The sequence below is a fragment of the Metopolophium dirhodum genome, chromosome 2, assembly GCF_019925205.1.
Source record: "Metopolophium dirhodum isolate CAU chromosome 2, ASM1992520v1, whole genome shotgun sequence".
Taxonomy (NCBI): Eukaryota; Metazoa; Arthropoda; class Insecta; order Hemiptera; family Aphididae; genus Metopolophium; species Metopolophium dirhodum.
In genome coordinates this window covers 28,393,093-28,506,834 of record NC_083561.1, presented here as the reverse complement: position 1 = coordinate 28,506,834, position 113,742 = coordinate 28,393,093, and the positions used below count along the sequence as shown (strand labels likewise).

Here is a 113,742-nt window from a genome sequence, read left to right as displayed (position 1 = left end):
AGCGATAGATATTTTTATTTCGTACCTACCTCATACCTATCTATAGGTTAATTTCGAGTAATATAGGCACACCACACTCGATAATTTACTCGGTTGGTTTTCAGTTCACATAGGTAGATGCGCAGACTGTATAAAAAAATATTTGGTTCACATATTATTATATAAAAGTATTAGAATATTATGTTCCTTTTTAATATTTGTCAGTTTTAGAATGGTTGGAAATTAACGTGGGTCAATCATATTATTTCATTCAAATAGAACTACTTGTTCGCATAACTTACTTATAATGTGCCTGGTTTTTAATAGAAGTATTTGTTTTGTCACGAATATAAACTACTTTTCGAGTTAAAATAAAGTATTTTTGAACGAATAAAAATATACAAAAAGAATTATTCAGAATACGTGTTCGAATAATGTTTTGAAAAAAGTATTTAAAACAGTATTCGAATAAAAAATACTTTTATTTGAATACATTTATTCGAATAAATTACAAGACTGCACATTATATAATAAGTAGAAGCAATATGATTCAACGATATGATTCCAATTATAACATTTTTAAACATTAAAAATAATAATCGTTTACAGTAGGAAGGTACATCATTTTATGACTGACATTATATATTATATTATAGTAAATGTCTTATTTTATAATATTAATTGTTGTATAGATTATTAAGAGTTGTAGTCCGGAATCATACTCGTAAATATTTGAGACGTATATAATATATAGATTATAGAGTACCTATATACATTTAGGACTATACCGTACGTACTGCCGTAGTTCAATCATTCTTGAACTGTATTATAATCATAGAACAATATTTTTCTATGCTAAAGTATATTATGTAATATTAAATTCGAACGTAAATTAAGACTCTTCGTGAGTATAATATATTATAGATATGAGTACGTCCCAGAGTAGTATTTCGAATAGTAAATAATTGGTAATAATTAAGAACCGAAACATTTTTCTGATGTTTGCATGTATTATCGTTGTCCATAGTCCATCGCCCAGCTATCATCAATCATATATTAACAAACAAAAAGAACCGTTGATCACCATTAGTTCTAATTAAAATTAAAAAAAATTAATACAACATGTTACACAAATATTATAGGAATGATTCGTTTCTCATATGTACTAAATATTATATACACGTATAAAATATCAACATTTAATTCTGATTTTCTATACCAATATTACTAAATTACCTATTTTATTTCAGTATTCAGATGTCCAACAATCAAATTTATTGGATACATTTTTCACTCCAGTTTCGTGAAACCCGATACATATTATGTCTTATTCGTCTACCCTAGCTTATTATAATATCAAAATCAAAATAAATAAATCAAACAACACAATATATCAAATCAAATTTATAACTTTTAAATATACATACCATGGATTTTATGTAGGTACCTATATTATAATAGCCTATAGGTAAGGTATCTATATAGTATATGGGCTAGTTACCTACCTATCTTGACTTTCATATTTTATATCAAATTTTAATTTATAAGATTCCATGTATAACCAACGAAGATACTAATGCATGCACATAGTAAATAATACGAACTCTACATAGGAAGTATTTTATTTATATAAGCACGTGTGCGATAGTATTTATTTTTAAGCGAATGACCATCACGAAAATTAATAAATATAATAATATTATTATTATGCCCCGATGTGCTGTGCTATATACACTATATACTATACAGTATATATTATTATTATGACATTGTTGTTATCTTTCACATTTATCTTTGGAATGTGTTAATTGTTAATTAAAATTCATAGTAAGATTTCATCACGTGTGTGTAGGTATTAATGAACTGCGTTGTTTTCATATTATTTATTGTTATACGACAATACCGTAATGCCGTTAATGTTGAGGTATTAATAATTACCTATATTATTTATTAGTACAATAATTTTTAATTAAATCAATGAACGTTTAACGAAAATTGCACAAGTGCAATAATTTATCATGATTAATTTACACTTTAATGACACGTGACACTAAATAAAAACACGTCATACCTACATCTACAAAATTTGACCAAATTTATTCGCATAAATATTTTAAATACATACCTACCCGGCATAAAAAGTAGGTAATAACAACAAAAATAATTTCATAAAACGCATTACACATATTATACAGTTTGATTCACCAAGCATCATGCATGAATTGCTCACCCCATTTTTTGCCTATTTGTGTGAATTTACTCAAATTCTGATTTTTAGAACTTTAAAAGTGAGTACACCTATGCTATATATATATATAAGCTAAGGCCTTGCATTCGAATTAACCAGAACCCGGAATAAAACATTCTGGTTAACATTCGGGCTCATTTTGTATCTTTATGTGGTTGGTTCGATTATGTAGTTTATTATTTGTTTAATAATAACAATATTTGGACATTTTGCGAAACAATTAAAAATTTAAAGCAAATATATCTAATAAAATATAAATATAAAATTATGATTTTTCTGAACTACTCATTAAACACCCGTATCAACCAATATTAACCCGAATAATAACGGTTATTAACACCCAAATGTTTGTTTAAATTTTTATTCTAGTGTCTGAACACCCGAATACATGCAGCACCCAAGACCCGAGACACAAATAAATTATTCTGGTGCATTAAGCGTTATTATTTTTTAGCAACTATGGCCATTAGCTGTTTTTTTGTTTGTAGGTTGAGGAACGGTTGGTTGAAACACGTGTGTATGGCAAGGATTTGTTGCTAAAAATCTCCGGTGGTCACCCATCCGGGAGCTAGCATAACACCGGACGATATGTACACTCGGAGTATTTCCGCAGTTGAGTGTACGGACTAAAGCCACACCAAGCCTCTAAGCGTTATTTGATACCCATTATAACAGTATATGTATCCAGTATTATATTATTATATAGCTCAAAATATTTATAAACTTTAGGCATCTTAACATTTTGAGTTCAAACCCTGGTTTTTGTCTGTGATCCATTTGACCTGTTTTGTGCTGCAATTCCCTCCGTTTATACTCAACCTCTCTTCCAAAGTATACTTACTACCTATAGGTACAAATAACAATTATCGAATCCGGGACTTTTTACAATTTTAAAATACTCGCTTTAAAATTCAAATATAATAAAAATCCCATGAGGTTGCCAAGATAATAATCTTACCTTTAGATTTTAATAAATTTTATAAACGGTCAATTCACTCTAATTTTTAAACTACCTGGAACTACACGTGTTTTGCTGAGCGTACAATTTGCTATGTTACGCACTCGTAAGACGGAGACAATAAATATCCATGTGGCGTCCTCTTAAGGGGATTCGATACCGTGATTTTATGTTTTTGTCTAATACACGTGTGACATAGTATTTTAGACGTGTTTTATAATTATTGATATTATAACCCAAATGCCTAAAATTTTCATAAAAAAAGAGTATTTAAAAATTGTCGTATTTCAACTTTTGGAGAAGTTAAAATCAAAAAATCAAAAATGTGGGAAAGTCGATTTCAAGTAGTCTTGATGACAAATTGAAATATATTTTTAGAATTCTTACCGCTTCGTATTGATCAATAAATTGGTATGTTTGGCAAAGAACCCGTCTAAAATCCTATATAGAGCGTATGTTAGACAAAAACGGAAAATCACGGTATCGAATCCCCTTAATATTATACACTTGAACAGTTGTACCTGTACGCATAATATTGGTATACTAACCCGATGTAGGTAACGCGGGCATAGTGGCGAACATGGGCTCGGGCGCACGCTCTCAAACCAAGTTTGTTTTGTAACGACCATCGGACCGTGGTGTATAAATTTCCGTATAAATAATAATAAAATTACTATATTAAAATAAAATAATAATAAAAAAAATGTAATCACGGCAAAGGTAATGCATTATGCAGGGCAGGGGCGGCTCCAGAGACCTGGTTAGGACTTAAGGGGGGGGGGGGAAGTTATAATTTCCAGAAATGTCAATAATTTTTTTTATGTAATTTTGTTTTTAACAGTATAAAATTGTTTAGAAGTATAGCCCCTAGTAATGGCCCCTCCCCGATCAGACGCACTACCCGACGACCCAACATCTCAGGCCAGGCTTCTCGCTCAGTCAGCGATTAATCGAAACGAGCTCATCGCCATGATCGAGACAATAATGACGACCAAAGGATTGGACGAGAGGGAAGACCAGGCGAACGGCTAACCAGGCACCCGGCCTCCCGGAACGCAAGACGAAGAACGTGACGGCCTCACTGTCCATTCGATTTGCGAAATGCGAAACGTCGGAGGTGTCACCGACCACGTTCTTCATCCCCCACCCATGACACCAAGGGAGGAACGGCGATCACGGCATCGCAGGACTTCCAGGACACAGTACCACAACTAGGTTTTGTGGGGCCCTGATGCGAAATATTTTATGGGCCCCCCCTCGCCACTATAGCCTATAGTCTATACTTTTACTCCAATATAATGAAAAAAAGGTGGATAAGTGGATAAATTTGAATTCAATGATATAATATAATTATTTATTTGTAAGTATCTACAGTCATTCGTTTTTTAATTACAATGAAATTATAAAATTGTTACATGAGACATCGAGTGAATATCAAATGTTGTAAAAATATAAATTTCAGACGCTCATAAAAATTGAATTTAAGTTTCTTGTAGACATTTTTTTTTTTGATAAAGGTAGACAAACTTATGAGTAATCTTATATTACATTTTCAAATCTTAGATTTAAAAAGAAAAATTTTTATGAATTCTCAACTCAAAATAGGTCCATTTCAATGGCCCCCCGACTTTCGAAATTTGAACTTCTGACCACGCCAAATGTTTGTGCAAAAATGTGCAACAAGTCCAATCGTCTGTGCACAAAAACTGAAAGCTCTATCCCTAAAACAAAATGGGGGGGGGGCATTGAAACGGTAGCCCCCCACATTGAATATTTTGATTTTTGAATGTGCCAAACGTTTGTGCATCGTTTGTGCAGAAATGTGCACCAGGTCCCGACGTTTGTGCACAAAAACTCCCAGCGCTATCCAAAAAACAAAGTGGGGGGGGGGCATTGAAACGAGACACCCTCTTTTTGGAAAATTGACATTTTTAAAGTGCCAAACGTTGTGCAGAAATGTGCACCAGATCCCGACGTTTTTGCACAAAAACTCCCAGCACTATCCAAAAAACAAAGTGAGGGGTATTAACACGATGGTCCCCCTTTTTTGAAATTTTAAATATTTGTCATATTAATAAATGTTGTTTACGTACCTAATAGGTTTAATAGAATTTTATTATTACCATGTAAACGTCTAGAAATAGTAGGGCAGTAGGTTCATAATATATTATATTTAAATATTGTATTATAATAATATGAATAATATAATAATATTATGTTTTAAATATTCCTAGGTTATTTAAAAATTAAATACCAGTGTTTCTAAAATACAAATACAAAAATCTTAATTTAAAATATCTAAAAACATAACTACCGCTTATAAATTATAACCACAGGTTAGCAATACTAACTTAAAAATAAAAAGTTATAAATTAATATAATAATTGCTTAAGTCGTATACAACCGAACGCAACTTAACCTAATAACTATTAGTTGTTACATCTTATAATACGTATTTTGGGTATAACATTTAATTTTACACTTTTAATTTAATTCTGAATTGAAGATGTATCCCTCGTACAGTTTTTTACTGTTACTAAAATAAACATTATTATTTATATGTAATATTATACCCACTCAGCACTCAATATTTTGATAATTGGCAAAAAAACATACATTTGCACCAATAAACATATTATCTTTCTTGAATTACTGTTAGAAGCAATCATAATAAAATATACAGCAAGTTTATAATTTAGGTTAATTTTTTTAAAAAATATTAAAAATATTATCGATTTCTTGTGTTAAATTAACAAAATTGTTTTAATACTATATTAATTAAACAAACAAATCTGAATTCTTTCAGTACACACTATACCAGTGGTCGGCAACCAGCGGCCCGCTTTAAATTCTACGACAACGACATTTAATCGAATATTATATCAAAAAAATCATATTGTATAAAATATATAATTGAACGTTTCTATCAGTCATATTTTATAATGGTAGATATACCTTGACAGTTACTGATAAGATACCTAGAGTAGATACGACGAGTGTATTTGGATTATAATATTAATTTTCTATTAGTAATTCTATTTAATTCTATTCGGTAAAGTAAAACGTTGCACTTTTCAACTACTCGCCAATCCATTTATTATTGATTATGAAGATGTTGATGTTGAGCTTCAAATGGAAATAATATATTGGAAATAACAAGATATCTTAAAAGACTCATTCAAAGCATCTGCTTTACTTTTTTTCGTTGAACTTCAGGCATCATTTTCAAAAATTAAAAATATAGCTGCAAAATACTTCAGTATGTTTGGATCCACTTACGTGTGTGAACAGGCCTTTTCTCATATGAAAAAAATTAAAAATCCATACCGTTCACGTTTAATTAATGATATCGACTTGAAGTCTTTAAGATACAACGCAGTCAAGCCTTTTAAATTGTTTGATATGTTTTAAAATTAGTATTATATCGAAAACGTAAATCATTCAATATTTGTCGTATCGACTTAAAGTCTTCAAGATTCAACGCAGCCAAGCCTTGAAATAAAATTTATATTCTCAAAAAAGTATCAACATTAAGATTGACAAAAGAAAATTTCCCGCAAAATTAATTTTTTAATTATTAAATTTTTAACTACTTTTTGAATTTATCATGTATTAAAAAACTAAAAAACCCAACCAACTGTACCAAAATACCCTACTAATTATACGAATGGCGATACCAGTATAAAAATTAATTTATGTAGGTATTCTATGAAAAATATCTATTTCCATATTCAAATATTATTGAATAATTCAAAAAAACTTCAAAACAATATTTAATATTCAATATTTATAAAGGCAACTGCCTTTAAGGAAACCAAAAAAAAATTTAGAATACATTTAACTGTATGATTATACATTACAAAGTACAAACTAAAATGCCCAGATCCTTAAACAGAAAAAACTATTCATAATATTTAGTTCATTTAAGATATAGATTATTTAAGGGTACTCGATAGTCAATGTTTAAAATATTTGGCTAGAAGATAAATCATAAAAAAAAAATTGAAGGAGGGTGTTAGCGCCCGCAGGCAAATGCATTTTAGAAAACAAAAAAAAAATTTTGAAAAAAATTAACTGTAGGAATACACATTACAAAATACAAAATAAAATGCCCAGAATCTTAAACAAAAAAAACTATTTAAAATATTTAGTTCATTTAAGATAAGGATTATTCAAGGGTACTCGATAGTCAATGTTTAAAATATTTAGCTAGAGGTTAAATCATAAAAAAAAAATTGAAGGAGGGTGTTGGCGCCCGCAAGCAAATGCATTTTAGAAAACAAAAAAAAAAATTTGGAAAATTTTTTTAGAAGAAAAATATATTTCAAAGTTCAAACTAAAATGCCCAGATTTTTAAACAAAAAAAACTATTTAAAATATTTAGTTCATTTAAGATAAGGATTATTCAAGGGTACTCGATAGTCAATGTTTAAAATATTTAGCTAGAGGTTAAATCATAAAAAAAAAATTGAAGGAGGGTGTTGGCGCCCGCAGACAACTGCCTTTTAGAAAACAAAAAAAAATTTGGAAAAAATTTAACTGTATGATTACACATTACAAAGTACACACTAAAATGCCCAGAATCTTAAACAGAAAAAACTATTCAAAATATTTAGTTCATTAAAGAATGATTATTCAGGGGTTATCGATAGTCAATGTTTAAAATATTTAGCTAGAGGTTAAATCATAAAAAAAAATTGAAGGAGGGTGTTGGCGCCCGCAAGCAAATGCATTTTAGAAAAAAAAAAAAAATTTGGAAAAATTTTTACCGAAGAAAAATACATTTCAAAGTTCAAACTAAAATGCCCAGATTCTTGCACAAAAAAAACTATTTAAAATATTTAGTTCATTTAAGATAAGGATTATTTAAGGGTACTCGATAGTCAATGTTTAAAATATTTGGCTAGAAGTTAAATCATAAAAAAAAAATTGAAGGAGGGTGTTGGCACCCGCAGGCAAATGCATTTTAGAAAACAAAAAAAATATTTTGAATACATTTAACTGTATGATTATACATTACAAAGTACAAACTAAAATGCCCAGAATCTTAAACAGAAAAACTATTCAAAATATTTAGTTAATTAAAGAATGATTATTCAAGGGTTATCGATAGTCAATGTTTAAAAAATTTGGCTAGAGGTTAAATCATAAAAAAAAAATTGAAGGAGGGTGTTGGCGCCCGCAGGCAAATAGATTTAAGAAAAAAAAAAAAAATTTGGAAAAAAATTTACAGTAGAAACACACATTACGAAGTACAAACTAAAATGGCTAGAATCTTAAACAGAAAGAACTATTCAAAATATTTAGTTCATTAAAGAATGATTATTCATTGGACACCAGATTGTCAATGTTTAAAATATTTGGCTAGAGGTTAAATCATAAAAAAAAAATTGAAGGAGGGTGTTGGCGCCCGCAGGCAAATGCATTTAAGAAAACAAAAAAAAAAATTTGGAAAAATTTTTACGGAAGAAAAAGACATTTCAACGTTCAAACTAAAATGCCCAGATTCTTAAACAAAAAAAACTATTTAAAATATTTAGTTCATTTAAGATAAAGATTAAATAAGGGTACTCGATAGTCAATGTTTAAAATATTTGGCTAGAAGTTAAATCATAAAAAAAAAATTGAAGGAGGGTGTTGGCACCCGCAGGCAAATGCATTTTAGAAAACAAAAAAAAATTTTGAAAAAAATTAACTGTAGGAATACACATTACAAAGTACAAAATAAAATGCCCAGAATCTTAAACAGAAAAAACTATTCAAAATATTTAGTTCATTTAAGATAAGGATTATTCAAGGATACTCGATAGTCAATGTTTAAAAAATTTGAATAGAGTTTAAATCATAAAAAAAAATTGAGGGGAGGTGTTGGCGCCCGCAGGCAAATGCATTTTAGAAAACAAAAAAAAAAATTTGAATACATTTAACTGTATGATTATACATTACAAAGTACAAACTAAAATGCCCAGAATCTTAAACAGAAAAACTATTCAAAATATTTAGTTCATTAAAGAATGATTATTCAGGGGTTATCGATAGTCAATGTTTAAAAAATTTGGCTAGAGTTAAATCATAAAAAAAAAATTGAAGGAGGGTGTTGGCGCCCGCAGGCAAATAGATTTAAGAAAACAAAAAAAAAATTTGGAAAAAAATTTACAGTAGAAACACACATTACGAAGTACAAACTAAAATGGCTAGAATCTTAAACAGAAAAAACTATTTAAAATATTTAGTTCATTAAAGAATGATTATTCATTGGACACCAGATTGTCAATGTTTAAAATATTTGGCTAGAGGTTAAATCATAAAAAAAAAATTGAAGGAGAGTGTTGGCGCCCGCAGGCAAATGCATTTTAGAAAACAAAAAAAAAATTTGGAAAAAATGTACAGAAGAAAAATACATTTCAAAGTTCAAACTAAAATGCCCAGATTCTTAAACAGAAAAAACTATTCAAAATATTTAGTTCATTAAAGAATGATTATTCGGGGGTTATCGATAGTCAATGTTTAAAATATTTGGCTAGAGGTTAAATCATAAAAAAAAAATTGAAGGAGGGTGTTGGCGCCCGCAGGCAAATGCATTTTAGAAAACAAAAAAAAAAATTTGGAAAATTTTTTTAGAAGAAAAATACATTTCAAAGTTCAAACTAAAATGGCTAGAATCTTAAACAGAAAAAACTATTTAAAATATTTAGTTCATTTAAGATAAGGATTATTCAAGGGTACTCGATAGTCAATGTTTAAAATATTTGGCTAGAGGTTAAATCATAAAAAAAGAATTGAAGGAGGGTGTTGGCGCCCGCAGGCAAATGCATTTTAGAAAACAAAAAAAAAAATTTGGAAAATTTTTTTAGAAGAAAAATACATTTCAAAGTTCAAACTAAAATGCCCAGATTCTTGCACAAAAAAAAACTATTTAAAATATTTAGTTCATTTAAGATAAGGATTATTTAAGGGTACTCGATAGTCAATGTTTAAAATATTTGGCTAGAAGTTAAATCATAAAAAAAAAATTGAAGGAGGGTGTTGGCACCCGCAGGCAAATGCATTTTAGAAAACAAAAAAAATATTTTGAATACATTTAACTGTAGGAATACACATTACAAAATACAAAATAAAATGCCCAGAATCTTAAACAAAAAAAACTATTTAAAATATTTAGTTCATTTAAGATAAGGATTATTCAAGGGTACTCGATAGTCAATGTTTAAAATATTTAGCTAGAGGTTAAATCATAAAAAAAAAATTGAAGGAGGGTGTTGGCGCCCGCAAGCAAATGCATTTTAGAAAACAAAAAAAAAAATTTGGAAAATTTTTTTAGAAGAAAAATATATTTCAAAGTTCAAACTAAAATGCCCAGATTTTTAAACAAAAAAAACTATTTAAAATATTTAGTTCATTTAAGATAAGGATTATTCAAGGGTACTCGATAGTCAATGTTTAAAATATTTAGCTAGAGGTTAAATCATAAAAAAAAAATTGAAGGAGGGTGTTGGCGCCCGCAGACAACTGCCTTTTAGAAAACAAAAAAAAATTTGGAAAAAATTTAACTGTATGATTACACATTACAAAGTACACACTAAAATGCCCAGAATCTTAAACAGAAAAAACTATTCAAAATATTTAGTTCATTAAAGAATGATTATTCAGGGGTTATCGATAGTCAATGTTTAAAATATTTAGCTAGAGGTTAAATCATAAAAAAAAATTGAAGGAGGGTGTTGGCGCCCGCAAGCAAATGCATTTTAGAAAACAAAAAAAAAAATTTGGAAAAATTTTTACCGAAGAAAAATACATTTCAAAGTTCAAACTAAAATGCCCAGATTCTTGCACAAAAAAAACTATTTAAAATATTTAGTTCATTTAAGATAAGGATTATTTAAGGGTACTCGATAGTCAATGTTTAAAATATTTGGCTAGAAGTTAAATCATAAAAAAAAAATTGAAGGAGGGTGTTGGCACCCGCAGGCAAATGCATTTTAGAAAACAAAAAAAATATTTTGAATACATTTAACTGTATGATTATACATTACAAAGTACAAACTAAAATGCCCAGAATCTTAAACAGAAAAACTATTCAAAATATTTAGTTAATTAAAGAATGATTATTCAAGGGTTATCGATAGTCAATGTTTAAAAAATTTGGCTAGAGGTTAAATCATAAAAAAAAAATTGAAGGAGGGTGTTGGCGCCCGCAGGCAAATAGATTTAAGAAAACAAAAAAAAAATTTGGAAAAAAATTTACAGTAGAAACACACATTACGAAGTACAAACTAAAATGGCTAGAATCTTAAACAGAAAGAACTATTCAAAATATTTAGTTCATTAAAGAATGATTATTCATTGGACACCAGATTGTCAATGTTTAAAATATTTGGCTAGAGGTTAAATCATAAAAAAAAAATTGAAGGAGGGTGTTGGCGCCCGCAGGCAAATGCATTTAAGAAAACAAAAAAAAAAATTTGGAAAAATTTTTACGGAAGAAAAAGACATTTCAACGTTCAAACTAAAATGCCCAGATTCTTAAACAAAAAAAACTATTTAAAATATTTAGTTCATTTAAGATAAAGATTAAATAAGGGTACTCGATAGTCAATGTTTAAAATATTTGGCTAGAAGTTAAATCATAAAAAAAAAATTGAAGGAGGGTGTTGGCACCCGCAGGCAAATGCATTTTAGAAAACAAAAAAAAATTTTGAAAAAAATTAACTGTAGGAATACACATTACAAAGTACAAAATAAAATGCCCAGAATCTTAAACAGAAAAAACTATTCAAAATATTTAGTTCATTTAAGATAAGGATTATTCAAGGATACTCGATAGTCAATGTTTAAAAAATTTGAATAGAGTTTAAATCATAAAAAAAAATTGAGGGGAGGTGTTGGCGCCCGCAGGCAAATGCATTTTAGAAAACAAAAAAAAAAATTTGAATACATTTAACTGTATGATTATACATTACAAAGTACAAACTAAAATGCCCAGAATCTTAAACAGAAAAACTATTCAAAATATTTAGTTAATTAAAGAATGATTATTCAAGGGTTATCGATAGTCAATGTTTAAAAAATTTGGCTAGAGGTTAAATCATAAAAAAAAAATTGAAGGAGGGTGTTGGCGCCCGCAGGCAAATAGATTTAAGAAAACAAAAAAAAAATTTGGAAAAAAATTTACAGTAGAAACACACATTACGAAGTACAAACTAAAATGGCTAGAATCTTAAACAGAAAGAACTATTCAAAATATTTAGTTCATTAAAGAATGATTATTCATTGGACACCAGATTGTCAATGTTTAAAATATTTGGCTAGAGGTTAAATCATAAAAAAAAATTGAAGGAGGGTGTTGGCGCCCGCAGGCAAATGCATTTAAGAAAACAAAAAAAAAAATTTGGAAAAATTTTTACGGAAGAAAAAGACATTTCAACGTTCAAACTAAAATGCCCAGATTCTTAAACAAAAAAAACTATTTAAAATATTTAGTTCATTTAAGATAAAGATTAAATAAGGGTACTCGATAGTCAATGTTTAAAATATTTGGCTAGAAGTTAAATCATAAAAAAAAAATTGAAGGAGGGTGTTGGCACCCGCAGGCAAATGCATTTTAGAAAACAAAAAAAAATTTTGAAAAAAATTAACTGTAGGAATACACATTACAAAGTACAAAATAAAATGCCCAGAATCTTAAACAGAAAAAACTATTCAAAATATTTAGTTCATTTAAGATAAGGATTATTCAAGGATACTCGATAGTCAATGTTTAAAAAATTTGAATAGAGTTTAAATCATAAAAAAAAATTGAGGGGAGGTGTTGGCGCCCGCAGGCAAATGCATTTTAGAAAACAAAAAAAAAAATTTGAATACATTTAACTGTATGATTATACATTACAAAGTACAAACTAAAATGCCCAGAATCTTAAACAGAAAAACTATTCAAAATATTTAGTTCATTAAAGAATGATTATTCAGGGGTTATCGATAGTCAATGTTTAAAAAATTTGGCTAGAGTTAAATCATAAAAAAAAAATTGAAGGAGGGTGTTGGCGCCCGCAGGCAAATAGATTTAAGAAAACAAAAAAAAAATTTGGAAAAAAATTTACAGTAGAAACACACATTACGAAGTACAAACTAAAATGGCTAGAATCTTAAACAGAAAAAACTATTTAAAATATTTAGTTCATTAAAGAATGATTATTCATTGGACACCAGATTGTCAATGTTTAAAATATTTGGCTAGAGGTTAAATCATAAAAAAAAAATTGAAGGAGAGTGTTGGCGCCCGCAGGCAAATGCATTTTAGAAAACAAAAAAAAAAATTTGGAAAATTTTTTTAGAAGAAAAATACATTTCAAAGTTCAAACTAAAATGCCCAGATTCTTAAACAAAAAAAACTATTTAAAATATTTAGTTCATTTAAGATAAGGATTATTCAAGGGTACTCGATAGTCAATGTTTAAAATATTTAGCTAGAGGTTAAATCATAAAAAAAAAATTGAAGGAGGGTGTTGGCGCCCGCAGGCAAATGCATTTTAGAAAACAAAAAAAAAAATTTGGAAAATTTTTTTAGAAGAAAAATACATTTCAAAGTTCAAACTAAAATGCCCAGATTCTTAAACAAAAAAAACTATTTAAAATATTTAGTTCATTTAAGATAAGGATTATTCAAGGGTACTCGATAGTCAATGTTTAAAATATTTAGCTAGAGGTTAAATCATAAAAAAAAAATTGAAGGAGGGTGTTGGCGCCCGCAGGCAAATGCATTTTAGAAAACAAAAAAAAAAATTTGGAAAAATTTTTACGGAAGAAAAAGACATTTCAACGTTCAAACTAAAATGCCCAGATTCTTAAACAAAAAAAACTATTTAAAATATTTAGTTCATTTAAGATAAAGATTAAATAAGGGTACTCGATAGTCAATGTTTAAAATATTTGGCTAGAAGTTAAATCATAAAAAAAAAATTGAAGGAGGGTGTTGGCACCCGCAGGCAAATGCATTTTAGAAAACAAAAAAAAAATTTTGAAAAAAATTAACTGTAGGAATACACATTACAAAGTACAAAATAAAATGCCCAGAATCTTAAACAGAAAAAACTATTCAAAATATTTAGTTCATTTAAGATAAGGATTATTCAAGGATACTCGATAGTCAATGTTTAAAAAATTTGAATAGAGTTTAAATCATAAAAAAAAATTGAGGGGAGGTGTTGGCGCCCGCAGGCAAATAGATTTGAGAAAACAAAAAAAAAATTTGGAAAAAAATTTACAGTAGAAACACACATTACGAAGTACAAACTAAAATGGCTAGAATCTCAAACAGAAAAAACTATTCAAAATATTTAGTTCATTAAAGAATGATTATTCAGGGGTTATCGATAGTCAATGTTTAAAATATTTGGCTAGAGGTTAAATCATAAAAAAAAAATTGAAGGAGGGTGTTGGCGCCCGCAGGCAAATGCATTTTAGAAAACAAAAAAAAAAATTTGGAAAAATTTTTACGGAAGAAAAAGACATTTCAACGTTCAAACTAAAATGCCCAGATTCTTAAACAAAAAAAACTATTTAAAATATTTAGTTCATTTAAGATAAAGATTAAATAAGGGTACTCGATAGTCAATGTTTAAAATATTTGACTAGAAGTTAAATCATAAAAAAAAAATTGAAGGAGGGTGTTGGCACCCGCAGGCAAATGCATTTTAGAAAACAAAAAAAAATTTTGAAAAAAATTAACTGTAGGAATACACATTACAAAGTACAAAATAAAATGCCCAGAATCTTAAACAGAAAAAACTATTCAAAATATTTAGTTCATTTAAGATAAGGATTATTCAAGGATACTCGATAGTCAATGTTTAAAAAATTTGAATAGAGTTTAAATCATAAAAAAAAATTGAGGGGAGGTGTTGGCGCCCGCAGGCAAATGCATTTTAGAAAACAAAAAAAAAAATTTGAATACATTTAACTGTATGATTATACATTACAAAGTACAAACTAAAATGCCCAGAATCTTAAACAGAAAAACTATTCAAAATATTTAGTTCATTAAAGAATGATTATTCAGGGGTTATCGATAGTCAATGTTTAAAAAATTTGGCTAGAGTTAAATCATAAAAAAAAAATTGAAGGAGAGTGTTGGCGCCCGCAGGCAAATGCATTTTAGAAAACAAAAAAAAAATTTGGAAAAAATGTACAGAAGAAAAATACATTTCAAAGTTCAAACTAAAATGCCCAGATTCTTAAACAGAAAAAACTATTCAAAATATTTAGTTCATTAAAGAATGATTATTCGGGGGTTATCGATAGTCAATGTTTAAAATATTTGGCTAGAGGTTAAATCATAAAAAAAAAATTGAAGGAGGGTGTTGGCGCCCGCAGGCAAATGCATTTTAGAAAACAAAAAAAAAAATTTGGAAAATTTTTTTAGAAGAAAAATACATTTCAAAGTTCAAACTAAAATGGCTAGAATCTTAAACAGAAAAAACTATTTAAAATATTTAGTTCATTTAAGATAAGGATTATTCAAGGGTACTCGATAGTCAATGTTTAAAATATTTGGCTAGAGGTTAAATCATAAAAAAAGAATTGAAGGAGGGTGTTGGCGCCCGCAGGCAAATGCATTTTAGAAAACAAAAAAAAAAATTTGGAAAATTTTTTTAGAAGAAAAATACATTTCAAAGTTCAAACTAAAATGCCCAGATTCTTAAACAAAAAAAACTATTTAAAATATTTAGTTCATTTAAGATAAGGATTATTCAAGGGTACTCGATAGTCAATGTTTAAAATATTTAGCTAGAGGTTAAATCATAAAAAAAAAATTGAAGGAGGGTGTTGGCGCCCGCAGGCAAATGCATTTTAGAAAACAAAAAAAAAATTTGGAAAAATTTTTACGGAAGAAAAAGACATTTCAACGTTCAAACTAAAATGCCCATATTCTTAAACAAAAAAAACTATTTAAAATATTTAGTTCATTTAAGATAAAGATTAAATAAGGGTACTCGATAGTCAATGTTTAAAATATTTGGCTAGAAGTTAAATCATAAAAAAAAAATTGAAGGAGGGTGTTGGCATACGCAGGCAAATGCATTTTAGAAAACAAAAAAAAAATTTTGAAAAAAATTAACTGTAGGAATACACATTACAAAGTACAAAATAAAATGCCCAGAATCTTAAACAGAAAAAACTATTCAAAATATTTAGTTCATTTAAGATAAGGATTATTCAAGGATACTCGATAGTCAATGTTTAAAAAATTTGAATAGAGTTTAAATCATAAAAAAAAATTGAGGGGAGGTGTTGGCGCCCGCAGGCAAATAGATTTGAGAAAACAAAAAAAAAATTTGGAAAAAAATTTACAGTAGAAACACACATTACGAAGTACAAACTAAAATGGCTAGAATCTTAAACAGAAAAAACTATTCAAAATATTTAGTTCATTAAAGAATGATTATTCAGGGGTTATCGATAGTCAATGTTTAAAATATTTGGCTAGAGGTTAAATCATAAAAAAAAAATTGAAGGAGGGTGTTGGCGCCCGCAGGCAAATGCATTTTAGAAAACAAAAAAAAAAATTTGGAAAAATTTTTACGGAAGAAAAAGACATTTCAACGTTCAAACTAAAATGCCCAGATTCTTAAACAAAAAAAACTATTTAAAATATTTAGTTCATTTAAGATAAAGATTAAATAAGGGTACTCGATAGTCAATGTTTAAAATATTTGGCTAGAAGTTAAATCATAAAAAAAAAATTGAAGGAGGGTGTTGGCACCCGCAGGCAAATGCATTTTAGAAAACAAAAAAAAATTTTGAAAAAAATTAACTGTAGGAATACACATTACAAAGTACAAAATAAAATGCCCAGAATCTTAAACAGAAAAAACTATTCAAAATATTTAGTTCATTTAAGATAAGGATTATTCAAGGATACTCGATAGTCAATGTTTAAAAAATTTGAATAGAGTTTAAATCATAAAAAAAAATTGAGGGGAGGTGTTGGCGCCCGCAGGCAAATGCATTTTAGAAAACAAAAAAAAAAATTTGAATACATTTAACTGTATGATTATACATTACAAAGTACAAACTAAAATGCCCAGAATCTTAAACAGAAAAACTATTCAAAATATTTAGTTCATTAAAGAATGATTATTCAGGGGTTATCGATAGTCAATGTTTAAAAAATTTGGCTAGAGTTAAATCATAAAAAAAAAATTGAAGGAGGGTGTTGGCGCCCGCAGGCAAATAGATTTAAGAAAACAAAAAAAAAATTTGGAAAAAAATTTACAGTAGAAACACACATTACGAAGTACAAACTAAAATGGCTAGAATCTTAAACAGAAAAAACTATTTAAAATATTTAGTTCATTAAAGAATGATTATTCATTGGACACCAGATTGTCAATGTTTAAAATATTTGGCTAGAGGTTAAATCATAAAAAAAAAATTGAAGGAGAGTGTTGGCGCCCGCAGGCAAATGCATTTTAGAAAACAAAAAAAAAATTTGGAAAAAATGTACAGAAGAAAAATACATTTCAAAGTTCAAACTAAAATGCCCAGATTCTTAAACAGAAAAAACTATTCAAAATATTTAGTTCATTAAAGAATGATTATTCGGGGGTTATCGATAGTCAATGTTTAAAATATTTGGCTAGAGGTTAAATCATAAAAAAAAAATTGAAGGAGGGTGTTGGCGCCCGCAGGCAAATGCATTTTAGAAAACAAAAAAAAAAATTTGGAAAATTTTTTTAGAAGAAAAATACATTTCAAAGTTCAAACTAAAATGGCTAGAATCTTAAACAGAAAAAACTATTTAAAATATTTAGTTCATTTAAGATAAGGATTATTCAAGGGTACTCGATAGTCAATGTTTAAAATATTTGGCTAGAGGTTAAATCATAAAAAAAGAATTGAAGGAGGGTGTTGGCACCCGCAGGCAAATGCATTTTAGAAAACAAAAAAAAATTTTGAAAAAAATTAACTGTAGGAATACACATTACAAAGTACAAAATAAAATGCCCAGAATCTTAAACAGAAAAAACTATTCAAAATATTTAGTTCATTTAAGATAAGGATTATTCAAGGATACTCGATAGTCAATGTTTAAAAAATTTGAATAGAGTTTAAATCATAAAAAAAAATTGAGGGGAGGTGTTGGCGCCCGCAGGCAAATGCATTTTAGAAAACAAAAAAAAAAATTTGAATACATTTAACTGTATGATTATACATTACAAAGTACAAACTAAAATGCCCAGAATCTTAAACAGAAAAACTATTCAAAATATTTAGTTCATTAAAGAATGATTATTCAGGGGTTATCGATAGTCAATGTTTAAAAAATTTGGCTAGAGTTAAATCATAAAAAAAAAATTGAAGGAGGGTGTTGGCGCCCGCAGGCAAATAGATTTAAGAAAACAAAAAAAAAATTTGGAAAAAAATTTACAGTAGAAACACACATTACGAAGTACAAACTAAAATGGCTAGAATCTTAAACAGAAAAAACTATTTAAAATATTTAGTTCATTAAAGAATGATTATTCATTGGACACCAGATTGTCAATGTTTAAAATATTTGGCTAGAGGTTAAATCATAAAAAAAAAATTGAAGGAGAGTGTTGGCGCCCGCAGGCAAATGCATTTTAGAAAACAAAAAAAAAATTTGGAAAAAATGTACAGAAGAAAAATACATTTCAAAGTTCAAACTAAAATGCCCAGATTCTTAAACAGAAAAAACTATTCAAAATATTTAGTTCATTAAAGAATGATTATTCGGGGGTTATCGATAGTCAATGTTTAAAATATTTGGCTAGAGGTTAAATCATAAAAAAAAAATTGAAGGAGGGTGTTGGCGCCCGCAGGCAAATGCATTTTAGAAAACAAAAAAAAAAATTTGGAAAATTTTTTTAGAAGAAAAATACATTTCAAAGTTCAAACTAAAATGGCTAGAATCTTAAACAGAAAAAACTATTTAAAATATTTAGTTCATTTAAGATAAGGATTATTCAAGGGTACTCGATAGTCAATGTTTAAAATATTTGGCTAGAGGTTAAATCATAAAAAAAGAATTGAAGGAGGGTGTTGGCGCCCGCAGGCAAATGCATTTTAGAAAACAAAAAAAAAATTTGGAAAAATTTTTACGGAAGAAAAAGACATTTCAACGTTCAAACTAAAATGCCCATATTCTTAAACAAAAAAAACTATTTAAAATATTTAGTTCATTTAAGATAAAGATTAAATAAGGGTACTCGATAGTCAATGTTTAAAATATTTGGCTAGAAGTTAAATCATAAAAAAAAAATTGAAGGAGGGTGTTGGCATACGCAGGCAAATGCATTTTAGAAAACAAAAAAAAAATTTTGAAAAAAATTAACTGTAGGAATACACATTACAAAGTACAAAATAAAATGCCCAGAATCTTAAACAGAAAAAACTATTCAAAATATTTAGTTCATTTAAGATAAGGATTATTCAAGGATACTCGATAGTCAATGTTTAAAAAATTTGAATAGAGTTTAAATCATAAAAAAAAATTGAGGGGAGGTGTTGGCGCCCGCAGGCAAATAGATTTGAGAAAACAAAAAAAAAATTTGGAAAAAAATTTACAGTAGAAACACACATTACGAAGTACAAACTAAAATGGCTAGAATCTTAAACAGAAAAAACTATTCAAAATATTTAGTTCATTAAAGAATGATTATTCAGGGGTTATCGATAGTCAATGTTTAAAATATTTGGCTAGAGGTTAAATCATAAAAAAAAAATTGAAGGAGGGTGTTGGCGCCCGCAGGCAAATGCATTTTAGAAAACAAAAAAAAAAATTTGGAAAAATTTTTACGGAAGAAAAAGACATTTCAACGTTCAAACTAAAATGCCCAGATTCTTAAACAAAAAAAACTATTTAAAATATTTAGTTCATTTAAGATAAAGATTAAATAAGGGTACTCGATAGTCAATGTTTAAAATATTTGGCTAGAAGTTAAATCATAAAAAAAAAATTGAAGGAGGGTGTTGGCACCCGCAGGCAAATGCATTTTAGAAAACAAAAAAAAATTTTGAAAAAAATTAACTGTAGGAATACACATTACAAAGTACAAAATAAAATGCCCAGAATCTTAAACAGAAAAAACTATTCAAAATATTTAGTTCATTTAAGATAAGGATTATTCAAGGATACTCGATAGTCAATGTTTAAAAAATTTGAATAGAGTTTAAATCATAAAAAAAAATTGAGGGGAGGTGTTGGCGCCCGCAGGCAAATGCATTTTAGAAAACAAAAAAAAAAATTTGAATACATTTAACTGTATGATTATACATTACAAAGTACAAACTAAAATGCCCAGAATCTTAAACAGAAAAACTATTCAAAATATTTAGTTCATTAAAGAATGATTATTCAGGGGTTATCGATAGTCAATGTTTAAAAAATTTGGCTAGAGTTAAATCATAAAAAAAAAATTGAAGGAGGGTGTTGGCGCCCGCAGGCAAATAGATTTAAGAAAACAAAAAAAAAATTTGGAAAAAAATTTACAGTAGAAACACACATTACGAAGTACAAACTAAAATGGCTAGAATCTTAAACAGAAAAAACTATTTAAAATATTTAGTTCATTAAAGAATGATTATTCATTGGACACCAGATTGTCAATGTTTAAAATATTTGGCTAGAGGTTAAATCATAAAAAAAAAATTGAAGGAGAGTGTTGGCGCCCGCAGGCAAATGCATTTTAGAAAACAAAAAAAAAATTTGGAAAAAATGTACAGAAGAAAAATACATTTCAAAGTTCAAACTAAAATGCCCAGATTCTTAAACAGAAAAAACTATTCAAAATATTTAGTTCATTAAAGAATGATTATTCGGGGGTTATCGATAGTCAATGTTTAAAATATTTGGCTAGAGGTTAAATCATAAAAAAAAAATTGAAGGAGGGTGTTGGCGCCCGCAGGCAAATGCATTTTAGAAAACAAAAAAAAAAATTTGGAAAATTTTTTTAGAAGAAAAATACATTTCAAAGTTCAAACTAAAATGGCTAGAATCTTAAACAGAAAAAACTATTTAAAATATTTAGTTCATTTAAGATAAGGATTATTCAAGGGTACTCGATAGTCAATGTTTAAAATATTTGGCTAGAGGTTAAATCATAAAAAAAGAATTGAAGGAGGGTGTTGGCGCCCGCAGGCAAATGCATTTTAGAAAACAAAAAAAAAATTTGGAAAAATTTTTACGGAAGAAAAAGACATTTCAACGTTCAAACTAAAATGCCCATATTCTTAAACAAAAAAAACTATTTAAAATATTTAGTTCATTTAAGATAAAGATTAAATAAGGGTACTCGATAGTCAATGTTTAAAATATTTGGCTAGAAGTTAAATCATAAAAAAAAAATTGAAGGAGGGTGTTGGCATACGCAGGCAAATGCATTTTAGAAAACAAAAAAAAAATTTTGAAAAAAATTAACTGTAGGAATACACATTACAAAGTACAAAATAAAATGCCCAGAATCTTAAACAGAAAAAACTATTCAAAATATTTAGTTCATTTAAGATAAGGATTATTCAAGGATACTCGATAGTCAATGTTTAAAAAATTTGAATAGAGTTTAAATCATAAAAAAAAATTGAGGGGAGGTGTTGGCGCCCGCAGGCAAATAGATTTGAGAAAACAAAAAAAAAATTTGGAAAAAAATTTACAGTAGAAACACACATTACGAAGTACAAACTAAAATGGCTAGAATCTTAAACAGAAAAAACTATTCAAAATATTTAGTTCATTAAAGAATGATTATTCAGGGGTTATCGATAGTCAATGTTTAAAATATTTGGCTAGAGGTTAAATCATAAAAAAAAAATTGAAGGAGGGTGTTGGCGCCCGCAGGCAAATGCATTTTAGAAAACAAAAAAAAAAATTTGGAAAAATTTTTACGGAAGAAAAAGACATTTCAACGTTCAAACTAAAATGCCCAGATTCTTAAACAAAAAAAACTATTTAAAATATTTAGTTCATTTAAGATAAAGATTAAATAAGGGTACTCGATAGTCAATGTTTAAAATATTTGGCTAGAAGTTAAATCATAAAAAAAAAATTGAAGGAGGGTGTTGGCACCCGCAGGCAAATGCATTTTAGAAAACAAAAAAAAATTTTGAAAAAAATTAACTGTAGGAATACACATTACAAAGTACAAAATAAAATGCCCAGAATCTTAAACAGAAAAAACTATTCAAAATATTTAGTTCATTTAAGATAAGGATTATTCAAGGATACTCGATAGTCAATGTTTAAAAAATTTGAATAGAGTTTAAATCATAAAAAAAAATTGAGGGGAGGTGTTGGCGCCCGCAGGCAAATGCATTTTAGAAAACAAAAAAAAAAATTTGAATACATTTAACTGTATGATTATACATTACAAAGTACAAACTAAAATGCCCAGAATCTTAAACAGAAAAACTATTCAAAATATTTAGTTCATTAAAGAATGATTATTCAGGGGTTATCGATAGTCAATGTTTAAAAAATTTGGCTAGAGTTAAATCATAAAAAAAAAATTGAAGGAGGGTGTTGGCGCCCGCAGGCAAATAGATTTAAGAAAACAAAAAAAAAATTTGGAAAAAAATTTACAGTAGAAACACACATTACGAAGTACAAACTAAAATGGCTAGAATCTTAAACAGAAAAAACTATTTAAAATATTTAGTTCATTAAAGAATGATTATTCATTGGACACCAGATTGTCAATGTTTAAAATATTTGGCTAGAGGTTAAATCATAAAAAAAAAATTGAAGGAGAGTGTTGGCGCCCGCAGGCAAATGCATTTTAGAAAACAAAAAAAAAATTTGGAAAAAATGTACAGAAGAAAAATACATTTCAAAGTTCAAACTAAAATGCCCAGATTCTTAAACAGAAAAAACTATTCAAAATATTTAGTTCATTAAAGAATGATTATTCGGGGGTTATCGATAGTCAATGTTTAAAATATTTGGCTAGAGGTTAAATCATAAAAAAAAAATTGAAGGAGGGTGTTGGCGCCCGCAGGCAAATGCATTTTAGAAAACAAAAAAAAAAATTTGGAAAATTTTTTTAGAAGAAAAATACATTTCAAAGTTCAAACTAAAATGGCTAGAATCTTAAACAGAAAAAACTATTTAAAATATTTAGTTCATTTAAGATAAGGATTATTCAAGGGTACTCGATAGTCAATGTTTAAAATATTTGGCTAGAGGTTAAATCATAAAAAAAGAATTGAAGGAGGGTGTTGGCGCCCGCAGGCAAATGCATTTTAGAAAACAAAAAAAAAATTTGGAAAAATTTTTACGGAAGAAAAAGACATTTCAACGTTCAAACTAAAATGCCCATATTCTTAAACAAAAAAAACTATTTAAAATATTTAGTTCATTTAAGATAAAGATTAAATAAGGGTACTCGATAGTCAATGTTTAAAATATTTGGCTAGAAGTTAAATCATAAAAAAAAAATTGAAGGAGGGTGTTGGCATACGCAGGCAAATGCATTTTAGAAAACAAAAAAAAAATTTTGAAAAAAATTAACTGTAGGAATACACATTACAAAGTACAAAATAAAATGCCCAGAATCTTAAACAGAAAAAACTATTCAAAATATTTAGTTCATTTAAGATAAGGATTATTCAAGGATACTCGATAGTCAATGTTTAAAAAATTTGAATAGAGTTTAAATCATAAAAAAAAATTGAGGGGAGGTGTTGGCGCCCGCAGGCAAATAGATTTGAGAAAACAAAAAAAAAATTTGGAAAAAAATTTACAGTAGAAACACACATTACGAAGTACAAACTAAAATGGCTAGAATCTTAAACAGAAAAAACTATTCAAAATATTTAGTTCATTAAAGAATGATTATTCAGGGGTTATCGATAGTCAATGTTTAAAATATTTGGCTAGAGGTTAAATCATAAAAAAAAAATTGAAGGAGGGTGTTGGCGCCCGCAGGCAAATGCATTTTAGAAAACAAAAAAAAAAATTTGGAAAAATTTTTACGGAAGAAAAAGACATTTCAACGTTCAAACTAAAATGCCCAGATTCTTAAACAAAAAAAACTATTTAAAATATTTAGTTCATTTAAGATAAAGATTAAATAAGGGTACTCGATAGTCAATGTTTAAAATATTTGGCTAGAAGTTAAATCATAAAAAAAAAATTGAAGGAGGGTGTTGGCACCCGCAGGCAAATGCATTTTAGAAAACAAAAAAAAATTTTGAAAAAAATTAACTGTAGGAATACACATTACAAAGTACAAAATAAAATGCCCAGAATCTTAAACAGAAAAAACTATTCAAAATATTTAGTTCATTTAAGATAAGGATTATTCAAGGATACTCGATAGTCAATGTTTAAAAAATTTGAATAGAGTTTAAATCATAAAAAAAAATTGAGGGGAGGTGTTGGCGCCCGCAGGCAAATGCATTTTAGAAAACAAAAAAAAAAATTTGAATACATTTAACTGTATGATTATACATTACAAAGTACAAACTAAAATGCCCAGAATCTTAAACAGAAAAACTATTCAAAATATTTAGTTCATTAAAGAATGATTATTCAGGGGTTATCGATAGTCAATGTTTAAAAAATTTGGCTAGAGTTAAATCATAAAAAAAAAATTGAAGGAGGGTGTTGGCGCCCGCAGGCAAATAGATTTAAGAAAACAAAAAAAAAATTTGGAAAAAAATTTACAGTAGAAACACACATTACGAAGTACAAACTAAAATGGCTAGAATCTTAAACAGAAAAAACTATTTAAAATATTTAGTTCATTAAAGAATGATTATTCATTGGACACCAGATTGTCAATGTTTAAAATATTTGGCTAGAGGTTAAATCATAAAAAAAAAATTGAAGGAGAGTGTTGGCGCCCGCAGGCAAATGCATTTTAGAAAACAAAAAAAAAATTTGGAAAAAATGTACAGAAGAAAAATACATTTCAAAGTTCAAACTAAAATGCCCAGATTCTTAAACAGAAAAAACTATTCAAAATATTTAGTTCATTAAAGAATGATTATTCGGGGGTTATCGATAGTCAATGTTTAAAATATTTGGCTAGAGGTTAAATCATAAAAAAAAAATTGAAGGAGGGTGTTGGCGCCCGCAGGCAAATGCATTTTAGAAAACAAAAAAAAAAATTTGGAAAATTTTTTTAGAAGAAAAATACATTTCAAAGTTCAAACTAAAATGGCTAGAATCTTAAACAGAAAAAACTATTTAAAATATTTAGTTCATTTAAGATAAGGATTATTCAAGGGTACTCGATAGTCAATGTTTAAAATATTTGGCTAGAGGTTAAATCATAAAAAAAGAATTGAAGGAGGGTGTTGGCGCCCGCAGGCAAATGCATTTTAGAAAACAAAAAAAAAATTTGGAAAAATTTTTACGGAAGAAAAAGACATTTCAACGTTCAAACTAAAATGCCCATATTCTTAAACAAAAAAAACTATTTAAAATATTTAGTTCATTTAAGATAAAGATTAAATAAGGGTACTCGATAGTCAATGTTTAAAATATTTGGCTAGAAGTTAAATCATAAAAAAAAAATTGAAGGAGGGTGTTGGCATACGCAGGCAAATGCATTTTAGAAAACAAAAAAAAAATTTTGAAAAAAATTAACTGTAGGAATACACATTACAAAGTACAAAATAAAATGCCCAGAATCTTAAACAGAAAAAACTATTCAAAATATTTAGTTCATTTAAGATAAGGATTATTCAAGGATACTCGATAGTCAATGTTTAAAAAATTTGAATAGAGTTTAAATCATAAAAAAAAATTGAGGGGAGGTGTTGGCGCCCGCAGGCAAATAGATTTGAGAAAACAAAAAAAAAATTTGGAAAAAAATTTACAGTAGAAACACACATTACGAAGTACAAACTAAAATGGCTAGAATCTTAAACAGAAAAAACTATTCAAAATATTTAGTTCATTAAAGAATGATTATTCAGGGGTTATCGATAGTCAATGTTTAAAATATTTGGCTAGAGGTTAAATCATAAAAAAAAAATTGAAGGAGGGTGTTGGCGCCCGCAGGCAAATGCATTTTAGAAAACAAAAAAAAAAATTTGGAAAAATTTTTACGGAAGAAAAAGACATTTCAACGTTCAAACTAAAATGCCCAGATTCTTAAACAAAAAAAACTATTTAAAATATTTAGTTCATTTAAGATAAAGATTAAATAAGGGTACTCGATAGTCAATGTTTAAAATATTTGGCTAGAAGTTAAATCATAAAAAAAAAATTGAAGGAGGGTGTTGGCACCCGCAGGCAAATGCATTTTAGAAAACAAAAAAAAATTTTGAAAAAAATTAACTGTAGGAATACACATTACAAAGTACAAAATAAAATGCCCAGAATCTTAAACAGAAAAAACTATTCAAAATATTTAGTTCATTTAAGATAAGGATTATTCAAGGATACTCGATAGTCAATGTTTAAAAAATTTGAATAGAGTTTAAATCATAAAAAAAAATTGAGGGGAGGTGTTGGCGCCCGCAGGCAAATGCATTTTAGAAAACAAAAAAAAAAATTTGAATACATTTAACTGTATGATTATACATTACAAAGTACAAACTAAAATGCCCAGAATCTTAAACAGAAAAACTATTCAAAATATTTAGTTCATTAAAGAATGATTATTCAGGGGTTATCGATAGTCAATGTTTAAAAAATTTGGCTAGAGTTAAATCATAAAAAAAAAATTGAAGGAGGGTGTTGGCGCCCGCAGGCAAATAGATTTAAGAAAACAAAAAAAAAATTTGGAAAAAAATTTACAGTAGAAACACACATTACGAAGTACAAACTAAAATGGCTAGAATCTTAAACAGAAAAAACTATTTAAAATATTTAGTTCATTAAAGAATGATTATTCATTGGACACCAGATTGTCAATGTTTAAAATATTTGGCTAGAGGTTAAATCATAAAAAAAAAATTGAAGGAGAGTGTTGGCGCCCGCAGGCAAATGCATTTTAGAAAACAAAAAAAAAATTTGGAAAAAATGTACAGAAGAAAAATACATTTCAAAGTTCAAACTAAAATGCCCAGATTCTTAAACAGAAAAAACTATTCAAAATATTTAGTTCATTAAAGAATGATTATTCGGGGGTTATCGATAGTCAATGTTTAAAATATTTGGCTAGAGGTTAAATCATAAAAAAAAAATTGAAGGAGGGTGTTGGCGCCCGCAGGCAAATGCATTTTAGAAAACAAAAAAAAAAATTTGGAAAATTTTTTTAGAAGAAAAATACATTTCAAAGTTCAAACTAAAATGGCTAGAATCTTAAACAGAAAAAACTATTTAAAATATTTAGTTCATTTAAGATAAGGATTATTCAAGGGTACTCGATAGTCAATGTTTAAAATATTTGGCTAGAGGTTAAATCATAAAAAAAGAATTGAAGGAGGGTGTTGGCACCCGCAGGCAAATGCATTTTAGAAAACAAAAAAAAATTTTGAAAAAAATTAACTGTAGGAATACACATTACAAAGTACAAAATAAAATGCCCAGAATCTTAAACAGAAAAAACTATTCAAAATATTTAGTTCATTTAAGATAAGGATTATTCAAGGATACTCGATAGTCAATGTTTAAAAAATTTGAATAGAGTTTAAATCATAAAAAAAAATTGAGGGGAGGTGTTGGCGCCCGCAGGCAAATGCATTTTAGAAAACAAAAAAAAAAATTTGAATACATTTAACTGTATGATTATACATTACAAAGTACAAACTAAAATGCCCAGAATCTTAAACAGAAAAACTATTCAAAATATTTAGTTCATTAAAGAATGATTATTCAGGGGTTATCGATAGTCAATGTTTAAAAAATTTGGCTAGAGTTAAATCATAAAAAAAAAATTGAAGGAGGGTGTTGGCGCCCGCAGGCAAATAGATTTAAGAAAACAAAAAAAAAATTTGGAAAAAAATTTACAGTAGAAACACACATTACGAAGTACAAACTAAAATGGCTAGAATCTTAAACAGAAAAAACTATTTAAAATATTTAGTTCATTAAAGAATGATTATTCATTGGACACCAGATTGTCAATGTTTAAAATATTTGGCTAGAGGTTAATTCATAAAAAAAAAATTGAAGGAGAGTGTTGGCGCCCGCAGGCAAATGCATTTTAGAAAACAAAAAAAAAATTTGGAAAAAATGTACAGAAGAAAAATACATTTCAAAGTTCAAACTAAAATGCCCAGATTCTTAAACAGAAAAAACTATTCAAAATATTTAGTTCATTAAAGAATGATTATTCGGGGGTTATCGATAGTCAATGTTTAAAATATTTGGCTAGAGGTTAAATCATAAAAAAAAAATTGAAGGAGGGTGTTGGCGCCCGCAGGCAAATGCATTTTAGAAAACAAAAAAAAAAATTTGGAAAATTTTTTTAGAAGAAAAATACATTTCAAAGTTCAAACTAAAATGGCTAGAATCTTAAACAGAAAAAACTATTTAAAATATTTAGTTCATTTAAGATAAGGATTATTCAAGGGTACTCGATAGTCAATGTTTAAAAAATTTGGCTAGAGGTTAAATCATAAAAAAAGAATTGAAGGAGGGTGTTGGCGCCCGCAGGCAAATGCATTTTAGAAAACAAAAAAAAAAATTTGGAAAATTTTTTTAGAAGAAAAATACATTTCAAAGTTCAAACTAAAATGCCCAGATTCTTAAACAAAAAAAACTATTTAAAATATTTAGTTCATTTAAGATAAGGATTATTCAAGGGTACTCGATAGTCAATGTTTAAAATATTTAGCTAGAGGTTAAATCATAAAAAAAAAATTGAAGGAGGGTGTTGGCATACGCAGGCAAATGCATTTTAGAAAACAAAAAAAAAATTTTGAAAAAAATTAACTGTAGGAATACACATTACAAAGTACAAAATAAAATGCCCAGAATCTTAAACAGAAAAAACTATTCAAAATATTTAGTTCATTTAAGATAAGGATTATTCAAGGATACTCGATAGTCAATGTTTAAAAAATTTGAATAGAGTTTAAATCATAAAAAAAAATTGAGGGGAGGTGTTGGCGCCCGCAGGCAAATACATTTTAGAAAACAAAAAAAAAAATTTGGAAAATTTTTTTAGAAGAAAAATACATTTCAAAGTTCAAACTAAAATGCCCAGATTCTTAAACAAAAAAAACTATTTAAAATATTTAGTTCATTTAAGATAAGGATTATTCAAGGATACTCGATAGTCAATGTTTAAAAAATTTGAATAGAGTTTAAATCATAAAAAAAAATTGAGGGGAGGTGTTGGCGCCCGCAGGCAAATAGATTTGAGAAAACAAAAAAAAAATTTGGAAAAAAATTTACAGTAGAAACACACATTACGAAGTACAAACTAAAATGGCTAGAATCTTAAACAGAAAAAACTATTCAAAATATTTAGTTCATTAAAGAATGATTATTCAGGGGTTATCGATAGTCAATGTTTAAAATATTTGGCTAGAGGTTAAATCATAAAAAAAAAATTGAAGGAGGGTGTTGGCGCCCGCAGGCAAATGCATTTTAGAAAACAAAAAAAAAAATTTGGAAAAATTTTTACGGAAGAAAAAGACATTTCAACGTTCAAACTAAAATGCCCAGATTCTTAAACAAAAAAAACTATTTAAAATATTTAGTTCATTTAAGATAAAGATTAAATAAGGGTACTCGATAGTCAATGTTTAAAATATTTGGCTAGAAGTTAAATCATAAAAAAAAAATTGAAGGAGGGTGTTGGCACCCGCAGGCAAATGCATTTTAGAAAACAAAAAAAAATTTTGAAAAAAATTAACTGTAGGAATACACATTACAAAGTACAAAATAAAATGCCCAGAATCTTAAACAGAAAAAACTATTCAAAATATTTAGTTCATTTAAGATAAGGATTATTCAAGGATACTCGATAGTCAATGTTTAAAAAATTTGAATAGAGTTTAAATCATAAAAAAAAATTGAGGGGAGGTGTTGGCGCCCGCAGGCAAATGCATTTTAGAAAACAAAAAAAAAAATTTGAATACATTTAACTGTATGATTATACATTACAAAGTACAAACTAAAATGCCCAGAATCTTAAACAGAAAAACTATTCAAAATATTTAGTTCATTAAAGAATGATTATTCAGGGGTTATCGATAGTCAATGTTTAAAAAATTTGGCTAGAGTTAAATCATAAAAAAAAAATTGAAAGAGGGTGTTGGCGCCCGCAGGCAAATAGATTTAAGAAAACAAAAAAAAAATTTGGAAAAAAATTTACAGTAGAAACACACATTACGAAGTACAAACTAAAATGGCTAGAATCTTAAACAGAAAAAACTATTTAAAATATTTAGTTCATTAAAGAATGATTATTCATTGGACACCAGATTGTCAATGTTTAAAATATTTGGCTAGAGGTTAAATCATAAAAAACAAAATGAAGGAGAGTGTTGGCGCCCGCAGGCAAATGCATTTTAGAAAACAAAAAAAAAATTTGGAAAAAATGTACAGAAGAAAAATACATTTCAAAGTTCAAACTAAAATGCCCAGATTCTTAAACAGAAAAAACTATTCAAAATATTTAGTTCATTAAAGAATGATTATTCGGGGGTTATCGATAGTCAATGTTTAAAATATTTGGCTAGAGGTTAAATCATAAAAAAAAAATTGAAGGAGGGTGTTGGCGCCCGCAGGCAAATGCATTTTAGAAAACAAAAAAAAAAATTTGGAAAATTTTTTTAGAAGAAAAATACATTTCAAAGTTCAAACTAAAATGGCTAGAATCTTAAACAGAAAAAACTATTTAAAATATTTAGTTCATTTAAGATAAGGATTATTCAAGGGTACTCGATAGTCAATGTTTAAAATATTTGGCTAGAGGTTAAATCATAAAAAAAGAATTGAAGGAGGGTGTTGGCGCCCGCAGGCAAATGCATTTTAGAAAACAAAAAAAAAAATTTGGAAAATTTTTTTAGAAGAAAAATACATTTCAAAGTTCAAACTAAAATGCCCAGATTCTTAAACAAAAAAAAACTATTTAAAATATTTAGTTCATTTAAGATAAGGATTATTCAAGGGTACTCGATAGTCAATGTTTAAAATATTTAGCTAGAGGTTAAATCATAAAAAAAAAATTGAAGGAGGGTGTTGGCGCCCGCAGGCAAATGCATTTTAGAAAACAAAAAAAAAATTTGGAAAAATTTTTACTGAAGAAAAAGACATTTCAACGTTCAAACTAAAATGCCCATATTCTTAAACAAAAAAAACTATTTAAAATATTTAGTTCATTTAAGATAAAGATTAAATAAGGGTACTCGATAGTCAATGTTTAAAATATTTGGCTAGAAGTTAAATCATAAAAAAAAAATTGAAGGAGGGTGTTGGCATACGCAGGCAAATGCATTTTAGAAAACAAAAAAAAAATTTTGAAAAAAATTAACTGTAGGAATACACATTACAAAGTACAAAATAAAATGCCCAGAATCTTAAACAGAAAAAACTATTCAAAATATTTAGTTCATTTAAGATAAGGATTATTCATGGATACTCGATAGTCAATGTTTAAAAAATTTGAATAGAGTTTAAATCATAAAAAAAAATTGAGGGGAGGTGTTGGCGCCCGCAGGCAAATAGATTTGAGAAAACAAAAAAAAAATTTGGAAAAAAATTTACAGTAGAAACACACATTACGAAGTACAAACTAAAATGGCTAGAATCTTAAACAGAAAAAACTATTTAAAATATTTAGTTCATTAAAGAATGATTATTCATTGGACACCAGATTGTCAATGTTTAAAATATTTGGCTAGAAGTTAAATCATAAAAAAAAAATTGAAGGAGGATGTTGGCACCCGCAGGCAAATGCATTTTAGAAAACAAAAAAAATATTTTGAATACATTTAACTGTATGATTATACATTACAAAGTACACATTAAAATGCCCAGAATCTTAAACAGAAAAAACTATTCAAAATATTTAGTTCATTAAAGAATGATTATTCAGGGGTTATCGATAGTCAATGTTTAAAATATTTGGCTAGAGGTTAAATCATAAAAAAAAAATTGAAGGAGGGTGTTGGCGACCGCAGGCAAATGCATTTTAGAAAACAAAAAAAAAAATTTGAATACATTTAACTGTATGATTATACATTACAAAGTACAAACTAAAATGCCCAGAATCTTAAACAGAAAAACTATTCAAAATATTTAGTTCATTAAAGAATGATTATTCAGGGGTTATCGATAGTCAATGTTTAAAAAATTTGGCTAGAGGTTAAATCATAAAAAAAAAATTGAAGGAGGGTGTTGGCGCCCGCAGGCAAATGCATTTTAGAAAACAAAAAAAAAATTTTGAAAAAAATTAACTGTAGGAATACACATTACAAAGTACAAAATGAAATGCCCAGAATCTTAAACAGAAAAAACTATTCAAAATATTTAGTTCATTAAAGAATGATTATTCGGGGGTTATCGATAGTCAATGTTTAAAATATTTGGCTAGAGGTTAAATCATAAAAAAAAAATTGAAGGAGGGTGTTGGCGCCCGCAGGCAAATGCATTTTAGAAAACAAAAAAAAAAATTTGGAAAATTTTTTTAGAAGAAAAATACATTTCAAAGTTCAAACTAAAATGGCTAGAATCTTAAACAGAAAAAACTATTTAAAATATTTAGTTCATTTAAGATAAGGATTATTCAAGGGTACTCGATAGTCAATGTTTAAAATATTTGGCTAGAGGTTAAATCATAAAAAAAAAATTGAAGGAGGGTGTTGGTGCCCGCAGGCAAATGCATTTTAGAAAACAAAAAAAAAAATTTGGAAAAAATGTACAGAAGAAAAATACATTTCAAAGTTCAAACTAAAATGCCCAGATTCTTAAACAGAAAAAACTATTCAAAATATTTAGTTCATTAAAGAATGATTATTCAGGGGTTATCGATAGTCAATGTTTAAAATATTTGGCTAGAGGTTAAATCATAAAAAAAAAATTGAAGGAGGGTGTTGGCGCCCGCAGGCAAATGCATTTTAGAAAACAAAAAAAAAAATTTGGAAAATTTTTTTAGAAGAAAAATACATTTCAAAGTTCAAACTAAAATGGCTAGAATCTTAAACAGAAAAAACTATTTAAAATATTTAGTTCATTTAAGATAAGGATTATTCAAGGGTACTCGATAGTCAATGTTTAAAATATTTGGCTAGAGGTTAAATCATAAAAAAAAAATTGAAGGACGGTGTTGGTGCCCGCAGGCAAATGCATTTTAGAAAACAAAAAAAAAAATTTGGAAAAAATGTACAGAAGAAAAATACATTTCAAAGTTCAAACTAAAATGCCCAGATTCTTAAACAGAAAAAACTATTCAAAATATTTAGTTCATTAAAGAATGATTATTCAGGGGTTATCGATAGTCAATGTTTAAAATATTTGGCTAGAGGTTAAATCATAAAAAAAAAATTGAAGGAGGGTGTTGGCGCCCGCAGGCAAATGCATTTTAGAAAACAAAAAAAAAAATTTGGAAAATTTTTTTAGAAGAAAAATACATTTCAAAGTTCAAACTAAAATGCCCAGATTCTTAAACAAAAAAAACTATTTAAAATATTTAGTTCATTTAAGATAAGGATTATTCAAGGGTACTCGATAGTCAATGTTTAAAATATTTAGCTAGAGGTTAAATCATAAAAAAAAAGTTGAAGGAGGGTGTTGGCGCCCGCAGGCAACTGCCTTTTAGAAAACAAAAAAAAAATTTGGAAAAAATGTACAGAAGAAAAATACATTTCAAAGTTCAAACTAAAATGCCCAGATTCTTAAACAGAAAAAACTATTCAAAATATTTAGTTCATTAAAGAATGATTATTCAGGGGTTATCGATAGTCAATGTTTAAAATATTAGGCTAGAGCTTAAATCATAAAAAAAAAATTGAAGGAGGGTGTTGGCGCCCGCAGGCAAATTGATTTAAGAAAACAAAAAAAAAATTTGGAAAAAAATTTACAGTAGAAACACACATTACGAAGTACAAACTAAAATGGCTAGAATCTTAAACAGAAAAAACTATTCAAAATATTTAGTTCATTAAAGAATGATTATTCAATGGACACCAGATTGTCAATGTTTAAAATATTTGGCTAGAGGTTAAATCATAAAAAAAAAATTGAAGGAGGGTGTTGGCGCCCGCAGGCAAATGCATTTTAGAAAACAAAAAAAAAATTTTGAAAAAAATTAACTGTAGGAATACACATTACAAAGTACAAAATGAAATGCCCAGAATCTTAAACAGAAAAAACTATTCAAAATATTTAGTTCATTAAAGAAGGATAATTTGTATGGCACAAGGTTATCAATGTTTAAAATATTTGGCTAGAGGTTAAATCATAAAAAAAGAATTGAAGGAGGGTGTTGGCGCCCGCAGGCAAATGCATTTTAGAAAACAAAAAAAAAATTTGGAAAATTTTTTTAGAAGAAAAATACATTTCAAAGTTCAAACTAAAATGCCCAGATTCTTAAACAAAAAAAACTATTTAAAATATTTAGTTCATTTAAGATAAGGATTATTCAAGGGTACTCGATAGTCAATGTTTAAAATATTTAGCTAGAGGTTAAATCATAAAAAAAAAGTTGAAGGAGGTTGTTGGCGTCCGCAGGCAACTGCCTTTTAGAAAACAAAAAAAAAAATTTGGAAAAAATGTACAGAAGAAAAATACATTTCAAAGTTCAAACTAAAATGCCCAGATTCTTAAACAGAAAAAACTATTCAAAATATTTAGTTAATTAAAGAATGATTATTCAGGGGTTATCGATAGTCAATGTTTAAAATATTAGGCTAGAGCTTAAATCATAAAAAAAAAATTGAAGGAGGGTGTTCGCGCCCGCAGGCAAATGCATTTTAGAAAACAAAAAAAAAAATTTGGAAAATTTTTTTAGAAGAAAAATACATTACAAAGTACACACTAAAATGCCCAGAATCTTAAACAGAAAAAACTATTCAAAATATTTAGTTCATTAAAGAATGATTATTCAGGGGTTATCGATAGTCAATGTTTAAAATATTTGGCTAGAGGTTAAATCATAAAAAAAAAATTGAAGGAGGGTGTTGGCGCCCGCAGGCAAATTGATTTAAGAAAACAAAAAAAAAATTTGGAAAAAAATTTACAGTAGAAACACACATTACGAAGTACAAACTAAAATGGCTAGAATCTTAAACAGAAAAAACTATTTAAAATATTTAGTTCATTGAAGAATGATTATTCATTGGACACCAGATTGTCAATGTTTAAAATATTTGGCTAGAGGTTAAATCATAAAAAAAAAATTGAAGGAGGGTGTTCGCGCCCGCAGGCAAATGCATTTTAGAAAACAAAAAAAAAATTTGGAAAAAATGTACAGAAGAAAAATACATTTCAAAGTTCAAACTAAAATGCCCAGATTCTTAAACAGAAAAAACTATTCAAAATATTTAGTTCATTAAAGAATGATTATTCGGGGGTTATCGATAGTCAATGTTTAAAATATTTGGCTAGAGGTTAAATCATAAAAAAAAAATTGAAGGAGGGTGTTGGCGCCCGCAGGCAAATGCATTTTAGAAAACAAAAAAAAAAATTTGGAAAATTTTTTTTGAAGAAAAATACATTTCAAAGTTCAAACTAAAATGGCTAGAATCTTAAACAGAAAAAACTATTTAAAATATTTAGTTCATTTAAGATAAGGATTATTCAAGGGTACTCGATAGTCAATGTTTAAAATATTTGGCTAGAGGTTAAATCATAAAAAAAAAATTGAAGGAGGGTGTTGGTGCCCGCAGGCAAATGCATTTTAGAAAACAAAAAAAAAAATTTGGAAAAAATGTACAGAAGAAAAATACATTTCAAAGTTCAAACTAAAATGCCCAGATTCTTAAACAGAAAAAACTATTCAAAATATTTAGTTCATTAAAGAATGATTATTCAGGGGTTATGGATAGTCAATGTTTAAAATATTTGGCTAGAGGTTAAATCATAAAAAAAGAATTGAAGGAGGGTGTTGGCGCCCGCAGGCAAATGCATTTTAGAAAACAAAAAAAAAATTTGGAAAATTTTTTTAGAAGAAAAATACATTTCAAAGTTCAAACTAAAATGCCCAGATTCTTAAACAAAAAAAACTATTTAAAATATTTAGTTCATTTAAGATAAGGATTATTCAAGGGTACTCGATAGTCAATGTTTAAAATATTTAGCTAGAGGTTAAATCATAAAAAAAAAGTTGAAGGAGGTTGTTGGCGTCCGCAGGCAACTGCCTTTTAGAAAACAAAAAAAAAAATTTGGAAAAAATGTACAGAAGAAAAATACATTTCAAAGTTCAAACTAAAATGCCCAGATTCTTAAACAGAAAAAACTATTCAAAATATTTAGTTAATTAAAGAATGATTATTCAGGGGTTATCGATAGTCAATGTTTAAAATATTAGGCTAGAGCTTAAATCATAAAAAAAAAATTGAAGGAGGGTGTTGGCGCCCGCAGGCAAATGCATTTTAGAAAACAAAAAAAAAAATTTGGAAAATTTTTTTAGAAGAAAAATACATTACAAAGTACACACTAAAATGCCCAGAATCTTAAACAGAAAAAACTATTCAAAATATTTAGTTCATTAAAGAATGATTATTCAGGGGTTATCGATAGTCAATGTTTAAAATATTTGGCTAGAGGTTAAATCATAAAAAAAAAATTGAAGGAGGGTGTTGGCGCCCGCAGGCAAATTGATTTAAGAAAACAAAAAAAAAATTTGGAAAAAAATTTACAGTAGAAACACACATTACGAAGTACAAACTAAAATGGCTAGAATCTTAAACAGAAAAAACTATTTAAAATATTTAGTTCATTGAAGAATGATTATTCATTGGACACCAGATTGTCAATGTTTAAAATATTTGGCTAGAGGTTAAATCATAAAAAAAAAATTGAAGGAGGGTGTTCGCGCCCGCAGGCAAATGCATTTTAGAAAACAAAAAAAAAATTTGGAAAAAATGTACAGAAGAAAAATACATTTCAAAGTTCAAACTAAAATGCCCAGATTCTTAAACAGAAAAAACTATTCAAAATATTTAGTTCATTAAAGAATGATTATTCGGGGGTTATCGATAGTCAATGTTTAAAATATTTGGCTAGAGGTTAAATCATAAAAAAAAAATTGAAGGAGGGTGTTGGCGCCCGCAGGCAAATGCATTTTAGAAAACAAAAAAAAAAATTTGGAAAATTTTTTTTGAAGAAAAATACATTTCAAAGTTCAAACTAAAATGGCTAGAATCTTAAACAGAAAAAACTATTTAAAATATTTAGTTCATTTAAGATAAGGATTATTCAAGGGTACTCGATAGTCAATGTTTAAAATATTTGGCTAGAGGTTAAATCATAAAAAAAAAATTGAAGGAGGGTGTTGGTGCCCGCAGGCAAATGCATTTTAGAAAACAAAAAAAAAAATTTGGAAAAAATGTACAGAAGAAAAATACATTTCAAAGTTCAAACTAAAATGCCCAGATTCTTAAACAGAAAAAACTATTCAAAATATTTAGTTCATTAAAGAATGATTATTCAGGGGTTATGGATAGTCAATGTTTAAAATATTTGGCTAGAGGTTAAATCATAAAAAAAGAATTGAAGGAGGGTGTTGGCGCCCGCAGGCAAATGCATTTTAGAAAACAAAAAAAAAATTTGGAAAATTTTTTTAGAAGAAAAATACATTTCAAAGTTCAAACTAAAATGCCCAGATTCTTAAACAAAAAAAACTATTTAAAATATTTAGTTCATTTAAGATAAGGATTATTCAAGGGTACTCGATAGTCAATGTTTAAAATATTTAGCTAGAGGTTAAATCATAAAAAAAAAGTTGAAGGAGGTTGTTGGCGTCCGCAGGCAACTGCCTTTTAGAAAACAAAAAAAAAAATTTGGAAAAAATGTACAGAAGAAAAATACATTTCAAAGTTCAAACTAAAATGCCCAGATTCTTAAACAGAAAAAACTATTCAAAATATTTAGTTAATTAAAGAATGATTATTCAGGGGTTATCGATAGTCAATGTTTAAAATATTAGGCTAGAGCTTAAATCATAAAAAAAAAATTGAAGGAGGGTGTTGGCGCCCGCAGGCAAATGCATTTTAGAAAACAAAAAAAAAAATTTGGAAAATTTTTTTAGAAGAAAAATACATTACAAAGTACACACTAAAATGCCCAGAATCTTAAACAGAAAAAACTATTCAAAATATTTAGTTCATTAAAGAATGATTATTCAGGGGTTATCGATAGTCAATGTTTAAAATATTTGGCTAGAGGTTAAATCATAAAAAAAAAATTGAAGGAGGGTGTTGGCGCCCGCAGGCAAATTGATTTAAGAAAACAAAAAAAAAATTTGGAAAAAAATTTACAGTAGAAACACACATTACGAAGTACAAACTAAAATGGCTAGAATCTTAAACAGAAAAAACTATTTAAAATATTTAGTTCATTGAAGAATGATTATTCATTGGACACCAGATTGTCAATGTTTAAAATATTTGGCTAGAGGTTAAATCATAAAAAAAAAATTGAAGGAGGGTGTTCGCGCCCGCAGGCAAATGCATTTTAGAAAACAAAAAAAAAATTTGGAAAAAATGTACAGAAGAAAAATACATTTCAAAGTTCAAACTAAAATGCCCAGATTCTTAAACAGAAAAAACTATTCAAAATATTTAGTTCATTAAAGAATGATTATTCGGGGGTTATCGATAGTCAATGTTTAAAATATTTGGCTAGAGGTTAAATCATAAAAAAAAAATTGAAGGAGGGTGTTGGCGCCCGCAGGCAAATGCATTTTAGAAAACAAAAAAAAAAATTTGGAAAATTTTTTTTGAAGAAAAATACATTTCAAAGTTCAAACTAAAATGGCTAGAATCTTAAACAGAAAAAACTATTTAAAATATTTAGTTCATTTAAGATAAGGATTATTCAAGGGTACTCGATAGTCAATGTTTAAAATATTTGGCTAGAGGTTAAATCATAAAAAAAAAATTGAAGGAGGGTGTTGGTGCCCGCAGGCAAATGCATTTTAGAAAACAAAAAAAAAATTTGGAAAAAATGTACAGAAGAAAAATACATTTCAAAGTTCAAACTAAAATGCCCAGATTCTTAAACAGAAAAAACTATTCAAAATATTTAGTTCATTTAAGATAAGGATTATTTAAGGGTACTCGATAGTCAATGTTTAAAATATTTGGCTAGAAGTTAAATCATAAAAAAAAAATTGAAGGAGGGTGTTAGCACCCGCAGGCAAATGCATTTTAGAAAACAAAAAAAAAATTTTGAAAAAAATTAACTTTAGGAATACACATTACAAAGTACAAAATAAAATGCCCAGAATCTTAAACAGAAAAAACTATTCAAAATATTTAGTTCATTAAAGAAGGATAATTTGTATGGCACAAGGTTATCAATGTTTAAAATATTTAGCTAGAGGTTAAATCATAGGGGAATTCAAATTGAAAGGGGAACGTGGGCTACCGCAGGCAAACGCATATTAAGAAGTAGATAAAAAATTTAAAAAAAATCATTTAGCACCAAGTTGTTAATGTTTTAAAAAAAATAAATATTAAAGAATCAAAAAAAGTTAAATATATAAAAAATAAATTGAATGGGGAACGTGAGAGAACCTAGCCAGTCTCTTTTAAAATTATATATTATGTACACAGGTACTCAGCGTACTCCCAGGTATAGTCGGTTAATCTTAAAAAAATTTTTTACAAAAAAATCTACTAGAGTTCAATTGATTGAAAAAAAAATTGTTTGAGAAATCTGGGTGAAATAACACTAAACAAAAGAATACGCTGGAAGCTAAATACTGCAATACATATTAACTACAATCCAAAAACTAGGTGTTGTTTACATTATAATAATGCGAACAGTTATTATGATCAGAGGTGTATCACGGTAATATATGTATTAGAAAATGTATAAAAATGAATGTAAATTATAAGGGATGCAAAGAAATTAAATGATAAAAGGTCCTGCACGGACTCTACTATGTGATTATAATTTATAAAGGACATAAAATGTTTAATTTAAAATAATATTGTATTTGGCTGGGTCCACAGTCAATATTAAATTACAAACTATAAAGTCTAAATGCAAATAAAAACATAGTCAGATATCTGTTTTAGTCTTTGTAAATATGTGCGGAAAAAAGTTAGATTTAGTACAATGTAAAAAAATGTGGAAAGGAAACCCTGAGAATTCTTTGACAATAGGATATTAAAACACAAAACCATATATTAAATTAAAACTATTGATTTTATACATTTTCTATTTACAAAAACTCATAAGTCCTGAAAACCTTATAAAACCCTAATAAAATATTATTTTGTTATATTTTAAAATACATTTTATAATTTGTTGTGGTAAAAAAATCATTATTTAATGTTGGCTGTATTTAAGTTTTTAATAACGATACTGGTACAACTCTTGCTGACAGTCTTTAAGACCGTGTTAAAAACTATGATAATTAGTTAACATCTAATTTCCTGCCCTATCCTAACCCAACCTAACCTAACCAAATTAATAATATTTAAATATTTTCTTTCATTGTTATGTTTACAATATCGAATACCTTGATAGTTAGTAGGAAAAGATCATCGCAAAGCTCACGACCGGTGATGGTAGTCGTCTATCATTACCATAGCTTCAACTAACCATAGGTTTACCTAACTAATCTTCTTATGACTTATTAGGACACTTTGAATAAAAAGATCCTGATTTGCAGGTTGCTGAACTAAGTGTTTGATTATCAGGTTGATCCTTAGATTGTTGACACCTTAATCCATGGTATGGATGAAGCCCATAGATGATAAAGATATGGATAGTCCACGCCTATGTTGAATACATTTGAGGCCGCGTTCCCGGATTGAGGCTCATTTATATTGATAGTCGATACTCGATATAGGTATACTTTATTTGGCATCAATTGTTCCCCTCGAAGACCGCTGATAAGACCATTATGTTATATCATTATTATCTATGATGGAGCCATACCCAGCTCACTTGTGTAAACAATTTGAAGTACATAACCTTGAGGCATTTCCTTTTAGAAAATTAATTAAATCCTCAAACATGACTCTTAATTCAAGAGCTTGTAACTAATACAATCATAATATAATATGAGTATAGTACATTCGTAATATTTTTTTATAATATTTACTGTTAGTGAAATATTAAGTTTGTATTTCTAACATAATATATGTTATGATATTTATGGACGACACTTACACCATCCAAATCGGAAAATTGTGACTTACGCCGACACTCACGAAGGGCGTAGTACTGTGACTGTACTGGAAGCCAACAGTTTGCTGGCACTTACGGGTACAGTACTGGCCATAATTTTATCCAGTACTGGTGTAGTACTGGAAAACCAGCACTGGTAGTTTAGTGCTGATCTAGTACTGGCATTTTACGGGCTCTGTTTCAATGGCGAGCAAGGGCCATCCAGTATTTGTCGTAGTTATGCCTACATTGGCAGAATACGGGCATATTACGGGCTCCAATCGATATGCTAGTAAAGGCTAGCCACTGTTCCTCGTAGTTGAGCCTAGGTTGGCGGAGTACTGGCATTTTACGGGCTTTGTTTCAATGGCGAGCAAGGGCCAGTCAGTGTTTGTCGTAGTTGTGTCTATAACTATTATTGTATATAGTTGACCCATCCTAGTCCGTAACTCGTTCTTCGGTTTTGGCGGCGACGCTGTCACGGTCGGTGTCGGTCAATGGTGTCGACGGTGAAAATATAGCTTCTCGTCCCACAGCCAGTTGTTTTTTTTTTTTTTTTTAACTTATAATACTTAATTTATATTTTTTATGAATAAAATGCTTTTTGGCACTTTTTCTGATTTCGTAGGTATTTAATATTACAGGACAAATATCCAGGACACTAATAAAACCAACCATCCACAATGATAAACTATTTTCAAGCTGTTTAAATTTTCTAAATTGAAATCATACATCTTATCAGTATACCTATTCCCATGCCAATGTTCGGCATAGCGCCTAGGGGTAGATATAATATAGCTGTGCAAATAATATAAATATACCGGCGTATTCAGTCATCCTAAATACATAGGTATCATGTACAGCTGTTTTTTACTTACTGTGTTATAAAGGGTAATCGACTGAGTAGTCAGAATATCTAATTGTGTGTATTACGAATTACGATATAATATTGGTAGGTAGATATTTTTGTAAAGGTTTGTTCTATTTCTACTCTATAATGGTAGCTATTTTATAATTTTATATATGACCTACCTCTGGTGGGGTACCTTCTGATTTTAATTTTATTGTTTTTAAAACAGTATTTTGCCTAGTCTTTGTGTCAGTGTATCAAAGGTATGTCGTATACTCGTATTTGACTATAATGATTTACAATTAACTTGGTTAATACTTAAAAGCGATTTGAACCACATTTGTTTTATTTAAATGTATGTGTAACAAAATACTATTACCTAAGTATTATATTTGTATTAGCCACGATTCACGAAGTCGTACAAATTATAATATTAGTATATTCCAATACAAATATTCAAATTTCAGTTACACAGTTTCATGAAGATGACAGTTTAATAAACAAATATATTATAATATAGTATTGTATTATTAATTATTATATTATATTATTATATTGTTTAGTATAATGATTTCTGTTATAAATATAGAAATCTGTTGTTGTTAATCAGCCTATTTTCAGAGAAAACCATAATATAACGGCTGTATGCCCCCGCCGTACGCCACACTGCCAATGTATTATCGTTCGATCATTTCGCGGCGTTCACACACTCACACGATATATACGAATACGATACACACATACGTACTACAGCGTTCACTGAACAGTGACTATTTTTTTTTTATAGTTACTATTCTCTATTTTATTATACCGTCTACGTCTGTGTAAGTGTTATAGCGCAATACGTCTTGTTAATGTTTATGAATATTGTTAAATTATGTAAACTATATTGTGTCGTCGGTTTTTAAATTTTTTTACTAACCACCCTGGTACGACGCACGTGTTGACGTAACGTACCACGTACATCAAAAAAGTTTAGTTGTGCAGGTGCATTTTCACCTACCTATCTACTTTTTTAATTATTATCGTTCTCATTATTGTTATTAATATTATAAATTGTAACTTCGTACTAAAACTCACTGTTTACATGAACCAGAATTAATATAAAAATAATAGGTTACCTATGCTATAATATAAAAAAATAGGTATTCAATTTTGTATATGCATATTGATTATTTTCATTCAATGTAATAGCCAATAGGTTTGTATAATTGTAATTAATGTTTAATTCATAGGCGTGCGCAGTCCTTGGCAGGAGGGGCAGTCATATGGTACCTAGTTAAATCATTTTTTAAAATTAACATTTGTAACTCTTTATAATTTGACTTTATTAGAGCAAAAATTGGATTCGTAGGAGGGGCAGCTGCACACGCCTATGTTTATACCAAAATAAAAAATATTTATAAGAGTAAAGCATAATAGTTTTTAAATTTCATCAACAATTAATGTGCAGTAGGTAATTGAAGACTAAAAAAAGTTGAGACCCCCCAACCCCCTTTAATGGGTTTTAACTTTTGGTATACATGGGCATACATTGGTATGTATTTTTATATTATGTCGTCCAGTCACATATGTTAGCATACTACTTCTAATTATATTTTAATCAATAAGATTAAGTATCATTGCATGTATGCTCATTATTATTTCACTTTAGTATCTCTTCACATTTTTACAATACCAAGCACATTATAATATATTACTTTATAAGTATACTTTTTAGTGATTATCTACAAAAAAAAAAAAATATTTGTTATGCCACTTACCAATTTCACCTAATGTATTTTTTTAAAATTATGTTTCAAAAGCAAATTTAGAATCGGTCAAAAGAAGCTTAGAATATAAAATCACAGAAGAGGCCAAACAAACAAGGCACTTATTTGCATCCCACAATAGTATAGGAGATATTAACAAAATCATGCAAGAAGAAAACTTAGATGACATGCCCAAATTAAACTTAGAAGATTTCCAACAGTTTGATAATGAATTAAAACATAACTTGGAGTTAATAAAAAAGCTGATAGAATTACTACTGAAACTGCACACTTTTATTTGATTTGTAAATCTATTTTTTATTTTTTAGAAATGTTTTATGTTGATCACCATTAAAAGTGGAGATACATTATCTGAAAGTTTAAAAGCAGTTATTCCGAGAATAATTTCGAAGGAAGTACAATTATTATTATAATTATAGTGCTTTTGGAAGGGAAACGAATGGAAGCAAGAAACTAAACTTTTCTGGGACACAATCATACTTATTAGGTATATAATATTGTTCATATTTTGTATTTTATTTTTTTAAGTGTTATTTATTTTTGATTTCAGAAACCATTACTACCAAAGACTCTAATTTAAAACTAAAGGATATTTCAAGCCAACTAAGCCGTTGGTTTTCGGGTGCTAAGGATCGTGAAGGTGGGAAGAAAGAAAGGATTTTTAAGAAAATGAAACACAGCCTTAGTAGAGAAGATAAAAGTGATTAAAATGTATTAATTGTATTTTAAAAAGGTGTTGCTTAATAAAGATTTTGAAGAACTAAATTGAATTATACTTTATAAATTATTTATATCTTAGAAACACTAAAGATTGATCACTATAAGAACATTTTATTTTTTGAACTAGGCATAAACATGCTAAGTTATATATTAATTTGGAAATTGTATTCAACTTTTTTATAGTTACCTACTATATTCTACTCATTTTATAACATATTTTTTTATATTTATACATACATAGGAATAGATATTAATATATTTATCATTGTTACATTGCATGTTGGCACAATACATAAACTGACAATTATAGATCATTAAAAATATATTATAAAATATTTATATAAGTTTTATTAGTAACGGCATGCCAGCACAGAACCAGCAATGGTAGACCAGTCACCAGTACAGAATATTATTGCGCCAGTAATATTACTTAGTACTGCACCAATAATGTTATTCAGTACTGGTCTAAATCTGCCTGCCAGTAAATATGCCAGCATTAGCCTGTACTGGCGGAATGCTGCGCCTGTTGTGGATTTCCGATTGGAATGGTCCCTTGATATAGTAATGTGGCGACCCGGCACATCTCTTTTAGATAAATGATTAATCAAGTCTTCCAATTATCTCCCTATTATTACAACACCGTTACCAATATGCATTTTTTTTTTTTGGTTAGTTAATATAATTGCATGTTTTCATGATTTCTTCGTATTTATGCTTATTTTCTTAAAATGTTTTTATATTTTCGGTTCATCCGTTACCTACTTACATACCTACCTACCAAATGTGTAAATAAAGAATTTTTTTTGTAGACCAATTTGAATTATAATTTATTAATTTAAAAAATTTTTAATAAAACGTTTTCATTCAGTATTTTTTTTGAATTTCAAGTGCATATTTTTGAATATTTCAGTGCATATATTTGACTGTTTTTAGTGCATACGTGCAGGCAAATATTTAACGCTTTTTCATTGCATTAAATTCACAGCCCTGCTAATTACTTTTACTTCCAATCATAATACCTACCACAGTTAATGTTAAATGTCAAATTGTCAACAATCAACTGCTTCTTCAACTTGATAACACTAAGAGGATGTCAGATTTTTAGCGCACCATTTATTTCTCTCTCTGACCCAATCATTTTAGTGTTTTCTTAATCGTACATTTGGTATGCTACGCGTGGGTCAAAGATAGAAAACAAATAGTGCGCTGACATCCCAACCGGCAACAAGTTTACACGAGTGAGCTGGGTATGGCTCCATCATAGATAATAAAGATATAGGATAATAATAGGACGGTTGCACCCAAAAACCGCACACTTTTGATTTTAGCCCTAAAAAGGTCGATAGCCAAAAACCGCACAGCTTAACGGTCATTGTATAACAAATTACCGTACATTTATAGTGGGTTAAAACCGCACACTATTTTTAGTAAAAATAGTGAAAAGATAAGATTATATGATATGTACTATTGTTTCAATTTTGGGAAGAATTTTTACGTGACGGAGATCGTATAAAGTTTTTAAAAAACGTCGGCAGTCGGTTTCAGCCAATCAAACTTTGAAAGTTTTAATTTTTTTTAAAATTAATATAAAAAAATTTTTAATATACCTATACATTTTTTGTTTTACATTTTTTTTAAATTTATATTTTAAATTATTGAATTTATACATTTCTAAGTTGACATTTTTTTAAAATTTTTAAATAAAATTTTAAAAAAAATAGAACAAATTATTAATTGTACATATACACGTGCGTTTTTTGTTTATCGAGTTAATCGGTTTTTGGATACAACAATTTCTAAAATTGTGCGGTTTTGACCTATTAAATGTGTACGGTTTTGACCTGTATTTTATCAAAAGTGTGCGGTTTTTGCAGTCAACGGATAGAATATATAATGGTCTTATCAGCGGTCTTCGAGGGGAACAATAAATTGAGGCCAAATAAAGTATACTTATATATCGAGTATCGACTATCGACTATCAATATAAAGGAGCCTCAATTGCCTTCCCCTCCGGGAACGCGGCCTCAAAATGTATTTAACATAGACGTGGACTATGCATATCTTTATTATCTATGGGCTTCATCCATAGCATGGATTAAGGTGTCAACAATCAAAGGATCAACTTGATAATCAAACACTTAAGTTCGGCAACCTGCAACTCAGGATCTTTTTATTCAAAGTGTCCTAATGAGTCATAAGAAGGTTAGTTAGGTAAACCTATGGTTAGTTGAAGCCAAAGAGTCAATAGGGCCTTTGCAATTCAAGATCTTTTCCTACGTAGTCGGCATTGTTAACATAACTATTCTACCTTTAAACTTTTTCGTCCCCCGTCTATCACAGCTATATACAGGTTCAGCCACTCTCATTCCACACCTCCATATGATCGGTATTCTGTCTATCAATCTCTTCTTCAGTCTTCTCGCCCCTCATTTCTCCCCTAAATTAACTTCTATAGCCACTCTCACTATCTCTTATCATACAGTGGCCGAACCACCTAAACCTATTCTCTCTTGTTTTCACTACAATATGTACACTAACCTACACTACCCTTAATTAATTAATTTCTTATTCTATCCTCTTTTGTACCTTAATACCTTACTTATTATTCTCATATCTGTTACTCTCTCTCCACTTACCTACCCTAACCTTACATTTCTTTTTCATCTTTCCCTTTCATACACCAAACATTCTGAAATCCTGTTGACCCATTTCCTTATCTTCGCCATATCACACACTTCCTAATTCCTATTCACTCAGTCTCTAGTTACCTACAAGTCATCGTACTTGATTATCGGTGAAAATATTTAAATATCATTGAGCGAATTCCCTACTCGAAAGAATTGCTTAAAAAAATATCATACCTCACCAATTTTCTAATTTTGAACACGACTTTATTGATAGCCCGAATAGTGTTATACCAGTATAGTTACAATACAAATATTGAAAATTTTCGGGCAATACATCCCCTGATCAATTAACTATAATAAAAAAAAAACCTACTGAGAAATAAGAAAATACATACCCCGTGACGGAATCGAAATCTGCTACGAAACTTAGTCTTCGAAACACTGAAACGTTCACACATTTCAATCTGCTTATGATATATTATTCCCAGTTTGAAAATGTTCACTGACGAATACCATTTCTGAAATAACACGCATCTTATGCAGTAAAATGTTCTACAATATTCTAATGACCTAGTTACAGTCTACAGATATTATATAAACCTACCAATAAATACCTAATATTAATTTGTATTACACAGAGTTTGTATTTTTAAATGTTGTATTCAAGGATTTATTAGTTTTATTTTTATACCTAACAAAAATTACATTTATTCACAAGTCAGTTATCAACTAGAACTCGACTACGAGTAAGACAGTGTTTGGATTGTTCGGACTGGCGTATAATTTATTATTATTATACATTGCGCCTTTGGTAGGCAGTAGTAAACGTATATGCTTCTACGTTACTTAGTTAACAGATTTTCCGCGACAATAAATATTTAATTCAAGTCTAAAAAGTAAATGTAAGACCAAAATAATATAAAAACAAACTTATGCATAAACATCGACTCTTCCAGTGAAACTTAGCTGTACTGCAGCACACACTGTCGTCGAAGAAACAGCTATCTTCATTCGTCTACATCTCGCTCCATCTCCATCTCTCTCTACATCTCGCTAATTGAAACCTATCTAGTATACAATAATAGTATCTTTATGATCTGTAATATATTCTGGTGTTCGATGAAAAAGATTGAAATAAGATAAAAATACATATTTTTTTGGTTTTGAATATGAAAGTTGTGAGATGATCGATATGAATTTTGTGAGAAATCTAGAGGTACTAGAAAACTGAGACGAGTGTGTTGAATTAAATAAATTTAAAAATTGATTAACACAACAATCGCTTAAAAATTAATTTAATTCAAATAATGAGATGAACCTTATTGGATCATTTAAATTTTCCAGAACAAGCCCCCAGTTGTTGGTCGCATGCCAATTTTAACCATATACTAGACCACAAGTTTATGGACATTCTATACTTAATGCATTCTGCTGCCGGTGGCCCTGGGCCTAGACACTGTTGGGGAAATTATATTTCTTTAGTAATTAAATTACGATACGAATTATTAGTTACGTAGGTACTTGTCCAATACTCGACTACCAGAATTTAAATTAAAAAATGTGATATAACCTATAGGTAACATATCGATCGATTCTAAAACAGAAACTTAACCTAGGTACAAATAATATCACAATATCAAATAGTGAAATGTGAAAATTTGAAGAAAATTTCCTATAGGTATATCCCGTAAAACCCCCAAAATAAAACGTACGTTTGAGGTGTTCTCTTAAAACCCAAATATTTAATGCCCGTATCCCGTATGCATAGAAAATGTATGTTTCACATTTAACGAAAACTAAAATTATCGCGACGGAACTGGATTTCGAAGAACGTATAAAACAAAAAAATCGTCACCGAGTGATAGGTATAATCTGCTATGTACTTACAAATCATATTAAATAACATTAATCATTATGTATTTTCTTATTTTGTTAGGTAGGTATAAAAACCTACCTTCCTACTTATAAAAGCATTACCTAATCATTGATTTAAAGTTTTAAAAATTATTCTACTATAACAATAAATTAACAGTTGTAGGCAAAGTATTATAATTTAAGGTATTTTTCATAATATCCTAATTTTTGTACACCTATAACAACTGGATTTTAAAAACTACTCTACGGCTAGCGGGTATATAAGTTTGTCTGACAATAAAATATATTTACATTAAGTCTACCGCGTCAACAGAGTAGAAGGACAAAACTTACGTAATTATTTATTCTTCCGGCGAAACGCGGTCCCTTTGAGTGTATAATATTGTCTAGTGTCAGAGCTGTGCGTCTCCGCCAAGGAAAATGCAGCGCGCGTCTTCATATCTCCGATCCAAAAGTTCAGTCTGGAAGTATTGAGATTAATGACATTTATAAAAATAGGTACCTAGTTCAATAACCAGAATGAAACGAAATATGTGAGTACGTATTGGAATTGCTGTTCGTCTCAAACGATTGTCATTTGCCATAGATTATTTATAATTATAACCTAACCGTCCTAATCATAGAAAATATATATATGGTCCTAACCGATGGATGATGGATATTTTTACATTATCTTCAAAAAAACATTTATTTGTTTCTACTAGACGCAAATGCGGTAAATTGAATTCAAATTTATAATATAGATAACGGTTTTTTTTACTTGGTAACCATTTATTTATTACTTGGTTTATAAACAAATTCTAATTGATATAAAATAGTAATTATATAAAAATAGTTTTATTGATCCCAATATTTAAAAATAATGTTTCAAATAAAATAATAAAAAAAAATTAAGAAATACCTATTAATTAATATGTATTACCTATATAACAAAATAACTAAATAAATTCGTGTTTCTTTTTAAACATTTTCACGCCTCCTCTCTTACGAAATTGTGTCACTCCTCCTTAGAGTGGTGCGCCCCTTAGGTTAAGAGCCCTTGAAATAGTTCATGTTAAAAAATCAGCCATATCCTCCCCCCACCTCTTGACAAAATCATTTGACTCATTTAGCTACTTTATGAATTAAGAACGATACATTGAACGTACAAAACTGTACCTATCTACATAATAGTTATCAACCTATTAACCCATCAATAATATTATATTTTTTATTGTGTACACTAATCGATTGGTATATACAAAATAACGTTAAGTTTTATAACTTATATATAGGACGTGGAATTAAATGTATTAAAAATAAGAAAAATGCCTTAAAAATACGATTTAATGCACTTATATTACAAAGCTTAATAAAATGGCCAGAAAAATTAAAAGTCCAATTTAAACGAATATAAAATAGACGTTATATTTTGAGTTTCATTATAGCACATCAGTCGATCAGATGCTATTTAATATTTTAAAATAAAAAAATTCGACAGTAATTCCATATTGGCAAGTGTTGTTTTCTATAACTGAAGACTGAAGTTATAGTATCGAACATAATGGGTACGTAAAAAAATAGAAATATAAGAAATTTTTTTTTTTTTAAAGGTCTATAAATCTACCCAACCTAATCGTTACACTTATTAGTTATTACACTTTATTAAGTTATTGTGTTGAATTTTGATAATCAGTATATAGGATTAAATAAATATCTTTTTTTCTATCTCTTTGTTTATCACCATAGAAACGAATAGAAAATAATAATATTATTATAATATTAATTCAACTTACAGGATATAATAATTTAATAACAATATAAAATATGTAGACTGACAAACCGTCTCCGCTCAGAATCGTTTTTCTTATACAATGATATTCTATCATTGAATTCAAGTTTAATACAATCCATTATACATTGACCCACTTGTAACCTGCTTTTTAAATATATTTTATTCTGAATTTTTTACTTTTTTGAATGACAACATAGTTTTAATTTCATATATCATAAGTTCCATAAACGTGAGTTCAAAAAAATCAGGAATACATAGGCATGATTTTTTTGTATATGCAATTGAAGTTAAAATGTTGACAAAATTCAACAAAATATCGAACAATTTTTAGTTAGAAATTCATAAATAATTTACTTTTCAAAGCTAACATTACAAATGTTGAGAGAAAACTCCTCCTAAATTTACCTACCCTAATCAAAAAAAAAAAAAAAATTTACTGAAAAGCAACATTAATTTTTTATGAATGTTTGAATTTAAATTTTTAAGATATTGGATTTTCATAGGTAAATTAAATGAATTTTCATGAATTAATTTTTGATAATTTGTTGTAACTTAAAAACAAATGAACCTAGATACTTAAAATTTTTACTAAATGTTAAAACGACCATTATTCATACATGGTGATATTTTCAAAATAGTTTGAAACTTTTCCCGCTATTAATAGCTATGAGAAATTTTTTAAATCTTGTAAATTATTATTTAGTTAAAAATGCATAAAATTAAAAGCTTTATCTTTTCATAACTAAAATTAAAAATTTTGCATAAGTTTTCCTACCTATAACAAACAAAAAAAAGTGTACTTAAAAGGAACTTTATTTTTTATGAGCTTTTGAACTTATAATTTTTACTACATTTGATATTCTGCAGTTAATTTTTTATATTTTGTAAACGAATAACCGTACTCATTAAATGTTTACCATATATTTATATCAGCATTTTCCATACACGGTGAAATTTTCAAACTATTTTGACGCTTTTTGAGCTATTTAAAGTCATAATTTTTTTCAAATTTTGTAAACTATTTTTCAGTTAAAAATTTATAAAAGTTTTCCTTTTCATAGCTAAAATAAGAAACTTTAATATAAGATTCGCAACAAAATTTTCTACTTATAACAAAACAATTAGATTTAGCGTTAAGTAACAATATTTTTTTATGAGCCTTTGAATATATAATTATTACGATATTGTATATTTAGTAGTAATTTATCGAATTCAACAAGACCTTAAAGCACTAAGCAGTCACTCATCTACCCACCCACCACCTACAAAAGTTGTCATCAAAGGAATCAATGTTCAATGATTTTTTGAACGATATGACAGCAACCTTTTTTTGAGTAATATAATAATACATTTTTCGGAAATCAACTTTTTTTAAATAATGCATTTTTTTTCCTAATAATTAATAATTAAAAAGCGCACTGAATAATTTGAATAAAGTATTTATAAGTAGTTTTTGGTGGATCACATATGACACCAATATGCTATACGTCATGCAATGATTATAAACACTGTCTTAAAGTAGAATACATCGGTTACCTATGCCATTATGTCGGAGGCGTGCACTGTCAGATGGAAACAGGTGATCGCCCGGTGTATTTTACTTTGTGACGGATTATTGTTTATAATAAATGGTCATATAGATTGCGAAAAATGATGGTTATGACACCAGCGACCTATGTGTAGGTCACTTACGATACCGCTACCCAATTAATATATTTCCTGTTCAGTATAAATTGTTTGGTCACAATAACAGGAAAGTACCTTTATCAATTATGATTTCAAGTTCTTGTTTATTTAAAATATATTATATTAAATTATTCGTGTCTACAGAAAAATTAATAAAGGTATAAATAAATAACTAACTTAACTTTTTTAGTTGTAACTGTAAGCATTGAGCTTAGGTTTCAATGTTAATATTTAATGAATTACATATATTTAATTTCTATTTTATAAGTATTGTCATCAGAAAATACTTCCAACTACAATTTACACAAATCATCTTCATAAAAAAATTATCCAGTATTATAAGTAATATAAAACTTTATACAAAAATTCATAATAGAATTAAAAAAAAATAAATTAAAATTATACTTCATGATATATTATTATAAAATAACATCACATAACCTGATCATTAGACATTCTTTTATAAACATATAAGTAACCTAAGTCAGTTGGAGGATTTTGAGAAACTGCTACTTTTTCATCATTGTATATTACCCAACGTCCTTCCTTTTTTATATGGCAAACATAATGTCCAACTGTGGAAGAACTGCCCATGTGAGATATAAATGCAAACAACTTATATACTGAAATTAAAAATATTGCGATCAGTATTTAAAAATGTAATACAAAAATAAAAAATCATATTTCTTAAAGACATTAAATTGTTTTTGTCTTCACTTACTTCCTTTTCCATCTCTGGGTTTATAAATTTTACTTTTTGCTGTTTCTTCCGTTGAGAGTATCTCTTCTGGTCCATGACTCATTACCCAGTCAAGAGCACGATCTAGATTGTTTTCAGTGGCTTTCAAAGCAGCAATTACATGGTTTCGTTCAAAACCCATTGACATTATCATAGCAGCTGCTTCTTCATTAGGCAAAAATTCTAAAGTAGAAAAATTAAAATTATTTAATTCAATTAAAACTGAAACGTAAGAAAACAATTAAAGATAAAAGAAACTTTCTGACCTGTATTAATTTTTGTTCCTGGTATTTCAAAGGGTTCTGAGAAATCATTATCTGATATATGTTCCATAAGCCAATTTGTAGCATCGTTGAGACTTTTATTTCTTGTGAAATACATTGCACGCTTGCATGCATCTGGAGGAAATCCCATATTTGTTAATTCAGACATAATATTTTCATCGTACACAAACACTGGTGGAGGTTCTAAAAAACATAATAATGTTTATGATAACAACAAAACATATCACATGCTAACTATGTCTAGATAATTAATTTCACACCTATAGTATCTACCATGAGGTTTTCCCCCTTTTGTGCACCATGTCCTCTTAGATATTCTATGTCCATATCCTCAGGCATTTCAACAGATACATCCAACTTGATAGGAGTCCAATCTTGACGAAGTGTAAATTTTTTTAAATGTATCATGAGGTAATCAGGAAAAGTAGCAAATCTTGTAATCCTTGTATTTAAGTGGGTATATTATTAATGAAGATTTAAAACATCAAATATAAATATACACTATAAAAATTAAAATATAAAGCCAACACTACATACTTTTCTGCAGTAGTTCTCTGGTCCAATGTAGTATTGAAGAATTCTTCAATGACTTCTGGCTGGGCAAAAGAATTTAAACAAGAAGCAAATTTCAATTTTGGCCGAACTACTTCACTTACGCTAAAAACAAATAATTATTTGTTATATTATATTATTATTTTTGATTTGAAAGAATTCTCTGTTTTTTTAAGTAAACAACAATCATTTAACTTTATTTATAGTTTCTACTAAAAATCTAATACTTTTTAGGTGTATTTTAGTTAAGTAGAAATATTTAGCAACATTAAAATTATAAATTAATATACTCTTTGTTATCGTTCTCAGCTTGTTTTTGCTTAAAAGCTTCGACTTCGGCTTTGTTAACAATATCGTCAAGTGAAATGGACAATGGCAAACAGTATTCTGGTCTATAGCTGTAATCAACTTCTCCTGAAATTGAACATTGAAAACGTTCTTCAATACTAAATTTGAAACATTCTACTGGGTTTTGAGAACGTTGACAATAGCGCTAAAAACATAAGTAAAATTGTATACAAGATTATTACTTTCGTAAATAAATGTACGTAAATACTAAATACCCCTATCAATGACAAGAAATACAAAAAAAATTCTTGTGCATCTTGCTGTTTCTTTGAAGCAAACTCGGGATGTCCTTTACCGATCAACGATTTGAAAGTAGTTGGTCTAATACCATGATGCCAATATTTTTTTCCTTCAACAACTTCTGTAGGTGGCGTTGAATATTTTCCTGACCATAGACCATGGGCTACTTTTGCCCTAAAAACAATTTATTTAATTAAATGTAAAAATATTTGATTATTATAATAATTAACATACATTTGTACATCAAAATTTTCTGTGGGGTTGGTTTGGCACATTTCATATATATCTTTTGAGCCTAAAAAGTACCTATACAAAAAAATATTCATATTAAATGACAATAAATAAATACATGAATATTAGGTTTACGGATATTAAATCAACATAAAGATTTTCATACTTATCGGCAAAATCCGGAATAGAAAATAAAACTTGTATGATACTATTCATGTAACAAGAATTTCCCAAATTGTGAATACCTGTGTAACCAGGACCAAAAATTGGTTTTAAATCACTTCCACTCTCTTGTAATGTTGCCCATTCACCAACCTTTTGGTTTAAAGCTAATTCTAATTCTACCATTGATTTTTCAGTCTATAATTAAATATTATAAGAAAATTACTATATTTAATTAATTTTCAATCATATATAAACAATATTACCTTTTCCAAAGAAGAAATATTAATACCAAAATGTGAGAGATGTTTGATTAGATTTGGATTTTCTACCATATCATCTTCTGGATAACTGTATACATCTCCTTTACCATCTTTTGTAATAGTACCAAGTTTAACAGCCAAAGGATATTCTATAATAATAATACAAAATAAATTTAAATTAAGTTCAAAATTAAATCAATAAGTTCATATCATACGAGTTTCTTCATAATGAAGAGTAGCATGTCCATTTCCCCCGGATCCATCGAAAAACTTCCGACCACAATAAATTGAACCATCAGTTAAATTAAGCCATAGATTATCGACTTTCTCACAATCTTCATAATCACACTTCCAACCATTTGGAGTAATTATTTTCCCGTTATTTAACTGTTCTATATCAGCATATCTGTTAGATTACAAGAAATATATACATTATTAAACTTGAACTCATAAAAATCCATAAAATATTATGTTTTAAGAGTATACACATGCATATATTGCCCCCGCCTTACAAACAGACAACATAGTAAATTTGCATACAGTGTAACTGATTTAAGTTGTGAACTTTAATATTAAAGTGAATTTACCTATGATTAAACTTAAATGTAAGAACAATTTCTGCTCTCTTGTATTTTTTTTACAATATTAATATTTTTATAATTTATTATTTTTCACTGATAATTCACTTAAAAATTAAAATAGCATAAAAAACTGAGGAGAGATAACAGATGTTCTTACCTTTAAATTTGATCATAGGTAAATTCACTCTAATATTAAAGCTAACAACACAAAATTGGTTCTATTGAATGAAAATTTGCTTTAAATGTTCTACGTTTGCCAGTCGGAGAAAACACAGCGTCCTTTTAAGACAGAATATCAGATATCTAATCAATAAGTCGTATTGTTAGTCAAGTTAGTTACTTCAGTATTTTACAACAAGCAAAGATTTGCTTGATATCAAGATCAGTGGTGCCAAAGTGTTTAAAATATACTATGACATGGTACATCATACACCACCTTTTTTAATAAAAGAATTAGATGCAATCAAAGCACCTACATATAATGCAATGTTTAATAATTTATTTTTACGTTTTAACATAAATTCTGGATCTCCTGCAGTACCCTAAGGTGGGTCCTCCATCTAAAAAATCTACTATGACATATGTCATAGATAAATTAGGTGATCTGAGGAGGATCATATTTTAATTAAGAAATAATTTATGAGAATTTTAAAATTGTACAATTTTGGTTAGTTTATTTATTTTAAAATTTTGTAATAGGTCAATCACTCTAATTTTAAAAATAACAAGAGTAAAATGAATTGTTGTAAGTTTATAAGACGAAGACAATACATGCTAGTGTACACATACATTATTACACTAGCATTTTTAAAACAGAGATTCTGTTATTGATTTGATTTACCATACCTAGTTTTTTGTCGAACTTCACCATCCCAAGTGCTAGACATACTTTGTAATTCATCTAAATAATTAGCAGATTTAGCTTCAATAATACCTTTTATAGAATCAATAACCTGAAATTCATTAAAATAATATGTTAGTTATTTAATCAAAATTGAAATACAACTGTATAATTACTTTCTGTGGTAATTCACTTGTTTCAAATGGAAAGGATTTAAACGATGGTAATATAACTATAGAATATTCTTCTATTGTTTTATACTTTTTATTTTCAGCATCTGGATCAAATCCACCATCTACGCCAATAGCAAGTCTAGTAACTTTCCGTTCAGTTGGAGCATCACCTACCTGTGTCATTTTGGTTTCAACCTAATAATTTATATATATATATGATAGGTAAATACTATCTAATTATAATGAATGATATTATATAAATAAAAAATTGTTTTTGATATTTTACAATTTTTATTGCATATAAATCCTAGCTCTAATAAAAATAATCATTCATATTACAATATTTAATTAGCACATAAATTTCACTATTAAATTTATTAGTGTTTAATAAACTATCTAATTACAGAGAAACTGTCCCTAAAGAACAACTCACAATAGCTGACTTTTCTTGGGAATCAACTACAAACTTTCTACAATCTAAAACCTCTGAATAGTGAAAAAAACTTCTGCAACCGAGACCGTCCGGTATTTAGAAGTTTCACTGTACTAGTATTTTTTGATCAATTTATAAAAGATTACAATTTTAATAAGTAACAATTAACTTACCTCTATTTTGTGTCGAAGCATATGTAAAAACACTGAACATCCAGTTTTTCTATGATGACGTTCAACATGATCATACCCAAACCCAGCAAATGTTTTTAAACAAATAAAAAGGCCACCCTCAAAATCCTGTAAAACAATATTTATTTAGTATAATTATATCAAATTTTATAAAAAAAATTTTAAAAACGAACACATAATATTGTAAGGTAGGTACTTTGTTTTAAAATATACTTTACATTTTTATACTCAATTAGGTATAAGGTATTAATATTATAGAAAACATAAATTTGTGCAATGTTATAGATTTTTGGTCGCAAATTTAAACATTTATAGATTTTTATGAAGTTCAAACAATTAATTTATACAAAAGTACAAAATTAATCTTAATATTAATAAATAACAAAATAGGTACCTAGATAGCTACAATAATTTAAAAATATTACATTCAGAATAGGTATTTAGTGAGCAATTAAAAATCATTAGTATTGTGACTGACATTATAGTCTTCTAAAGGTAGGTACAATAATTATTAAACAATTCATGTAACTATAGGATTTTAATTTTTCATATTATAAAAAATTAACTGACCCTAGGGTGCATTTTTTTATGTTAAATATGTGCAAAATTCTATACTTACTGGAGAATCAAATGAATAAAGACATTCGTCTTTATAGACACGATCGTGTTCTCGGGGAACGTTTGCTTCACAGTTTTCTAATATTTGCTTAGCAGCTAAAGCAAAATCGCTGTCCATTTTCGATGTTACAAATTTAGTTTTTCACAGGGTAAAATAATTGCGCTATCAAAGAAACAAAGAAATTATCCAAGGTTATGAAAAACACCAATATCAAACATCTAAAATTCCACCAATTGCTTAAATATTTGATAGAACTGAAAAAAAATAGGTACCTATTCAGAATATTTTACTATTGAACAATAATAATTACAAAATCTCTTGAACAAGAGAACCGGATATTTTCATAACCTAACATAAATACATAATATGAGTTATCATTGTGGTCCATACCATAGATATCTTCAACCGTGGTAACCACGTACCACTACATAATTCAAGGCTCCTAATAATATTATATTGCGCAATAATATTTGAAAAATATTAAAAATTCAGCCACAATTTTTTTTCATAGACATTTAAAGTTCAAATCTTGACAAAATACGTTAGAAAATCATGAAATTTTTTGTTTTTAAATCTAAGATTTTAAAATATAATACAAGATTCCTTATAACTTATAAGATTATCTACCTTTATCAAAAAAAAAAAAAAAATGTCTGAAAATTAAATTTTTATGAGCATTTGAAGTTCATATTTTTACAACATTCAACATTGGATATTCACTAGATTTCTCGTGTAGTGATTTTCTTATTTTGTTGTAATTCAAAAACGAAATGTAATTTGTGTATATTATGTATTCCTAAATTTGATAAAATTTTCAAAATATTTTGACTTGTTTTGAGCTGTTTACGGACAATTTCAGATTTCAGTTTTTTTAGTTTTTTTTCTATATATATCAAAACATTTAATACACGGCTTCTGATATATTGCTTAAATAGCAGTTGTAAGATATTAAAAATAGGTACATGGGCACAATTTTTTTCCATAATCATTTAAAGTTTGAGTTTTAAAATGTATCGAATTTAAAATTTAATAATTATTTTGCAGTTAAAAATGTATAAAATGTTAACTTTTATAGCTAAGGAAAATATTAAAGTTTAAACAAGGTTCTACGTAAATAGGTTAGTTATATTATATAAATTACTTTTTTCTCAATAATATCATCAAATATGCTTAGTAATATCATAGGCTCAATATTTCTAAAACTTTGTTTTTTTTTTTATTGATCTCAAAAAAATAACGTCGTCAACAAAGGCCATTAGTTACAAATAAGGATCGTTACATTAATTAAATACTAAATAATAGACATTTTTTTTTTTTATATACGATTGAACAATTTGGTTTGTTTCATAAACTTTATTAAATCGAGGTTTTTTTCTTGATTGGGTCCGAGTGAAGAGTCTAGGTTGTAGGATATCTTATGTGTGGCCCGTTCTCGGTTGAACATTAAACAGTCTGCTATTATATGTTTGACGGTTAACAAGGTTCCGCAGGTTTGACACATGGGAGATTCCTCTCTTGCCATCAGGAAGCCGTGAGTAATAATTCTGGTGTGACCAGTACGGAGTCTACTGAGAACAGTATCTTCTTTACGGTTGATGTTAGGGTTTGGACAACGATGTATGTCTCTTTTTATTTCGTTTAATTTGGTGTTTTGTGAGTTCCAAATTGTTTGCCATTTATATTTTGTGCTCTCATTTTAACTCTTTGTTTATCACCGTAGACACGAATAAAAAATTATAATATTATAATATTAATTCAACTTACAGGATATAATAAATATAATATCAGTATAAAATATTTAGACTGACAAACCGTCTCCGCTCATCTTATACAATGATATTATATCATTGGATTCAAATTTAACACCATCCATTACAGTGACCCACTTGTAACCTACTGTACAGCAGAGCGACATCCACTTACCCACCTTTTTTATTTTAAAATTCAATAAAATTCCGTTCATGCGAAACACTTTTGCAAATGTGCAGTCATCTGTCCACATTTTTGTAGCGTCTTTACTTGTATAACCTACTGTACAGCACTACAGCAGAGCGACACCCGCTTGCCCACCTTTTTGTTTTTATATTTCATAATTTTATAATAACTAAATATAATTTTCATATAAGTTAAATACGAAATGTCGTAAATCTAGTACATAACAAAAAAGCTAATTTTTACGCAAAATCGATTTATTTTTGGTTTTTGGTATACCTACCAAACTCTAAAAATAATTACTGTAGAGCATATAATTGATTGTATCATATCAATGATTTATGCTATCATGTTGAGCTTTTTATAGGCATATATAAAATTTTGGATTATTATTAGTTTTCAAAATCAATGTTGATAAAAAATATTCGGTCGGTCAAATAACTTTAAAATGTAATACAAAGTTCAACGTAAGTTGTTGTTAGTAGGAATAAAAAAAAATTGAGCGTAAATACACGATTAATTTTTACGAGGATCTGAAAAAAAATTATATTTTGAAACATGCATTTTAAATTTTTAACTTACAACTAAAAATGTCAATATATAATTCTGGAAATATATTTTCCGGTATTTTATGCATTATAACGTTCTGTAAAATGTTCTTCTATTATATCCCATTCTGGAATTATACACCCATAGGCGTATATAGCGTGATTTTTTTTTTTTTTTTGGGGGGGGGGGGAGGGGCTATAGGCTATGGCCTTTTTTTTGTGGTATCAACGAGTCGTTGACAACGACGCTGCCGTAACTTCTTGCTAATTACTTCGCATAAGGGCTATAATGATTCAGGTACAAAACATAATATATTCTACAAATATTACTATAGAAAAATGTAGAGGAACAAAGTATAAAAAGGACTAAAGAGGCACATTATAAAGTAAAATATTAAAATATAAATAAATAATATATACCATACATCATATTATTATCAAATACATATTTTGTATTTGAATTAAATATTAAAAAAAAAATAGGAAATTATTACTATAGTATAAGGTTTGAACGCTTGCTTTTTTGGGCAAATATATTAAGAATCTCTTCAAATTTTATAATATTAGCTAAGTCCCTTTTAATATGAAGTAACGATAGATTTGAAAATCTATATCGTTAGTCATAGAATTTCTTAGCCATGTTTTTATTTGCCGCATTACTGAAAATGATCTTTTACAAGAAGTAGAACTTCCTGGAATTGTAAGTGCTACTTGTAAAAGCTTATATAAATGTGAAAAATTGGTTTTGTTATTTTTTGATACAATAGCATCTTCACAATTAGCATTTTTTATTTAAAATTTAAATTATCAAATAAAATATTCTTCGGACATCAAAATAATTAATAGAAAATGTTTTCAGTTCTCACTTATGAACATATAAAACAGTTAACTTTTACACTAGGGGCATTTCTGGGGGGGAGGCTACAGCCCCCTTATCCCCCGTTCTACTGATATACATTATTATCAGTTTACATACTGTTTAAATATTTTCTTCGATTTTTCTATTCTGGCAGTTTTGAATTCTGTAATTGGAAATTCGATCAATATATATTCTAGCGGTTTTTTTCTAGAACATTATATTGGTCCATAATTTGGATAAATAGTCTTAACTCCAAGTACCAAGCATAATAAATACTATATCCAATATATTATATCACATCTACTTTATATTTTTGTATAACTATTTAAAAAAAAATAATTTCCAAATCAAAGAAAAAAAATCCACAAAGGAACTTCTTAAATTACAAAAGAGGCGTATGTTGGTGTAGTGCGCGAAATAAAACTATACTGCAGCTATGGTAGGGTTGAACGAACTTTATAATTCTACAAAACATTAATGGAAATAATTTATTACTGTAATTGTTTTTCTTTTAAATATATTATATATATTTATTATTGATTCCCTTTTGAGGAATAGAAAGGTATCTCCTCTCACACCACATTTTTATAGACAGTTAGTAAAAAATATTTATTATATTAAAATATAACACCCACACTAATAAAAAAGTTATCTTTAGTTACACCACAGAATAAATTAAATTTCAACTACCCTGGGGTTACATCACTGATAAATATAAATATAAAAACCTAATCAAAGAATCTACAGAACCACTTAATTTCTTCAATTTACTTTTTATATAACACCCGTCACCCATACACATAAACATAGTATTTGATTGCAAAAATTCTAGTAAATTATTGTTGTTTAATTTTAATTCTGGTCTTTTTTTGACATTAGACATATTGATTTTATAAAGCAATCATGTGTGTATTCCATTACTCATTACTTCATTACAATATTAAAAAGTCCTAAGCTTATAATACCATAACTAGAAATTATTATAAATTATATCTGTCTTCCAGGTTTTAGTTGAAAGTTTTAAGATTGCATTTAGAATATAAATAATTATAATGTGTTACATTTCAATTGATTCAATTAAGGTATAAGGATATTATAAAAAGAAATTGTATAATTTTTAAAACTAATGTAGAATTGTTATTATGATCAATTAAAATCTTAAATGCTACAGTTATACCATAGAATAAAGGATTTATTATTGATAATATTATCCTTTATACTGGTACCTAGAGAGCCTTTATATATAAATGTATTATTTATTCATTTTATTATCTAGGCTCTCTACTAGTACCTAGTGTGGCCACAGAATTCTGTAGTGTGGCTTTATTTAAACTGGCCACAGACAGTGATGAACAATCACAAATAGTAAATGGAGCGTACAAATGACTAAGGAATGATCTAAATGTATATACATACATTTAAAGTAATAGACAACATATATTAAAATAAATTATATAATAAATTGATAATGTAATTGCCAATATAAGATTTTATACAACAGATCTTCTAAAATAGTATCTCAGTTTGGAGCTAAGTTAAAGGTAGATGGCTACTATGCTATTTACAATAAATTTGTAAAATATTTTAAATACAAAGGACAATGAATTTGAAACCATTTGAAAATGATTTAGGTTTCTAAAAGAAATTATAATAATAATTTTTTTATAATGTATTTGTATATTATTATTTGGAGAAAAACTAAAATTCCATTACTTTATTTTTTTAATATATTTAAATTGGTGAAATTGCATCAATACATTTTCATACATTATTAACAGTATCAACATTAAAACTTAATACACAGCTGTGTTAAATTTGTAATTTATATTAATAATTTAAAGCTTAATTTTAACAGGGTCTTCATATTACAAAATAATCTAAGCATTATACATAATTAAAATACAGATGTCTAATTTTGAAGAATAGTTTTAATTGTAATAAATAACAATGAAGTTACCGATTTTTTTATTAAATAAAACAAATAATAAATCGGCATAAAAATAAACCAGAAGAGTATTTATTTAAAAAAAATAAAAATAAAATAGTTAAGTACAATTATTAATATACCAAACAGCTATATTAATGAAGAGTATAAATATATGTCCGTTGGTAATGATAATTGTATTGTTTTTTCAGTCGAAAAATTGAAATACTATTAAGAGTAATTAATAATTATTGATAATGAAAATAATACTTTGAAATACCTACAATTTTCAAAATATAAATCAAAACGTTCAATCTATACATGCATTTGTTCCGAATTGCTCAGATACTGCCAGAATGTACATTGTATATAATAAAATAGTTTCAATTCACAAAATAAAATAGGGAATAGTTTTTGTTTTTATTATTTTATTTTATTATTTATGTAGCAATTAAAAACTATTATTGGTTGGAAAAAAATATATATGTTGTTCAAAAAATAATGCAATTTTTGTCAAAATGTCAAAAAGAAATAGTCATACTTGTACTAAAGTAATGGAATCCAAATAGATAATCTTAATTCCGTAATAATGACTTGACATAACCTTCATGAATTTTAACCATAAAATCTGGATCATTTTTTAATAAGTATTCAAAAGCTTGTAATAACTGATTCTTTGTTAATGGTTCCAGTTTATTATTAGATTTATTAGATGTTGGTTCCCGGTGTTTAGGTTCTGTTATTGACATTGCATTTACTGAAGAGGTAACTAATTCATCTTCAATGTCATCCAATATGAACCTAGTAGGTGGCATTAGCTCATCTGAATCAAGTTGTGATTCTAATGGCATACATGCACCTAGAACATAAAAGTATTTTTTTTTTTAATCATCAAATAATTATTACAAAAATGAAACATTTAAAAAAAGTTTTTTAAATATATTTAAATAAATATAAATATAATATTCATTTATTTAAAATTAATAGAAGTTAATACAAATTTATAATAAGTATTTACCCATAACTATATTTGATTTTTCTGATAGATCGCTTTGATTAAGAAAATTTTCAATCAATGATGTACTAAATGAATTATCTTTAATATCTTTCGGTCGATGATATCCATTGCGATTAGCATGGGAAATATCATCTTCATCTTGTTGATTTAACTGATTTATTAAACTTCTGGGCTTTATGTTATTGAATGAACATGTCTTAGTTTGTTCAGTATGAGTTGCGACCAAGATATCTGTTCTAGGTGTTGCTGACCTTTGTTGCATTTCGATTTGTTCTACTGTATGAATTGGACTGGCCATCAACTTGTGCAACATAGATTCATTAGATCCTGTTTTTAAAGCTGGAGTTTGTGTACTTTGTGTGTTTGCATAACTTGATAATGATGGTAATCCTTCAGAGAAATTTTTCCCACTTCCTGCTTGTGCAAAAAAATCCATAACACATTGAGGAGGAGCAGTTTCTTCAACTTTTTTGGATGGTGTTTCAGATCCTTTTGAGCTGGTCTTATTGGCCCTATTAAATCAACACAATATATTATTATAATTTATAGTTTGTTTAATATTTATATCAAATATTGGAAAATATATGGACTGCATAAATTGTTTGTGTAAAAATATGTAAGGGGATTATCATTGACATGCCATGCCATTTTCCGATCGAAATAATAGCTTCATGAAATACCTAACCGATATGAAAATGGAAATATATTATACTGAGCAAATCTTTTATCATTGAACACTTATATAATTTCAAAAAGTATAAATGTTTTGGAAAAAAAATGTTTAAATGGTGTCTAGTTGTTAAAAAACAACATTTGTAAAATATATAAACAGTTTTAATTTCATATTTCTCAGTACCTATTTCGGTACATATAAATTGAATTTAGGAACAGAAATTATAACTTATAAGTAGGGCTTGGATTTATATGTAAATATATTTGATTTTACACTCCTAGATATTTTTCCATAAATACATGTTTTACATATTTCTCAATAATTCTGTTTTTTCCTACATATTTAGATAATTTGTAGTTAGTATATGATTGTACTTTTCAAATTAATATTTCTATGAGTATACTATGGCTTGATGTAGTATTTCATGATAATGTATTATTATATTTGTATCTTATGGTACCCCTTACATGGTAAAAGCCGGTAAACTGTAAAGCATTAAATGCTTTTTTCCCCAAAATATTAATAAATAAATCATATTAGTAAAATAAATATTTTGAGTTTTTTATAGCACATATTTTGTTTCATAAATACATTTAAATCCGAGCTCAACTTACAAGTATTTAAAATTTGCAAAGTGAAATGGTACGCAGTTACCCCGTTAAATGTTTGTCCACTATTCCGCTCATCTATACTTATAATTCAAAAACTACTCTTCCTAAATTTGATTTTTATGTATCGAAATACTTAAAAAATATTCTACTTTAAAACTGTATGTTGTCAATGAAAAAAGTAAAAACTTTAAAAATATTTTTTAACAACTAGGTAGCATGTTTTTCAAAAACACTTAATTTATGAAATAATTAAGGGTCAATGATAAAAGAATCACCGGGTACATCAATTTAATTTAAATTAGGTTCTTTCCATGAAAAATGCGACATTTTGAGCTCAAAATTACTATAGGTAGTTAGAATTATCACAAAAATTTTTTTTCTTAATTTTTGTCTAGGTACAATTTTTAATAATTGCACTACCAAAGTTAAGATTTTACTTAATTCTTTGGATTTTAAGTATTCTAAATTTAAAATAAATGGTAATTAGACTAGATAACTGCATAAAAATAATACATTCCAGTAATCCATTTTTATGTTTTAAAGTGTTTTCTTTAAAGTTAAAAAATAAATAGTTGATACATTGTATGTATAACACCTATGGGTCAAGTCTAAATTGAATAATTACCTATAATCCTCTTGTGCCCTACTCAGCATTGAAACGAGATCGATACTTTTTGTGGAACCAGTTTCTTGTTTGTTAATTTTATCGTTTTGTTTTACTATCAAACTTTTGATCAATGATTTCAGTATATTAGAAATTTTGGCACATTCTTCTTTGTCATAAAACCAAATACCATAAATAGAACCACTACAGTTTCTGTACAGTAAAAATGGCTCTTGAAGTTGTAGATCTAGGCCGTTTTCAATCGGTTCCATCAAATTGTTTGTATTTAATCTATTCATTATCATAATACTGTGCAAAGGTTCAGCAGATCGCGTATACACGTGTAAAGTCCCTTCTACATTGGTTTTTTGCCATGCATTTGCCTCTGCATTGAACGAATACAGAGCGACGTGTCCCGCCGTCTGTACGATACTATCAACATATGGATCTACTCTTTGCAGAGCAGAAAGATTCATTTTAGCTTCAGAATCGCCGTAACTCATTGTTTATGTGTAACTATAGAACAGTAACACTAAAATATATGGAGATCAATAAAATGTATGAGACAGTAATATTAGTTTATAACAATTATACCCGTAGACTAGTTCTTCAAATACTAGGTCTGAACGTAGAATCTTGAATGTACTTAATAATATGTTATTCTTTTTATATCATTTCAATGATATTTTTTAGATGATAACATTCACTCAGTGTTATGTTCGTCACAACTCGTGTAAAAGGTAGGAATTCGAACGGTATTACCTATGTAAAGTAATATTTTAGGAAACTTCAAAAATAATAATATATTCAATAAAAACTAGTCAAATCGTTAAAAATAATAAAATGAGGTGACTGGCGAGCGTTAAAGAACCAGATTAGTAAGCACCATAAGCACCGAAGTACCAAACGAATCGAACGATAAGTAAGTGAAAAAGTGGGAGAATTTCGAGAACGAAAAACAAACGATTCGGTTACCAGTTTACCGCTAACACGGTATTCGCGCGTAGAGATAATATTGATAAATTTGATAACGAAAATTCGTTATATTTGATTATTATATTTCTTTTCATCTTTCCTCTGTTGTCTGTTCATCTGTTGTAGTCGTCGGTTTTCAGCTATCTATGGTATTATCTATAGACCAATGAGTTCGCGCCTTCGTGTTTGATTTTGTTATTTTTAATTTGTTATTAATTGTTAGCCTGCTGTGGGCTTGTAAGTTATAAGTTCAAAGTTGTAACTTTAATGAATAATCTAATAGCAACTTCAACCGTTGAATTTACGATGGAAAAACAATAATTTTAATGGCGAATGTACCACATTACTACCATGACAGTGATTACTACTACTTATTTATCTAATATTTAAATTGTTTTACTTCATATAGTGTAACTTCTTATAGTATAACTTCATATAGTATAACTCACAATAATGAGTGGTCAAGAAGAGGAATATTACTATGACCGTAGTATGTTTTTCAAAGAATTGTCGCAAAGTATTGGTAAGTTTGATCTACTACCTAACTTAAACGCAACTAATTGTTTTCTTTTTACTTTCACTTCATTGTGTGATAAATGTAATTCATTTAAAGCAATATGTACCTACAAGGTGTACTATTATATCCTAAATCAGATTACATTTACAATATTTTTTGTGTTCAAGACTAAGTGACTTCTTTCACTTCAAAATTACAACTTACAGAAAATAAAGTATCATAATTTGTTGATTCCTTTTAGGTAGTTGTTTATAATTGGGATATCCTTGTAATCATTATAATATTTATTTTGTGTACTTATATAATTAGTAATTGGTAATTACTTATACATTTTTAATCTAAACATAATACGTATTGTTAGTGCATAAACTGCAACTTTTTGTATTTATTTTAGAAAGAAACAAGTTATCAACTAATATATTATTTAGTAATTATCTAAATGATTTTAAAGATATCGTCCAACACAATGGATTAATTCATGAAGAGATGATTATTGTTTGTCAATTATTGTGTACTGTTGATTTAAGTAAGTACACAAGTATTAAAACCGTATCATATATTATGTATTATTATTATTTTTTAATTTATTATAGTGTCTAGCATAAACTATCATAGCTCAAAATTTGTCAATTATATTATTTAAACAATAGGTTATAACAGCTAAACAGCCTGAAGTTTGAAATATTACATATCACATAATTAGCAAAATTTAAGAAATGAAAGTTATAAAAACAAGATATAAATATTTAAAAACAAAAAAAAACAATAAAAAAATTAGGTGATTAATTTTTCAATATTCAAATGATATTAATGAGAAAAAACAATTGGTAGTAGTAATGAATACAATTTTTATGATTGAGTGTTGACCAAAAATATATTAATGAGAGATAAATATTTTGATGATAAGTATCTTTAAAAGTGAAAAAAGAAAGGGAATAGTGGACTGATAAAAAAGTTTAGAGTTGCAATTAAATGTGAAAGAGAAGTATCGGAAGTATGTTCTGTATGAGAATTTTGATTGTTAGTAGCTTCTGTATATGTTTTGATTTTGGGTTAAGTATGGGAATAAGGATTAAGAATCAGGGATCGCTGAAGTGATATTTTTAATAGCTGACCTGAATGCTGGGCATCCTTTAAGTTGGCAGTGTGATCCTTGGTGCTAGGGCACATATGGTGGGACTGTTACGGTCTTTGGTATACTTATCCATTATCTTGCAGAAAACCCTCTACAAAGAATAGTGGAAAGAGACATTTATATTTGTTTTTAGTCTTGTATACATGTTTAATTGAATGTCTTGATTCAGCCAGAGCTTTACCAATGTCAACAATTAAGGTGGAATGAAGTAGGTTTGTTATGATGATCTTGTATGTGCGAAGATGACAAATGGTAAACTATGAATGAAAACTAGTATTAGTCTTATATAAGTGATCCATAATTAAATGTATAAATTTGTCCATATTATAAAATAGTGAGCGAGAATAATATGACGTATGACGTGTATTCATGATGCACGTTAAGGCTGAACTGAATAAATAAATTATGTAAAATATATTAATGTATGTACTTGACTAAAATATAAATAAATTGTTATAGTTATATAATTTAAAAATTAGATTGACTAAGTTTAAGAATTTTAAAAAATAGGTATTTTTATAATTGATAGTATTATTTTAGGTGTACAAAATTTTAGACGAATACTTTTAACACTAGTACCAGAAGAGCCATCAATTCCCCATGATATTTGTGAAGAACTTATAGTTTGGGCATTATCAGCTTATCGCCAAAATGTTAACGATGCAACAAAAGCTCAATGTATATTATACTGGATACTTTGTAAGTATTAAACTATATTATATATACATATATATCTTAATTATAAATAATTAAGCGCTTTTAATTTATCCTAATTTTTTAATATGATATATTGATTTTGTGTCATAAATTATTGATATTTCATATTTTTACATTTTTATACTAAAATAAACATTATATTGTTGTACAATTGTATAGATGTGGTTGAAGAAAAATTAACTAATATGGATATAATTGATAAGTATTATAAAGTCTTATTTCATCTCTGTAATTATCAAAATTTAGTGAGTAAATATATTTTTAATTTTATGATATTACTATTAAAACATGTAATGCGATTTATTTAAATATAATTTTGTTGTACTAGAGTCAACCAGTAGCTGGAATTATTTATTGTTTGACAAAATATGATGATGTTCAAAAGTGGATGATAACATGCTGTAAGAATATTATAGAGGGTTCAAAGTCTGAACCATATCTGAACAAATTACTGACGTAATAATAAATAATTAAAAACCAATACTATTTAATTATTTAATAAACATTTTTTCCATTTTTAGTTTCTTTGAAAACCCTAATTTAATGAACAATACACGACAAAAAGGACTTTTTGATTGTAACAATACATTTTGTAAAGAGCTTGCTTGTGGTTTACGTAGTGTTCGAAAAGAATTAATGAATATACATCCTCAGTCTACACATACTCAGCAACTCATAGAATATGTATATTTAATATTTATCAAACATATTTTAAATTAAATACAAATTTAAAATTATTTGTATCATTTATTTTATTTTAGGAAAGAAAGTCCTCATATACATTTTATAATAAAATTCAGTTTGTGGACGTAAATAACAAATTTGAATTTCCAAGGTAAAGAATCATAATAATATTATATACAGTGAGTTCCGCTTAATGTGATCACTGGTTTATAGAATCAACTGTTTATTGGAATCAATAATGAAAATTCCAAACCAAATATTATATTGAAAAAAAAGATGTTTCATGGAATCATATTGGCCTGAACCAATGTAATCACATTAAGCGGTACTCGCTGTAATATGTTTATTAAAATATGTTTTTCTTAAATTGTCTGCTTTGTATTCACTAACATATTATTGTATGTATTTTTTAAACTTTAACCTTAAATTGTAATAATTTGTATGTTTTCAGTACTGAAGAATTAGCAAAATCATTCATAAAAGAATGTTCTTCTAATAACACCTTGACACTTTTGGGTAGCGTGAGTGGTTGGTGTAAATTACTTATGAACAATGACAAAAAATTGAATTTACAACAAAGATTTTCAAATAATTTATACCATAGTCTAGATCAAAGTAATTAAAGTATTGCTTCAACTTAACACATATTAATTTGTAAAATGTTATTAGTCTTTTTAAGTAATGAAGTTAATGTAAAATCTACACAAAAATCAAAATTCTTACATGAAATTTTGGAATTTCAAAAATTTGCACATCGAGGTTTGGCAGCAGTTAATATTTTCATATTCCAATACATTATCTCATGGGATGGAATAGAAAATAGTCGTGTGATTTATGAACTTTTCGAATACCTAACATTCACTTCAGAAGAAGGTTGTATTGCGGAGATATTATTTTAAATTGTATACTTATTAGTTTTATTTTTATGTTTAGAATTAAAAAATAGTTTTTTAGAAAAATTGTATGCAATATTCATTACTGGAGATGAATTGATTTATCGAATGGTAATTAATTCCTTGACTAATCTTCTTTGTAATTTGGTAAGTCTAATACTGATTTTATTTGTTAACATTAAGTTCATTATTTCTAATAGCCGTAATTAACATTATTTATAGTTAATATTAGGGTTTTAAGTGAATTTATTTGATTCTCTTTTTTTAAATTAGAAAGTAAATGATTAATTATTATCTGAGATCCCTAATCGTTATAAATTACCTGTTCATTTTATTTCACACTCTAAATGTAATATTTGGTATTATTTAAAATTGCTTTATTATCCTGAGATTTTATTTTTCTGATTTTTTCAAAGGTCTATTATATTTATGTATCATTTTTTACTTAAAATATTCTTACCAAACTTTCACTAATTTGAGGAATTGAGGAATCTCATATGTTGTGTATTTTTTTCTCAAATTAATAATATTATTCCGGCTGTCATATAGTATGCGGTCTACTGGCAAACGTGTTCTACTGGCCGCTGTAGGATTAGGTCTACCTGCGACCGGCCGGTTTTACATAGGCCTAAGTTTATCTTACACTCTTTTTTTTGGTCAACACTTTATCTTTATTGCGTTATACACAGATAACAATACTTTGACATTTTGTGAAAGTATGGGCTCAATAGCTCAGTACGTTATTTATTGCGCGACACCACAATTTATAGTTTATACACTCGAAATGTGGGAAAAGATTTTTATTTAATTATTAGTAGTGACGAATCAACCAAATAATGCAGTCCAAATATTATTGCAGTTATCTCAAGGAAACATGGTGGCGAGGAATAAATAAATCGGATTTATTTAATGCATTTTTGAGAGATATGGTGGGAATTTTTGTTTAACATATTATATTATATTTATTTATATTCATTGACAATAATTTTTTTGACAAACAAATTTTTAATTATTAATTTTTTACTAGGTATTACTACTGCAATAATTATACTATAATATTATGATATAGTTTTTAATCTATTTATTTTCGGTAGACCGCATACTATATTTGTAAATTCACCGGTAGATCGCATACTATACTCGTAAATTCACCAGTAGACCGCATACTATATGACAGCCATTATTCCTTTTAATACATAGAACAATTGCATTGATTAATAATGTTTATATAGTATTTTAATTCAAAACAAACCAGATCAAATAAAAACTGTACATTATTTGGTGAAGAGTTAAGAGAAGAAACAGAATTTGAAGTAGTAAAATGTTTGACTAAATATATATCACATTGGTGCTCAATTTGTATTTATAATTATCCTCAAGAAGAACAGTTAAAACATACAGTTTATACATTTTTTGAAAAAGTAAGTTTTTTGTAAATTAATAATATAGTGTATTATATACATTAATTAACTTGCCAACTTAAATACTTTTAGGTATCTGTTTTAGAAAATTTGAAACCAACCATATGGCCTATTTGGACAATTATGCCTCAAAGTGTTTTTTATAATGGTTTAATGTCAGTAAATATATACTGGTTAGATAGATTGTCCAGACTAATGCTGAGGTATGTGAAGTACAACTTGTTTAATGTCTTAGTTGTAAAATAATACAATATTTCAATTTTTAACACTACTGAAAATTAATTAATTTAAACAATGTTATACTTGAAACTGTGTTTAATTATATAGACAGACACATTAATTAAAAGGGAATTCTCATATGACATTGTTTAAATTACATTACTGTAAAGTTGATAAATATATAATATTAAATTGAATAAATTAGTATAATATGGAGACTTAAAGTAAATTAAAAACAATTTAGGCATATAAAGTTTGACACCAGCAGAATCGAGGATATAGCAGAGTCTCCATCAGTTTTAAGAATGTTACAATTGTTTGACATGTACATGGCAGATTTTTATAATGCTCTCCACACTGGAGTGGTAAACATAATACATAGACAATAGTAAAACAAGTTGATAATATTTTACGAAAAATTATTTTTTTCTAGTTGTTTGATAAACGTGAAGAAGGATTTATTTTTAAATATTTAAATGAAGATGAAGTTGAAAAAGATTTTAAAATAGTGAATTTAAATGTATGCTTTCAAATGGAAAAACATATTGCTCTAGCTCCATATTATATGAACGCCGAACATACAGTGGAGGTAATTTTTTTATCAATTATTCAAATACGTTATCATCCCTTATTTAATTTTAAATTAGTACATTTTTTTTTTAATCAATTATTTAATATAGTATTTTTAAATTTTTAGGATCCATTGGAGGATTTACTTCGGACAGAAGCTCCAAATTTACACATGTTAATTTTTATGTTAAGTCAAAATTTGCAGAATGATTCTGGAAATGACATTTCAACATCTTAATTTTGGGTTATACTATGAACAAAAAATATTTAAGCAATATTGGTTGTCAGTAGTGTATTGAATTTTAATTATTTTTTTTTATAACAATCGTTCATAGAAATTAAAATTATTGATACCATTAATAGGATAATATTTAAATAATTTTTTACAATATATTTGACTTCTTATATAATGAGATATTTGTTTACAAAAGGAACGTGAATTTTTTTTCAACAAGCCAAAAACTAAAGTAGAGTCAACGCTCTAATCGTTTTTATATCATTTCATACATCATGGCATTTATGGTGTACACTATATTATTTTATATTAATTAAAAGTGTTTGTTTTTCATAAATTAAAAACACAAATTATTTTTGTCATAAATTCTTTATATTTTTATTTTTAATTTAATTTAATAATTTTTAATACTGTATTATAATTTATAAGTGTATAATTGTATAAAACTTGACAATTGATCATTAGATTGTTAACTAAAATTACTTTAAGAAAAAAAAATATTGATTTACTTAATTTTTTTCAAATAAAAACAGTTTTTTAAGAATGCATAGGTCTTTATAACTTAAGTATAAATTGTCATCTATATAAGTCAATGACTGATTTTCTACAACCAAAAGCTTAAAATATGTTATAGTTTTCTTCTGATAATGATTCTTAACAACAAAAATAAATTGGACTCATATTTACATGTAGCCATGTAGGTAAATTTTAATAACTCAGGTTTTGTCCATTTTGATAATTATTTAATTTCACATAATCACATCCAAACATAATTTACAATTGATGTTCCATTTGACATTTCCATAGTAGCATAATAGTAGGTATACTTTATTACTGTGTACTAGTGTACTATATATAATATATATACTTACTTACAAATGTTAATACATTTATAAGTTTAAGATCAACCAAAGTAAAACCAACTTAAACTAAAAATAATAATATCTTTTCGTTGGTTTATTTTGGTTATTTTAAAATCATTATATTATGAAATATATATACTCCACATACGGTTTAAGGGGGGGGGGGGGAGGAAACAGGCCCACAACAGATATCGAACAATAGTGGGCCTCTGGGTAGTACGTTTTCTATAACAAATGGATAATGGATATATTATTATTATTTGGCCCCAGTCCCAAAATTACCTTAATCCGGGCTTGGTATCCTCATTATTTATTTACTGTTGCTATAGTAGTTATTTTCTATAATGAAAACAATAAACATCATTACGAATTCACTTTTATCCAAAATGAATAATAAACATATATTGTTAAATCAATCTTAATATGCATGTCTAGTGATTATACCTAGGTATTTTTAAATCTAAACCTAAATCCAGTTTATATTTTATATAAAGAATTTCAATTTTCAGTTTTAGGTTAGTAAAAACTTCAATTGAATAATAGTTGTGATATTTAAATATAATTAACAGTTTTTCATTAAAATATGAGAACACTCGACATTATTGTACATAGAGTAGGTACATACAGGCTAGATGAACATTAATTGTTTAACACATCATAAATGTTGTAGTGTAGTACCTATATGATTAATCAGGAAGTAATGATGTTCTATATTTTCAAATTTAGGTATATTATACGATATTATAAAGTAAAATTGTATTATTAAATATTTTTAGGTACAACGTAAATACTGTTAACTTAAAATAAATATATAAAAAATACTGTTGAAATTGAACATACATTGCCATAAAAAAAAAAAAAAAAATTATGATAATAATAAAGATAACACCAAGTCATAATATTTAGCAGTAGGTAGTTTAAAAAAAAAATAAAAACAGTCTTTACAAGACAATCTTTAGCGAAAATGACACAAAAGTGTCGAAAAATAATTTTAGCTTAATCGGTAGTACCACCTATTCTACTTAACATAATAGATAATATTTACATCCCGCCGTAAATTGTTACTATAATATGTCTAATCCACTTCGTTGGTGAATTGGGATAAGTATAGAGTCGTGGTGTTTTGCAGCCATTTGCTAATCGTTTTAAAATTTCTCTCCATCCAATTCACGTTTGCTTCGGCGTTTTCGATCGATTGCAATACGCTTCTTCTAGCCGAACCCAAATGATCGTATTCGTCTTTGTAAAACTGCCACAGCTGAAATAAATATCGCGGTTCATATGTTTTATTATATAGACAAATATGGTATTGTTGTAGACTAAGTTTAAAGCCGTTCGACATATTATTGTTAAATGCGCAACGCATTAATATTATTCCGTACTTGGATCAGGTCGTTTTTAGTGTTGAAATGGTATGTGGCCGATTTAATGATCTCGCTCATCGTGGAAAATCCCGCCGCAAAACTGAACAGAAAGGTACACAATTTAAGTATAATATCGTGTTCAGTGTGATTATTAACACGTTGGCGGACAGTCACCGTATTGTACATAGCAGTCATAATAAATTAATATAAGTCGTAATCAGGGCCGGTTTTACGGCCAGGCCGGCAATTTTTTTAGGAAAAATTGAAAAAAAAATCATGTACCCCCTAAATATTGTATGCATTAATTATGTGTAACTGTAATCGTAATGTAAAATAAATGTCACTGAAAATATCAGTAACACGTAATAAATGTTTTCGTAATGTGAGCTATAAAGATGAGATATTATTCTTTTTTGGGGTGGAGGCGGCATATTTAAAAAGGCCTATAGGGCGGCACCTGTTCTAAATCCGGCACTGGTCGCAACACGACGATGCTACAACAATTATTTATATAGATGGTAGGTATATTTAAAAGTCGTAAAATGGCATAACTGCTATATAGAGCAGTTGCGTTTCTTGTGGCTTCGCCTGCAAATTGTAAATTATCTAATGTCCTATTTTGAGTTATTAACAATAGTAACATTTTGGGCGAAAGAATCAAATAACAAATTCTAAAAACCCTCTAAAAATTCTATACGGACACACAATCGGAGTGACCACCAATAATAATAATATTACAGTCGTGTGCATAATTACCTATTTCGACTGCAGTCATGTCCGTCAACGTGTCGAATTTTATCGTTTATGCCAAATAGGTATCAATATAATAAGTGTTTCGATACTTACGTCGATTTGAGATTGCGCCAGTTGTCGCGCACATAATTCCACGCCACTTCTTGCCCGGCCACTTTATTGGTCAAAGCGTAAAATACTTTGCTAATGTCTTGATTCCTAATGGAAGAATTGTTTTGCAAGGCATAACTGAGAAATCTGCAACACGACATTTTTAACCGTCGGCATTATATATTATATTCAGTGGCGTGATTAGCAATTTGGTTTGGGTTAATGGGGGGGGGGGGGGGGGCTGGTGGATTATTAGTTTTTGGCAAACATAAATGGTCATTAGCGATACTTTAATATTCAATTTTAATTACGCCTCTGATATTATTTATATTATAATATAATACTAGATATTTTTCCTCGGCAAGAAAAATTGAGGAACCATAGATATGCTTTCGGGCGTATAGTACAGTGGAAAAATATCTAGTAACATTTTGTTAGGAATTTAATTTAATTCATTATTTTTCAACATATCATTATAATATTATACTTAATATGTTTTTGAGCTGGATACACGTTTTTGTTTCTGACCGATTTTTTGTGAGGTTTTTGTTGTCATAGTTACTTATACTTATTAGGTAACAAAAACATATTTATGATTCATAGATTTTCATAAGCGCAACTAGGAGGGGAAGATAGAGGGGATTAGCACCTCCAAAATAAATTATTCAATTGTTTTCTAAAATATTAATAAACCTTTTAAAATTCAACTGTAATTCTTATATTTTACATTTAATTATTTAATTTTTATTTAAAGTTTATATAATTATTTTATATTGCCTATGATAAAATATGGTAAATACATCATTCGCTGTATGGCTGTATTTGTTTTTAATTAAACGATCTATGTCGATACATTGGTACAATTATTGTGCATAGTTTTACACTATACCTAATATCTATACACTGAACTATAATATACAAACAGTATATTACTATATTGAGAAAAATGAAACTTGAGTACCTATACCTAAATTAATATTGGTTTGATTTTGTATAATTTTTTTATATTTATACGTGAATATACATATGCCGTTATATATATGCGTCCAACGCTCCCCCTGTTATTTTTCATGTAATATCCGGTGGGGTTACAACTCCCCCCCCCCCCAACATTTTAGCCCTAGTTGTGACTTTGTAGATTTTTCTTGTAGACGAAAAATACATAGATAATAATAATAATGATATATATTATGGTTTTTTTTTTGTTTTTATTGAATATTGAACATGGAATTAATACACAAAGCTCTACGAAAACTGAAAATTGGTTAGAAAATGTAAGTTGTACCAGCCCAAAAACATAGTTATAACTTTGATAAAAAAACGAACAGTTAGCATAATTTAACGCACTTCGCACTGTTTCCCTCGCACACGACGTATGTGTAGCAGGTCCGAGAATTTATTACCGACAAACGGGCAATTTACGACGTTTAAGGGATTAGGGAGGCTATAGATTATAAAATTATGTTGCGTTTTTTTTTTTTTTTTAGAACCTTTTTCGTGACTATATACAATATACATATTTTATGGGTATAAAATAGTAAGTACACTATACTATACATCGATATTGATGCGTGCGCATGGCATGCATAATATAAATGCGTCAGTTGCCCATAAATTACCTGGCCAAAATCCACGTTTCTCTGCTACAGCCCAAAGCGTCCAGCAATAAATCTTTTTCAGAAGCCACCGTGGTCATTTTATACATTTTCCACGCGAAATCCCATTCTTCTTCGCTTCCATAGCTGATGGCCGTACAGTATATAATTGCTTTTAGATTCGGCGAAATCCTATAAAAGATAAAAATTAAATGATAAAAAAAAAATAAACATAAATAATAATGTAACATGCATTGCGCAATCCATCAAAATTTATCGGTAAATCGAAACTAAAACATAATGTAATATTATTCTAATATAAATGGAAAGAAATAAATTCTTTACGGGTTGTTCTTTTCCGGTTGAGGGTTCGATTTCCAATTTTGAAACTGAGCCACTGCATTTCGAACACAATCGGTGTGTCCCAACTCACACGCGCACGATAACAAGTTGGATCTTTTGTAAATGACCAATTGATCGTCTCTCGGATTATCTGCGAACCCGGTTATTTTATACATTGGGGATATCAAGTGTAACACGTATGCCTGTAAACAATAAAATTTAAATCAATTTTTTTGAATGTACATGTTATTATTTTAGTAATATATAAAAACTATAAACACGACGACAACACAACTACACAACACTATTATATTAATATACCACGTCGTAATATCTGCATGGTTTTAAACAATGATTGGTTACAGTATAGCGTACGCAGAATTTTAGTGCGGTTAGGGTTTTACCTGAGTAAATAATTCACAATATTTTTTTCTTAACCGTTTTTAAATAATTGGTTGTAACAAGTTATAGTTAATCTCAAATTTAATCTACATTTAGAACACTCGAGTGCTTAACCCGGACACCTGATGATCATTTACAGCTAGAGAACTCAAGTTGTATTAAAAATTTAAATTATATATTATTTTAGTTGAGAAATGACATTAAGGATTTATTAATTAATAAATATTATCTAATTAGTAATTACTAATAAATTACATCATTTATAATATAATTTAAAAAAAATTATCTATTTTTTTTATCTAGATAAATGTCTGTGTATTTTTATCTTTATCTAAATAAAAAAAAATGATGTTATATTTTATCTTATTCAGATGATTTTTTTGTTATCTTTTCCCAACACTGTTGATGATAGGTACACCATACGACGATTATGGTAGACGTTTAGCTATATGTTCTAAATCAGCCAAAAATCTGTAACTATGATTATCGACGTCTTTGTCATATTTAACAATTTAATTTATATCTATTAAAATTTACCAACAATTGATCGACTCTGTGTATTGATTTGTGTATAAATACGATTTTTTTGTAAAAGAAAGAAATCTCAGGGGGTCAGAACCCTGGAATCCTACACAGTACCCCTGCGTACGCCACTGATTGGTTACGATTTTATATAGGTAGTACCTATGACTTATGATGAGTAATGATTATACATATTGTAATTCAACACACTAAATTATAATAATGCATCGTTCGAGCATATTTTTTTCAATTTTGCAGTTATCTTAATAATATAATTAATTAGCAATATAGTTGATGTAATTTATTTAGTTACTTTTAATTTGTCGTAAATGGACGTTTTAATGAGCATTTGATGTAAATAGGTAAAAGACCTATACGCCGATTTCCACGGCACATACTCAGTCTCGTGGTAAAGGTATTTAGTTAAATCGAGAGAGGTTTGGTAACTCAAATATCCAGCCCTCGATAAAGACATTGCGTCATCTATCAACTGTGCTCGGTTAATCGTTCCTGGAATTAATACAAACAGCGGTCATTACTTGGTATTTGCAGAGACAAAATAAACACTATCTATGCTTACCAATATTAGAATACATCTCTGGATCGGTTAAGTATTCGATTAACATGTTCCAATTTTTTGAATCATAATTCACTCTATAAAATCCAGTTTCGTTTATGTTGAATAACACCCAATCATTGGAAGGTATCCCTGTTTCGGTTATCATCATGAATTCTTCGGGCTTAAGCCAATAGCTTGGTTTTGTTACCGAAAAATCCAATTTTGACGATGTCGTGAACGTAAGCGGTATCCACCAAAGATTATTTGGTTGATCAGTTTTAATGGCGTTTTTAGTGTCGTGTAGAAGAAAACGACTCTGAAACATAAATCACGTATGAAATAAATATATATATGATATAATTAGTATATAGGACACAATAGGTAAAAATAAACTATAAAATGTATATAATATTATAAGTGTATAATATAGTATTTTCACGCTTTCACAGCAACAGGTGATTTTTTAACTAACATTTTTATATTCAGCCTTTAAGAGGACGCCACACCCGCATATTTTACACACGATACTTCAAATTTTTAGCAAGTTATGCGTATATCATATAGCGTAAATTAAAAATACTCATAACTCACTTTAAAACTGAATAATCATAAAAAAACAAAATATGAACACTGATAATGTTCTTACCATCAAGTTTCACAATAGGTCGATTCACTATAATTAACTAAACTAACAATAACGGAGCTAAACGTGATCTGCTGAACATAAATTTACTATTTTACTTATTTTTACGAACTTATAAGACAGAGACAACACATACGGGTGTGACGTCCTCTTAAGGAGACGGAGAGAGGTTTTGAATGGTAGTTAAATAAGAGAGACATTTTGGTTCGAGTGAAGATGACTGTTGTTATGATTCTGATATTGTGTTTGGTTGTTATTATTCAATGTAATCGGAAGATTTAAGAAATCAAGCGAAGAATAGATAAAGCTGATTAATAATAGGATCGTGAATAGAATAGTGGGCGGTATTACATCGTAAAGATAAACGATCGTAATTCATGACAATTACGACTTTTTTGTAATATATTGTTTAGAGAATTATAGACACTGTGTGATCGCTACCCGCATAATATAATACACAGAAAAACCCTTTTCGATCTTAGCAACAGTACAAATACAACAACACGGCATAGTGTTGTAATAAATACTTTTCAAAAATTAAATTTATTATACGTAAGTACTTAATCTAAATTATTTTTATTTTTTGTTACAATTTAGTAACATTATTTATTCGAAATAAATTATGCATTCGTCCATAATCCGTATTCCGTACCTACCTAAAATATAAAACTACTCATAAAATTATTCCATTTATCGGAATTAGGTAGGTACATAATATAATTTGTCGTATAACTTTTTACTGAACAATATCTAATCTGTACCAATTTTATAATTGTCTTTATTTCGTAACTTGTTTCAATATTATATTAAGTTATAGGTAGTCGTTACTCATTAGTCATTAGTCTTTAGTAACGCTAATAACCTCGAAGCTGTTGATGCGTATATATTTTCTACCTATAATAAATGTAATTAATTATTCTGTGGAACAAGTGAACAACATTTTGTCATTTCGACATTATATACAACAAATTATTAACACGATCTTTACATGTTCAAATTACATTTTAAATCACAGTACACGAATTTTTCGTCAAAATAATAAAATATAATTAATTGCCTTAAAATGCAAATTAACTTATTCAATATTAATTAGAAATCATCATTCTGCAATATTAATAACACTTAGCTAGGTATATACAATAAATCGAGGAGTCGCTCTGTTGTATTATAGTTGAGTGTACCTCTGCAATAAGTAGGTCATGTAGTCCATTGTAATGGAGGTATTAATTTGAACTCAATAATAAATCATTGCATACCTGCGAAAAACGATTCCGAGCGAAGACGGAATGACAGACCTGTCAGTCTATGCTATATTTCTAATGATATTCTACTAGTTCATGTACATAATATATATCATAAATTATGTATTTAAATTGCTTATATAGTAATTCATTTGTAATGCAGAGGGTTGAACTAGTTTTTGGAAAAAACACTTCACATAAATATTATATTATTTATTCAAGTTCAAAAAAAAAGAAGTTCAAAGTTCCGCCAAAGGGGGATGTTTCTTTACTGTGTCAGAACCAATAATATGTATTTTATTTTATTTATATTTTTTATCGTCATACATTCATCAAATTCACATAATGTTCCACGTATTTTAATTTTTAACAGATCGTGCAGTAAAAAACTTAAAATTGATGTAACCGATGACCGATGTACTGTAGGTACAAGTGTAGAACTGAGTGAACAAGTTCATGGTATAAATAGCTGAAAATTAATTTAAATATTTTAAAAATCTCATTGTGTATGGGAAATGATGAAAAATCATAAAAGCTTCAAGTCCCAAGGATCAATATATTTGAATTGCAACATAATATTATGTTATAAATAAAATCATTATGGAAAAAGTTATTATTTCTCGTTTAAATAGATAATTTCGTCGAATTTCAAATGCCTATTAATATCGTTACATGAGTAAATGTTTCAGCCCCCTCCCCCTCCTACCACAAACATGACCAAATTACGCCACTGATATTAATATGTTTATATGTATATTTTATATTATAAATATTGAGGTATATCAATTTAAAATTGTTCACCTTAACTGTCAAGTGAATAGATGAATTATAAATAAAATAGGCGCACCTGTGAAACGATTAATGTATCCACTTCATAATTTCGTGTAACATTTACGACTGGAAATCCTGGTTGTAGTATCCATGTATCCATGACATCTTTTACAGTCAACGTGATGTCCATTACACGATCGGTTTGTGCCTGTTCGGTCAAAGCATCCCACAAATCATTATGGTAGGCGCTATTATAGGCCCTACAAAATATCAAAATAAATTAATACAATTTACATTATAACGGACTTCAATGCAGAATAATGCCAATAATTAAACTTAAAAATTCGATAATTTAAACCTATAGGTAACTAGAAAAAATATATACAAACATCTTATTCCACCAAAACATAGGTACTAAATAATTATTATATACATAATAATATATATTAATTGACACTGATGTTGACATAATATCATTAGTTGATAAAATTAAACAGAAAAAAATTAAAACCTTTTTTAGTTTACTTATTACAAACTAAAACAATATTATAATATTAAACACAAACATGTATTGAATCTATTGATAAAAAAACTCGTTCCTTATATTATTATATAGCTAAGTAATTCTTTTATTTAAAATTAATATAAAGCTACTAGGAAAAGATTAGATGAAGCATTGTAGAGCATTAAAAAGTAGGCCACCATATTAATTGAATAAATAGAAATTCTTCTAATATTCTTTTAAGTATCGGCAATAAAAATGCCATATTAAATTAATCGAATAACTTAGATATTAATGTTGGTAGGTAATAATATTTATAAAGATATTAATGATAAATTAAGTTAGAATTGAGTTAAATGAAAATAAACGCAAATAGGTAAATGATTCTATTTCCCTTGTTTCAATTAATCCTGTAGGAATGAGTAATTTAAGTCGAAAGATTTCTGAAAAATATTCATAGTATAATGAAGGTTTATCAATTTGTATTTTTTTTTTAACAGTTGATACTATTTTATTACCTAAAATATCTACATAAATTAGTTTTAGTAAATTACCTTCTAGTTATAAAAAAATATGCTTTTGTGCCATATTTTTTTAAACCAGGTGACCGTAAAATATTTGGTAAATATAGACACACTGCATTAATTTTAACACATTTAAAGGTGTTTGAAAAATGTATTAAGGCAAAACTAATATTTATCAAATGTTCAGCAGAGTTTTTATTAAAATAAAATCACAATAGGTACCTAGATCCATTACTATTTTAATCACACAAATGTTGTAAATCTAAGTCAAATTTTTAAAGATACCTAAGCTAGTACTACCTACCAGTCTTTTAATTATCTATGTAAATTTATGTAATATAAATTTGTTAAAATGTTTGATTATATGAATTATGTAACTATACTAGCTAGTATTCTATTTATATCTAATAATAATTAGATAAATCTTACTTTGCGTTCAAATATTTGGTTAAGCCTTTCCGGAACACCTGCCGTGTAAGAAAGTGGTCCATCATTCGAATTACAGATGCTCCTAAAATATTGTAGAAATAACAATAATTAATACTCGTTGCAGAGACAAAATAAAAATTGTTTAGTCACCTTTATCATAGGAAATGCGATCAAACAATTCATTAATTTCCTCCGGCCTCGACACACGCGCGGAAATTGGATGCGTAGATTTCAACGAATCCATTAAAAATACGCTCTGTATACCACTAGAAATAAATTGTTCCTCCATTTTCCACTTGGGCTCTACCTAAAAAAAAAAATTAAAAAAAAAATAAAACTCTATAAATCAATTTAAATTATTGATGATATGACACTTACATGGTCTACCCCTACGTATTCAATGTAAGTTGCAAAACCTTCGTTTAACCATAGATCTGACCACCAATCTGGTGTCACTAAATTCCCAAACCATTGATGTGCCAGTTCATGAGCGATCACCGTCGCTACTCGTTCTTTCTGAGCATTCGGCGAAACGCCTTCATTGTACAACATGGCTATTTCCCTGAGAAATTAATTATTTTTTTGTTTATATTTACTCGTGTGATTGTTTGTACAGATAATGATGGCTAGATCGTTGAAAATAATTATATAATATTTACCGGAATGTCACCAAGCCCCAATTCTCCATGGCTCCAGCGGCAAAATCGGGAAGTGCTACCAGATCGGTTTTTTTCAAAGGATAAGGAATGGAAAAAAATTCTTCATAAAACTTTAATATGCTAGGGCCGATGTCTCGAGCATAGTGAGTGTGCGATAACACATCACTTCTGGCCCATACTCTAAAAGTCTCCGAGGATAAATATTCAAAATCGGAAATAATGAACGCTACTAGATAAGTAGACATGGGCACCGTTTGTTCGAACGTGTCCCATTCGTAAGACGCTAAAGGTTCTGATCTGTAAAAATATTAAATTACGTTAATTTCAGAATGTTTGAATATTATTTATAACAAATAGCAATTTTTAATTTACAGCTTTGGAAATTTATTGTCGACATATTTAAGCCCGGTATTGGATATAGAACTCATATCACCGGGTCTCGCAATTGACACAGTAAATTTAGCTTTTAGAGCAGGTTCGTCAAAACAAGGAAATGCTTTTCTCGCGTCAGTTGGTTGAAATTGTGTTGCAGCTATCCACCTTAAATATAAATGATGAATTAAATTGTTAATGATTGTTAAAATAAAATACACTTTAAATATCTAACCTAGTTGTGTTTCCTACGTTGTAAGAACTTTTATAAAACCCTTCCATGTTGTCTTGAAGTTTTCCAGTGTATTTTATGTGGATGTTGTACTGGTAATCAGCTGGCTGTATGTCTTTGAATTTTATAATGAAAAACTGTTTAGAAAGATCTTGTTGTGTTTCCAGAATAGGAACGAAAACACTTTCAGCCATCACGTGTTCATTTAGTACCATTTTTGGATACCTATTAGATATTTAGATATAATATACAATTAATATAGACTATAGAGTATACAATAATATGACAGTTATTATGATTGAAAAACACTAATTATAATTACAATTATATTGTATAATATTAGTTATTAGAATTATTAATATCATCACAACATTTTAAGGCAACGAGTGCGGTGTAATAACTAATAAATGTATTAGCTATTCCCCCGCAAGTGGGATCGAGTTCCTCGCGAAAGTCTATCCTCCACCCATCATTCCTATCCATCTAAACACTTTTGGGCGGGATCGGGCTACTCGTGAACGTCTATATCCACCACCCGTCTGTCCGCGGCCAATAACCACCTGCGGATATCCGCCTTCTCGCTGGCCGGCTATACGTCCCCCTGCACCGGGTGCAGCAGGCTGCTTCCTCCGCGTGAAATCACAACTCGCACGTCTCCTACACTCTTGTTTTATTTTCTAAAATATGACATGTCGTTTACCTGGTGACGAGACATTCCGTCATGTTCAAGTCGACGGCGTGCAGCGTCACTCCGTCCACGGGGGCCGTCACGTTGACGACGATGTCCACCTGGCCGTCGAACGTCGAGTTTCCGGCCCACAGGAACGGTATTATCCGCAGGTCGTACGATTCCGGAACCACTCCCGCCGGCAACCGGACATCCGTGGCGCCGTAGTCGTTCTCTAGCCGCTCGTAGTCGAAGCCGCGGATCTCGTCCAATATCGTCTCGGTGGACCCAAAGCGTGGGCCGCCATACGTCTGCCGGCACGTGCGCGGGTGGAAGAAGAAGAACAGGCACAGCGCGCACAGTAGCACGATGAACGCGAACGATGACGTCAACAGCGTCCAGGACACCCGAAGGCTCTTCCTCCGGGTCGCGTACGTCGCGTCGCCGTCCATCGGTTCGTCAGCGGCTTCGTGGACACTGTACAAAAAAATTATAACATATTATCATATGATATTATATACACAACACTGTTACAATATTATAGTACGCATAGTGCTGCATAATAAAATATATTATGATTGATCTGCAGTGGCCGCGCCAGCATTTTAAAAGTTATTATAGGTACTATGTGTTAAAAGTGATTTTCAAAATATAATGTTTTTCGGTAATCCGAAGTAGCGACACCAACTCGTAACACTATGTTTTTGAGAAAAAATCGTGTTGTAACAATTAATAAAATTAGTGTGACCGTGGGCGGAGATTGAAAGGTGCTTAACTCTGAAATTGAAATTATTATTATTATTTTTTATGTTATTAATTTGCGTATTTTATGTAGAATTGTAGAAACAATTCTCTCCTCACTAAAATAGTAAAATTCAAACAAATCTCCACCGGAGCACTCACTTGAGAATTTATCGCATCCATTGAGATTCTATAGATAGTATATGTAGGTATATGGATAAACAATATTAAATATATTATATAGTTATATAGGCATACGATGATTTTGTTAACGCGTAAGACATTCATTATTTTGAAAATATTTTTTTTACATAATCTTTTTCATATTTAAATCACATTTTTCGAAACAATGTGGATATAATATATTTTACCATTATAATATTTTAAGTTTTTTACTTTTTTTAATGAAAACATAAAGTGACGACATCAAAATAAAATCTATACGGCCGCGGCGTTTCTTTGTTTGATACAATAACGTTGTGTGATTAAAGTGCGATCTAAATTTTCATAAAAAATGCAAGGCACCAATATATTACGGGCAGTATATATGTAGTGGATACTATAAATATATCGTGCGGCGTGAGAAAAATAATAAAAACACAAAACAATAATGTAGAAGGTAACAAAAACCGGACAAAGAATAAGCTATAAAGGATAACAAAACTAATAAAATAAATACACTACTCTCATCACCTACTGCAGATAACAGTATAACTTGTACAGACATAAAAATCATATTCAAGAAAAAATTCAAGTTACGGTGTAAACACACTGACAAAAAAATTAATCTAAACTAAGGAAAATCAAAAACACAATACACGAATAAGACAACTATGAATTTATCAGAAAATTAAAAAAAAATATAATGAATAGACTAAGAATTGGACACACCACTACACCAGAATAACACTGCTCGGTCTTCTAATGATAAAAGAAGATCCACCAATATGCGAAGGCAATAGAGTGACTCTAACGGTCAAACGACAAACACATATAGGTATAGGTTACGGAAAAACTAAATAAATAAACCTAATACCTTGAATGTGGCGCTGAGATCAAACCCAATGTTCTTTATATATTCTTAAAAAATCAAAATTGTAAAAAAATATTAAAATTATTTGTCATTTGTTTTGCCTATATAGGAACATGGCAGACGAATATTATTGTCTACGATGCATACGTATTGCATGCCAAAAATATAAGCAAATTGAAACGTTCAATAATTGCAAGCCGTCTCTAAGAGGGGTCTGTCCGAATTGCATGCCACCTCTAAGAGAGATATTTTCGAATTCCATGCCATCTCTCAGAGTGGTCTGTCCAAAATGCATGTCATGTACAATTTATTGCTGTGAGTCGTGACCATGCAGTGACGAAATAAAAAATGACAAAAATGCAGCAGGAGTCGACTGAAAAACACATTACGGGATACGTTTAAAAATAGATTAAAAATACCCGGAATGACTCAATGAGTGGTTAGGTTGATGAATAAGTGAAAATAAGTTTTTCATATAAGTAATAACCAAAATAAAATAAAACCAATAAATATGCAAAAAAAATTTAAAAAATATAAAAAATGTAAAGTTAGTGCATGTTATTAATTCTTTTTGTCATTCAGCTTTCATATTAATATCCACAAATTATCATAATCATCCATGTAATTACAAATGATTCCTAAAATTATTTAAAAACTAAAATTGGTTTTATAGTTACTTATTACTATATAGCTATAGCTATACTCGTATATTTTGTAAGGGACAACTATAATCAATCGCAATTTAGGCACAATAAAAAAAAATTGTTATACTCGTTACCTATTATTACAGTAATAAGTAATAACCACTATGTATAGGTATTCGATAAAAAAATATTAACTATACCGTATATACACTACAATAATACGTCATGTGAATAATAATATTATATTATATTATGAGTACTAAACATTTTACGATACACGTCATGACGAACGATAAATATATTTATTTAGGTATTTAGTATAATAGTAAATTATACATGAGACATGTAGGTATCTATACATAATGACTCCGACGACAGATATTTGTGCGTTAGCCCAGCCATTAATATTATGTCTTCATTCTAATTAAAATCGCCATTCTATTTTAGACCCACGAAAAACAATAATAGACCCTATAGTATTTTATATTATGTGTTCCAACGTCGTAAAAAGGCGGCTGGTCTAAATTTATCGGCTCGTTTACTTCAACTTTAAGACCGGCAAATGAACGCGTCTTAACGGGCACTTGGCGCGCGCATTAACTTAATATCGTGGCTTGTTGTTGATCAATTAGGGGCGGGGGACCTCGTAAAAAGATGGGCAAGATTGTTGTTGTTTGACGGGGGTACCTGCGACGTTTAATATTATATTTTTTTATGGGACGATAATAATAATAATAATAATATAAGATCACAGATTCACGCAGCCATATAAAATATTATAATCGACAATAACAACCGCGAGACCGACCGACAAATGAACGTTGAATCGTATTCTGTACAGCACGCTGTGCGTAACACTTTGCTTTATTCGTATTCGTATCATTGTTTGTATGAATATTGTAGTTACGCGTTTCACATATTATTATGCGTTTACGTTATTATCATCATTGTTGGTATGTTTCAGATCGAATAAACTCGAAACCGATGATTGAGTTGGACCGAAGAAAGCAAGAACTAATATAGCAAGAGTGCCTACGTATAAGACGAGTGTATAACCGTATATATAGGTATACAATACACATTATTATTATTATTATTATTATTATTATAATCATCATATTTACCGCATTTTGAAACGCATAACTAAATCGCACGCTGAACACTGTGAATACAAAATAAATCGAATCGAAGCAAAAACCGTTTATAAATGTCACGCTCCGTTACTAGACTGCGTCTAGTCTTGTCTTAAAAAACACACACGCGTGGCGATAATATTATATTAAATGACATTTCGCATTCACGTAGATTGGGACTTTATACTATAATTGTGTCTGATATCCGCACACCTTGACCCATATATCCCGCGTATGTCTCTGGGAGCATCGAATTGTGTTTTTTAGGTACGCTTTATTATTATTATTATTATTATTATCACGTATTATTATTCTTTTTGGTACCTACCTGCCTATAGTGTTATAGAACTATACTGTGCGCTCGCGATTCTCCCCTTCAAAACATTTGCATATAATCGTGTTCCTCGGCTATACGGCGGGGGACAACGACAAACGTTTTCACTATTCTTATTCGTCAAACCCCACGCAGCAGTCATTTTTTATAATATATTATATTTTTTTTTTTGTTTGTAAAATGTGCGCCGTATACCCTTCAAACCGTTGTCGTCCACACGGACTGTGCTCCAAACCCGTTTTTGTGCCAAGGGGTTACCTATTATTTATTCGTTATTCACAGAGAGTTGTGTAAAATAAAATCGATATCGCTCCAGCAGATTTGTTTTGAGGAGCGAGGACAATACGTACCTACAAGTTACAAATGGCCAGTGGCTACACAAAATATAATTATTACTATTACTATTTATATTATTATTATTATTTTTTTTTTTTACTATTATTATTATTACGTGTATAGCAGACACGACGTGTAGTATGCCGTTTTAAATAAAATTATTGTAATTATTCATCTAAGGGTTGTGGGCCACATACGGTGTTATGTATTAATGTATTATTAGCATTCAGTAATACGTGCGTGTTTTGACCGGCCGATGACGCGTATTACAAATTAAAACGAACACTATCATTTTAATTTAAAAAAAGTATATAATATAATATTTTTTAATTCGTGTCTTGAGTAGGTATGTTATATTATATAAAGTAATTAATAATTACCTATTTAAAGAACATGCAGTTCAATCAATTAGTATACTGCAGTTGTTTGTCGTGCTTAGGTCTTATCAAGATAATTATAAAACCTTGTCGCACGTTGACATAATATTATATAATTTAAAATGCATACGTAGTCTATATGTATAACGATTTTTTAGTTTATTCCAAATCAAAACAGCAACCAAATTATAATAGATAATATATAACTTTCAAACGATTTTATACTTTCCGGGTTGTACAAATATAGACTAAGGGATAAACTAGACATTATAATAATAATGCACCAACGTTAAGAACTAATGCGTAATAACTTAAGTGTAGAAAATAGGTACTACGCAAAATAATATTGTTGCCATCAAAATACATAATATATTATTAAGATCAGAAGGAAACAGTCACGGTTCAGATTATATGAAGAGGATTATTTATTTTAAATTATACACTAAGTCACTAAGCAAGTCTTTGATATTTTCTTAAAAGGGTTGTTATGAATAATTTTGTAAATATTATACATAGCCCGGATATAATGTTATGTTATACCTACATCAAAAAGGAAAGCTATTCTTTTTTTAGAGCACGTTGTATTCATATTTAAATAAATCGTATTACATGAACATACAATGTATTTTTAATATTATTACTAAAATTGGGAAATTTCTAAATCTATAAACATAATATACGATCGTATCCAAAATCAAAACTTGTACGTATAGTAATATTTTAACCTGGAAATCAAAATAATATTATAAAATATAGTACGTAAACGTAATAAGTAAATGTTTGTGAGATATTAACAAAAAGTAATATAAATTATTGTTATTTTAACAAACAATTACAACTGTATCAAATCCAAAATGTCAAAGGTATATGTGTAAATATTAAAAATAAATTCTAATGTGCGGTTAGTGAATATTGCTCCCTCGTCGTGTTTATGCATATTTATGGTATACCAGCTATAGCCATATTAGATATACTTGTAAGTATATAAATTGTTTGATATTATAACAAACGGATTGTAAATATTTTTAATTAAAAAAAAGAAAAAATAGTGAGAATGAATCACGTGATAGTTTTAATGTAGGTACAGACTACAGATATTATGTACTTAATGTATTAGTAATTTAATTGCGGCATGCACGAGAGCGTGCCAAACAAATACAATTTTAATATATTATAATATATTATGGCAGATACTTTGTTTATTTTTTTTGGTTTATGCGATTACATGCATAAACATGCATACAGTACAAACAAACAAACAACAATTATTACTTGAACTTGTATTTCATTTGAACTTAGTTGATTGATTTACGGGGCAGCGCGGTGATCTTGAGCGAATGTCTTACGTGACATTCAGCGAGAACCTCTGTATTCGTTGTAAACATAAAGTAAAATCAATGAACCGAACATGAAAAATGTAACAACAAATTAATAATAATAAAAAAAAAAAAAACAGAACAAACCGCAATTTTGTCGTACACAAATTAATAACAACAACAACAATAAATAATTAAAATTATTTTAAAATTATTATTATTATTTATAAGTTTAATAAAAACGATCAAGGCATAATATTAGTTTTTGAACAGATGCGAGACGACAAAATGATCAAGCAACGTGTCTAGTTCGAATGCACACAAACTCTGTCTCTGTGCGTGCAAAATATTAATAGTACCCCCACTGAAATGATTCAAAACACGTGTACAACGTATAAGGTTTCGTGCATATTAAATATCACGTGTAAAACAATATATATCAAAAAATATTGTGTTTTTCACAACAATACGCTCATTGTTTTCGATTTTCGGTTTAGGAGACGACTATACTACCAGCATGGCGATTCCGCTCGGCGTCGGTGGTTTTTCGGTTTACCACACAGGTTGTTGATGAAGATGGTTCATATTGAGATACAACTTCCGACAGCATAAACAACAACTACTATTGTCTACCGGCGAGAATTAAATATTTGGCATACATCACGGTGCGATGTACATTGTATATTATATGTAATATACTAATATGCATATTAAGAACCACGTAAGTAAATTAAACTATGTCCCTGATACGATGCCTAATTCTATGCCTAATATATAAGGAAGTACGTATAAACTATAAGGTATACCTAAATGTGTAGTATGAATTAATCAAAACTGAAAAACGTAAAATTTAAATTTAAAAAATCTATCTTGTTTGATTTTTCACATTATAATTAGATATATTTGAAATAATAAATGTAAACATCAATCAACGACGTAATTATAATATAGTTTGGTAAATTCGTAAATAATAATAGTCCAATACATTCGTTACTTGAAATAAAATATGGTTCATATATGTGGTAGGTCATAATAATTTATAGATGCATATTATAATAGTATTGTATAATCGTAAATATTATGTATTTACCTGTTTACCATGAGCTGTGCCTACAAAAATTAATTGCATTAAGTTGCTCAATATCGGTTTAAACTGATTTTCTATGGTAAGATTTTTAGTGAAAAAATATGAGCAATTTATGCATAAAATGATAAAATAAATGTCTTCTCGGACAGACTTCATGGTATGTGGTATGTGTAGTTTATAGTATAATATTAGTTTTATAATAATAAAATAATTGTTCTTTTAAAATTTAAATTTATCTCTTCGATATAAAGCTAATGATATGCTTCAGAACTAAAATTAAAATCAAATTATATTTTTGTGAAATTACGATGGTAAAATGAAATAGCTGTAAGTAAATAAATTGATAAATACTATAAGTTTTGATAATTATAGTAATAATTGGATGACATTAATTAAAAATAATTTATTTACGCTTAAATTGTATCCGTTAATATAACAATAATTGTTAAAATATATAAAATAAAAAAACAATTATATATTAAAAAAAAAAAATAATTAAAAAAATCCAAACTGTTGATTGAGGAAATTCAAATTGACGATGTAGATTAAGATGTAATAATATTATTGTGTAATATTTTCTAAATTGTTACTTAGAATTAACCAATTCAAATTCACTTGAAGTAATTTAACTTTGATGACTATATGTTTTAATTGCGTGAACGTTACGTGTTAAAACGGAACGGTTCATTTAGATTTTATTCATTGATTGTCTTCAATGAAAAGAATTGACTGGCCTTACCCTTCCTATAATATAAACACATATCACACAATTATTAATTAATAGTAAATTAAACTATAATGTACTACTATTCGTTAACACGGAAACTGATAAAATTAGTAATCGATCCATAATCCATATTACTATTAATTATTATATTATTTTGTCACTGTACTTCGTCAGTGCAATATAGTAGGTAGTTGGTACCTACTCATATTATTCAAAATATCTAGAAATCCGAAATGATGTTATTACATAAAATACAAATTATTAATTATTAAATAAAGCTACTATTTTGAATATAAATTCATTTTTTAAAAAAGGTTCAAGTTTCTAAAAATCGAAACAAAAAAATTTTTTTCAATCGCTAAAAACTAAAACATAATTTAAAATCTATACACAATATCTTCAATCGTCTTCAACGCTATTAATTATAACATAATATTTATTTATATATTATATTGACATTTCACCAAAGAGTTATTCGGTATAGTACCTATAGTATCTTACTTTTTGTTTAGATTTTAGCTAAAAAAATATACTCATCATCTTTTGTTTTAATTAATAACTATACAAATTACCGAGTGTGATAAAAATTAACTGCAAAATGTAATGTACTCTAACTATATTGTAATACATTTTGTTCTTATTAAAATTAAAATTTCGATTTAAAATATATAGATAATTAACAATAATCATAATTATTTAATTTAAAATAGTTTTATTAGAATAAAATAAAAGTTATTACAAATTGTTCGATAGCTACATTGATAGTTTATTTGTTACACTCTGCAGTATGTGTATATAAAACAAAAACTTCTAAATTCCTTATCCAAACTTGCCTCCCAGTATTTTTCCTTCGAAAAGTTAATCGATGTTTTATCGAAAAAAATGTGTGTGATAAATTTGTTTTTTTATAATAGACGATAAAATGATAAATATATACTAAATTACCAATACACTGAGATAAATGTGATTTGAAATGTTGAGATTAAAGTGATTTCGCAAAACGTGTGGTTTGACAAACCAAGAGCGCAAATGCCAAGAGCGGCGCTAGGACAAATGATAATACAATAGGTGGGTATTGACAACTTTTTTTGATTACAAACAACATTTAATAGGGTTCATTTAGGAGCGGAAACCGCTTACAATGACCTTATACGTTTGGATAATGCTTTAAATTAAGTTGCTACTTACAGCATGTAAGCTAAAAGACGTCAACGGATTTGACATATTATTTTTTAACAATCAACTCAGTGGCATTGTTATCATAGGGCCAAGCGGGGCAGTGCCTATGAGACCCAGATTTCAAGGGCTCCACAATATTACATGTATATTCGTGAATTATCCACTGTATCTAGTTGTACATATACTTTCATCGAAATTGTTTTTTTTTTCAAAATTACTATTATTTTTTAAAAACTTAAAAAGGTAGGTATAATATAATATATAATAATACATAATAATACATAATAATTAATATGTAAACATAATACCATCGTAAAACGACTGACCAAAACAACGTTACCATTATTAAGCATGATTGAACGGACTACTACGGACCGAACGAATGAACTAGTGTTATCGATCTTCAGATGCTTAGTGACTGCAGTAGGCGCTATATTATGTAATATGTATAATATTTTAACTGATTCGACCAGTGTTATAAAACTAGCACGAGCGAATTATTGTAAAATGTCGTAACGAAGAACATGTGTATACTAAAATTGACTACAATAATTACAGTCAATTTTGTTGTACACGAATTGATATTAACAACAATAAATCATAACAATTTTAATAAATATTATTTATTAGTTTGATAAAAAAAAACGACCATCGAGGCGTATTTTCAACAGATGCAGCAATAACAAAATAGCAGTGAAACGTTTGATCAAACGAACACTTGTTGCTATTCACAGACGAATGGCAAAAATAATATTAAGTAAAATCCACATAGGTATTACTATAGCGGCATTGACTATGACTATAGTATTGCTAGTATGCGAAAATGATCGACAATGATGATATTGTTATTAAAATTTATATAAAATTATTGTTTTGACAAAGAACGGACGGGTTTTTATTTGCGGAGGATAAAAAAAAATTGGCACGATCGATCGAGTTTGTAATCCACACGATTTATATGCGGGTATCAACCTATAGCTAGGGAACCTAATATATACGATATCGTAACGCGTGAGAAAATAACTTCAGATACTGCCCGACCGGTGGGCTGCTGCAGATAGTTTAAAAATTAAAAAACGGAACCGATGGCTTTCTAATAAATGATGTGCCGTCGGAGCTATAGCAGCAGCCGCGTGTATCGAGGGCAGTTTTCTCCGAGACTGCGACAACGTCGCCGGCGGAGTGAAAGGACACCGTATAATAATAATAATAATATAATGCCCTACGACGATATACGCGTATATATATTATAATATTATGGCTTGTAAAGGCACTTCTATATATAGGCGTACGAGAGCAGCGTAAAAGTCCGGCTGACGGAGCCGTCGCACATGATATTATAATATTATTATCAACGGGCGAGCCTACACAATACTATACGTCGTGCTGTGGCTGTGTTGCGGCCGTACAACGATATATAATATTATAATTTTATACAGGGACCTTGAAAATTAAGACTAATTGAATCCGCCATTTCGGTATAATTTAAACGGGAAGCCTCGAATTGTATTTAAATGGGACTGACGGAATTATTCAACACCCGTTGGTATTTATATATGTATACGGAATACAATAATATATACATATTATATTATTGTATATACCTAATATATATATATATTTAGGCATATATTATATACGGTGTTGTACCGGAATCCACTGCGCGTTTATGTATCAGACCCATGATTGATAAGGAAACCCAAACGCCTCGAGAATTTATCAACTGTCCTAAAATATGATTAAAGACCGCCGCCGTCGTCGTAGTTAGACGTAGTTGTAGGCATTACCGAATGCTCGCTGCAAGGTGATAATAAACGCGTATTACTCGGTGGTTGCAGTACGCGTATTTCGTCCAAATTGGATTAAAGTATAATGATTATTTAACGCAGTAATATATATAGCAGTATGATAGCGCACTACGACTGTTTCGTATGGTAAAGTATACTTTTACGATTCGCACTGTACGGCCGGAGAACCGTCCGGAATGCCAAGTGCCGAAGGAGCAGATCCCGTCCGAATAATGTAATATCATATTAACGTCTCGGCCACTCTCAGGATGACGAACAAAAACAAATTTCGTTAAAATTTCAAACGAAAATCATAAATCGATGCTTTGCTATATATAATATTATATACACTATAGGTACAGTAAACTATAAAATATAAAGTTTCAGTTAACCATTTTATAATATGTATATCTAACATTTTACTCCGGGTAAAATTAGTTAAAGTTGACATAATATGATATATGATGGCATATTAATTATGATTGCCATATATTATAGGTATACCTATATCATGATATATTATAATATTAAATACATTTCACGTGATGTTTCGCCGTGCACGCTCATCCCAATTTATTTCTTTAATAATATTATAATGACAAATGTACCAATTGTAATTCTAATTTTCGAAACTTTCAAGGACCATAATATTCTTAATTGGGTATTTAGATTTGTATTCCGTCAAAGGAGTGTCCTGCAGCGACACAAACTTCTTTTTTCAGATGAGAATCAGCGTTCTTTACTCTAAGTTGTTAATCAGATGATTTCGAAGTATTTAACTAAATTAAAATTCGAACGAGTAGTTTCTTAGTTGTCTTATTTAAAAAAAATAAGTATTTGATTGTCACAAGATAATGCTTAATTACTAAAAAAAAATGTAATTACTTATAAAATATAGCCTTTAAGTGAACTTAAAAATTCCGAAAGCTGAAATTGTAATAAATAAATTATTAAAGTACAAAAGAAGATTTGTGGTGAATCTGCCTGGGTTAAATCTATATTATAATAATAGCAAGACACCGACACGTGATGATAAATGATATTATTAGTTGCAACTATAAGGATACGAAAATCAGTTTGATTTTAAAATATTTTTTATCATAATAATATATTATACTTTATGTTATACAAATGAACTCACCCCTTTCACATTTTTACTATAAGAATTTACTTAAATTATTTCTGTCTGTACCATTATAACAAAAAATATTTCCCACAATTCAGAGTTTCGTCGTGGTTTGTGTATATTTATTTATTTCATTTGTTCTATTTCTATTATAATATCAACGAGAACAAGTGCATCGACATGCCATTAATGCATTAATTGTTAATGAATATTCTGATTATTGGTCAAGGTAGGTATATACTTCGATTATAATAATATTGTGTTGTGATGAAACCTGCAGAGCCGGTAATGCTAGGGTCATTGGCACATCCTTTCAAAATATTATGCACGTACATTTTGTGAACAATATATCTATTGAAATATTGTTCACATGGTAAAGATGTGAAGACATACTTGCATTGTATGCCTACCGGTACTTCGTGTTTGAGGGTATGCATACAATTTAAATTAAACCGGGAAGAAACATTTTTTATGACGTATGATATTTATTGAAATCTATAAGCGGTGATAGTTTGATACGATTTGTTAGGAAAATAAACATAAATTAGTTGTTGCTCGCGGGTGGTGACTGATGCTATAGAGTTCTGAAAAATTACTTGGATTAATGACTTCAATACAAATTTATTTGCAGTTAATTTACTGTAATAGGTATATTATAATGAAATATATTTCGTAAAATGTATCAACCGTTCTGTATAGTATTTATATTAGAATGATTAAATACATTTTTCAGTCTTCTCTGGTTCAAACTATGCTGTGTTTAATATTATATTACAAGGAAAAATAACTATGAACATAACTATTCGCTCAATTTGTTTTTAAGATAATATTTTATTTTATTTGTATCACGTGGAGATATTATTATACTAAATTATAATAAAATAATACGTAGTCTGAAATATTAATTAATTACGACATACCTACCAAATTGTATTATACATTTTAACATTAAAATAAATTATATTTTGTGCTACTATCAATGAACATACCATAAAAGTTTGTAAACGAAATAGGTATAGTGTAAATATTTTAGATAATTTTGTTTTATTGGTTACTTCTAGATTATCGAATTTCTTTTAAAAACATATTTACCTATCCGTCTAAATGTGTTATAATCACATTCATTTTTGCATATACTCTACGAAAAAAATATTATATGATACGCTATATCAGTGTGTTATTGAGAAAAACAATGTTCATTACAATACATTCACTTCTAATTTTATGTAGTATTAACTAGATTGTGTAATATTAAAATCGTATTATGAAGAAAAGTTTGAATCATAAGAATGATTTTAGTTCTTAAGTAATTATCCATCTAAAAGCCTTAAAATATTTAAAGTTATTGTATAATACTTTGGAGGTTACATTGGTCTTAACCCTTCTCAGGATTTAAACTCATTGTGTATTATAATGCGTGTCAAATAACATGTTTCCTTCCGCTGTGGATTTAGTACCATATAAGTACGCGAAGCTCTATGTATGCTACCGGGTCAAAATATTTGAAATGAATTCTCGCAAATTATATCGGTTATTGTGTTTATAGTTGCCGATAAAAAGGAAGTGTAGGCTACTAGTTTTCCGGCATCCGGTTGTGTTGCATAAAAACAAGAAAAAAAATGAATAAAAAACAAATCAAAGACGATTTATAACAATTGCTGGAAGTACCTACACCAACGTTTTAGTCCCTCATAATATGTATAAGATACTTACCTACATTGTACCTACAGGCTACAACTTATGTTATGTATATCGTATGTAATACTAAGTGTCTCAATACGCGTAAAATATAGCGTCACTATATATTATAGTTATAATGGATACGACTCATATGCCATGAGAATAATTATTGTACATTTTGTACATACTTATCTACTGTTAATTATAATTGTCGTATTACATGCGTGCATACTATATGATAATTAGAAACTCTTTTTAATAAATAAATGCATCATAATTCGCTATACAGTATAGTTGTATATACATTGCGCATTTCGATATGCTATTAAAATGGAATATGTAAACGAAAAGTCTAGTGGTTCTAATTTTTAATATAAGTCTATAATCATTAAGAAGTGATGGTTATTAATTCAGTATCTAATGCGTTTCTATCTATTTTCACGTACTGTGCTGTGATTGGTACAAATATTAATAAACATATTTTGGTAATAATGAAAAGATCACGCTCCGATATAAATATGTAAGTAATTCACATAGTATTTTTAATTTTTATTATTATTTAATAATCACTCATAATTGTATTATTAGTTATTATAGTTATTACTTTTAGGAACTCTAAACATACATCAAAATGGTAACACAATGATAGAGTTATTACTTTACACAGTATACACGCATATAGTCACACAGAAATACAGAATATACTTATTACCTATATTTATATTTTTATTACAATACCGAGCCACATAATATAATAAGCTTACTGTTATTAATAATATATATTAATTGTAAATCAGACATAAGACCATTTACTGTTTACAGTTATTGCAAAGCCATTTTTTTTATGTTAGTTTGACAGAGGATGTCAACACTCAACGCATTATTTGTTTTCTCTCTCTAACCCACGTGGAGTAACCATAGCAAATTTCTGTTTAGCAGCACCAATTGTGTAATGTTAGGTTTAATATTAGAATGAAATAACCTATCATTAAAAATTCAAACTTATACGTTGGCTTTTTTTTTGAAGACATTTCAATTTTTCCTGTAATATATTAGCATTTTTAGATTGTAAAATTTTACATAATAATATGTATAATGTATAATTATATTATATTCACAAAAATAAGCAAAGGATATCCATCTACATAAATCGTGATTGTAACAAACATATCAATCAACTATTAAAGTTTCGCTTGTATAATTTTCTTCGCTACGGTAGTATGTTTCTAAAAAATGATAAAGATTTACGATTATAATCTCTGGGTCACCATTTCTAGCCGTTCTTAAAAGGGTTAGCTTCAAAAATTTAACCAGTCCTTAAAAATATAGGATGTGGCAAATGCACTTATGCACATATGCACCTACGTGTTCCCTCTACCCTTTAAGTGATAACTCTGTTAAAATTTAAATTCAAATTATAGTGGTACAGTCAAATCATCGATGATAAGACAATTTATTGATCAATATTCAGATACAGGACACAAATATAGGTAGATACTTTTTTATCATACTTTTTTTTATAATGATTAATAAATTAATTATTAATTTATACAAACAATTAAACCTACAGGTGTTGCACAAAGCAATATTCTTGTTTATTAAACTGTATAGATAGCAGCAATAGCCAAAATAGGTCTTTTAAACTGAAATTACGAAAAACACCTATTTTTTTACTATTGTTTATTTAGTATTAACAAAACGATTTGGTCTAAAATATTTACATTTTGTAAATATACAGTTAAGGTAATTTTTTTGTGATCGTTTAAGAGTTATTTGTTATTTATATTATATATATATAGCAGTATAATCTATAAGAGAGTGAAAAACATTGGACATTTTGTATTTCATATTTTCGAATATTTACAACATTTTCATACTAATTATCAGCAAAACTAAAGCAGTTCACTACAGATACAAGTAAAAAAAACTATTGTACTGCAGTTTCATCAACCATCATAAACATATAATTTATTATATAAGAATAAAATATTTTGTTTTTATGTATTTTTTTTACGAATTTATTAGGTTTGGAAAATTTTGTTTTTATAAACCCCAATATGATTTAAATTTAATTTTGTTTTATTATTTTTAATAATTCAATTTCAAATAACAAATTCAATTTAATATTTGAATAATCTTTTAAAAAAAAAGTTTTCCAGGTAATGGCCATCTAAAATTACGAACAAATACATTATTTTAATTTGTACAAATGTGTTATTGTTATTCAATATTGTTTATACACAGTATAATAATCTGATAATCCATAAGAATATAAGATGAGAGAACAAAACGGATCCAGGAATCCTATTTGGGGGAGGGGTTTTACACGAGGGACGAGGGTGCATATATATGTAATATATTATATTTCAGTATAACAAAGAATACAAAGAAAATATTACCAAAACATGTAAATAAAAAACCATCTACATTTATTGGACAATATTAGCATATTACAACTTTTATAATATAATCTAAGTACTTCTTAATAATAATAAATCTCGAAATCCAAGCCTTTAAGTAGATGGTTAAGTCCTGCAGTCATCCATGTCCGTGGACTGAGCAGATATTTGGTCATAACATGTAAGTTATAGGTACTCATGTTATATAATAACTAATAAAGCGGAAACTGTGGTGAAATTTGAGGTACGAAAGATTGGAAGGATATGATTATTTTTAATTAAAGCAGTCTAGCATATTATAATCAGTAGGTATAATCGGGATCCTATAATACTGTATTTTTGCAGCGCGTTAAAACTACAGCTACTTCCCCCCCCCCCCCCAAAAAAAAAGTTGCTCGCTATCGCTAATGGTAATTTTTTTAATGTGGCACGCAACTTATAACGCTGTTTAAATTTATTGCGCTAATTTTTTTACTAATAAAGTCAGTTGAGATCCATTTTTTGTTCATAATATGCTCATCCCTATTTTCTTGTATTTTCAGACGGCAAGCTTGATCCACGTATGTCATGATGTATTTTTCGTAAACAACATGTGGTCACTAACGGGATGTGATTATAGTAAGTCGCAAAACATTTAAAAAAAAGTTAATGGTTGTCGTAAATGATAATAATATAGATAAAACAGAAAAATATTTCAAATCTTTTAATAATTTAATACAATATTTGTCATTTGTTATAAATTATAATAACAACTATAAAGGTTGTAGGTATGGAGACAAATGGAAATTGTTGTTATATACGCTAACCGCAAATTTCTAGTGCTCTATATTATAGTGTAGGCTATACATTGCTTGTGTATAATATTATAGTGTAGTGACGTTATGTAAATCGCTATACAATTAAAAAGTATAGCGTCGTTACAATTAGCGCGGTATACTTCCGACTACGGATAATAATAGTGATTTTCTTCGAGATGACTACACCTATACCGCGGTGGTAGACGACAAATCATAAAACATAATACTGTACAATTTATAAGTCGATCGTATAGCTTACCATAGTTGTCGGACGAGAGAAATTCGCGTGTCAGTCGTTTGGCAAAATAATGGATCAGCTATGGGTCATCGCCGTGACGTGACTTGCCGGGAAGATGGACTGCGGCCGACTTTAAGGTACGTCGTATATATATTTTATATATAATATATGTACTATTATCGCAGACTTGATCGACAAAAACGAAAACTTGCGATCCCGTTCAACTGTAGAATTCGATGTGCTCGTGCTGATATGACGGTAACCAATATATGGTTATTATGGTCCCTCGAAACGGCGATGGCGATGGCGTCAGTGTCGTCGTCGTCGTCGTGTGGTACGGTCGAGGATACGGCGCACACTGTCGGCGCGACCAAACTAATCGCGCGGCCGTAGCGGCGGCGGCGACGGCGGTGGTGGCGGTCCCTCCTAAACGCGAAGCCCGTCGTCGGGGCAAGACTACGGACTGAGCGCGGCGCTATTCGCAGTGTCCGGAGAGCTCATCCGCGATAGTGTATAACAATAGAATAATTAATAATTGTACGGTATTATAATTTGTAAATTATTTTATTTATTTATTTTATAATTAGTATGCGTCCACAGCGAGGGCCAGAACAGTTATTTTTCTTTCGATACAACAAAAGTAAAACATAATAGCATATAAGCATATCTTAATATTAAATCTATTTGGCATTTGACATAATATATTAGTATTTAATACTTAATACTTAATGGTACCGTTCAACATTTAAATATTGATTTCAATATAATTATAATAATAATTATTATTATTATGATAATATTATGTATTGTAATTTGAAAAACATGATAACAATTTGACGTACTCACGTACATTATATTATTTCGTCTTTGCGTGAACGGACGACAGAGACGCGTTTCGCGCGATACGTGGTCACATGGATGACGATTCGCTAACACGTTGGCTCGAGGCCACCATATTATACGAGAATATACTCTTCTGAGTAATTCATTTTTCATCTTCAATAGTCGTTTACCACGATATCACACACTACAATGTACTTCTTTGACCGCTATATAGAGGTGCTACACAACACTATACAATATTATATTGTGATGGTCATATCCGGGATTGGTGCTGTACAAAATGTGTGTATAATATCAATTAAAAAAATATTTTCAACGTTTGTACCTACATCATTGTATGCAGAATACAATTGAGACGAATAAATTAAGAGGACGCTACGCATGTGTTGACTCCGTCTAACAAATGTTAAACATTGCAAAAACTGATTTGCGCTGCTAAGAACACTCAGGCAGTTGTAATCCAAGCTAAGCCACAAAATGTTCACACTATAAAGAGGAGAACATTGACCGTGCAACGTCGTTTTTATTTATTCGATATCAGAACTAAAAAAAAAGTTATTCAAGTTTGAAAAACTCAAAAGCGGAGTACCGTCATCTTAAGGGAGTTCTGATACAAGAACACCCAGTTCGGTAAAAAAAAAAATCGTTTTATCTGTCACAACTTGCGATTGCGCGTAATACCTACCAATTTTGATGGACATTGCGGCCGGGACGGTTTTATTGGGTAGGTATTTTTTTCGTCGTCTTCGTATTTGATAACCATAATATTATAATAATATAGTTTATAAAACATCTGAAAATGTATGCAAAAGTTTCGAACGACCTTTGCTGTTCGGTCAGCAAGTAGTTTAATTCAAATGTTTTTCGAGGAATACCTATATATAATAACTATATAATATGAGTAATGCCTACGTGTCAATTCAGCGGTGAGCAGTTATATTATAAAGAATAGAAACGGGTATAACATGCAAGAGGTTGATCTCATAATAAGAACGTAACCGACATTTCGCTTTTAACATAGCGAGCCAGTAGTGGATTTAACGAGGATGTTTTTTGGGAGCTGAAAAACCCGTCGTCGAGCATATTTACTTTTTTTTTAAAACTATTTTTCTCCGAACTTTGGTATTACAAAATATGATCAATACCACTGAACAATTATATTAAAAATATTGTGTTTTTTGTGATCGAAGAAAATACTGTTGTCTGTTTATCATTTATCCTATTATACATAATACATAATATACGATTATACGAAGTGAGTTTATAGTTGCATTAGAAACCGTGGCCAATTAATTTGTATAGACAAGGATTTTATACGCATGCAGCTACAAAGTCAGATTTTTCGAGTGAAATGTTTAAGGTAAAACATATGTAATTGATGTGTTTGAAAACATGCGTAAAATCGGAATATAACATTTAGCACTTTGCAGCTTAAAAACCGCAAACATTTTGCGAAGAATTAAAAGTTCCTCGAATCGGTGATCATCAAACTAAAAGGACTATCTAATAACGCCAGCAAGCGTATTGAACTAACCATATTACCGTTAGACCATAAGTATTATTCAAGAATTAAAATCTTTAAATATTCAAAAGTTATTCCTGCACTTTAAGAATTCATTTCAGCTAAAAAAACATTTGTCTGACACTGAAACTATATTAAATGCTGCAATGTTCTGTGTTAAAAATGTGTATATTTTCCCTGAGGTTATATATAATTAGCCATTATAAGTATACTGTATACCTATAATGGAAAATTATTAACAGTTCACACCCACCATAAAAAAATCTTAGATTCACGCCTGTAGCCAACATTATGCATTAATAAGTTTTCCAGAAAAGTTTTTACTATACAGACATACAGTACACATAATACGGTGAAACTTCCAATTTACGAAGTCTCGTGGGTGACATAAAAATAAATTCGTATTATAGAGAATTTCGTTGAATAGAATTAAATAAATTTGTTTCTAATTCGGTTTGGTCTCGAAAAATATTTCGTTAAACATTGTTAAACGCATAAAACGTTGTTAAGTAAATGGAAGTTCGTTACGGTACCTAAGCAGTGGCGTAATTAGGAATTTTTTTTTGGGGGGGGGATATACGTTTTTAGCAAACATTTATGGTCATTACCAATACTTTGATCAAAATGTTAGCAGTAAAAAAAAAGTTTTGGAGGGATCTATCCCCCTAATCCCCCATCCCTAATTACGCCCCTGTACCTGAGCATCTCATTTATATTATAATTTCCAGGGTATACACAGCCAGGGGTTGAAATGAAAACTAAAACCACGATGGTATCGTATAAGCAGGTACCTATATATTATATAGTGTGTATTTCACCGTTTTACATATATTATATTTAAAAAAATACGTCCGTACATGACCACGTGCCTACACCAGTAGGTACCTATGTACAATATCGTATAGCTGTATAATTGGATTAACGTTTTATATTCAAACAAATTGTAATGTGCGTAGGTACAGGCATATGTATAATAAGTAGGTACCTTGGTATATAACCATAGTAATTATCATTCACCACAAAGCTTCAGCGGGCATATATATATATATATATATATAGGTACATATATATATTAGTCCAACGCATATGATATTATATAACAATGTCGTATTGATCGATTCGATAATGTACATATTATTATGTATATATAAATCGCTCACCTGATATAAAACCTACGTATAATATGGTCTGCAGTGCACGGTATAAGTAGGTACTCTTATTCTTATGCGATTAAAAATTATAACGCATCTATACACGCGCCATCGATACGCATAGGTACCTATTATACTACAATTTAATATTATTATTATTTAATTTGCGGTGCCCGCTGGGGTTGACGAGCGCGTTTGAGAGCATATTAATTGGCGAGAAAACCCATACATCGAGGACTCCGATCAACTGCAGCAAACTCGGTGCGTAAATCGTATATAAATAATGTGCGCCGTACCTGTGCGCGACGGTGGTATAGTTACGCCTATATATTACAATAATAAATCGTATCTGTGCGGATACGACACACTGACACTGGTAAGTGGTAACCATAGGTAATAATATGTAAATAATGATAATAATAACAATATATACACTCGGGTATCAAACCGAGGGAAACCAACGACGCCGGTGCAACCACTCGCGTAGGTAATATATACACATTAATTATGTGTCGCAGTCTCGCCGAGCACAAGATATTTGGGCGACGATAACCGTGTGCGCTTTTCGCGGAACCGTTAACGGTTTTCGGCGGCGGCGGCGGCGTTTATGGACACGGTCATGGACCCGTCGCGGACCGTAAACACCGCTCGTTTATTATTCCGTCGCCATTATTTAATCTCGTCGGTGTATATATTAGTGTGTCGTGAAAATAATCAAAATATTTACTGGCGCGGTGACGACACGCAATATTGATAATAAGTTCCCGCCGTAACGATACAACATAAACGAGCGCGGTTAGAAAAGGGAACGAAAAAACACGCACAAAATAGACACGCGCATAATAAGGTACGTGTAATATATTTCACATTAGGTATCGTCGCACTGGTCGCTGTCGACAATTTGTTTACGTCGTCGTATTATTATACTACGTAGGTATATAATATATATAGATAGCACAAAAGTAAAAATATCATAACAATAATGGCGTGAAATAACCGAAAACTATAATAAAACACCATACACCGTTTCTGCGTGACTACGTCCGTCCTATCATTGGAAACTTAAATAAAATAAGACACGCGTACCTATTTAGGTAATATGCGCTATAATATAAAAAACTTAAGTGGTTTTATGCGTCCTAAAGCTGCGACCTCCGCGGCTCCACTCACACCGTAGTTTCAAAATATGCGCAAGCCGAACGAACGAAGAAGTTTTTTCGGAAAATTTTATTATTTTTGCTTTGGATATTTTCTGGGAAATTTCAAAATCTTCTCCCCTACTATTTGTGTTTGTAATGTACCTACTCTATGATGATTATAAGAATATTGATATTTTACGTGTTTTGTAACGGAGTCGGCCGGTTCGATTTCGGGCTCCAAAACAGGCTCCGCCCATATTATGCGGTCACCCTTGACCATGTACCATGTATATACCTACGACGACGTCTATTTGCTAAACGTGCGGTGCAATACGTCATCATAGTCGTGAGTAATACAGTAATAGTAATGATATATAACCGGGCTGACGAGAGGAAAATGTTTTACTATAGTGGTGGCGACTGCAGCGTGCGGTGTCCCTCGGGAATCGACCAGGTGATCCGTTGTCATCGGATTACGCGATGTATACATTCGCATAATGTGTGAGCACACATTATTGTAACGACCCTCGGTCGAGAACCAACGCGAGTTTATAATTTATATACATCGCACGCCGAGATAATGATCTAGGGGATGGAAGGGTGGGGGGATTGGGGGGGTAGGCCGTAGGGCAAACGGAAACGTACAGAGACCATTATTAACGCATATGATGTGTCTGATCGATCTGCGAGAAGAATATATCGCTTTATTGATATATATTATTATTTATTATTATTATTATTTGACATCGTTATACACGTAGTACGCGATGATACCACAGACTATATGAAATATAGTGATACATAATGTTATATAGGTATACATTTATTTATTGCGATTTTCGGCTCATCCACAATAATAATATGGTCTCGCATCACATGGCTTACTCGTTACCCGAATGTTTGGCATCGCGACATATTAATATGACATCGGTATAATATTATAATATTATTATCATAATAATTGCCGCCTTTGACCGGCATTTCTTCATCGAAACGTTCGAGTAACTAACAATTTTAATGACGGTCGTAATGCAATAATTGTTAGATAATCAATAATAATGGATAAATAATATGGATAACTATTCACGACGTCGATTAAAAACAAAACATATTGCTATTATTATAGTCTATAAAATAAATAATTGTGAATTGATTATTTGTATGATTTGATAAGCTATAATTAAAATCTGCGTCTGTTATATTTTCTAAACGATTTTAATTTCTAAACATATTTTAATAATAATTGATCAAAGACATTATAAAAAGAAGAAAAGTGCAAAAATAGTAGACCAAATGCATATTGTGTTTTATAAAATATAAACATTTTAGTTACAATATAAAATAACGAATATAATACGCGTTTGCAGGTAGACAGCGATCTCAAAAATTTATAACGAAGGTGGAAGGGGTATTTGTATTTATAATTCAACAGATATGATGATTTATTGAGATGCGATTTTGGGGCGTAGCAGGTTCACCAGATATTATTAATTACGTTTGCCTTCAATACTTTATTATTTATGGTATAGGCTTTTGGTATAATATATAAAACCTACGCAGTTTTAATGCACGAATCGTATACCAATGTGTGGCACGCACTATGCACATATACTTATAAAGAAATGTACTGCTATAGTAGAAAGAGAGGCACTGTCGTGGTTAGAAGGAGATAAAAACATAAAAGAAGATACCATAGAAGAACAAATCATTTTCCCTTGATCACCATCCATGATAGATAATATTAAAGAATTTATATAATATTATTTGATATCTATATCTCCATCTCCAAAATTTGCTTAATATTCCATGATATATAGTTTTTTCTTTTACGATTTTCTTGAACTGTACTCTATCTTTTTCATAAACACAATATAACATAATATAACATCTATGATATCTTTCTAACAATGTTGGTACTTGGCAGCCTATAGTATCGTTTCGAGCAGTCCATATTATATTAATAAGTCTATGGGCATGCATGATGCATCGTTTTTTATGATGAAGTTGTACTCGGACAATCAAATAGTGATCTGCCGATTAATTATACAAAATGCCATCTCTTTGTCACGGAGAAAAAATAACCTTAAGAGGACGCTACACCCGCATGTGCTGTCTCCGTCTTATGTCCTTGTTTATACATTATAGATACATAGCAAAAAATGTTATGCGCAGGATAGAATCACTCAGGCTGTACTGATAGTTTAGACTCCAAATTGATATATAATATATTTCAGATCATAATCTGCGAAATATCGTTTTTATTTTTGTGTTATCATTTATACGAAAAAAGTTCTTATTGTTTCAAAATTCATTATTTTTTGCGTTTTTCAAACTTCAATAATTTTTTTTGTAGTTACGATATCGAAAATATAAAAACGATATTTCACAGCTAGAGTTCTCCTTTGTATGTGGCGAAAATTTCGTTTCTTAGTTATATTACTGTATCTTTCTCGGTTCTTTCCCGCTCCAAATAGTTTTTGCTATGTTTTACATATTTTGTAAGAAGGATACAACACAATGCGGGTGTAGCGTCCTCTTAAATTCGTAACAATATTGTATAATAATATCGTATAAAAATCGCACAGTCATCGAACGCGGTCGCGTTAACCCGTAAAAAAAAAACAATTCGAACAACGATTGTCGTCGTTACATAATAATATGAATATATTATTATCTGATCGACGAATACGATTAATTATCATCGTCGGTAGATCAATCGGATGATCGACGCCACCGGTTGACTTAAATACAATAGATGACACAATATGCAGAGTGGTGCACAGTGTTTTCCCGATTACATTATATTGTATAGGTAAGTATAAATGTGTGTACGAAGGAACGTTAAGGCTCACCCTGTAATGTGATTGTTTTTAGTTCCGACGTATTGTGTTCGAAAAAAATCGCGTTCGTTTCTGGTCGACTGACATTGAACCATCACTACAATAATTATATAATAATGATAATAATAATAATAATATAGCGACAGGTAATCGAAACACATATAATATAGATAATACGCATGTCCCAAGAGTGTGAAATATATTATGACAATATAAGAGAAACAACACCTTGGTGATGTGTGGGAATATTATATCCAATGCATATTATGGTATTATATATATATATAGCACATTAACACGTAGTTTATTAAATTACTTTCGTCGTATAATGCCGAGTATAATATAAGCGAAGCCGATCCGGCTGGAGTGATAACTTTGCGTGCGGGGCCCTATGTGGTATGGTATATTTATAATATACATATTATATAATATATTAATACAGATATTATGATGTACACACATACTATAAAATCCCAAGATATACTCGTCAAACTTGAACTACGAGGCTATACGAATAAGTGTTCAGACTTTTCTTATTATTATCTATCGTTCGGCACATATTTTTTCATATAATGTAATACAGTAGGTATACCTACAAGTTTGTCGTTTATTCAAACATTACGCCAACATTATTATCTTATTTCGACTTCCGTATCCAGGTATCCTGCTATTTCTGCACGAGTAAAATACCAATTCGTTAGTAATAACTATGAAAAGCTCAATATTAATAAAAAAAAAATCCAAGAGAATAAAACCCTCATAGTTTATAATAGGATAAGTAAATGAAATATGTAATAGTAAATAAATCAAGGGACTTTTTAAAACAGACTTTAGTTCAATATTGTAAAAGCTTGCAAACAATCAATACTTATTGAATTTCCTCGATATAAAAACATAACTTTACTATAACTATATAGTACTCGAACATTGGTACATCTAAAGCTTAAAGTGTCCATATAGGTATACATTGAAGAACAAAACCAAAGTTACGTGTACTTAAAAAATGGTATTAATTATTAATTGCCAATTAGTAAACATTTTTCATAATATAAATCAGCGGTGCAATCGCTCCGGCGAATAGCTATTTCGACTCGTTGGATTATTCGTTTTATAGACTATGATTGTAAAAATAATGTAAAAAATACAAAAAATAAAATATGACTACAGAACAGTTTTTATACGTTTATTTTAGAACAATTTAAATATTGTATATGTATCACATAACTAAATAATTTTACAATCTAAAAAATCGCAATACTTTTTTTTATTGCTGTTGCTGCCTGTAAGCATTTTAAACGTTCAACGTTGAACAAATTATAACAATAATTTATGCAGTAATAGGTTCGAAGTATGAGGTAAAAAGTAAAAAGGTGGGTAAGTGGATGTCGCTCTGCTGTACAGTAGGTTACAAGTGGGTCACTGTAATGGATGGTGTTAAATTTGAATTCATTGATATAATATCATTGTATAAGAAAAACGATTCTGAGCGAAAACGGTCTGCAGTCAGCCTATGATATTACCAAGTATATTTGATGATGTTATTGTGAAAAAAGTAATTTATGTATAACCTATTTACGTGGAGCCTAAGAGCCTTGTTTTAAATTTTCAATCCTTAGCTATAAAAGTTGAACATTTTATACATTTTTAACTACAAAATAATTATTTTAATAATTAAATTTTAAATTTGATAAATTTGAACTTTAAATGCTTATAAAAAAAAATTGTGCCAATGTATTTTTAATATTTTTCAATTTCTATTAGAACGATATATCAGGAGCCTTATATTACATTTTCACGCTTTTTTACCCAACAAATAAAATTTTATTGATTTTTGTAGAAAAAAAAACTAAAAAAAATGGAAACTGAAAATGTACGTAAACAGCTCAAAATAAGTCAAAATATTTGGAAAATTTGGAAATTTTATGGTGTATAGAAAATGCTAATATAAACGTTCAGTTAAAATTTCATGTACCTACGGTCATTTGTTTTAGAGTTACACCAAAAACCAAAATCGATTTTCTCGAAAACAGATTTTGCATAAAAATTCCCGTTTTTCCTTAATTTTTCTTTTGTTTTTCACGTCGCGTTTGAAAACTACTGAGAAATTTTTAGTTTTGACTCCCAAAGTACCATTTAGATTCATTTTCCTATCAGAAAAATTACTGTTGAAGAAAATCCAAGCACTTTTACTGTCCTAAAAGTTGATGACAGACACAAAAAAAAATTTAAAAAAAACACACACATCATTGTAAAATCAATACATTCATCGCTTCGCTCAGAATCTAAGATGATAGTACAGAATCTAAAATTCTAGTACTACAAAGTTCATTCTTTCGATTATTGTTGAACAGATATTATTTCACCAGCATATTTATATATCGATTTCCACCAACTCTATTATGACTAGGTACTTTTTATTCTGTCCATCGATCAACATTAATATTATTTAGTTGGACGAGATAGTTAATTACACTAATTATGTCAACATTATTTTGTGGCTGAAAATGTCTACTTCGATAATGGCTTAAGTCCGAAGTATTAACCTCATTTATATTAATAAAAATGATAATCAAAAAAGTAATCCTATACTAGTTGTACCTATTAATTTTAATTTAAAATTTCGGGAATTCGAAATTATAAGTGTAATTTTTATTTGTTTTTATTAGTGTTTAATAATTAACACATTGTTATAGTCGTAGTACTTACAAGTATTATACAAGTTTCAGAGAAATACACACGTTTAACACGTTTTTCTTATTTCACCGACATCGTTACGTTAAAATTGTTGTTTGTAAAATATAAGTACCTATCTAGTTATTGTATTCTTTTTATATAGTTATAATAGACGAAATTAGGTGTTCAATCAATTTAAAATTTAATTTAGTACAAA

General features: G+C 28.7%; 4 protein-coding genes and 1 pseudogene across 11 annotated transcripts; 2 read left to right on the top strand and 3 right to left on the bottom strand.

The window, feature by feature from the left end:
• The first annotated feature begins 41,601 nt into the window (after positions 1-41,601).
• Positions 41,602-44,727, top strand: LOC132938863 (uncharacterized; annotated as a pseudogene).
• An 8,367-nt stretch (positions 44,728-53,094) lies between these two features.
• On the bottom strand, positions 53,095-58,702 carry LOC132939535 (ubiquitin carboxyl-terminal hydrolase 5-like). Of its 3 annotated transcripts, XM_061006762.1 has the most exons (16): positions 58,631-58,702; positions 58,359-58,520; positions 57,722-57,847; positions 57,119-57,310; positions 56,948-57,054; positions 55,736-55,926; positions 55,524-55,669; positions 55,262-55,455; positions 55,099-55,170; positions 54,840-55,038; positions 54,567-54,769; positions 54,262-54,381; positions 53,985-54,166; positions 53,707-53,907; positions 53,423-53,623; positions 53,095-53,324 (listed from the first exon to the last, which is right to left on the bottom strand). In XM_061006762.1, the coding sequence occupies exons 2-16, from the start codon at positions 58,473-58,475 to the stop codon at positions 53,134-53,136; spliced, it is 2,442 nt and encodes an 813-aa protein (XP_060862745.1). In that variant the 5' UTR covers positions 58,476-58,520; positions 58,631-58,702; the 3' UTR covers positions 53,095-53,133. The 3 variants fall into 3 exon arrangements, with proteins under 3 accessions (XP_060862745.1, XP_060862744.1, XP_060862746.1); XM_061006761.1 differs by having other exon boundaries at positions 58,359-58,684; XM_061006763.1 differs by having other exon boundaries at positions 57,119-57,289; positions 58,359-58,684.
• Positions 58,703-63,137: 4,435 nt separating this feature from the next.
• On the bottom strand, positions 63,138-67,444 carry LOC132939446 (mRNA-decapping enzyme 1B). 2 transcript variants are annotated; one of them, XM_061006615.1, is made up of 4 exons: positions 67,122-67,444; positions 66,549-67,059; positions 64,640-65,151; positions 63,138-64,480 (listed from the first exon to the last, which is right to left on the bottom strand). In XM_061006615.1, exons 2-4 carry the CDS (start codon positions 67,028-67,030, stop codon positions 64,197-64,199), a joined length of 1,278 nt encoding a protein of 425 aa, XP_060862598.1. In that variant the 5' UTR covers positions 67,031-67,059; positions 67,122-67,444; the 3' UTR covers positions 63,138-64,196. The 2 variants fall into 2 exon arrangements, with proteins under 2 accessions (XP_060862598.1, XP_060862597.1); XM_061006614.1 differs by having other exon boundaries at positions 66,549-67,444.
• Positions 67,445-67,610: 166 nt separating this feature from the next.
• On the top strand, positions 67,611-74,435 carry LOC132938260 (uncharacterized). 2 transcript variants are annotated; one of them, XM_061004992.1, is made up of 16 exons: positions 67,611-67,859; positions 67,927-68,025; positions 68,414-68,545; positions 69,695-69,853; positions 70,031-70,116; positions 70,200-70,327; positions 70,393-70,555; positions 70,633-70,706; positions 71,007-71,170; positions 71,225-71,428; positions 71,489-71,595; positions 72,681-72,869; positions 72,942-73,072; positions 73,333-73,453; positions 73,522-73,677; positions 73,786-74,435. In XM_061004992.1, exons 2-16 carry the CDS (start codon positions 67,956-67,958, stop codon positions 73,894-73,896), a joined length of 1,995 nt encoding a protein of 664 aa, XP_060860975.1. In that variant the 5' UTR covers positions 67,611-67,859; positions 67,927-67,955; the 3' UTR covers positions 73,897-74,435. The 2 variants fall into 2 exon arrangements, with proteins under 2 accessions (XP_060860975.1, XP_060860974.1); XM_061004991.1 differs by having other exon boundaries at positions 67,611-68,025.
• Positions 74,348-103,815, bottom strand: LOC132938258 (aminopeptidase N-like). 4 transcript variants are annotated; one of them, XM_061004988.1, is made up of 17 exons: positions 103,379-103,815; positions 92,294-92,387; positions 86,457-86,900; positions 85,760-85,981; positions 85,525-85,692; positions 85,153-85,449; positions 84,872-85,055; positions 84,644-84,800; positions 84,494-84,575; positions 83,115-83,298; positions 80,405-80,699; positions 80,138-80,334; positions 78,904-79,103; positions 78,583-78,750; positions 76,967-77,110; positions 76,139-76,220; positions 74,348-76,014 (listed from the first exon to the last, which is right to left on the bottom strand). In XM_061004988.1, the coding sequence occupies exons 2-17, from the start codon at positions 92,308-92,310 to the stop codon at positions 75,832-75,834; spliced, it is 3,024 nt and encodes a 1,007-aa protein (XP_060860971.1). In that variant the 5' UTR covers positions 92,311-92,387; positions 103,379-103,815; the 3' UTR covers positions 74,348-75,831. The 4 variants fall into 4 exon arrangements, with proteins under 4 accessions (XP_060860971.1, XP_060860970.1, XP_060860972.1 ...); XM_061004987.1 differs by lacking the exon at positions 103,379-103,815 and adding an exon at positions 92,485-92,653; XM_061004989.1 differs by lacking the exons at positions 92,294-92,387; positions 103,379-103,815 and adding an exon at positions 89,966-90,930.
• Positions 103,816-113,742: the final 9,927 nt, after the last annotated feature.

Excerpts from the sequence above, each read along its gene's own strand:
- LOC132939535 (XM_061006762.1), bottom strand. The coding sequence starts at position 58,475 with ATGGACAGCGATTTTGCTTTAGCTGCTAAGCAAATATTAGAAAACTGT. Across the intron at positions 55,039-55,098 it reads GAAAATTTTGATGTACAAAT|GGCAAAAGTAGCCCATGGTC; the intron begins GTATGTTAATTA and ends AATTGTTTTTAG. Across the intron at positions 53,908-53,984 it reads CCTCATGGTAGATACTATAG|AACCTCCACCAGTGTTTGTG; the intron begins GTGTGAAATTAA and ends TATGTTTTTTAG.
- LOC132939446 (XM_061006614.1), bottom strand. The coding sequence starts at position 67,030 with ATGAGTTACGGCGATTCTGAAGCTAAAATGAATCTTTCTGCTCTGCAA. Across the intron at positions 65,152-66,548 it reads AGGGCACAAGAGGATTATAG|GGCCAATAAGACCAGCTCAA; the intron begins GTAATTATTCAA and ends TTGATTTAATAG. Across the intron at positions 64,481-64,639 it reads AAAATCAAATATAGTTATGG|GTGCATGTATGCCATTAGAA; the intron begins GTAAATACTTAT and ends TTTATGTTCTAG.
- LOC132938260 (XM_061004992.1), top strand. The coding sequence starts at position 67,956 with ATGAGTGGTCAAGAAGAGGAATATTACTATGACCGTAGTATGTTTTTC. Across the intron at positions 68,026-68,413 it reads AGAATTGTCGCAAAGTATTG|AAAGAAACAAGTTATCAACT; the intron begins GTAAGTTTGATC and ends TATTTATTTTAG. Across the intron at positions 71,429-71,488 it reads AACATTCACTTCAGAAGAAG|AATTAAAAAATAGTTTTTTA; the intron begins GTTGTATTGCGG and ends TTTTATGTTTAG.
- LOC132938258 (XM_061004988.1), bottom strand. Across the intron at positions 84,801-84,871 it reads AATACGTAGGGGTAGACCAT|GTAGAGCCCAAGTGGAAAAT; the intron begins GTAAGTGTCATA and ends TTTTTTTTTTAG. Across the intron at positions 80,335-80,404 it reads AGAGATGTATTCTAATATTG|GAACGATTAACCGAGCACAG; the intron begins GTAAGCATAGAT and ends TATTAATTCCAG.